General features: G+C 54.0%; 4 protein-coding genes across 10 annotated transcripts; 1 reads left to right on the forward strand and 3 right to left on the reverse strand.

The window, feature by feature from the left end:
• Positions 1–10,078: 10,078 nt before the first annotated feature.
• Positions 10,079–20,801, reverse strand: CD40 (CD40 molecule). The gene is made up of 9 exons (XM_002721199.6): positions 20,651–20,801; positions 17,610–17,688; positions 17,192–17,317; positions 16,514–16,660; positions 16,177–16,270; positions 13,386–13,447; positions 11,911–11,997; positions 11,779–11,807; positions 10,079–11,425 (listed from the first exon to the last, which is right to left on the reverse strand). Exons 1-9 carry the CDS (start codon positions 20,699–20,701, stop codon positions 11,267–11,269), a joined length of 834 nt encoding a protein of 277 aa, XP_002721245.1. The 5' UTR covers positions 20,702–20,801; the 3' UTR covers positions 10,079–11,266.
• Positions 20,802–47,165: 26,364 nt separating this feature from the next.
• NCOA5 (nuclear receptor coactivator 5) lies at positions 47,166–82,550 on the forward strand. Of its 4 annotated transcripts, none has more exons than XM_008274783.5 (9): positions 47,200–47,338; positions 60,333–60,423; positions 61,544–61,610; positions 71,107–71,433; positions 74,128–74,264; positions 76,257–76,383; positions 78,506–78,705; positions 79,961–80,281; positions 80,738–82,550. In XM_008274783.5, the coding sequence occupies exons 3-9, from the start codon at positions 61,573–61,575 to the stop codon at positions 81,325–81,327; spliced, it is 1,740 nt and encodes a 579-aa protein (XP_008273005.3). In that variant the 5' UTR covers positions 47,200–47,338; positions 60,333–60,423; positions 61,544–61,572; the 3' UTR covers positions 81,328–82,550. The 4 variants fall into 4 exon arrangements, with proteins under 4 accessions (XP_051700943.3, XP_002721244.3, XP_008273005.3 ...); XM_089307907.1 differs by lacking the exon at positions 47,200–47,338 and adding an exon at positions 56,351–57,121; XM_002721198.6 differs by lacking the exon at positions 60,333–60,423 and having other exon boundaries at positions 47,180–47,338.
• A 521-nt stretch (positions 82,551–83,071) lies between these two features.
• SLC12A5 (solute carrier family 12 member 5) lies at positions 83,072–119,467 on the reverse strand. 4 transcript variants are annotated; one of them, XM_051844978.3, is made up of 26 exons: positions 119,248–119,467; positions 106,075–106,169; positions 105,646–105,777; positions 105,227–105,373; positions 104,427–104,481; positions 103,836–103,966; positions 101,689–101,930; positions 100,336–100,547; positions 98,607–98,777; positions 98,218–98,316; positions 98,022–98,079; positions 95,734–95,908; positions 94,968–95,086; positions 94,565–94,663; positions 93,542–93,661; positions 93,054–93,158; positions 91,854–92,022; positions 89,610–89,805; positions 88,689–88,858; positions 88,160–88,291; positions 87,010–87,117; positions 86,654–86,776; positions 86,364–86,563; positions 86,046–86,060; positions 85,678–85,811; positions 83,072–85,513 (listed from the first exon to the last, which is right to left on the reverse strand). In XM_051844978.3, the coding sequence occupies exons 1-26, from the start codon at positions 119,366–119,368 to the stop codon at positions 85,422–85,424; spliced, it is 3,420 nt and encodes a 1,139-aa protein (XP_051700938.3). In that variant the 5' UTR covers positions 119,369–119,467; the 3' UTR covers positions 83,072–85,421. The 4 variants fall into 4 exon arrangements, with proteins under 4 accessions (XP_051700938.3, XP_051700941.3, XP_051700940.3 ...); XM_051844981.3 differs by lacking the exon at positions 119,248–119,467 and adding an exon at positions 111,806–111,956; XM_051844980.3 differs by lacking the exon at positions 119,248–119,467 and adding an exon at positions 111,542–111,791.
• A 5,950-nt stretch (positions 119,468–125,417) lies between these two features.
• MMP9 (matrix metallopeptidase 9) lies at positions 125,418–132,344 on the reverse strand. Its single transcript, NM_001082203.1, is given in 13 exon segments — positions 125,418–125,730; positions 127,363–127,466; positions 127,547–127,697; positions 127,857–127,996; positions 128,117–128,396; positions 129,344–129,499; positions 129,584–129,760; positions 130,071–130,244; positions 130,459–130,632; positions 130,723–130,851; positions 131,088–131,236; positions 131,503–131,735; positions 132,202–132,344. Coding segments are annotated over 13 exon segments (2,124 nt in total). The 5' UTR covers positions 132,340–132,344; the 3' UTR covers positions 125,418–125,611.
• Positions 132,345–137,688: the final 5,344 nt, after the last annotated feature.

Below are 137,688 nucleotides of genomic sequence, written 5' to 3' on the forward strand. Positions count from 1 at the left end.
GCCCCTTTGTCAGGGGCCTTGCCTTGCACACCTCCAGTGGTGGGCATCCCGCCACCTCCTGAGACAACCTGCTGGTGAGCCAGGTGGATCTGGGAAGTCCTCTTTTGCCGTGCCTGTGATCTTTCTTCCTGTGACTTCACCCCACTGGCCGAGGGGCCTGGGAGTGGCAGAGGCAGCATCAAGGGGCTGGCACTGCGGTGCCATGGGTGAAGCTGCCACCCTCAACGCCAGCATCCCATATTGGAGCAGAGGGTTGAGTCCCAGCTGCTCCACTTCCGATCCAGCTCCCTGCTGATGCGCCTGGGAAAGAAGCGGAAGATGACCCAAGTGCTCGGGCCGCTGCACCCACGTGGGAGACCCGGGTGAGTTTTGGGCTCCTGGTTTCAGTGGGTTGCACCATTTGGGGAATGAGCCTGTAGGTAGAAGATCTCTTTCTCTCTCTGTCTCTCCCTCTCCCTCTTTCTCTGTCACTTTGCCTTTCAAATAAATAAAAATAAATCTTTCTAAAAAATAAAATAAAATGATGGCTCTAAAATCAAGAAAGTGGAGCAGGGGTGGTGGCGCAGCTGGCAGAGCCACTGCCCAGGACCCCACATCTCATACCAGAACGCCTGCGGCATGTCTGTCCATCGCTTGCCGTCCAGCTCCCTGCTACTGCACCTGGGAGGCGGTGGGAGGAGACCCAAGTACTCAAGTCCTTGCCACCCATGTGGGAGACTGAAATGGAGTTCTGGCTTCTGGCTTTGACCTGGCCCAGCTCTGGCTGTTGCAGGCATTTGGGGAGTAAACCAGCAGATGGGAGCTCGCTCTCTCTCTCTCTCTCTTTCTCTCTGTGTGTGTGTGTGTGTGTGTGTGTGTGTGTGTGTGTGTGTCAGGGCCTGTCCCCTGATTCACCAGCCTAGAGCCAGACCACCACACAGGCTCTTTGGGGAGGGGGGGATCCAGCTCCTGCTGGGGCAAGGGGAGGGAGGAGGCCCCAGAGCTCTCAGGCTGGTGTTCGGCTGTCACTCTTGCTTTCTCTCTCTTTCTCTACCTAACAAATAAACAAAAATTTAGAAACCACCTAAGAGCAAGCAGATCTGAATGGGCAGCTGTGTGGTCGTCAGCGAGCTGCCTCACTTCTCTGGGTACCGCGGGCCCGTGGGTGAGCCTGGCTGATGGCAGAATTCACCGGTGCGTCTTGAGGATTAAACAGCAGGTGCACAGCCCATGGTCAGGCCCACAACGAGTTCTGGATAAGCTGGAGGTTGGGGATGATCTCCGTGCCCCCTGCCCAGGACCCCCTACCGTACTCCCTCAAGGTTGTCCATGGGGCCCTCAGCGCCAGGCCGGCTCCAGCTTGCCCCTGTCCTGCTCCTGGGCTTCCTCTCTGCACCCCCCAGCTCCCCAGCCGCCTGCCTTCCTGCGGCTCAGGTAAGCCCAGCTGCACCTGTTCCCCTTCCTAATCAGGATGCCAGGGCCCCCCACGGCCCACCGCCCCCTGCCAGGCCCCAGGAGGCTCCTCACTCATTCCTCTTCCTCAATCAGCCCCACTCTCCTGCTCTCACGGCCTCTCAGCTGATTGCCCTTCGCTCCCTGCCAGGCTGGTGCCTCTGGAAGATGCCCAGAATGCCCCTGGGTGCAGCCCAGCCTGCCCGCCCTGCCCACCTGGCCTGGCACTTGTGCCACGTCTGGCCCTGCAGGCTTCTGATGGCGTGGGGCATAAACAGGGCATGCACAAACAAAACTGGAAGGCATGCAGGGGCTGTCCATGCACACAAACACACACACACACACACAGAGCCAACAGACATGCGCATACTAATCCCAGCAACACACTTACATGCTACAGAGAAACAGCGACACACACGAGCGGGAAGCAAAGCCCTCACACAGACCTCCTTTTAAAGGACAGCCACACTGACCAGGAAAGCACAATGCTTTCGGAGACAGAAACCCACTCATGCACACCGCCCGTCAGGGACACGTGTCCCAGCAGGTGCTCTGTCCACCCCAGCTTGGGTTTCAGCTCCCAGCCTCCGCCTAGCACCCGCCTCTTCTTAACTCCTTGGCTGCGTTGGTTGATGCCCGAGGCCCAAGGCCTGAGCAAGCACCGATAACGAGGCAAATCTCATTTCCAGGGCAGTCTGCAGCCGGCTCCCACCCCCATCCCACCCAACAAGAGCCCCCGCGGCCGCTGCACTCAGACACTGGCCTCCAGCCACTGCGACATCAGTGGGTGCTGACGACGGCCCGTGTGGCCCTCCCCCTCCCCCAAAGCCACTGTGTCGCTTGCTGGGGAGAAGAAGGGGGGGTCCCGGGTGGGCTGGGGAGCCGCGGACCTGCCCAGTGGCCAGACACGCTCTTGACCTCTCCCGGGACCTGCCATTTCACTGTGGCTCAGGCCACACTCACTCGGGGGGCCGAATGTTCTCATCCCCGCTGGCTGGCTGCATCCGCTTCCATCACAGTGCTCGGGGTGCAGGGGGGTCCCCCAAGGGCTGGCTGGGAAAGCAGGGGGCACCACACTCCGGCTTGGTAAGTACACTGGGGACCCTACAGGCTCTTTGGAGAGGGGATCCAGCTACTGACGGGCCAAGGGGAGGGAGGAGGCCCTAGGGCTCTCGGGCTGGTGTTCAGCCAGAAGGCTCCAGCCCCACAGCAGAGGTTGGTCAAACACAGACCTGACCTGCTGACCAGCTGCCCTCAGGCTCTGTCTGCAGCCAGCACTAGTCTCTTCCCTGGCCCTCCGTGTAGCCCCAGAAATGAAACAGTTAACACTGGGCACAGCAGGGGGCCTGGCTCTGGGACTTACAGGTGGGTAATTAAGTATGCGCGCAAAGCATCTCCCCGACTTGATCCTGACTCCCAGTCTGGCCTCACCTCCACCTTCCCCTGTCTTTTCCCCACTTGCCCTGGTCCAGCGCTGCCCTGCTCTGGGACTGGCCCCCTGGATCCCGAAACCCCTGGGACTCAGCCCAGGCTGGAGGGCCCCTCCTGCAACTCTTTAGATAACAGTTTATGGAGGTCAGTGGGATCCCCTCTGGGTCTCAGCTAGGGAGGCGTGGCCAAGGCCCTCCCATCTGAGCCCCAGCCTCTCCGAATCAGCCCGCACCCCTGGCTGCCCCTCCCCCGCCAGGCCCTCCGTCATCTGTACAGATTTATTTCACGATAATTTCATTTCAACCCTGGCTCCAGAAAGATGGATCGGCTGCGAGGTGATTGGGGAATCAGTGTGGGGCTCATAAATTTCTGCCCCTCCAGGAGGTGCCCAAGAAGTCCCTTAAGCAGGAGGGGTAGGAGTGGAGAGGGGCAAGTGTGATGGGGGTGACCGTCCATCTGGCCTGGACAGCTGGTGGGAGGTGCAGTGGCGAGAGGGGAAGGAGCTCCCTGCCCTGGTAAGAGTGAGGGTCCTCTCTCCAGCTTTGTAACAAGCAAGCCCATTGTCCCTGGGCGGCCACGGTGACCTGCCTCCCCCCACCGCCCTCTGCAGCCCCCAGCCTCTGGGAGAGGCGGCCACCAGCGGAGCGGGCACCCGAGCTGGGCTGGGGCGGGCAGCAGAGGCGGGGCTCCTCCTCCCGCCTGCCTCTCGCTGGTCAGGAGTAGGAGGCTTGTCGACAGCCGGGAGAACACACACACACGCACACACACACAGGCACAGCTAACAAGCCTGCACACATGCAGAATAGTAGCACGCCCACACTAGCACCTGCCTGGAAAGAGATCACACACGCAGGCGTGGAATCAAAGCCGCATAGGAGAAGGGAGCATGGGATTTGGAGCTGGGGAGAAGCAGAAATTGGAAACTGGCTCTGCTGTGTGGCCTTGGGCCACTCACTCAATCTCTCTGAGCCGCGCCTCGCTCAGCTGCAAGGCTAACCACCCTTCCTCAGAGCGTGTTGCGGGCAGGTGTCTGGCCTGGTTTTGACCCTTGTGACTCATGTCAGAGCCTGAATGGGGGTCCTGGCGCTGCTCCCTCATCCAGCTTCCTGCGGCTGTGCGCTCTGGGAGGTGGCAGATAATGCCGGCCACCGAGATGGGGGATTTGGGCTGAGTTTCTAGCTCCTGGCTTTGCCCTGGTCCAGCCTGGCTGTTGCAGGCATTTGGGAAGTGAATCAACAGATAGAACCTTTCTCTCTCTGTCTCTCCCTCCCTCCCTCCCTCTCTCTCTCTCAAATAAATAAAATAAAAAGATTGTCAGGATCAAATGAGCTAATGTGAAAGAATGGTACATTAATGGCATCTGAATAATTGCTACACCTCTCCACACTTCCATTCCCCTGGCTACAGCGCCCACACACACACACACACACACACACAGAGTCTCTTCACTGCTCTCCATAGCCTGACTCCCCCCCTTGCCATGTCTGCACAGCCTCTAACTGACCTGTCACCTCTGACCCCCAGAATGTGCAGCTCAGGGCCCCCGGGGCCACACTCAGGTCCTCTCCCCTCCTCCCACCCCGGTGGCCTCCATCAGCCTGTCCCGCTTGTCCCACGCAGGCCGCGATCTTCGCCATCGGCAGTGGTAAGGCCAGAGCATGGAGGCGCGGGGCAGGGGCGTGGTTCTCGGCCTGGTGGAATTAAGTTCAGACCACAGTTGGCGAAGCTGGACTGCGGCCCTGACACCCACACCCTGAATTGTGCTCCGCTGGTCTGGGAGGCACCCTCGGTTATGCTGGGGTTCGGCGCTCTGGAACTGGCCAGAACTGACCACAGCTCTGCCCTGATTTGGCTGCATGCGTTCCCTCCCCCTCCCCAGCCTCAGCTTTCCCCATCTGAGACCACGAGGCTGCCAACCCACCGTGGACATCACGAGGGCGATGAGCGTGGGGCTTGGCACTCGGCGGCGCCTGGGGGCAGAGGGACTTCCTCCTAGGAGCCAGCAGGGGCCAAGCCCCTCTGCCAGCCAACCCCACCGCCTCCTCCCCTGCCCTGCTTGCCCCTCCTGCCTCTCCTCCACCTTCTGCAACCCCAGGCCCCCACCTCACCCGGACCCTTCCCAGGTGCCCTCCTCCAATTAGACTCTGCCAGGGTCCCTTTCTCCTCTGGACCCCAAATTCCTGGGGGAGCAGGGGCGGGGAGTGGCGTCCTGGCCTGCCTTTGTCCCGAGGCGCCTGCTCTAATCAGTATTCCAAGGGAGCAGCTCTATCGGCCCCAGGATTTGCTGGCTAGCTGGCCAGCTCCGTCTCCCCAGTTCCGAGTGAGTAATTCCGTCCCTCCCAGGCCCATTTAAGGGAGTGAATAATTAGCTACATTCAATTAGGCCTCTCGCTGCCACCGTGGCTCCTGCCTGCCTCACTTGGGGGGACAAGCACACTAATGAGCCGGCACGTGTCTGACGCAGGGGAGGGGTGTCACACTCCCCCGACCTCCGCAGGGGCCAGAGAGCTTGGAGGAGGCCACGGGTAGGGCTGGAGGTGTCCATCTGGGCAGCGGGCAGGTGAGAAAGAGCCAAACTGAGGCTGGAGACACTGGGGATGACAGCGAGAGAGGAAGGGAGGGAGGAAGCTGGAGAGAAACCAGAGATGGTAGGGAGGGGGCAGAGAGCATGGAGGAAGCCCCCGAGGGAGACCCGGGGACCCAAGAGAGAAGTTGCTAGAAGCCCACCAAGATGGAAGGCTCCCAGGAATCACAACACAGCTACACAATGGAATCCCACACAGCAATTAAAAACCACACTGCCGATCTATAGTTATTGGCACAAGGGGTGTTGGCCGCCAAGCAAAGGCCGTTGAGGACAAAACAGTGCACAGAGCGCACCCCCACCAGCTCCCTCCTCCAGCTGAACTCGGGCACAGCAGCCTAGCCTGGAGGGGCCCGCAGGGCAGGGGCAGAGGGGAGCTTACAGGTGGTCTCTGGACTGGTCCGTGTATTGCTTGGGAGGAGAGGTGTGACGCTACAGTCTGACTTTCATAATTAGCCGGCACAGCAGCGCTCCTTCCAAGGAGAACAGGGGTGAGGAGGAAGGAGCTGGGGCCAGGAAAGGAGGAGGTGAGGGAGGGAAGCAGGGAGCTGCCAGGGTGGGAGGGAGGAGGAGGCGGGAGGGAGCTGGGCCCCTGGGCCCCTGCGGGGTGTGCTGATCAGCCGGGAGAGAGGCAGAGGACTGGAAGCCTGGCCCCGGCCTTGGCTGCTCCCCCCCCCCCCCGACCTTGCTGCGCCCTGCCTGGAGCACCTGCTTCATGCTGCTCCTCCCAGGGAGCCCCCAAGGCTTCCCCTCCTCCAGACTCCAGGACCACCGCGCGGGGTGGGGGGGCCTTTTGCTCTCTCTCTTTTTTTTTTTTTTTTACAAATTGCAACCATATCTCCCCTCTCCTGCAGGCAGGTTTGCGATTTTCTGCACGCCAGTGTCACCCTGGGGGAGAAAAATCCTTGGGGCAGAGTCTGGACTAAGGGTACTGCCCGAGGAACCCACCGCAGGGCCCTGGGAAGGGGCCTGAGGAGGGGGCGTGGCCAGGAGGACAGGTGCCCCCAGCAGGCGGCCCCAGCCAGGCTCTCCTCTCTGTCCAGTCCTTCCAGCCTCCGCCTGAGCACAGAGGAAAGAGAATTTCTGCCTGACCTGACTCTGGGCTCCACCCCCTGGGCCTCAGTTTCCCCGTGAATCAATCAGACACCATTAACTCTCCAGGCTCTTCTGATCCCCAACCTCTAGAAACTGCTCTCTTGGGCTCTCACAGGGTTTTTGCATCGTGGGAATCGGTGGCATTTAAACATCAGATTTCACATAAAACTTTGGATGTGTGTATCTGTTAAATGTACACCCCTCATCCTTTCTGGGCAACCACTGGTGGGAGTCCCACCGTGGGGACTCTGCTGACCCCACCCACAGCCCTCCCCCCAGGGCAGTGGGTTCCAGCCCCTCCTCCCACACGCGCCTGGGTCCCCGCTGGTTCAGCGGGTAAACAACGCAGGCTTTGAGTCAAAAGTCCCAGCTCTGGCCCAGGGCAAGTCATCTAACTTGGGAGCCTCATCTGTGAAATGGGTATTTTTTTAAAGTGGTGTGTTTTCGTGGTTTTTTTTTTAAAGATTTATTTATTTATTTGAAAGTTAGAGTTATGCAGAAAGAGGAGAGGCAGAGAGAGAGAGAGAGAGAGAGAGAGAGGTCTTCCATCTGCTAGTTCACTCCCCAGTTGGCCGCAATGGCCAGAGCTACACCAATCCAAAGCCAGGAGCCAGGAGCTTCCTCCGGGTCTTCCACGTGGGCCCAGGGGCCCAAGGACTTGGGCCATCTTCCACTGCTTTCCCAGGCCATAGCGGAGAGCTGGATCGGAAGTAGAGCAGCCGGGACTTGAACCCATATGGGATGCCAGCACTGCAGGCGGAGGTTTTACCCGCTATGCCACAGCGCCGGCCCCTGAAATGGGTATTACGAGAGATCACGCCTTAGGAAAAGTGGTTGCTTGCACGGATGCAGACCACGCTTGGAAAGTCCGGCACTGTGCCTGGCACACAGGGAGCACTCAGCCCCTGAGCACTCTTGCTTGTATCACCTTTTACAAGCCTCGCTCGCAGGAGGTAACTGACAGAGAGGGAGACCTGGGGAGTGCAGGAAGCCCCATACAGGAGCTGCAGGGGTGAGGCGGGTCGATGGGGCAGAGGAGGGGGCTCATCTCCAACGTGCGGCCCGCGGCTGAGGCACAGTGGGTTAAGACGCCACCTGGGATGCCCGAATCCCACATCTGAGTGCAGGTTTGAGTCCCGGCTGCTCCACTTCTAATCCAGCTCCCTGCTAATGCACCTGGGAAAGCAGTGGAGGACGGCCAAGTACTGGGTCCCTGCACCCACGGGGGCAATTCAGATAGACCTCCTGGTTTCTGGCTTTGGCATGGCCCAGCCCTGGCTGTTGCAGCCATTTAGGGAGTGAACCAGTGGATGGAAGATTCTCTCTCTCTTCCTCTCTATCTCTGTGTTTCTTTCTCCCTGGGTCACACTTCCTTTCAAATAGACAAATCTTTTTAAAAACAAACAAACAGGCCGGCGCCGTGGCTCAATAGGCTAATCCTCCACCTAGTGGCGCCGGCACACCGGGTTCTAGTCCCGGTCGGGGCGCCGGATTCTTTCCCGGTTGTCCCTCTTCCAGGCCAGCTCTCTGCTGTGGCCCGGGAGTGCAGTGGAGGATGGCCCAAGTGCTTGGGCCCTGCACCCCATGGGAGACCAGGAGAAGCACCTGGCTCCTGCCTTCGGATCAGTGCGGTGCGCTGGCCGCAGCACGCCAGCCGCGGCAGCCATTGGAGGGTGAACCAACGGCAAAAGGAAGACCTTTCTCTCTGTCTCTCTCTCACTATCCACTCTGCCTGTCAACAAACAAACAAACAACATCTTCGAGGTATGTAGGACTCCAGCAAAGTCAACTTCATTCAAGGGTGTCCTATTGCCAGTCTTCAGACGTTACCTTGGCGCCACCTTCTGGCCAGTATGTGCATCACAGCCACCCCTTGCATCCCCTGACCAGGGCAGGCCCTATATGGTGAAGTTGGTCTTCTCTGTTAAACTCTAGAAACCCAGCCTTTCGTCGCCCACCCAGGGACAAAAGCCCAGAACCAGAGAGTAACTTCCATGAGGACACACAGAAAGCTCCTGGACAAGGTCCGTTTATAACCAGAACTTGCTAGGACTGCCAAGAAAAACCACCCTCAGGGTGGGCACTGCACAGTGAGTTAAGTCCTGGGTGCTCCACTTCCCCTCCAGCTTCCTGCTCATGCACCTAGGGAGACAGCAGGCGATGGCTCAAGTGCCTGGGCCCCTGCCACCCAGGGAGGAGACCAGGATGGGGTTCTGGGCTTCTGGCACTGGCCTGTCCCAGTTCCAGCCATTGCATACATTTGGGGAGTGAACGAGCTGGTGGGAAATCTGTGTGTGTGTGTGTGTGTGTGTGTGTTACTCTGCCTTTCAAGTAGATTAAACATAAAGAAACATTTACAAACCACTTTTTCTGTTGGCGAGGGATGCCAGGCTACACAAAACTGGCCTTGTGAGCGGCTGAGCTGCTTGTCCAGGGGACGTCTTGCAACCACCAAGAAGGGGAACGGATGTGGGCAGCGGGGTGGGGAGGCAAAGCAGCGCAAGGAAGAACCAACCTGAGTGCCCGCCGCGGGCTCCTCTAGGGACCAAGGGGCTGTGCAGGACGCACCAGGTGTCTGTCCCTCCCCAGGGCAAGGAAGCTGGGCTCTCCGCTCTGCAGCTTCCATCCTCTGTGGGCTAAGAGTCCTCAGGGCACGCAGCAGCTGTGGCTTCCGGGGCCTTCATCCGCACCAAGCATGGTTTCAAGGCCAGGGCAAGCCCTGGCACAGGCGATCCCAGACACGCTCCCAACAGGCAACGGGCGGCGCGGACAGAAACATGAATGCCAAGGGCAGTGGTTCTCAGAGCGTGATCCCAGCAGCACCTGGGAACCGCATTAGAAACACGAACTCTTGGTCTCCGTCCCAGACCTACTGAATGTGGAATGTGGGGGGTGGGGCCACCAATCTGTGGGTTCCCAGACCTCACAGGTGGTTGTGACACACGCTCAGGGCAGGGGCAGAGGGGAGCTCTGGCCTCTGACCCAGGAGAGAACGCAGTGGGCATCGACAGCACCTGCTCCGGGGACTGTCAGCCGTGGCCGGATAAGGGAACTCAGTGAAGGGAGGGGGGAGGAACTCGCCCAAGGTCAAGGGTAACAGGTGGCAGGTGTGGGGGCTTGTCTCTTTGCACTGTACCCCCCCACAGGACCAACTTGAGCCCTGGGGCTGCAGGTAGGGTGTCGGGGTGAGGTCCTTAAGTCCCCCCCACACATACCCCACCACTTTGCTCCGTTTTCTAAACCAAAGGCCTCCACCTGGTGCCTCCAAATGGCTCTCTTCTGGGAAGGCAGCCAAGCCAGGTGGCCCTCCTGGCTCCCAGCTGCCCTGACAGCCCGCAGCCAGCGGGGCGCGCCGGGGAAATCCAAGCAGCCCTGCCGGGAAAGGCCGAGTCCCGGGGTGAGACCGCCGCCCCAAATCTCCAAGCTGGGGCCCCTGCACGCCACGCGGCACTGCCCTGCCTCCCCCCCGCCCCTCCCCCTGCTCCCGTTCCATCTGCCGCCCCTCCTGGCTAGGCTCCCCTCAGTTGGCACAGCATGAAGAGGGAACAGGGCGGTTTATTTTTATCCTGAGCTGCTGGGGGAGAGGGGGAGACAGGGGCGCCGTCTGACAGAAGCAGCAGCTCCTGTGAGGTGGGAGGTCAGAAGGTGGGGGCTGGGGGGCCAGGGTCTCCTTGGAAGGGGCACAGAGCTAGGTTCAGAGAGCAGGCAGCACTGGGCCACGCCCTCCTGGGCGACCTTGGGCAAGTCCCCACCCCTCTCTGGACCCCTGTGAATGAGGGGACGGGTGGCGAGCCCTGTCTGCCCAGACGGCCGCTTCATGAACCTGAATCAAGGACAGAGCGTTGCACACCGGATCTGGAGTGTGAGCCCACGTGGGGGCTGGCCTGCAGGGACGCAGGCGGGTGGGACATTCCTATTTATCCTCAGAAAGTGTCCTAATTCCGGGAGCCTGACAGCAGTGTCACCCAGGATGTCCACCCCCGTGTTTCTTTTCCCAAGTTTGATGATTGTTTAATTACATAAGCATCAGAGGAATCCACTCTCCTTTTGGGGAAAAAACGAAGCATTATGGGAAAGCCAAGTTCCCTTTCACCAATCCTCCCCCACCCCGGATGTCACCAGGACGGGAACTGAGTCCTCCGTGGGTCCTTCCAGACCCCGCTGTCCCCTATGCACTCCTGTATCACGTGTGTAGCATTACTCATGGGTAGCGGGTCACTTTGTGGTTGTGTGCTCTTTTAACAATCGTTCCCACATCATCCTGCAAGCTGCCTGTTTGCCCACCCCACGGTGTTTCTGAGCCCGTGTTGTATAAATACGTTATAATTTTATGTCGCTGTCCCCAGCTCACGGACAGCTAAGTGACTTCCAGTTCTCAGGTACAGACAGCAGCACTGTCATGGACATTCGTGTGTGTGTGTGTGTCCCCCCCCCCCCCGCCCCGGACACGTGGAGACCACGGTCATCATAAGTCTCCGGGCACCAGAGTGCCGGGCCGGGGGCAGCTGGTGAATATTATTGTCCGTGCGCCCCCTCCCAGAGTTGTGCCTCGGTGCTGGGCTGAGCCGTTGTCCCGGGCGATGCGTTCCGGTCCGTCAGGGCAGAGGGGCCAGCCAGGGCCAGCCAGGGCCAGCCCCTGCGCGCCCCGCCGCCGCGGCCCCCGCCTGTCCCAGGCTGTCCGCCCGGCGTCCCGCGCGGGGCTGCCACGTCCCGGGGGGCGCAGCCTCACTGCCGCTCCTGCACGGCGATGCGGCTCTCCTTGCCGTCCTCCTGGGTGACCGGCTGGCACCCGTGCAAGGTCTCCTGGACCGGCGCACCCGTGTTATGGCCGGGGAAGTCCTCCATCTCCACGGGGTCCTGCCCCACCGTCCGGACGCGGTAGCCCTGCGGAGCCGGAGCCGAGGACCGCGGTCAGCCCCACAGCCGGGGGCCGCCACGCCCCTGCGCAGCCCCGCCCGGGCCTCGTCCCCTTCCCAGGCGGCGGCTCCGCGAGGATTCCTTGGGTGCCTCCTGCCCCCTGCTGGCCACACCGAGGGTGACAAGGAGCTCCCAGAGCCGGCCCCCACCCGTCTGACCCAGCCCGGAGGCCTGGATGCGGCCCCTGTTCGCGGTCGGCCGGGAAGGGACAGCCCGTGGTGGGCGCGAGGGCGGTGCCGGGGCTGCAGCAGGTGGACCTGGCAAAGCTTGAGCCGGGACGGCCGGGGAGCCAACCTGTCCGCGTCCCCACCATGACCTACCTTATCTATTGGCTTCTTGATCGCCTTGCCTAGAGGATGGGCGATGGGGGGACAGGCCGGATTAGGAACCAGGAGGCCAGCTCCGCTGCCCCTCCCTCCCATCTTCCCCTCTCCCTCCAGCTGGGGACTCACGGATATAAACGGACACCAAGAGGGCAGCGGACACGCCCCCCAGCACCATGGGAATCAACACCAGGGCTCTCTTCCGGTCCTGGGCACCTGGGGGAACGGAGACTTCGGCTTGCCCCGTCCCTCCCGGCCCCGCCCTGGCTCGCACCCCAGTGCTCCCGTGTCAGGGCTCAGCTCCATCAGGGTCTCAGACGCGCGGCCCCTGGGACACGTGACGGCAGCACATTTTCTTAAGGTTCTGAGATCTTGGCCCACGGATCAACATTGGGAGATTCCAAGTCGGGATATCTGGTTTTTTTAAACTCCCAGCTCCTGGCTTCGGATCGGCGCAGCTCCGGCCGTCGCGGCCATTTGGGGAGTGAACCAGAGGATGGAAGACCTCTCTCTGTCTCTCTCCCTCTCTCTGTGACTCTGCCTCTCAAATAAATAAATCTTTAAAAGGACAACCACGAGCTGGGACTCAGTCCGTGGCCACCTGCTCCCCTGTCATCCACAGCTGCACTGAGGCGTTTGCTACAGGACAGAAGGGAAAGCCAGATTCCTCTGCCCTAAGTCTCTCGGTGGGCAAATGACAGGAAGAGGCCAGGTGAGCGCCGGCAGGAGGCTAGGGATGCAGATAAAACCTACACCAAGGGCCCGCTAGAGAACTCAGTAACTGAGATCAGCGCCATTTCAATGCCGCATTTTGAACATCAGCAGGCAGACGCCAAGTCAGCACCCTATGGGCACGTGCTCACCTGTCTTTTAAATAAAGTTTTATTGGAACCATGATGGTGAAGTGAGCGAGGCAAGGCCATGCACAAATGCGTGGTCAGATCCTCTCTTCATTTAGAACTTGGCAATTTCGTTCATCATGGATATTTTTGCATTTATTTTTGTCTTTTAAAATAGCACACCACGATGCCACTAATCTGAATTACTGCATTTTGTGGCACTCCTTTAAGAGTTGTGCCCAAGGCCAAGTGCCCCTCACTCTGTTCTGGGGCCAGCTCTGCCAGGAGGAGAGTAAATTTTGAGAAAAAGCAAAGAGAATGTGTTTTTCTTACTCCCGGTCACTTGCCCTCATCAACATGACCTGCCTACTAACCCCTGTAGTTATCTGTGCTTGTGATCTGTGCTGTGGGCCAAGCTTCTCATTCTAAAACCAAAACTGGGATCATGAGGGGTCCAGGTCACCCAGGCCAGGCCTGCAGTGTCAGGTGGCAGAATAGCATTCACTGAGCATGCTTTCAAAGTGCAGGAACCCATGACAAGCACTTGGACCAAGCTTCTAAGAGAGACGCTATTGTCACCCCATTTTACAGATAATTAGACTGAGGCTCAGATAGGGGAAATAACCTGCCCAGGCTCCCAAGATAAGGGGCGGAGCCGGGATACCACACCCCTGAACTGCCCTCCCCTCCCTCTTGCCCCACCTGATGTCTCTGTGTGCCTCAGTCTCCCCCTCTACTTCCCAGGGCTCCTTCCCCAGAACTCACCACAGCGCACGTCTGTCTTGTTAGTTCCCGCCTGTAGCTCCACGAGGTTGTGGGTCGCACAGCTGTGCACAGACACATGTGTATCAGTACACACACTCACACACACACACACACGAGGATGTTTCCTTTCTCCAACCATAAGATTCCCAACCCCAGAGGGGAGGCAACAACTAGAAAACACAGGTTTGCTTGAGCACACACATGACATGGGACATTCTAGGCTGCCTGTCATGAAGACACTGTTCCACAGGACTCGTTACGTGCAGAGAAAAGATTACTGCATGTCTTGAAGAAACAGGGCAGCCTATAGTGAGTGCTAAGCTTCGGATCCAGGCTAACGTGAAGTGGGGACTGTCCCAAGGGGGTGGAACCCACCATGGCTGGAACGGAGACATGATGCGTTCGTTTGAAGACAATTTCTCAACCCCGGCACCGGGGTGCCTCTCAGATGCAGGGGCCGGCCCGTGCATTGTAAGATGTCTAGCAGCACCCTGGTTTCTACTCACCAGATGCCGGAGCATTCAGCTCCCCAGCTGTGACAACCACAATGTGTCTAGACACTGGGGCTGGCGTGCTGGTGCAGCCGTTTAAGCCCCTGCTTGCGATGCCATCACCCCATGCCAGAGTCCCCACTGCTCCACTTCCAATGCAGCTCCCTGCTAACGCGCCTGGGAAAGCAGCAGAGGATGGCTCAAGTGCTTAGGCCCCTGCCATCCACCTGGGAGACCCATCTGGAGTTCCTGGCTCCTGTCTTGGGCCTGGCTCAAACCTGGCTGTTGTAATTAATCATTTGAGCAGTGAACAAGCAGAAGGAAGACTCTCTCCCTCTCTCCCTCTCTCTGTCTCCCTTTCAAATAAATAAATAAATCCTTTCTCTTAAAAAAACAAAGAGTCCAGACATTGCCAAATGCCCCCGCAGGGAGCAACACTGCCCCGATTCAGAAGCTCTGACTTACAGGCCTTCTGGAAGGATTTCCCTGGGGAATTAAGGTCTGAGCAGAGCAGCGGAGCGGTGCTTGGGTGGGTGGCACACAGGGTGTGCTAGGGAAGATCGGGAAGTGGCCTTTACCCCCGGTCCCTGACAACCAGGCCCGCAGGCTTCTACTAGCCAGTGAGTCTCCCAGCAGCCAGCGAGAGGACGCCACTGGCCAGTAGGAGGCATGGCGGGAGCCTGGATCTGACCTGATGGGACCAGGCCCAGGCTGGACCCAGGAGGAGCAGGAGGGGTGGACAGAGGACAGTGCAAAGAAAGGACCCCTGAAGGCAAGAGAAAGAGAGAGAAGCTTCGCAGACGATGCATCCTGTAGCCTGCCACGAGCCCCGCATTCCAGAGTTCACCAGAGCTCTGTCCACTTTGTCTCAGACCTTTCAGGACGAAGGTCATCCCCACTTTGCAGATGAGAACACCAAGGTTTGGAGGGCCGGGGTCCACACACTTCCTGACCCGTGCGCAGGCTATAGGCCAGGACTCTGACTCAGCCCCAGCCCAGGTGCTCCAATTACAAGTCAGCTTTTGGTAAAGACTGGCCAAGCATCTGCCACGTGATAGGCACTTTTCTAGGTGCAGGGGAAGGGTCAGTGGCGTGAAAAAAAAAGTCAATTCTCTATGTCTAAGAAGTTTGCCATTTCCTGGGGAAAGGCAGGCTGAAAGCCAAGTGTGCATGGTATACTACTATTTGTGTGAGAGATCTGTGTGTGTGAGTGAGTGTGTGTGTGTGCACGCGTGCACAGAATTTCTGGAGGACACAAAAGGAACAGTGGCTGCCTCCTGGGAGAACTGGGACGCGGCGAGGCAGGACCGAGAGAGATCTATTACCCTGGGCCCTCCTGCACCTTCTGTCCCACATGCCCGTTCTACCATGTTACAAATGAATGTGCAAACTCGGCAGGGCGTGTGTGTCAGAGCATGCCAGGAGAGGAGCTGGGAAGTGAACAGGCACTGCAGTTGCGCGAAGCAGTCAGACGCAACGTGCCGCTGGAAGGCTGAGCGCCACGCAAAGGAGTCTGAGTTTTTGGCAGGAAGCAGAGGGCCACAGAACATTTCAAATATGGGAGTATCGTGACTCAAAAGGAAGTGTGGAGAGCCCCCATGGGTGAGAAGAGGGAGAACCAGATGAAAGGGAGCAGCTGGGGCAGGAGGAGGCAAAGGCATCCCCCAGACCACAGCGTTGCAGCCAGTCAAATGAAAAATGTGGAATCAGAGAGGAGATGGATTCCCAAAATACACCGTTGGGCGGGTAGACTGATTTGGAGCTGGAGCTAAGGGAGGGAGGTGCCAGGGTTGGGTACCCAGGTCCGTGGTGGCGCCTCTCACTGGGGTGAGGGGAGGAAGCAGGCGCACCCATCCTAGACACACAAAGCTGGGGGTGTCCGTGAGCCACCAGATGCAGACACACACCCAGCGGTTGCCTTTGCCAGGCTGGGCCCCAGGAGACAGATCTGAGCGGGCGACACTGACTGGGGGCCACACAAGGGAGACAGGAAGTGAAGCCATGGACGTAGTTGGGACGGCCTGGGGAAGGGGACAAAGCCCTGGGAAACGCAGTGAGGAGCAGGCAGGAGGGAAGCAGGGAGGGCGGAAGGGGGCCGAGGGTGTCAAGAGGGGAGAACTTCAAGAAGATGGAGAGACCAGCGGTGTGTTACCGCTCAGAACAGGCAAGAAAAAGGCCCACTTGCTTCAGCCACGAGACTGCTCCGGGGATGTCACACAAGCTCACCCGTGAGTGTGGCCAGGGGAACAGGGACTGGAGAGAATGGGGCCAGGCTCCTGCCACACTTGGGGTCCTTATACCTTGTCCATGGGTGACAGCTTTCAACAGCAGACGACACATTGGAGAAGAAGCCGTCCGGGCAGGGTTCACAGATGGTATCAGAAACCTCGGTGGCTGGGAGCAGATGGAGAGGGGACATTAACCCCCGGTGTGGGCCACGGTCCCGCTATCAGGAGAGCCAGGGGACAGGCAGGAAGGGCGCCTGTCTAGAGCACTCTTGTCCCCATGTAGGGCTTTCCCCGATGGCTGCAGCCCCCAGGAGGACTTCTCCCACTGCCCTTCCCAGGCCACTGGCCTCTGGGACTGAGAGCCTTTGGCCACCAGCTCCGCCCTTCCACCTGCAGATGGGCCACTTACCCTTCTGCCTGACCCCAAAGCCCACGGGGCAGGAGCTGTGTGGGGCACAGCTGTCGCAGGCATCGCTGATGCAGTGTTGACCTTCTTGACAGGTGCAGGTGGTATCTGTCTCCGAGGTGCCCTCCCTCTGGACCTGGAGCCCTAGGTCTGAGCAGAGACGGGCAGGGAGGACGGGAGCTCCTCGCTGAGCCATGCCCAGAGCCCTGCTCCTCACACGGCCTGCTCCTCTCCCTTAGACCCCCTTCCAAGGAGAGGTGACCATCAAGCTACTTAACAACCAGTACAACCTAGACTCCACCCAATCAGAACAGACCCTGGTTACACAAAGTCAAAATGATAGCATGGGAGCAAGTTAAGTCACCTCCTGGCACCCCCACATCACATACTGGAGTGCCTGGTTCCAGTCCTGGCCTCTCTGCTTCCAATCCAGCTATGCATCCCTGGAGAAAGCAGATAATGGCCCAAGCACCTGAGTCCCTGCCACCCGTGTGGGAAACTCAGAATGAGTTCCTAGCTCCTGGCTTTGGCCTGGCCCAGCACTGGTAACTGCAGGCATTTGGGAGGTAACCCAGCCGATGGAAGCTCGCTCTCTCTCTCTCTCTCTCTCTCTCTAAGAAGAGCTGCAGTGTCTGAAACATGAACCCAGTCCTCCAGTCCCCTCCCCAGCAGCCCACGCACTGGGGTCGCAGTACTTGTGCTGGTGGCAGCGCGTCTCTCTGTTCCAGGTGTCTAAGAATTCGCCATTAGAGCAAGGAAGGCATTTTGTGTTGGTGCCGTCTACGCATTCATTCTCCAGTCTCTCTCCTGGAAAACAGCAGGAAATGAGGTGGCTCTGTGAGTCAGACACTTATCACACAATCATCAGGCCAGGTTCGGGGAAGGGGTTGGGATTCTGAGGTGACTCAGGGGGTCTTAGTCTGCTGGGGAAGACAGAAGATGGGGACCCTGGCCCAGTGTAGGCAAAGGTTTGCCATGCAGAGAGGGAACCCAGACATTCTGACAGTGGGGCGGGGGTGGGAAGGGGTCGGTTCAGACTCCAGCCCATCCCAGCAACCGGGAGGGGTCCCCCCATGGGGCCGGAGGGCTGGCGTCTCACCTGGCGGGCACAAATTGCAGCACTGATTGTTCACTTGGTACTGATTTTCCCTGCAGGCAGTGGGCGGTTCTGGGAGGACCTGACAACAGAATTGTGCCATTTGAAGGGATCTTGACATCTCTGCTGTTGCCTCGTTGGCAAGAAGGTTGGAAGTCGGCCAGGACAGGGCCACAATCAAGGGGAAGTCCAAAGCAGACGACGAAGCCTGCCCCGCACTTGCTGTGTCTGTTAGTACGTTCCAAACTGCCCCCTGCTCTGATTCTCAGCACCCTGACCGAGCAGAGACCCCCGCCGGCTCTGGACAAAGCGACGCCCTGGAACCTCACACGCTCTGAACTGAACTGCTCTTCCTCGTGGCTTCACTCCTGAGTCTTTCTTCTTCCCCTAACCCCGGCAGGACGTGTGCGGACTCCAGCGCCTCCCCCTGGACTCCTGGGGCAGCCTGGCTCCCGCTGGCCCCAGACACGGACAAGGCTATTTTAACACTTGACCTCTTCCTCTCATTCTGTCTCTCTTCCTTCCCCTCTCCAAGCCCCATCAGGTTCTCCCCTCCGACTCCTCATTGGCCCTTCCCTGGTAAAACACTGGGGTCGGGAAGCCGGAGGGATCAAATTCAGTGCTTCCATTTCACAGAAGGGCAGCCTGAGCACCAGAGAGACCGGGCCCTTGCTCAGGGTCCCCCAGGGACAGAACCTGAATGAGAACTCGGGTCTCGATGCACCTGCCCCCCACGGCCTTGAGTTTCACGTGTGCCATTTTCATAACATACATGTCCGCCCATGCCATTCATTACTTTTGGTGATGTAAAAACCTTACATCATTTCCAAGAGAGAAGAACCAGTCTCACTTCCCATAAGTCAAAGAAACCCTAAAAATAAATTCACCAGAAACAAAACAATGGTAATAATCCCCGGCTGGTTGCTTTGCTTGCTGAGGGCCCTCGGCCCCAAGCCTGCTCTTGATTTTTGTTTAAAAGGAGGATTAGCAGAGAATCGTTGAGAGGCATTAACTATATACTCTAGCGCCAGAGACTTCCTCCTTGAAAAAAAAAATGAGGATCTTTTTTTAGAAGAACTATAAAGGGAGTCTGGGTTTAGTTCTATATGCAGACACTCCCTAAAATCACTCCACACTCGGGCACAGCCAGGGGAGAGCACACAGGTTGGAGAGTCACACAGCTTTAGGCTCCAGATTTGGGGACACTTACTAGTCATTTTGCTGCTCTTGGCCTCAGTTGTCTCATCTTTGAAATGGGAGAGACATTGAACCCGCCCTGCAGGTTGGGTTGTGCAGATGAGAAAGGGCATAAACGCATGGCCTGGCACGGGCTCTAGAACGTGGCAGGGGCTCATTACACGACCGCAGTGAGTATCCGCTTGGCTTTTCCGGACCCTGCCTAATCAGCGGCTCTCATTCCAACTGGCAATGAGAGCAAATTACGTAGAGAACTGTGGAAGGAGGTGGAAAAGGCAACGGCCCCCAGCAGGGCACCACCGGGCACCATTCTTGCCAAGGACTCAAAGATAAGGGCACTCCCAGAGCAGTAAGAGTCCTTGGTGCCATCTGAACCGCGTGAGAGCCACAGCTGCTCCTCCGACAGTTTGCCGATCCCCAGGGGCCACTCCCCCAAGCCCTGGTCCTTCTGCGCGGGTCTCAGGACCAGGGCTGGGAGACCCTCACCAGCCGGGAGGCAGGCTCAGCCATGAGGCGGATGCAGATTCAGGTTCGCTCCCACCACTACCTAGCTGTGAGAGCTTCGGCAAGACAATGCCCCTTTCTGAGCCTCAGTCTGCTTATCTGTGTAATGGGGGAGTTGGGAGCAATCAGAAAGAGGACAGAGCTGGTGCCTGCTCAGAGCCCGTCACCTGGGAAGCTTCAACAACAGCCCCTCCTACTGGCCCAGCCCAGCCTCTACCTGGAGCCAAAGCTGGGCGTTATGAGGGCAGACTGTGCTCTGGGAAGCCAGACAACCGCCCCCCATTTCCTGGCTCTCCCCCCGCTCTGTCCCCAAAAGGCTGTCTCCCGCCTCTCTCCGGCCCCCTTTCTCCTGGAGTCACTACTTAGAGTGAAAATGAAAGTTCAGGCCCAGAGCAGCTTCTCCACTGTGCCTCTGCCCTGCAGCCCACCTCCCCCCAACACCCATGGGTCACTCATGGCCAGACCTCGAGCCCCCTGAGAGTTGGGGGAGGCCCGAGGGGCTGGGGTGAGAGGGCCAGGTACGCGGGGGACTCCCGGCCTTCGGAATGAGGAACTACAAAATTACTTTTAAGCACAAAGTGAGTCAAGTGCAGGCTTCTGAAAACCCCGGAGATCTGCTTGGTTGAGTCCCGGCCCTTCTGGTGCCTGGAGAAACCCCTGCTGAAATCCCTAACCCTTTCCTGGGTCCCATGAACCCTTCCTCTCCCCCATGTTAAATTCGGGAGGCAGGGAGATAGCCTAGGCCATCCCTTCTAGGGTAATGCCCAGGATGACGGGGCAGGTGGCGGGAAGGAGAGGGGACATTGAAAGCAGCTCGTCTTCTGATAAAAAGTACCTGGGCCTCTGCACCCATCCCAGGCTCTCACCAGACACCCTGGGAGAAGGCAGCCCCCGCTGGTAAGGAGACGATAAGCACCAGGGGAAAGAGACAGGATGAGACGGGAAACGGCCAGACCCTCCCCTTCCCGCCCTCCGAAGCCCTCCCAGGCTCGGCGTGGCCAACTTCTGAGGCCCGCAGCCTTCCAACCAGGGAAAGGGTGACAGGTCCCCAAACCCCAGCCTCCTGGCAGGTGTGCGCCTGCAGCGCACCCCACCACCACCACCCCCAAGCGCCCTCGGTGGGCTCCCTGGGACCCCTAGCCGGGCTCAGAGAAGCACAGAGAAGCAGCCCGCCCCATCAGCCAGCACCCCCAGGCATTTGGCCCAGTGTCAAACCCCTCCCACACACACAACATCCCGCCAAAATCAGCAAGGAATGTCCTTTCCCGAAGTCCGGCTTCTCCTTCCTCCCCATTCCCGACTCTCAAATCCCAAAGCCTCGAACGGTCAGGGCAGAAACTCACGGCGGTCAGCAAGCAGCCCCAGAGGACACACCGCACAGGCAGCCGAAGCATGGCGGGCGAGACCCGGGCGGCGGCAGCCCTCGGCGCCCGGGCGGGGCCCCTAGTAACTCCCTGGCCCCTCGCCGCGGCCCCGCCCAGGAGAGGGGCGGAGCCTCGGAGGGCCAATAGCGGCCCGCCCGCGGAGGGGGCGGTGCCCCGGGCCTTTCGGGCCTCGGGCATTTCCCCAGGACATTCCCGGGAACCTCGTTCCCTCGGGAGTTTAGGGACCGGCTTAGCGGAGAGGGGAGGCGGTGTGGTCCCCGCGGGGGCCCGTCCGCCCGCCCTGGGACCCCCAAGCACCGAGTTAAGGGCGGGTTCAGAGCCAGCCTGCTCCCAGGGCCGCAGAGGCGGGAGAGGGGTCCTTTGCCTGCTGAGGGCCGCACAGGGGCCCCCATTGTCCTCCCCCAGCTGCCCCCGGGAATCCCGGCAGAACCGAAAGTGTCCCCACCGCGGACAGCGGGGCCCGAGGAAGTCCCCGTCACCGCGGCCACCCCAGAAAACGGGAAGGCAGCGTTGGAGCGCCGCGGGCCGTTTCAAGGAAAAGCTCCCGGCTCCGAGTTTCGCGCTGCCGCGAGGGAAATTCCCAAGCAGGCGTCGCCATTGGATTCTGTTTCGTTCCTCCCGGCTCCCGGAGACCGACGTCAATCCAGAGCAAGCCCTGCGGCAGCGCAGGTTCGAGTCCTGACTGCTACGCTTTGGTCCAGCTCCCCGCGAATGCGCCTGGGAGAGCAGCGGAGGATGGACTCTGCCGCCCACTCTGGGTGAAGCTCCAGGCTCCTGGCTTCGCCTGGCCCAGCCACGGCTGTTGCAGCCGTTTGGCGAATGAACCAGCAGATGGAAGCTCCCTCCTCCCTTCTCTCTCTACTGTCTGCCTCTCCTTCTCTCTGTCACTCCTTCAGAGGAATAACAAAACTAACGATTTTTAAAAGAGCAAACTATGGGGCCAGCATTGCGGCACAGTGGGTTAAAGCCCCCGCCTGCAGTGCCAGCATCCCATATGTGTGCCGGTTTGAGTCCCTACTGCTCCACTTCCGATCCAGCTCTCTGCTGTGGCCTGGGGAAGCAGTAGAGGATGGCCCAAGTCCTTGGACTCCTGCACCCACGTGGTAGACCCAGAGGAAGCTCCTCCTGGCTCCTGGCTTCGGATCAGCTGAGGTCTGGCTGTTGCAGTCATGTTGGGGAGTGAACCAGCAGATGGCAGACCTCTCTCTCTCTCTCTCTCTCTCTCTCTCTCTCTCCCTCTCTCCCTCTCTCCCTCTCTCTCCCTCTCTCTGCAATTCTTTGAAATAAATTAAATAAATCTTAAAAAAAAAAAGAGCGCACCAGCCTTTTGTGGAATCACAGACCCTCTGACGATGTTAGGGGACCAGCGTCCCTCCCACACCCCCTTGCACTTCTGTTCTCCCAGTCTCCTCCCTCAGGGCGCTCTGCACTGTGGAACACTTGGACTCTGATCCAAGCTCAATCTCTGATGACCTGTGTTGTCTTGTGCCTCAATGTCCCCCCACCCGCAAGGAAACCCGAAGAACTCAAACTAGATGGTGACTGGCGTGATGACCCCCTCCCCCCAGCCCTGAGTTTCTGGCAGGCTGAGAGGACAGGCTGCACGGCAGGGGACTGGCAGAGGAGGGTTCGTGCTGCCAAGGGCACTCTTGCCTGGGGGAGTCCATCCCCCTTTCCGGTCACCTCTGCCACTGGTGGGATTCAGAGGCTCATCTGGACTGTCCCATCAGCCTCACTCAGTAAGTACTGTTGAGCCCCTACCACCGGCCAGGCCACCCCCCACTCTCTCTCTTGGTGAACTCCTGATCTGATCTGACCAGGGCACTTTCTTGCTTAAACACCTCTTGGGGCACCCCTAGACACTCAGGATTGTCCAAACTCCATATCTTGGCAAAGCCAGCCAGCAAGCCTTCTCACTCCACACCGGCCTCTCTCACCATGCTTACTCCCGCCACGTCCTCCTAGGCCCACTGGCCTCGGCTGTGTCCACCTCCTCATCTCCCAAACACACCCTCTTTTTTCCCCTCCTGGTTTTCTCCCTGTGTCTTTCCGTTCCTTCCTTCCTTTCCCCCTCCTGGAACCATTTTAAATGTTGCCTCTCGTGAGCCTGCCCCAACCTGCTGTGACAGAGGTGGGTCCTCCCCCCACCTTGCCTCCTCCCCCTTGTTCCCAGGCGTCGACTCTATCTGCCTGCTCCCATGTGGCCGCGAGCTCCTGACGAGCAGGGCTGAATCTGTCCATCCTGGGTGCACAGTAGGCCACCGATGCACACTGGTTGGATCAATACATAAACGAGTGCTGTGGTTTGGATGTGGAGTGCCCTGAAGGTGATGTTATTAAAAGGTGGTGGAAGCTTTAGGTGAGCCCAGAGGGAAGGCCTGAGGTCACTGGGGCATGTCCTTGGAAGGTAGCTTTATTTATTTATGTGAGAGTCAGCGAAAGATCGATCTATCTGCTGGTTCACTCCCCAAATGACCACAACGGCCAGGGCTGATCCAGGCTGAAACCAGGAGCCAGGAACTCCATACAGGTCCCCCAGGTGGGTGGTAGGGGCTCAGACACGTGGGCCATCTTCCGCTGCTTTTCCCAGGCCATTAGCAGGGAGCTGGATCGGAAGTGGAGCAGCCAGGACGGGAGCCATCATTCCGATCTGGGATGCCACTATTGCGCGTTAGCTCACCGCACCACAGCACCAGCCCCGGGATTGACACTGTGAAAGCTGGAGTTGGGACTCAACGCTCTCTCTGCTTCCTGGCCACCATGTGATCCTGCTTCCACACACGCCCTGCCATTGCCATCTGCCACCCTCGCCAGAGAGCACCGAGGAGGCCTGATCTTGGACTTGAACTGCCCAAACTGAACTAAATAAGCCTTTTCTCCTTACGAAGCAAGCTGCCTCAGCTGTTTCCCTGTCATGGGGCCAGGCTGGCTAACGCAGTGAGTGAACAGGTTCCGCACTGTCTCATCCTGAGCGCAGCCTCTACTGTGAGAAGCAGCAGGGGATGGGGGTACCAGCTGTCGGCCTCAACACAGACCTCAAGCCCGGGCAGCCCCGTGGACCGAGGCCTGAAAGGCAGACTGCAAAAGACCAGCATCACACAAAACCGGGCCCCAGGGACTTCACTGAAACCACCCAAGCATGCCCAGGACGAAGAGAAGATGGAAACAGCTCTTCCTTTTTTAACACACTCCGAGAAAGCCAGCGGAGTCTTGATTCCTTTGGGCGGGAGGCGTTCCTATAATAACTTCAGCCATTACTTAGTCTTTATTTACTTGATTCCAAAATTGGGCCCTTCACAAACTGCCTGGAGAAGCAAGTACACAGAATTAAAACATTAATTATATTATATAAAACATATCATAGCAGCAATTACAGCAGCTTAAATTAATGTGTGAAAGAATAAATAGTAGCCTTCGGATTGGCCCGTGGGGTGAAGATCAGATAAGATAAAGGGAAGATATTTTAGTACCGCGTATCCTGAGGAGCCATGGGCTGGCAGGCACAGGCCCAGAGAAAGCACGGAATCTTTGTGCACTGAGCAGAGTGGGCCGGAGTGAGGGAGGAGAGGGGACTTGAGGGAGGAGAGCAATGTTCAGTCCCATCCAAGATGGAATCCATGTAGGGCTCAGCTTTGGGAGAAGGCAAACGTAGTCAGAGAGGGAGGACCCAGGATTTTCGGATCACAGTAGAAATGGCTTTAGTAGGGCAGTGGGGTCACTGTGCTGGTGAGAAGGACAGGAGCATGCCTGGGGGTCAAGGGTCCCCAGCGCTGCAGGCATCTGGGGACCAGAGTTCTATCTAAACCTGACTGTGGTGCTCCCTGGTTTGAGGCAGCTCCCCAAGGCCCTCCCTCCCTAAGCTCACAGGGACTCAAGGCCGCACGCCTCCTGGTCTTCCTCTCTCAACATCCTTCCAGCCCACTGCCCAGACCATCTGCGCTGTCTCCCCTGCCTGGGAAGCCCGTTCCCCACTTTCCTTTCATCTCCTCCTTCAAGGCTCAGCCTGGGTGCCCCTCCTCTGGGAAGCCCTCCGCGGCAGCCCGGCCTAGATGCACACACCTACAACCTTGGGCCCTCCGGGAGCCCTGGGCAGTGGCTGCTTCCCTAAGCAAGACTCCGGCCCCACCACACAGTTTTCCGAAATCCTGTTTATTTGTGGAACCGGTGTGTTGAGCTGACTCAACTCTGTGGGGTAAGATAATGCAGCTTTCCTCTCTGGTGCAGAATCGCTTTGCCTCATCACCTGATGGCAGCCTGGGCGGATTGCATCACTTTTGGACCCTTTCTGTTGTTAAACCTCCATCCATCCTTTAAAGCTTGATTCACAAACTCAATTCAAACCTCATTTTGTCTTCTCTCTTACTCAGCCAAGGGTGAACTCAAGCCAGGATCCTCCTGCTACAAGTAGAAGGGGAAAGGGAGGGGGAGGGCATATGGCCTGGCTGGGAGACACCCTAGCCTCAGGTCCAGCCCCAGGCAAGGGCCCCCTCTCTGCTGGCTGACTGCTTCCTTGGCTCCCCAGAGTGGCGAGTGTCTATATCTGGTTTCTCAGGGGACCCAGGAGTAGGTTTCTTTCTTTCTTTCTTTCTTTCTTTCTTTCTTTCTACCTACCTACCTACCTACCTACCTACCTACCTACCTACTTACATTTTAGGCTTTTATTTAGTAAGAATGATGCATAGGAGAGTGAGAGCTTTATCTAAGAGAGAGAGGTAAATCTGGGTTCATACCGAGCACCAGGAACCAGCCACGTGGAGGAGCATCTAGGCCAGGAAGTCTAGAGCAGGTGGCCCACAGACCACGCACCCTGGGGGCGCAGGGCTACAGCCAGCCCACTCCTGGCAAGAGGCCAGGAAACAGAAGAGAAGCCAAGCATAGGTTTCTTGGAGGCGTCTCCCCTGCACAGGCATCCTGTGTACACTTGACCTCTCCTACTTCACCCCACCACCCGAGTCCATCCCTTGGTGGGATCCTCCTGCCCGGCTTGCTTGGGTGCCGCAGCCTGGCTGACCATGGCAGTGTCCACCTGGTCAGCTGCTCCACGGGACCCACCCTTTCCGCTCCCATCAGTATGGTAGTGCCCACTGCCACGCAGATCCCCTGTCAGGAAGCAGCACCCCAGCAGCCCCTGTCAGCCTCCACTTGAGAGTCCTTTGGAATTCCCCTCGTGTTTGCTGGGAGAGAAGGGGATTACCCCCCACTGGACACGCTGCGAGCCTCAATGAGAGCAAGACCTCCCCTTGCTCAGATGGTTACACAGTCAAGGAAGAGAAAACCAGGGTCTCGGTGAGTGGGTTTGGGGCCAGCTCCACTTCCCTCAGTGAACTCTGGAGAGAGTTCCTGGTCCCCGAGAATGCAAGGGATGCTGGGCCTGGTTTGTTTGTTTTTTGGCTGTGGGTATTGCTGACTCCTAAGCAACAAGAAACTCCCACTCAGTAGCCTTCGCACTGGGCCACCCCTAGCTAGCCTGATTCCCGGAGAGGAGGAGCAGTGTCTGGGTCATCTGTGTGACCTGATGCTGACAAAGAGCTCAGGCACGTGCCGAATGCTAAACACGCGTTTGCTGTATAGATGTGGGACTGTGACGTCATTAGGCTGAAGGGATTGCTTCGGGTGCACCTGCTCAGCCCCACGCTAGCCTGGAAAACTGCCCATCTCCACCAGCTCCCTAGCTGGGATCCCCAGGCCTCACAGAAATCTTTCACTTTAGTTCTGCAGAGTTAGGCTGGAATTTATCAAAAAGAACTAAGGAACTCAAGAAAGAATCCAATAAAAATTGGGAAAACCCAAGAACCAGACAAACGGATGTGTGAGTGACAAACCGCAGTTTCTTTTTCACAATCTGGTTAAAGCTATGGACTGACCCGGCCGATTCTCATTTCCAGACAAGGAGGCTGTGGGTCTGGTCCTCAGGCTTTGCGGACTCTGGTGTCTGGGATAAGAGATGGCTTTGGTCACAGGCAAGGGATACAAATTCTCTGCCATTGCTTCTTCTGGCCTCCCCCTCCACTGCCCACTGGCTTGCTAACCCTCCGGCCGTCCAGCCATCTCGTCCCACCCCAGAGCCTCGTGTTGCTCCCTTGCCCCCTCTCCAGGCGTCGTCTGCTGAGTCTTCCTCACCATCCAGGCCTGGGGCAGGTGGCATCTCCTCAGAGAGGCCGCCCACGCCCACCTTCTCGAAAATGAGTTCCCTCCACTACCAAGCCACCTCCCCTGCCACTGTCCTCTCTCGTGACACCTGTCCTCGTCCAGATTGTCCTTGAGAACAACAGAAGACAGAGCTGATGGCCTTAAATTAGAGGATAATATTGGAAGCGTGTTGGGCAGCTCATGGAATTGACCAGAAGGCTGAAGAGTGAGACTCAGACACGAACACCGGGACACCGGATGTACATGACACCCTGCCACAGAAGAGTTCTCCCAAGCCATCCCTGAGTTGCTGACCTCCAAGATAATCCTTGTGTGTCCTCATAGAAGCCAACAAAGTGGAGACAGCTCTATCTGAGGTCAGCTCTATCTAATGTGCTTGCTCGGACTCCCTCTCTCTCTGTGTCTCTCTCCCTCTTTCTCTTTCTCTCTCAGGCTTATGGGCAACCCAACTGCCTACTATGTCGTGTCACTCTGCAGAGACACATGTGGCAAGGAACAAAAACTTCCAGGCATCAGCCACATAAGTAACCTTGGAAGTGGGTCCTCCAGCCCAAGTCAAGCCTCACATGACTTCCGCCCCACCTGAAAACTTGATTCCAGACTACCCAGAACTGCCCAGCTCGCTGCCCTGGAATCACACTCACAGACACTGTGAGATAATAGATGCTTGTTGTTTCAAACCACTACCTTGTAAGAGAACTTTAAAAAAAGATTTATGAACTTATTTTCTTGAAAGGTACAGAGAGAGAGAAAGAGAGAGAGTGGACAGTGAGAGAGAGAGACAGAGAGAAAGGTCTTCCCTTGCCGTTGGTTCACCCTCCAATGGCCGCCGCAGCCTGCGCGCTGCAGCCAGCGCACCACGCTGATCCGATGGCAGGAGCCAGGTGCTTCTCCTGGTCTCCCATGGGGTGCAGGGCCCAAGCACTTGGGCCATCCTCCACTGCACTCCCTGGCCACAGCAGAGTTCTGGCCTGGAAGAGGGGCAACCGGGACAGAATCCAGTGCCCCGACCGGGACTAGAACCCGGGGTGCCGGCGCTGCAAGGCGGAGGATTAGCCCAGTGAGCTGTGGCACCAGCCAAGAGAGAATCTTCCAATTGCTGGTTCACTCCACAGATGGTCAAAGCCAGGAGTCAGGAACTTCATCTGGGTTTTCTACAAGAGTGCAGGGGCCCAAGAACCTGGGCCATTTTCTGCTGCTTTTCCCAGACCATTAGCAGGGAGCTGGATCAGAAGTAGAGCAGCTGGGATTCCAACTGGCACCCGTATGGGATGCCTGCATTGCAGGCAACAGTTTTTACCCACTACACCACAACATTACTCCCCTTCCTTTTTTAAAGATCTATTTATTTATTTGAAAGTCAGAGTTACAGAGAGAGGGGAAGAGACCAAGAGGGGTAGGATAACTTCTTACCCAGTAGTAGATAACTACAATCTCTAACTGGCTCTGAACTTGAGCATCACTCCCTCAAGATTAAAAGTCCTGAGAAGGATCCAGCTCTCTGCTGTGGCCTGGGAAAGCAGTAGAAGATGGCCCAAGTCCTTGGACCCCTGCACCCACGTGGGAGACCCAGAAGAAGCTCCTGACTCCTGGCTTCGGATTGGCACAGCTTCTGCCATTGTGGCCAACTGGGAAATGAACCAGCAGATGGAAGACCTCTCTCTCTACCTTTCCTTCTCTCTGTGTGTAAGTCTTTCAAATAAAATAAATAAAACTTTTTTTTTTTTTTTTTGACAGGCAGAGTGGATAGAGAGAGAGACAGAGAGAAAGGTCTTCCTTTTGCCATTGGTTCACCCTCCACTGGCTGCTGCGGCCGGCGCGCTGCGGCAGGCACACCGCACTGATCTGATGGCAGGAGCCAGGTGCTTCTCCTGGTCTCCCATGGGGTGCAGGGCCCAAGGACCTGGGCCATCCTCCACTGCACTCCCTGGCCACAGCAGAGAGCTGGCCTGGAAGAGGGGCAACCGGGACAGAATCCAGCACCATGACCAGGACTAGAACCCGGTGTGCCGGCGCCGCAAGGCAGAGGATTAGCTAGTGAGCCGCGGCGCCAGCTTAATAGAACTTTTTTTTTTAAAAATAAAAGTCCTGGGAAGGGGAGCCAGCGCTGTGGCATAGCAGGTATAGCCTCTGTCTGCAGTACCAGCATTCCATATGGGTGCCAGTTCGAGGCCTGGCTGCTCCACTTCTGATCCAGCTCTCTGCTGTGGCCTGAGAAGGCAGTAGAAGAAGGCCTAAGGCTTGGACCCCTGCACCCACCTGGGAGACCTGGAAGAAGCTCCAGGCTCCTGGCTTCAGACTGTCCCATCTCCAGCCATTGCGTCCATTTGGGGAGTGAACCAGTGAATGGAAGACCTCTCTTTCTCTGCCTCTCCTCTCTTTAAAAAAAAAAAAAAAAAAAGGTCCTGGGAAGGAACTTCAGAGTGGCCACACTTGGCTTACATTCCACATTCTGGCTGCCTGATGGCCCTTTTCCTCCCAGGTAAGGAGGGCGTGCAGCTGCCGAGCAGCCAAAGCAGTCCATTGGCCCTGCGTGCGCCTCCGACCGTGCACCTGCTCCAGCTTGCCTTTGTCTCTGCAGGGTGGAATCTCCTCCTCTCACCTTCCTCCCACACACCAGGCCCTAAAACCCAAAGCAGGCAGATGCTTTCTTGGCCCGATCCTGTAGGGGAGCTAGGTTCAAAAGTCAAAAGGTGGGAAACTTCTTCTCAGTGAAAGAGTGAGAAAAAGAAAGGTGGGGAATCCAGATCAAGGATACAATTCTGCATCTTCTCATGTAGCCATAGTCCAGTGAATATCCAGCCATCTCCACTCATATATTTACATGAAATGGACACTTTATTACAGATCGGAAAATGACCCAGGGGTCCATCCCCAAATTAAATCAATGTTTACATGGATACATTTGTATGAGTCACTTTGTAACCTTTTTCCCTTTAGATTTCTTTTCCCCAAGGATATCATAGATGGAGCACCTATTTCTCATTTTCCTTTAACATCATAATATCTACATTATTTCAATTGTTATCAACAACTGTTTTTTTTTTCCATTTAGCTACTCATTACCCTGCCCCTAACAGCCTATTGTGTTTCCTACATGTTTAAGAAAATATTTCTTCATTTCACAAGAAAAGGAATAGCAACATTTTTATGCAGCCACTTTTCTACTTAACAATGTATCATGGAAATAAGTCTAAGCTAAACACAGATAGGACATATTCTTTTTAAAAATGTGTAATATTCCATGGTGTGGACTTGGCACAGTTGATTCTACCATCCAGTTTTTCACGCTGGGAAAGCATGCAAGAACACACAGCCGTGTGCACATATGCTTAGGCACTCGTCCTTGTATTTCTCTTGAATATATTTATAGAATGAATTTGTGGGTAAGTATATTGTAAACGCTAACAGAATTTTTCAAAATACTTTCCGAAAAACTTTGCAAATTCACACGTTTAGCTGACAACCTCCCATCCTATCCAGTGTAGGCAGATCTTTTGTGACCACAAGAGCATGTTTAGCCCTTGAGGGTGGCGGGGCCGAAGTGCCACAGTTAGTGCCCCTGGAATAGCCTCCTACCATGACAGGTGAGGAGTTGGTGGATAGATGCACCAACTTCCCCCTTCCATTATGTAGGACAACTGAGAGGCAGAAGTTCTATGTGGTCTCCAAGATGAAGCTGCCCACAGTGGAACCCGCTCCTGGCTCACCCGGTAAATTCTTCCTTCCCCTCTCTGTTTCACTTCCCCATGCCCTCACCCGTGCTTCCTGGGGTCACCTCCCAGATAAACTACCTGACTCAAATCCTCATTTCAGCTTCTTTTTCTGGGGGAATCCAGCTACGACTCCATGAGTTACAAATGAGGACTAAAGCAGGAGGCAGTGTGGCTAGGAGGATAGGACAGTGACTTCAGAAGTCAGAGACCTGGATACAAAATCCAGTTTTGCTACTGACTATGGGACTTTTATTTGGAAAAAAAAGGTACAGAGAGAGACAGAGACAGCACACTTCCATCCACTGGTTCACTCCTCAGATGGCTGCAATGGCCAGGGCTGGGCCAACCTGAAGCCAGGAGCCAGGAGCTCCATCCAGGTCTCCCACATAGTGACAGGGGCCCAGATACTTGGGCCATCATCTGCTGCCTTCCCAAACACAGTGGCAGGGAGCTGGATCAGAAGCAGAGCAGCCGGGACTCGAACCGGTGCTCTGATACGGGATGCCGGCATCGCAGGGGGCAGCTTAACCTGCTGCACTACAAAGCCAGCCCCACTGAGCAGGTTCTTAACCTCCACTTCCTCTCCTGTAAAGGGGCCCTAAGAACTCGCCTGTCATCTTAAGACTAAATTAATTATGTGACTATCTCTTTATAATGTCTGGTTAAAAATATTAATCAATAATATTAGGAAACCGAGTTCTGGAGAGTGCCAGTAGCTCATTGAGGGTCCCAACAGGACCTGGGACCCCTGCGCTATCTTAGAAGACTCCACTCTTCTGTCTTATCATGGACCCCTGTGCTGACTTTTGAATATTGCCCAGGGGAAATTTCTGTGATGGAAACGCACTATATCTGCAGTGCCCAGTGTGGTATCCACTAGCTACCTGTACCTGTTGAACACTTGGAGTGTACCTATTAGCTGAGGCAGTGAGCTTTCAACAATTAGATTTACTTTTTTTCCTTTTTTAAAAAAATGCATGACAAGAAGCCTCGACTAGTGGAATTTCTCTTTCTTTCATTTTTCCTTTCAAAGGCAGAGACACTGGCAGACAGGGAACTTCCATTTGCCATTTCGTTACTCAGATATCAACAAGAGCCAAGATTGGGCTGGCTGAAGCCAGAATCCAGGAGCCCGATTCAGGTCTGTCCTGTGGGGAGCAGGGACCCAACCACTTGAGCTATCACCTGCTGTCTCCCAGGGTGCACAATAGCAGGAAGCAGGAATCAGGAACAGAGCTGGACACAAACGTAGGCACTCCAATACCAAATGCAGGCTTCCCAAGCAGCATCTTAACCCCCAGGCCAAACACCTGCCCCTGTATTTAATTTTGGCAAATGTAAATAGCCACAGTCAGTGACGACTATGAGACAGCTCAGTTCTAGAGAAATGGGCTTGGGCGAGGTGGGAAGACCCTCTTTCGGTTCTTTTCTCTCCCAGGTTCTGTCTTGCTTGCTGTCTCCCCTCCCCTTGGAGCCAGAGCCAGAGCTATTCATCCCCCTTGTCGTCTTTCCCTCCTTTGTGCAGGGACTGTGCCAACCGCTGCATTTTCATACACCCAGCAAGGTGCAACAGGCGCCTTTGTGATCCCCACGTTGAAAGACAAGGCGAAGGCCTGCTATAAATACAGCTGAATAAAGATCCTTGTCTGGATGGCTTCCATTGTTCGCTCTTCCCGTGTAGTGCTCACGCTGAGATAATTTCCCGCGTCTCAGATCCGTCGGCATTATAAAACATGCCATTACCTCACTTTCATTTCATTAGATTTACAGGTCACAAGACTACTTTGATCCTTACCAAGTTCATCATTAATGGTTTCAAAATAATGGTTCTTTCTGTTTCAGCAGGAGCCCCCAACACAGAACTTCCCACTTGTGAATTCTTTTATCTCCGGCTTCCTCCTTTTGACTCTCTAGTCTAGACAATAGCAGCTAATGGAGTTTTCCAAATGCTAGTGTGTCTTTCACATCCACCAGGACGCTCCCCACACAGCTCTGTGGCCTCAGAGTGAACGCACTCAGAGTAGTAATTTCCTTCCAAACCATCTAATCCTGATGGAAGGCATGTAACGGTTTGCCTGAGTCATGTATCTGGCCAACCATCACCTCTCACAGGCTACACATGTAATTATCCCTGCAGGGTGCAGCAGAATGTGGGACCTTTGAAGTCACAGCCTGACCGTGTCACACAGCGCTGAGGAAAAGGGACTTTCCTTCCCAGACTCGGTTTCCTTGTCTGTAGAGTGAGAATGAGGTACTTATCTCAAGTGGCCAGGCTCAGAGGTTCTGTGTGGCAGGCACAGCTATCGGAGCATGGAATCCAGCACCAGTCACTGCTCCGGGACCATGAGCAATTCACGCACTCCTCTGAGCCTCAATATTTTCTTCTATAAAATGGGGACAATAATAAAAACCCACTTCTTGGGGCCGGTGCTGTGGCGTAGCAGGTAAAGCTGCCGCCTGCAGTGCCGGCATCCCACACAGGCGCCAGTTCATGTTTTGGCTGCTCCACTTCTGATCCTGCTCTCTGCTATGATCTGGGAAAGCAGTAGAAGATGGCACAAGTCCTTGGGGCCCTGCACCCACGTGGGAGACCTGGAAGAAGCTCCTGGCTCCTACCTTCGGATCAGGGTAGCTCTTGCCGTTGCAGCCAATTGGGGAGTGAATCAGCAGATGGAACACCTCTCTCTCTCTCTCTCTCTCTCTCTCTGCCTCTATTTCTCTCTGTGTGTAACACTGACTTCCAAATAAATAAATAGGCTGGCGCCACAGCTCACTAGGCTAATCCTCCACCTGCGGTGCCAGCACCCCGGGTTCTAGTCCCAGTCGGCGCGCCAGACTCTGTCCCGGTCATTCCTCTTCCAGTCCAGCTCTCTGCTGTGGCCCAGGAAGGCAGTGGAGGATGGCCCAAGTGCTTGGGCCCTGCACCCGCATGGGAGACCAGGAGGAAGCACCTGGCTCCTGGCTTTGGATCGGCGCAGCACGCCGGCCACAACACACCGGCCGTGGTGGCCACTTGGGGGATGAACCAACGGAAAAAGGAAGACCTTTCTCTCTGTCTGTCTCTCTCTCTCTCTCACTGTTTAACTCTGCCTGTCAAAATAAACAAATAAATAAATCTTAAAAAAAAAAAAAAAGCCTACGTCAAGGTGTTGGGAAGATTAAATAAAGATAAATACACAAAACCCTCAGCACAGTGCCTGACCCAGAAAAGTCCTCACCTCTTTGTGCTCCCCAGGGAGAGTGAGGAGGGCTTCTCACCTCAGAGATTCCTTACCTCCTTAAGAGCAGGAATCCTGTGTGTGTGTGTGTGTGTGTGTGTGTGTTTGTATGTATATGTGTGCATGAGTGTGTTGTGGATCCTCTAGCCATCTGGGGAATTCTTTTTTTTTTTAAGATTTATGGGGCCAGTGCTATGGTACAACAGGTTAAAGTCACAGACAGTGGCTTTAACCACTGTGCCACAATGCTGGCCCCCTCTCTGGGGAATTCTACGAGCATTCTCATAAGAAATCTGTAAATGTATAAAATAAAATAGAGTTACAAAGAAAACCAATTATATCAAAATACAGAAATCAAAATGTTAAGGCAAGTGTGACATAGCACTATACGTGCTTCTTTATTAATAGATTAAATACCAAGAGTGAGCAGCAATTCTAAAGCCTCCAAAATTTTAAGATTTATTTATTTGTTTATTTATTTTAAAGGCAGAGTAAGAGAGATAGAGATAGAGGTAGAGATAGAGGCAGAGGCAGAGATAGAGACAGAGACAGAGAGAGATAGAGATAGAGATGGAGAGAGAGGTAGAGATAGAGGTAGATGTAGAGAAACATAGAGGTAGAGATAGAGGTAGAGAGATAAAGATAGAGATAGAGATAGAGATAGAGATAGAGAGAGAGAGAGGGGTAGAGGTAGAGGTAGAGGAAGAGGTAGAGGTAGAGGTAGAGAGATCTTCCATCCACTTGTTCACTTCTCAGATGCCCACAACAGCCAGAGCTGGGCCAGGCTGAAGCCAGGAGTCAGGAATTCCAACCTGGTCTCACACGGATGCAGGGACCCAAGTTCTTGGCTGTCATCTGCTGCCTAGCCAGGCCCATTAGCAGAAAGCTGGACTGGAAGCCCAGTACCCAGGGTGTGAAGCCGTCCATGCCACTGTGGGATGCAGGTGTCCCACAGTGCCTGCCCCCAAAGCCTTCATAACTTTAAACTGATGGTGAATGCAAACAGTAATTCAAGACATCTGCAACAGCTGTAAAGTGATGAGGTTAGGGGGCTGGTGTTGTGCTGTAACATGTTAAGCCACCACCTGCAGTGCCGGCATCCCATATAGGTGCTGGTTCAAGTCCTGGCTACTCTACTTCTGATCTAGCTCTCTGCTATGACCTGGGAAAGCAGTAGAAGATGGCCCAAGTCCTTGGGCCCCTGTACCTACATGGGAGACCCAGAGAAGCTCCTGGTTCCTGGATTCAGCCTGGCCTATCCCTGGCCGATGTGGCCATCTGGGGAGTGAACCAGTGGCTCTCTATCTATCCCTCTTTCTGTGACTGCCTTTCAAATAAATCCTAAACAAACTCCAAAAATTATTAGAAATATCTGATTTCTATTGGAGACGATGTAGCAGACTATACTTGATGTGCAATATTAGCCTGCATTCATAAGAAAGAAATAATTTCAGTTAGAGATAAGTGAAAATGAGGAAGTGGGCTTTTTCCTATCAGGTTCATGAACCTCAGGCTAAGGGCCTTTGCATTACAATATATTGGGTAGCACCTTGTCCCAAATTGTGTGTCCAAAGTCACAGATTAGGAGGTAACAGGAAAAGTCTCCTCACATCCCATTATACAGCTTCTTAATGGATGTAATTCAAGAAGAGGCATACGCAGTCCTACGGGAGGGAGTACCATGCTAACACACCACGCCCAGCAAGCTCACCGAGCACTCTGTGGTGGCATAGTTCTAAGTGGTGTGCCTATGTCTATGCATGTGCATGCACACTGATCTTCTGCGGTGGGTACTGTTACCATTCCACTGCTACAAGGGAGCAGACCAAGGTGAGAGGAGGTTGATGGCATGTCCAAGGTCACCTGGTTAGTGGGCAGCCAGGATCTCAACCCAGGTTGTCCAAACCCACAGTCTGTGCTCCCAGCTCTACCATACCATGATCCAATGGCCTGGTCATCTGAGTAGTATAAACAAAATTCATTTACTTCACTGAAGAAAATCTCCTTTAAATAGTTTCAAGTGCATTTCACATGTTTCTGGCAACAGAATGGTGAAAAATCTTCCATTTGGATCAATAATCATTGAAACAACAGTGAATTGAGATATTGTAACCCCCCCTAGAAAAGAATGTCCTCTGATGGGGGCCAGCGCTGTGGCACAGTGGGTTAACGCCCTGGCCTGAAGAGCCAGCATCCCATATGGGTGCCGGTTTCAGACCCAGCTGCTCCACTTCTGATCCAGCTCTCTACTATGGTCTGGGAAAGCAGTAGAAATGGCCCAAGTCCTTGAGCCCTTGTACCCATGTGGGAGACCCAGAGGAAGTTCCCGGCTCTTGGTTTCGGATTGGCACAGCTCCAGCCATTGCTGCCAATTGGGGATCGAACCAGCGGATGGAAGACCTCTCTCTCTCTCTCTCTCTCTCTCTCTCTGCCTCTGCTCTCTCTATGTAACTCTGACTTCCAAATAAATAAATAAATATTTTTTTTAAAAAAAAGAATGTCATATGATACACAAGAGACACAAAAAATGGTCTTGGGGAGCTATTCTGTGTTGGGATAGCTCGGGGAGAGAAGGAATCTAATTAATCTAATATCACCAAAGATGAGACCTCAGCCATCGAAATCATTTTTAATTGGATTAAAGATCTAATTATTAAAAAGGAAAAAAGTAAGCCATGGTAAAATTGGAAAAGGAAACAACTATTCTTATTAGGCTTTCTGGGAAGAAGAAAGTTTAAAGTCAAAAATGGATCAGAGGGGGCTAACCGTCAGTGCTGGCATCCCACATGGAGGCCAGTTCAAGTCCCAGCTGCTCCATTTCCCATCCAGCTCTCTGCTATGGTCTGGGAAAGCAGTGGAAGACGGCCCAGGTCCTTGGGCCTCTGTACCTGCTTGGGAGACCTGGAAGAAGCTCCTGGCTCCTGGCTTCAAATCAGCCCAGCTCCAGCCATTGTGGCCATCTAGGGAGTGAACCAGTGGATGGAAGACCTCTCTCTCTCTCTCTCTCTCTCTCTCTCTCTGCTTCTCTGTAGCTCTGCCTTTCAAATAAATAAATAAATAAATGTTTTTTTAAAAATGGATCTGAATGGCATTATTCTTTCTGAGGGCTCTTGGGGACAATCGGGTTTCTTGCCTTTTCCAGTTCCAGGAGGCTGCCTGCCTTCCTTGCCTTATGGACGTCTCCAAACTAGCAGTGTAGCATCTTCCATCCTTCCAATCATCACATCTCCTTTTCTCTCAGCCTCCTACCTCTCCCTTATAAGGATGCCTGTGACCACAATGGGGCCACCTGCCATCTCCTCATCTCAGGATCATGTTCTTGTTGCCGTGGGAAGGTGGCCAGGTCGCAGCCTCCAGGGATTAGGACACAGACATTTTGGAGGGGTCATTATGCTGACGATCACAGCTGTACAAAGTTATACTGAAACAGGTGTGTGTTACATTGGCCAGGCTCCAAACCAGGTGACCCCGCCAGAGAGCTCTCTGATGGCTGGGAAGGACTTCGTGGTGGACACTCCGGAGTTCCCCGAGCCACCTCTTTCACTGTACAACAGCAGCAGCACTCCCATTCAGATCCATTTTGTTTAAGGAACATTTCCTTGAGATTTCAGCTCTGTTGGCAATTACTAGGAACTCAATACCATCACCAAAAAAGTGCCTTTCACTCCCCCCCATTCCAATGTCCTGGGGCCCCAGGACTTAGTGATCAGCTTCCAGTGACATTTGTTCCACCTGTGAACAGCGCAGTCCATGAGAACATAAGAGCCTCTGCTTTCTAGGAAGAGTCTAGGAAACAGTGAACGAAAATCTGTAAAAGACACAAACCATGATGTCAATACATGCCCTGGAGAAGATGAGCTCTACGAGCTTATGAGCCCACGCACTGAGCCAGCTGTGATTCCAGGGGCTTTACGCGTGACCCCCGCTATCTCGTCTCAACTACCTTACTTCACACTTGTCACAGGTGCAGGGATGCGAAAGAACAAACCCGAGTTTGCCCAGCTGGGAAGCGGCGGAGCAGAGACATGAACATAGACCCTGCTAATTCCAACTTGTGCTCTGATCCACCAAGACTTCAAGCGGCAAGTTCCCCCCAGTAAACTGAAACCTGTAGTTTTGCAAGACAAACCAGGGAAGTCCAGGCAGGGCAGCACAGGCGGGCCCTGGTGGGTTGTGAAGCTTGCTAAGTGGAGCTGCAGTGCCTCCGGCCTGGCTCTCCACGCCACTGTCCTCTCCTCTCAGACATCACTGCTGGCTAAGACTCCCATGCAGAGCAGCAAGGAAGAATGTGAAATGTCTTGGCTTTATTTTGCTCGTGTAACCTCTTTGAGAATTGAATATGAGAGATTAATTCCCCCACCTGGAAAAATGCAGGTATGCACATGAAGTTGCAGGGGATCCAGTTCAAAAGGATTTTCAGAAAAAACTACTACCTGGGAAGGACACAACATAACTTCTGCATATTCCAACCAAAAATGCGTAACCCGAATCTAACAATGAATAAACCTCGGATGAGCCCCAAATGCTGGTGCTCTTCAAAAATGTTAGGGTCAGCAAAGGGGAAGGCTGAAGAACTGATGTGATTCAGGGAGACTCACAAGATGTGAAAACTGACGGCAGCGTGCAACCCCAGACTGGATTCTGGGGAAGAAGGAGAAGGGGGGAGGGGGAAAAGGAGAGGGAGGGAGAGGAAGAGGAGAAGAAAGGAAGAGGGAGAGGAAGAGGAGGAGGAGGAGGAGGAGGAAGGAGCTGCATTCAGGATTCCTGTGTACTGTTTTTGCAACTCTGCTGTAAGTCTGAAATTACTTGAAAAATCATTTTTTAAAAAAAAAAAATCTGAAGTATAGAGCCAAGTGTTCCATTGTGTAGTACATGAGGACTGCACTTAACCTGTGTTCTGTCCAAGCACTGAGCGCCTCTCCACCTACAGAGAGGCGCTGAGAGATCTTAGGAGGTAATCAGCGGAGCAGAACGGCAAGATGTTCCTAAACTGTGAGTGCAGAACAACCCGGCGCCAAGAGCCCAAGTCACTCATCTCCAGGGTTCTGTGGCCTGGAGCACGTTATGTAAGCTCTCTCTGCTTCAACTGACTCATTATTAAGTGGACATCATCACAGTATTTACCAGGGAGACTGTCTATAGGACACTGGGAAAGGAACTCCTAAGTAAGACACAGTGTGCCATAAACCATAATGACTACATTAAAATGTAAAACTTTTAAATGAGGAGGTGCCATTAACAAAGTGAAGAAACAAACTACAGAGAGAGAGAGAGAGGAAAGAAACAACAACCTACCCTCAGCGTGAAATCAGTCTCCAAAGTATGCAAAGAATTGCTCGGGATTAATAAAAGCATACAGAAACCCAGCAGAAAAATGAGCCAGAAACATCAACAGTCATTCCCAAAGGAAGAAACCGGAGCAGCCTGCAAGATAAGATGCTCAATATCACTATTTTGAGGGAAATTACAGTTAAAACAAGAAAGGTATCATCTTTTAAAATTTATTTATTTATTTGAAAGTGAGAGCTACACAGAGAAAGCAGGAGAGGCAGAGAGAGAGAGAGAGAGAGAGAGAGAGAGAGAGAGAGAGAGAGAAAGGTCTTCCATCCTATGGTTCACTCCCCAATTGGCCACAACAGCCAGAGCTAAGTCGATCTGAAGCCAGTAACTAGGAGTTTTCTCTGGGTGTTTCCACGCAGGTGCAGGGGACCAAGCCATCTTCTAATGCTTTCCCAGGCCATAGCAGACAGCTGGATCAGAAGTGGAGCAGCCGCGTAATGAACCGGCGCCCATATGGGATGCTGGCACTGCAGGCGGCGGCTATACCTGCTATGCCACAGCGATGGTCCCCACAGATATCATTTTTACCAGCATGAGGCTAAAATAAACAAATGAACAAAGTCTGAAGATGTCAAAAGTTGGATCAGATATTTAGAAATGGTACTTCTTAAAAAACAAACAAAAAAAAAGATGTTTTGGGGCTGGTGCTGTGGTGCAGCGGCTTACCGCCCTGGCCTGAAGCACTGGCATCCCATATGGGTGCCAGTTTGAGACCCAGCTGCTCCATTTCCTATCCAGCTCTCTGCTATGCAAGTTCTTGGGCCCCTGCACCCATGTGGGAGCCCTGGAAGAAGCTCCTGGCTCCTGGCTTTGGATTGGCGCAGCTCTGGCCATTGCGGCCAACTGGGGAGTGAACCAAAGGATGGAAAAACTCTCTCTCTCTACCTCTCCTCTCTCTCTGTGTAACTCTGACTTTCAAATAAATAAATAAATGTTTAAAAATGTTTTATTTATTTGAAAGGCGGAGTAAAAGAGAGAGGCAGAGATACACAGAGAGGGAGAAAGAAATCTTTCATCCACTGGTTCACTCCCCACATGGCCCCAACAAAGCCAGGAGCCTGGAACTCCATCCTAGTCTCCCATGTGGGTGGTAGGTGGGCCATCTCCTGCTGTTTTCCCAAGTGCATTAGCAGGGAGTGGATTGGAAGTGGAGCAGCCGAGACTCAAATTGGAGCTCAGATGTGCAATGCTTGTATTGCAGCCTGCAGCTTAACCCGCTGTGCCACAACACAGGTACCAGAAACAGTACTTCTTATAACTGCCTGAAGTTGCATGCCTCTTTAATACTTCTTTGGAGACTAATCTTTGCTAAACCTTGTGAAGTTCAAGATATGAACTAATACGAAGTCAGCAGTCCCACTCCTAAGCGTGCACCCTGGAAAGTGCTGGCATTTCTACCCAAGGAGGGAAGTACAAGCATGTTCAATGCAGCGTTATCTGTAAGCAAACGAAAAACAGCTAACTGTGGCTGGCTCACACTGTCCAACGCCAGACAGCAAGCAAAACAAATAAATTAGAGCAGTGGTTCTCAAAGATTAAGGTGTATCAGGATCACCAGGAGAGCTGGGGAAAGGACAGTTGGTGGCTGGATCTATACGGACACTTTCTGATTTAAACGGATCTTCACTGGGGCACCAGAAATGGCGGGCCCCTGCACTCACGTAGGAGACGTGGATGAAGCTACTGGCTCCTGACTTCGGCCTGGCCCAGACCTGGTGATTAGTTGCAGCCATTTGAGGAGGAGTGAACCAACAGATGGAAGATCTTTCTCTTCTCTCTCTGTCTCTCCCTCTTTCACTGTAACTCTTTCAAATAAATAAATAAATCTTTTAAAAAATTAAAAATAATCAAATTTTGAAAGATATACAAAACATAGTGAAACATAGGAAACAAGGCTATACAGTTTATGGAAGCATATATTTATGATAAAAGTACAAATATAGGGGTCAGTGTTGTGGCACCCTGGGTTAAGCCCCCACCTGCCATGCCAGCATCCCATATGAGTGCCAGTTTGAGTCTCAGCTGCTTCACTTCCAATCCAGCTCCCTGCTGATGCACCTGGAAAAGCAGCGGAAGATGGCCCAGGTAATTGATCACCTGCCACCCACATGGGAGACCCAGATGGAGTTCCTGGTTCCTGAGCCTGGCTCAACCCTAGCCATTGTGGCCAGTTGAGGGCTGAATCAGTGGGTGGAAAATCTCTCTCTCTAACTGTGCCTTTCAAATAAATAAATATTTTAAAAAGTAAAAATAAGAAAATACAAATATAATATACATGGGGATGTATTTCAGGACTGTGATCACCTCTGGTGGTGGGGGACAGGAAGAAGAGGGGGGTCCCGTTCTTGGCTGATTCTCTAATCCTTTCATTTCCGAACAAATTGGCTAAAGCATTTACACTTATCTAATCACAGTGGTGAGTGGAAAGGTATGCATTATATCATTTTATGCACTTTAATGCAAGATTCAAATGTTAAAGATTTTTTTTAAGATTTGTTTGAAAGTCAGAGTTACACAGAAAGAGGAGAGGCAGAGAGAGAGGTCTTCCATCCAATGGTTCACTCCCCAACTGGCTGCAACAGCTGGAGCTGCGCCGATCCAAAGCCAGAAGCTTCTTCCGGGTCTCCCATGCGGGTGCAGGGGCCTAAGGACTTGGGCCATTTCTACTGCTTTCCCAGGCTGTAGCAGAGAGCTGGATCAGAAGTGGAGCAGCCAGGTCTTGAACCGGTGCCCATATGGGATGCTGGCACCACAGGCCAGGGTGTTAACCCTCTGTGCCACCGTGCCGGCCCCCTGTTAAAGATTTTTAAAAAGAGAAAAGGGGCAGGCATTCAGCCTAACAGTTAGGACCCTTGTTAAGACACCCGCCTCCCACATCAGCGTCCTGGGTTTGATACCAGATTCCAGCTCCTGATTCCAGTTTCCTGCTAATGTGCACCTGGGAGGCAGCAGTGAAGGCTAAAGTAATTGGGTTCCTGTTACCCACACAGGAGACCGGGATTGCATTCCTGTCTCCTAACCTTGGCTCCAGCCCAGCACTGGCTGTTGTTGGCCTTTGGGGAGTGAACTAGCAGATGGGAGCTCTCTCTTTCTATTTCTCCGCCTCCCCAATAAAGGAAATTAATCAAATAATAATAATAATAAACAAATTAAAAGGTATTCAAAAAAGTAAGAGAATTAATTCAACAAATAACCGAAAGGGTACAGCTTTGTGGAATGAACATCAAAGAGGGGAACCAAGTGTCTTGGGCAGCTTGGGCAGCTCTAACAGAACACCGTAAACCAGGTGGCTTAAAGAACATTTATTTGTCACAACTCTAAAGGCTGGGAAGTTGGGGATCAACGTGTGAGCAGATTCGGTGCCTGGTGAGGACCCTCCTCCTAGCCTGTAGGTGAAGGGGGGAGGGGAAGAGAGGAGAGAGGAGGGGAGGAAAGGAGAGGGGAAGGCAGGGGAGAGTTGTGATTGCTGCTTCCTGTTATAGGGACTCTACCTTCGCACGTCATCCAAACCTAATTACTTCCCAAAGGCCTTCCTTCTAAATAGCATCTCCCTGGGGATTAAGGCTCAACATGTGAACTGGGGGTGAGGAGAAATACATATTCACCAAGGAAAGAGACAGAGGATTCCGGACTGAATCAAGTGTGGTTCTTACCTTACCAAACAAAAGAATATCAGGAAGGCAGATGAACCCACAAAACCCTGAGATGTCTCACCGATCCCCTAGAGTAAGTGACTATCCTGGGAAAAAGTAAAGAAGAACAGCTGGGATCAGACACGCCTACTGCCTCCAGGGGCTCTCAGCAGAGGGTGGAAAACCACCCAGCTCCCATTTTCCTGGGCCCATGATGCATTGCTGCAGCACTCTGAATGCCACCGCATCTGCTCAAAGGCTCCAGACACCCCTGTTTTGGTGGAGTGCATCTGGGAACGCCATTCCTCCGAGTCTCTGAAGCAAGCGCTGAGCCCAGGTCTGTACCAAAGGTTGCACACAGCCCCAGCACAGCTCTTCCCTTCCACCTCGAAATATCTAACAGTGCGCAAAACAATGAAGACGCGCCCAAAGGTTCTGAAAGAAAGTGCACTCCAAAAGTTTACAAAGTCAGGTCACCATTCAATTATAAATACAGCAGGCAGACATTAGCACGCACTACAGAACCCATGGAACATAACTCGCATGGGCCTTCCTTGAGCAGAGCAATGAACATCAGACAATAAGCTAAATAAGCGCTCCAGCTCTGACTTCTCAGTAAACCCATTGGCTGTGAACAACCTAAGCATCAGGGTCCCCTGGTCCACAAACAGTTGGTCAGGCTGTTTATTTCTGAGCATCAATTGCTTCCCAGATACTCTACCTGCGTGTTCTCTTTAATTCTTTTTTTAAATTTTTTTTATTTATTTGAAAGTCAGAGTTACACAGAGAGAAAAGGAGATGCAGAGAGAGAAAGAGGTCTTCCATCCTCTGGTTCACTCCCCAATTGGCTGCAATGGCTGGAGCTGCACCGATTTGAATCCAGGAGCCAGGCGCTTCCTCCGGGTGTTCCCATGTGGGTGCAGGGGCCCAAGGACTTGGGCCATCTTCTACTGCTTTCTCAGGCCATAGCAGAGAGCTGGATTGGAAGTGGAGCAACCAGGCCTTGAACCGGCGCCCATAAGGGATGCTGGCACCGCAGGTGGCAGCTTTACCCGCTATGTTACAGCATTGGTCCCCTTTTTAGTTCTTACAATGACCTGTGATTAAAATGTTATCATCCCTGTTCCCAAGATAGATACCTGTGGCTTGGCTGAAATTCTATGAAAGCATGAATCACCTATTTCTTGTTTATCATATGTCCCTTGAACCTTGACCAGTAAACTGAGTCGGTACTCAATAAATACTGAATGTAGGAAAGAAGATGGGGTGGGGCAGGCATCTGGGCACAGCAGGTGAAACCATTGCCTGTGATACCAGCATCCCATACGAGTGCAGGTTCAAGTCCAGGCTGCTCCACTCCAGCTCCCTGCTAATGCACTTGGGCAAGCAGCAGCAGATGGCCTAAGTACTTCAGTCCTTGCCATCCATTTGGAAGACCTGGATGGAGTTCCAGGCTTCTGGCTTCAGCCTGGCTCAGCCATTGGGAGTGAACCATCACATGAAAGCTATCTCCCCACCCCTCCACTCCCATTAACTCTGCCTTCAAATAAATAAAATGAATCTTTAAAAAAAGACAGAAACTCACATAGCTATTAAAGAACAGAGCCAAGATCTGAATCAAAATCATTTGACCCCCCCCAAAGCTTTAATTCACTGCTTCTGTAAAAATTTTCATCAAGGTATACTTTACATACAGTAAAACACCCAGTCTTAAACACACAGCTCTTTGCATGTTTCTGTATATGTTCCATGTAACCATTATGGGATCAAAATAAAGAACACTTTTGTCCCCCTAGAAAGTTCCGTCCAGCTTCTTTCCAGTTTATATATCATCCTATCAGTGCACCACTGCTCTGACTTCTATCACCACCGCTTTGATTTGACCAAAGCGCTCTTAAATACCTCTCCTGATATATACAAAGTGTTCGTGAGAGTACCAGGGTCCTTTACAAAGTTCGTGGGAAAATAAAATTAAAAGGTAAGTTTAGGTGTGGGTGTTGTGGGCTTAGGAGGTCTGCAATCCCATAGCAGAGTGCCAGGCCCAGCCACTCCGCCTTTGGTCCAGCTCCCTGCTAATGAGCCTGGGAAGCAGCAGATGATGGCTCAAGTACTTGAGTTCCTGCCACTCACATGGGAGACCTGGCTGGAGTTCCTGGGTCTTAGCTTCAGGATGGCCCAGCCCTGGCTGTTGTAGGCACTTGGGGAGTGAACCAGTAGATGGAAGGTGTCTGTGTGTGTGTGTGTGTGTACGCGTGCACGTGCGCACATGTCTCCCTCACACTGTCACACTGTGTTTCAAATAAATAAATAAAACTTTAGAAAGAAGTTTATTTTGGTGCAAAATATTTGAAATGCATGCATACAAGAAGTCTTCAATATATTCACAGAAAATGCAAATTAAGAAAAAAATAAACTTATCTTTCTCTACCTCCCAACATGTGCCTTAGCAGGCACCTGGAGTGAAAGGTGAAGCAAGACTCAATCCCAGGCACTGATACGGGATATGGAGTGAACAAATACCAGCTTGTATCTCTGTCTCTCTCTAAGATTTAGTTCATTTATTTGAAAGGCATAATGACAGAGAGAGAGAGAGAGAGAGAGAGAGAGAGAGAGAGAGAGAGTTTCCTGTCTGCTGGTTCACTCTCCAAATGACTGCTATGGCTGATCCAAAGCCAGGAGCTTCCTCCTGGTCTCCCATGCAGGTGCAGGGGCCCAAGCACCCAGGCCATCTCCTACTGCCTTCCCAGGCCATCAGCAGGGAGCTGGGATTTGAACCAGTGCCCATATGGGATGCTGGCACCGCGGGCAGATGCTTAACCTACTACGGCGGCCCCAGTGTTCCCCATTTTGTAACGCAAACATATAAATGGAAAGGCACCAAGTTCTGAGCACTTGCCTGTGTACATGACTCTCTCCTTACAGAATTCACTTGCTCTTCTGTCACAAAACACTCGTCGCACATTATATTACAATTTGCTCGTTGCTTGCAATTCTGATAGGTTGTAAGCTCTCTGGTGACGAGGGCCTTGTCTGTCTTATGCTCCACCACCTACAAACCCTGCACATAGCAAGCACTCCTTCGATGCTTCCTAAAGAGTCAGTGAATACAGCCTTTGGCTTATGTCCACTGCCCAACTCAAGCGCAGGATTAAGGAGCTGCCATAAACCCCTAAAACCAACAGTGTTTTGCCTTTAGTGCCATGATCTTAACGATCTAATTTGCATGATTCTTCACAGAGTTTCCTAGTCTTATACCTGTCTCATTCCAGAAGGAATGAGAGTAAGGAATGAGATGCAGACTTCGTGTCTGCGTCTCTAACAGTCTCGTGAAGTAGGAATTGTGGTAACCACTGTGCCTGTGAGTAAACCGGGTTCCAGAGACAGCTCTGAGAAGTCCCGTTTCTTCCCATCACAGCATTCTCAGTGTGCGTCGACGGACTCAAATGTGGTTACACGCCTAACCCTATCTTTCCGACAGACCGCAGTCTCCAAGACAGCCGAGCGGTGGGTGTGCATTTGCTCAGAACAGCGCCCAGCGAGCAGGTGCACGACCGCAAACCTTAGGGCGCGGTAACAAGCAGGTAGCGAACAGTCAGTGGGCAAATGAGGGTGGGAAGGCAGGTGTCGAAGACACCTAGCGCTTATATTCTGCGGCCACCATTTCTACCCAGCTCGCACCATTCACAAGGAAAAAAGCTAGGACCCCATGGCGCCCGACGGGTTTCCCAGCTAAAGAAAAGCACCTCTCGACCCCGTAGCTCTGGCTGTGATGAATAGGGTGCGAGCAAATCCCATTCCCTGTGACAAATGCATTCTGTAGATTAAACGAACAACACAGCATTTCACGTGCTTCGCGGTCCGCAGTTACAGTCCAGGAAATTTGTTTTTGACGTTGAGTGAAGATTCCGGGAAGAAATAAATGACTCAAGGAGAACCTGTGGCTCTATCTCCCGAAGCCTTTTGCTTCCTGTCAGCGAAACGAATAGGGTACACGGCCTACTGAAATGTAGATTTAAGTGAAGCCCCTCCGCCGCCCCGCCGTTCTTTGTTCGGGGATCGGGATGTTGCGGGAGTCCAGCGCACACATCCGCAGACGTCTGGGGGACCGCGGTTTCGCGTTCGTTTTATGCAAGACTAAATCAGAGTATTGGGGGGGGGGGGTTGAAACGTGCTTTCTCCAGCGAGGCAGGAGCAAACGCACCCCGAACGCAGCAGCCTCGGCGGAAGTCCTCCGCCGCGGGGCTGGGGGCGGGGGGCACCAGGCGCGGGCCTATCTGCAGCTGAGGACGCCGTTGCTAGGCAACCCAACCGCCGCCAGAGAGCCGCTCCCCCGCCCTCATCGCCAAGGAGATCGACGCCCCAACTCAGCCCTGCCGTAAACCCTCGCGCTCGCGCGACACCGCCGCGCCTGCCGCTGCGTGCGCGCCCTCTGCCCCCATCTCCACTCTCCGCCCCGGCCGCCATTGCCTCGTGCCCGCGCCGGTCGGTTGGTGGCGCCTTTGTCCTACGGCGGGCAGGTGGGCTGAGGCGGAGGCAGCAGCGGCGGGCCTGAGGCGAAGGAGCGGCCGGGAGCCCGCCGCGCTGGTAGCGGTGAGTGCCGGGAAGCGGTGGCTGTCCGCCAAGGCTCGGGGCTGATGGGCAGGCGGTTTGTCGGGGGCCCGGGCCGGACGCGGACGCGGAGGCTGAGGCGGGAGGCCCGCTTGACGCGCGGCCGCGGCTGCTCCCCGGGTGCGCGCGGGGCTGCGCATGCCCGGTGCGGGGCGCGGCCGCTCTTGGCTTCCGTCAGGCCGAGGCCCTGCAGTCCCGGGGCGGGCTGAGGTGCACGGCCGCGGGGGCTGTGCGTGAGCCATCGGTCAGGAGCCTGCGAGGCTGCTCTGTAGGGTAGGACCGCACACCCCGCACCCGTTGTCCACACGGTCAGTCGTTCGCCTGCGGGGCCTCAGCGAGTCGGTGGCGCGGTGGGGATTCGAACCGGGCTCAGGCGGTCGGTCTCCCCGGCGCTGTCCGGGACGCGCAGCGCCGCGCGGCGTCCCCCCGGCCGCATCCTCGCGGAGTCTCCTTGTCGTGTGACACCCCCTCGTTTTATAGACGCGGACCCCGAGCCCGGAGACCGGGAGGAAACCGTGGCCGAGGCCACCGCGGAGCGAGCGACCGAGCCGGCGTCGGAACCTGCTGGCCCGGGGCTGGCCCGCCCCCCAGTCCCTCGCGTTGCCCCTTCGCTCCGCGTACCCCCTGTATGGCCACGGGCTTACCGAATGTTGAGTTTTACTCTTGAAACGGACTCTCTCTCTCTCTTTCTCCTGCTTAAATATGTTTAAGGCGGAAGCCGCGATCGCAAGCCATATAATGGAAGCCACTTCGTTTTCGAATGCATGAGAAATAAATAAATACCTGTCTATTCAAATCAACAGTGCGTCCTTGTTCCTCCTGGAGTTATTCTGCGTTCCACGCTGTGGGAGACGCTGCCCCAGGCGTGCGGGTTGATGGTCGTCCTGCTGGCTTGGGACCCTGCGGGAGGAGACTTGGTCTCGTAAGCGTCCTCGTTGTAAACTGGCCTCGGGATTGGCCGAGCAGTGCCCTGGCGCGCCGCCTCCGTGTTCTCCCAGCGCTGTGATGTGGCTGCCACCTGCGAGTGGGTTCCAGACAAGACGGCTCTGGAGACCTCCAGATGTACCCGCGGGTTCTGTACGAGCCAGGCGCGAGTGTGGACACTGAGCTGGGCTCGGCCTGTTGGAAGCCGTAGAGCGTGGTGGGCGTGGGGCATCTCTCGGCTGCTTCGCGTCCGTTTCCTCCATCGCGGTTCCCTTGCCGTCCCCTTAGCGCATCTGTCAGCTTCCACGCGTTCCCCGACGGTCTCTTGGCCTGAGACATCGGGACACTGGTTGTCCTTGGCGGATGTGCTGGGAGGAACCGTATCGCAAGGCTCTGTGGAAGGGGTTCTTCCAGGTGTAGGCTGCCGAGTGTTGATGCCTGTAAGCGCCGCGTCGGCGGGGTGTGGACGGGTTATAAGTTGATGGTCTGCTCATATACTTTACTTTTGTGAGTGTGAGAGCAAATGGACTTTAATCCACTCAAAGTCAGCTGATGTCATTCAAGTCTGCTCACTCCCCTAAACACACGCGCGTGCACACACACACACACACACACACGGTTAAAAAAATCCATATTCCTTTGGGATTGCTTTGGTGTGATCACAAGGTAGAATTTACAGAAGGCTAAGGTGGGTTTCTTCACATTTCTAAGTAGCAGTGAGTCAGAGAAGTGAGAATTTGGTTTTAATCAGGAGTCAGTGTCAGAACTCCAGCAAATGGGGCCTCTGCTACTAGCGCTGAAAACCCGAGAATACACGTCTTTTGGAAAGGCTTTTGAATTGGGGTGAGAAAAGGCTGCAGGGTTTGCAACTCAGTGGAATACCCGTTGCAGGCGCGCTCTGTCTGCGGCCTGCAGGTGGCGGTGCCTTTGCAGGCTCTCTACTGCTGTGAAGATTGTTGGAATTGAGCGGAAACACCTTGAAAACGAGAGACAGGATAAGAACCTTTTGGAGGATGTGTATTTACTTTTGTCCCCTTCAGCGTACTTTGTTCTCTTGTTTTTGACTCCCCACGTGAAGAATGAAGCTTCTCTTCCTAAACTCATTATTGGCAGTGGTAATAACAGCTAGCAGTGCGTGTGCTAAATTCCAGCTCATTTGCTCCTGCCAATCATGTTGTCAACTGGCATTGTTACATCTCTTCTGCAAATGAAATAATGGCTCACAGAGACTCGCTTTCTTGCCCAATTCATGTATTTTCTGGTAGAACACGTTCAGGATATTGGTGGAGAGGAAGGACAGGATATTGGTGGAGAGGAAGAAGCAGAACCGGACAGTGCTGAGGTGTGGTGGCGAGGGTCTGAAGGCGTCCGTGTGCTAACCTCGTCAGTGTAGATCCCCGTAAAGGGAAGGCCGGGTGCCTTTCCGCCGGTCTTGCTGTGGACATTTTGAGGCGACAGTGTTCCCCCAGATGCACTATTCTTGGACCATACTCTTTGCTCCGAGTACCCTGTGATGTATTGATGATTTCTGTGTGTCTCTGAAACACGTGCCTCTGAAGCTCAATGCCAGCTTTCTAGTGCCAAAAGAATGGTTCTGTGAACAGCATACACGTTCCTCTGGACTATTCTGCATAAGCAGAGTTGAAGTAACCTGTCAACGAGTTAAGGGGCAGTGCCCAGTAGAAGTCACCCTCTGTGTACTGTCATTAGTGAGAGACATTAATGAAGGGACCAGGGTAAGGCCACTGGCTAAAGCCTCAGCACATTAGGGAAATATGAAGTATACTGACAGCTAAATATTTAATACCAGCAGGCCTGCTGCTTCTTAAATGGTGGTTTTATTAGTACCAGATATGAATATTTATAGGGCTGGTCATTTTCGTTCTTTATCTTATCACCAAAAAAATAAGAGCTGTTAGGTCAGCTAGGCCAGTTACTTTTATGTTAAGAAAGTAATAACTCTCTTAACAGTTGAAACTGTTCCAGATCATAGGACTCTTCCTTGTATCCCTTTATTTTATGTTTAAAGCATTGTTGACTTTTTAAAAGATTTATTTATTCTATTTATTTGAAAGGCAGAGAGAGAAAGAGGTCTTAATTCCACTGGTTCACTCCCCAAATGGCCACAACAGCTAGAGCTGAGCTGGTATGGAGCTAGGAGCCAGGAGCTTCTTCCAGGTCTCCTCTGCGGGTGCAGGGACCCAAGGACCTGGACCATCTTATATTGCTTTCCCAGGCCATAGCAGAGATTTGGATCGGAAGTGGAGCACCTGGGACTTGAACTGGAGCCCATATGGTATGCTGGCACTGCAGGCAGCAGCTTTACCACTTTACCCAGTACGCCATAGTGCAGGCCCTGCATTGTTGACTTATAAAAAGACAGGACACCTTTAGGCAAGAATCCAGACAGCTTAAGTTGCAGTGGAAAATGGAGGTCATGTGTCTTTAGTTTTAGTGGTCCCTGGCTTGGGTCTAGAATGATTGAATTACTAAAGATTAGACTGATCCTGCAGCAAATGGGTGAGATTTTGAGAATTCTGGATTACAAATAATTTGGCTTTAAGTGAGTATACTTAACATTCATTGCAGTTAGAGATTGAAATGGCAATGACCTGTATTTAGGGTCAGAGAAAACACAAGGGATTTATTTTTAATCTTTTAAAATTATTATTGATATCCAAAAGACAAAAATTAGAGAAACATAATTTTCATAAAATGTTTAAACTTATAACTACTAATGTGTAACTGAACCTTTTGTAGCCTTTGGGAAACTTACCTTAGGACAGCATTTATTTAAGTCCGATACCCAAAAGCATCAATCACCAGAACAACTTGTTGGAAACACAGATTCTTAGAGTTCCCGGTCCCCCTCCCAATTTACTGGACTGTAGAAGTGGAACACTGGCAATCTGCCTTTTAAAAGCCACTCTGGTGGGTTATATGTATATTGGAAGTTTGAAAGCCCCTTACTCTGTCCATTTTAATGAGTTTTCATGGGAAATAAAATAATCTCATCACCACAGATTGCTGATGCAAATTAACAGTTCTGATTTATGGTTGCAATACATTAGTGGGTTTAAGTAAGACTTTATAAAATATTTTTGGTTTCATAGTTTGAACTAGTAGTAAAAGGAATAATTGGAACATCTGTGTGGCTTTTAGTATTTTATTGCCTTCCAGGGTGCTTTTACCTTCTTAAGAACAAGGACTTCATGGTCTGCATATTAATTTCAGAATTGCTCCACTTTGCTTTTAGTTGTGTGGATAGGAAATCCTATGTGTGACTGTTCTCCTTTGCCAAGAGTTGTGTTTAATTATGCCCCCATCAGCAAGACAGTACTGACAGCTCGGGTTTGCGGAATTGAGAGAGAACTTCACTCGGCAGTTTGCTGTCCCTAACCAGAGAAGAGGGTAACATGCTATCATTTTTCCTGCCTTTTTATAACTAGGTAGTTGGAAGAAGCTTAACTTCTCAGGATACTTCTAAATGTTCAATGAAACAAAAGAGTTGATGGAAGCACTGATAGGTCGAACGAACACTCCTGTAGTGAAGGGGGTCAGTGACCTCAGAATTGTCACAATTATCGTTGACTTTAGCACTCTAAAAACAGCAAAAAGAAATTTTAGAAAGCTTTAGCACTCTAGAAACTTGACTGATGGCTCCATTTTCTCTGGAAATAGCAGTGTGCTTATACTTTTTTACTATTAATATTTTTGTTGACTTTAGTCATTGCCATGATACTTTCTTTGTAACAGATTATGAGTTATTTCCCCATGAACACAGGGGTTTAGAGAGCTTTCAAAATGGGACATTTGTGTGTTTGTTATTATATAGAAGCAGGAATACATAGCAATAAATAGATAATAGAGCCCTAAATATGTGCCAAGAATTACCTGAGAAATTTGCTAAAATACAGACTCCTAAGTTCAGTCCACAGATTCTGAAAGTTTGAGGCAGCACCTGGGACTCTGATTTTCAGCTCCCTTTCCAGGTGGTACTGAGGTGTCTTTATTAAGGAAATGTGATATAAGGAATGAAAGTTTTATTCTTTACATCCGTAAAGAGAAATAGGAAGTGTTCTCTAATGGACCTAGAGTTTTGGTTTTGCAAGATAAAAAAGTTGTGGAGATCCCTTGCACAATGGGATATTGAATTGTACCTGTAAAAATGAGCAAGGCATTGAATTTTATGTTATGGTTTTAACTATAGGGTTTTTATTTTTAATGTTGAAAAGTGAGGAAGGGTGGTTTGTAGTCTGTTTTCTGGAACAATGAATTGAAGTAATTGTTGGCTATTAATTACCAACTCCTCTAGCCATCAGTCCATTTTGTTAGGGTAAAATGATGACTGGATAAATGTTTTCTCCCACTTGTTCCCTTCAGTATCAAATCAGTGGTCCCTGAAGAAAATTTCTATAATGGGCAGTATCAGTGCTTTGATTGTCTTAAGTGTAAATACTCCCCTCCCCCTGTGGAGATAATATCCATACAGTAAAGCTTCATTAATTTGACTTCATTGAGACTGTTTCTGACAGTTTAGTTCATAGCCTCCTAACAGACCCTGTTGCCACCTGTTTCTTCATTTTTCACAGAAATTTCAGTCAGGTCCAACTCTGGCTTCATCTTTCATTCTTCTCTTTCTTCCTCTTGCCTCCTTGTTCCCAGCACTAAAACTTCCTGTAGTTTTCCTAACTTACTATGTCCTTCAAAGCATTCCTTTACTTTGCATGAGTTAGGATGACCTTTTTCTTTTTCTTTAAATTTATTTATTTATTTGAAAGGTAGAGTGATGGAGAGAGGGCAAGACAGAGACAGAGATCTTCCATTTGCTGGTTCACTCCCCAAATAGCTGTAACAACTGGAACTGGGGTCAGCCCATCCTGGTCTCCCACGTGGGTAGCAAGGACCCAAATTCTTGGGCCATTTTCTGCTTTCCCAGGTGCATTAGCAGTGAGCTAGTTTGGAAGTGGAGCAGCCATTGCTACCAGCAAACCTCCTGGTACCCATATGGACATCAGCGTTGCCAGCAACAGCTTTACCCTCTGCGCCCCAACACCAGCCCCCTCCAACCTCTTTTTGATAACAGCTCCTCCTTATGCCTCAAGAGCCAGTGTAGATGTTACCATTAGGCTTTCCTTCCCCCTCTCCCCTTCCCCCTCCTCTCCCCTCCCCTCCCCCTCAGGCACACGGGTACCTTCTTGCCAGTTTGCTGTGTTCCCTGCTCCTCTCCCCTTCTACACACGTACACAGGCCTCCGTTCTTCAGAGATGATAATGTCACCCACTTCAGATTATACTGTAACTACCTGAGAACTGTCCCTCTCTTTTATTTTTTTTTTATTTATTTTTTTTTTTTTTGACAGGCAGAGTGGACAGTGAGAGAGAGAGACGGAGAGAAAGGTCTTCCTTTGCTGTTGGTTCACCCTCCAATGGCCGCCGCGGCTGGCGCGCTGCGGCCGGCGCACTGCGCTGATCCGATGGCAGGAGCCAGGTGCTTCTCCTGGTCTCCCATGGGGTGCAGGGCCCAAGCACCTGGGCCATCCTCCACTGCACTCCCGGGCCACAACAGAGAGCTGGCCTGGAAGAGGGGCAACCGGGACAGAATCCAGCGCCCCGACCGGGACTAGAACCCGGTGTGCCGGCGCCGCAAGGCGGAGGATTAGCCTAGTGAGCCGTGGCGCCGGCCTGTCCCTCTCTTTTATTAAATAGTGATCTCCTTTAAGTCAAGGACTTCAGCTGTATCGTTTCCACGTTATTAAAGGCCTAGTACTGTGTATGACACATAGGAGGCATTGGCAAATACTTGAATGGTGCATATGATGTACCGATTATAAGCTATCCTTTTCAAGATCATCATAGTTCTCCACTTGTACAGTTTAGTTAAACTTTCACCTGTTTTAAACAAACCCATATTTTGATATTTTTGTAGTTCAGATGTTTTTACTAGTTTATATTATCTTGACCTTTGGGAATCACAATTAGTGAGTTTTTTTCTCTTGGCTGATTTTCTCCTTGAATCAGCCTCAACATAGCTAACACAGGTAAAGTATCAATTTTTAAAAAAGATTTATTTGAAAGTGAGAGTTACACAAAGAGAGGAGAGGCGGAGAAAGGGAAAGGTCTTCCATCCGCTGGTTCACTCCCCAGTGGGCCACAACGGCAGGAGCTGGGCTGATCCGAAGCCAGGAGCTTCCTCCAGGTCTCCCATGTGGGTGCAGGGGCCCAAGGATTTGGGCCATCCTCTACTGCTTTCCCAGGCCATGACAGAGAGTTGGATCGGAAGTGGAGCAGCTGGAACTAGAACCAGTGCCCGTATGGGATGCCGGCACTGCAGGTGGTGGCCTTACCCGCCACACCACAGCGCCAGCCCCGTAAAGTATCAGTTTTATCGAGAAGGAAATACAGGTTCAAAGGAATCTGTGTTGACTAAATTCCCCAGAGTGGGACTACAGTTCAGATTTGTTGATCCCCAGCTAAGTGCTCTTTTCGTTTAAAAGAACATTATATTGGGGGCCATGTTGTGGCATAGCAGGTAAAGCCACTGCCTGCAGTGCTGGCATTCCATATGGATGCCACTTCGAGTCACAGCTGCTCCACTTCCGATCCAACTCTCTACTATGCCCTGGGAAAGCAGTGGAAGATGACCCAAGTCCTTGGGCCCCTGCACCCATGTGGAGGACCGGAAGAATCTCCTGGCTTTGGATCAGTGCAGCTCCAGCTGTTGCAGCCAATTGGGGAGTGAAGCAGCGGATGGGAAGACCTCTCTCTGCCTTTCCTCTCTCTGTGTAACTCTGACTTTCAAATAAAAATAAATAAATCTTTAAAAGAACGTTATACTGGCCGGCGCCATGGCTCACTAGGCTAATCCTCCGCCTGTGGCGCCGGCACTCCAGGTTCTAGTCCCGGTTAGGGCACTGGTTCTGTCCCGGTTGCTCCTCTTCCAGTCCAGCTCTCTACTGTGGCCCAGGAAGACAGTGGAGGATGGCCCAAGTGCTTGGGCCCTGCACCCGCATGGGAGACCAGGAAGAAGCACCTGGCCCCTGGCTTTGGATCGGTGCAGTGCGCTAGCCATAGCAGCCATTTAGGGGGTGAACCAACGGAAAAAGAAGACCTTTCTCTCTGTTCTCTCTCTCTTTACTAACTCTGCCTGTCAAAAAAAAAAAAAAAAAAAAAAAAAAAAACCTTTATATTAAGTGAAATAAGCCAGGCACAGAAAGACAAAAGGCATTTTCTCACTTTTATGTGAAATCTGAAACAACTGGACTCACAGAAACAGAAATTAAACAGGCTAGGGAGAAGAGATGGAGAAATGGTGGTCAAAGGGAAAACCATTGCAGTTAGGGACAGATGATAAGTGTGATGGATGTCCTAACTTAATTTAGTTATTCTGTATTCTATGTATACATTATTATACCCACATAATTTTATATAATTTGTCAAAATTATAATTAATTATAATATAAAATTATAATTTGTCAAAAGTAAATTTAAAAATTGAACTTTAAAAAAAATTTTTTTTTATTTGACAGGTAGAGTTATAGACAGTGAGAGAGACAGAGAGAAAGGTCTTCCTCCGTTGGTTGGTTCACTCCCCAAATGGCTGCTACAGCCGACACTGCACTGATCCGAAGCCAGGAACCAGGTGCTTCTTCCTGGCCTCCCATGCGGGTGGAGGGGCCCAAGCAGCTGGGCCATCCTCCACTGCACTCCTGGGCCACAATAGAGAGCTGGACTGGAAGAGGAGCAACCAGGACTAGAACCTGGTGCCCATATGGGATGCCGGCGCCGCAGGCTGAGGATTAACCAAGTGAGCCATGGCGCCGGCCCCAAAAGTTGAACTTTTAAAGACAAGTAAAGGAGGCAGAAAATTAAATGTTGATAGAGAATTTTTTTTCTAACGTAAGATGGGGAAGTTGATGGGAGTAAGGTATCAGTAGCAAAACCCGGAAACATTGTAGTTTGAAGTGATAAAAATTGGAGCAGTAAATAATTCAATATTCCACCCTATTAGGTATTTGTGGGGCATTTAAACATTGGAGTGTCTGATATAAACTGGTCTGTTTCAGGTTCCATCAGCATTTCATCTGGGAGTCCTCGGAGGATGTTCTTGAAGGGAAACCATATCTGTCCATTCCCTGTTGGAGGCAGCGTAGCATAATGTTTATGGACTTGAGTCTGACTCCCAGCTCTGCCCCCTGCTAATCATGTGTCTTCAGATAAGTCAGTTCCCCTAAACCTCAAATGTCCTCCTTTGCAAAAATGTTAATCGTGATAGTATGTCACTCTGAGTGTTGTAAAAGGATTGAATGAAATAGTGTGTATAATATTCTCAGTACAGGCCTGGATTTATTTATCTACTTAAAACATAAGTAACAGAGAGAGGGAGAGAGAAAAGTCTTCGGTCTGCTGGTTCACTCCCCAGATGGCTAAAACAGCCAGGGCCGTGCTAGGCTGAAGCTGGAAACCAGGAGCCTCATCTGGGTCTCCCATGTGGGTGGCAGAGGTCCAAGCACTTGGGCCATATTCCACTGCCTTTCCCAGGCCATTAGGAGGGAGTTGGATCAGAAGTGAAGCAGTGGGGACTTGAACTGGTGCCCATATGGAATGCCAGCGTCACAGGCGGCAGCTTTACCAACTACACCACAGCGCCGGCCCTGGGAGTGTTATTCTAATGGAGTTTAAAGATATAATACATTCAGTTAGAGAATGAAGGAAACAATCAAATATGAGGGAATATGTAGTAAGTTTAAAGGGTTGATTTAGAAGCACAGCAAGCTCTCTCCTTCAGTACAATATCTCTGATGTTACAAAGTATCATCAAAATCATCTTCATAAATACAGTGTAAGTAAGAAGTCTTGTCATTTCCTTCCTGATTTGGGATTTGATATATGTCACCTGCTGTCTTATCAGTAGAGTTTTCCAGGTGGCATCTTTGTTGTCATGTAATTCCAAATTAATAATCATTGATTGTTAGTTGATTTTCAGCTAAGCCTTATTGGGGAGTTTTATTACATTTGTAGTCCTTTATTAAAATTGTATAGGCTTCTGGTTTCTTTTAACAGGCAGTAGTAGTACTGTCCCATTAAACAGTGTGGTTTTTACTGTCCCTTGTTGTTTTTAGTCTTTATTGTTTTCTGTTGTTGTAATAAAAATGGGCTTTAATATAAAAAGTGTTTTTTATGATGCTACAATTAAAAATAGGTAGAACAGAACAGTTCTTCATACTGTGAATGAAGCATGCATTTTTATCTGTAACATTACCCCAGGACCATTGTGTGAATCCTGTCTGGCATATTAGTCTAAAATAAATTTGTAGATTAGATATTGTGTCTTTGGAAGCTCTTCACTCTGTTCCCCTATGGTTTAAAATGGCTCTGCCACTATCTGTATTGCCTCGTGTTTTCTAGATTATTCTCCCTTTTTTCTTATATAAATCCTTTTTTTTAATATTTATTTATTTGAAAGAGTTACACATATGGAATGCTGGCCCTGCAAGCGGTGGCTTTACCTGCCACGCCACAATGCCAGCCCCTATGTAAATCCTTCGAGTTGGTGCTATTTCTCTTGTGTACAGATTCTTTTTTTTTTTTTTTTAAGGTTTATTTATTTGAAAGGCAGAGTTAGGGAGAGAGAGAGGAGAGCTAGAGAGAATCCTCCACCCGCTGATTCACTCTCCAAATGGCCACAATGGCCAGGGTAATGCCAGGAGCCAGGAGCGTCTTCTGGTTCTCCCATGTCAGGGGCCCAGGGACTTGAGCCATCCCCCGCTGCTTTCCCAGGTACATTAGCAGAGGGCTGGATTGGAAGTAGGGCCACTGGGACTTGAACCGGTACCCATATGGGATGCCAGCTCTGCAGGCCATGGCTTAACCCTCTGCGCCACAGCAGCCCCCATGTGTACAAATTCTTAGCTAAAAGTGCTTTTAACTATTTCCAGAAGACTACTTGGAACTTACCAAAATGGGTAAGACACTGAGAGTGTGACTTTTGGTCTTAGGGTCAGTTGGCCAGGATAAAATGGAAAGAAGCACCAAATTTTCTTCCCTTTTCTTTATAGAGGAATCAGTCCACCTCTGCTTGGAAAGACTCCCAGATTGCTATGGTTCTCTTGTTGATTGACTTCTCACCAGTTGAAGCCCCCCCTATCTAATATCTGGAAAAACCTCTGAATTGTCTTCTCTAATTGTGTTTCCCCTTCTCCTTTACATTAGCATCCTATTTTCTTGGTGTTGATTTTATATCTGTAAGGATTTAGGAAGAAAATCTGATTAAACTAATTTATACAAAAGCCTTTAGTCCCAGTATTTGCATTTTCAAAGAAAAACGTGTCCAAAGAACCTCCAAGTTGACAGATTTTCAAATTCTGTGACAAAAATTGGGATGGAGCAAGTTCTTCTTGACTCTGTACATCTTCACTCTCTTGAGATCAGCTGCCCAAAATTCTTTGTGTTTTTGTTACCTTCTCTTCCTCCTATAATTTCCAAAGTTCTATGTGCACATGTATTAGGGTTTTTTGTTGTTGTTGGGAGGAGGGGGATTGGTGGTAATGTATATGATTATGTTTTCACAATTCTCACTGAAAACTCTGAACCCTATTCTAACCTGGACAGTCTTCTGGGATAGAAATGAGACTCAGAACTTTCAGGTCTCATTTTCTTCATATCTCAGCCAAGTTGAAAGTTTAAGGAACTCTTAAATAGGGGTAAATAAACAAAATTGACATACCAGATTAAGCATGCCAACTCATAAAATTAAGGAAATGGTCTAAAAGTACTTTTCTGCAAAAGAGACATAAGCCACACCATCCACATATAATTGCTTTGCACTACTCAGTGAAAATAGATACTGGGAGGCAAATCACAATATTTAAAAATATATTTATGGATGTACTTTAGTTTTCCAAGTAATGGCAGAATAATGTCACCAACTTCAAAGTAAAATATTTACCTTCTTCATTCTATCTGGAACTAGTTTTGTCCCAAAGGTATATAATATATGATCACTTTGGTCTTCCCATTCTATAGTCACTGAAGTAGATTAATTAATACAGTATGACAGCCCCCCCTTTTTTTTCCCATATGTGTGGGGGGCGTATTATAGCATTAATAGAAATTTATCAAGTGAAGTAGCACCATATGTTCTGTACTCTTAACCTAAATGCTTGCAAGGTCTAGTCTTTTCAGATGAGTTTTTTGTTTGTTTGTTTTTAAGATTTATTTGTTTATTTGAAAGGCAGAGTTAGAGGCAGAGGCAGAGGCAGAAAGAGAGAGAAGTCTTTCATCCGCTGGTTCACTCCCCAAATGGCTGCCTCCGCCAGAGCTGAGCCAGTCCGGAGCCAGGAGCCTCCTCTGGGTCCCCCATGGTCCCAACGGCTTGGGCCATCTTTTACTGCTTTCCCAGGCAGTGGAGCAGCTGGGACTTAAACTGGTGCCTGTATGGGATGCCAGCACTGCAGGCAGGGGCTTTTACCTGCTGCAGCACAGCATCGGCCCCTCAGATGAGTTTGTTTTTTTTTTTTTTTAAGCCATAAAACCATTTAATAAAATGCAGAGTCCTGTTGAAGATGTGGTACTTATTTAAAAATAAGTCCCAATACATACATCTAGGGTATTCCAGAAATGCTGCATAAACTGTTTAAATAATCAGAGTCATTCGTTTCTCTCTGACTCATAGCCATTCTGTATTAGAAAGCGGTATAAAACAAGTGAGCAGACCAGGTCAATAAGCCCTTCTAGCCCTGAACTGGTATTCTTCACATTTCCACGTAAAAGGAATAGATACTCCTCACAAGGCCTGCCATTATATAATTCAGATATTTGTGAACTTTAAGAGTTGTTAACTGTCATAGTACCAAAGCTGTGGTCCAAGAATACTGGCCAGGTCTTACATAGAAAATATTTCCTCTGTGTGTGTGTGTGTGTGTGTGTGCAATAGAGGAATTTTATCCTGTGTCATCTTAATTGAAAAGGTAAGAAGCAATTTAAGTAGAATGTGCTTCTCTGTTTAGGTTTTGTGTTCTCTTCAGTTTTGTCAAAAGCCATTCTTCTTCTAGGCATAATAGAAATTTCCGGTTTAAAATGGAATTGAAGATCATTCTCACTTGAACAGGAACTCAGAAACTCAAAAGTTGGCAACATAGCAGGGTAAAGTTTATACCAGACCCTTCAGTTTCTTCTTATTGCTGTTGTCTCACATGGTAGGAATCTGGTTGGGATTTTTAAAATATATAATTGCTATTTTAAAGCACTCTAATTATGTGAGTGCTTACTATCATTTATGTCATTAGGTGTGCTATAAATTGCTTAATATGAAACAAGGAGAATAAAGGCACCCTGCAGCAGGGAGCATTTTACATCTCCATTCATCTGAAGTATGAAATTTTTAATGCACTTATTTATCCTTAAGTCATAATAATTGTCAGGCTCGAGAGGGCATATATTGGTATATTTCTTTAAAGACCTCATCAGTTCTTTCTTAATATGTTTTTTTTTAGCACAATAGGATTTACATAAATTAGCTTTTCTATAAGCTTATTCCACTGTTTTCTCCTATCTAATAGTATACACCAACCTTTTCTAATGAAAACTTAGATAAATTGTGTTTTATTACCTAATCCTACTATGCCAAATACCAGCTCTTATTCTTAGATACTTACCTATGAAGAGTATAGATGTTAACAGTTATATCTTTGGTTTATTTAAAAAAAGATAATTTTCTTTCCTGCGTATTACTCATTCTGGAAGAGTCTATCCAGTGGAATACAACACAAGACACACTAAAAGGGAGCCCTGCTTCGTGGAGTATTGGAAGTTTTAAGACACTGGGTTCCAGCAATCACTTTCTTGTAACCTAAAATAGAATTTTTTAAAACTCTCCTTATCTTTTCCCTACTTTTTTCTCTCCACAAAAAGAATTTTACAGCTAGCTCTCCAAGAGTATAGAAAACAACCTTTTCCTCCCTTTAGGCAGGGAGTGTTAGGTTTAGGTTTTGTCAGGGTGGTGAATCATTAATGTAACCAATTTTATACAAATTATATTTTAGCGGGAAAACTAAGGGACCTTCCTTACAAAGCCAAGACAATGTACTACCTTGACTTCATAAAAAAAAACTGACCAAGTGACAGTGTGTCGCTGCTGAATGGATTTTTCTTATACCATCTGGTTGCCATTATAATTTTTTTGTTGTTGCTTTCATTTGAAATGTGCTGATGATCTTGTTTTTATTCCATAGCATTGAACAGATGGGTTGATTATTCTTTTCAGATATTAATAAGGCAGCGGAAAGAAGAAATATGAATACGGCTCCATCAAGACCCAGCCCCACACGAAGGTAAAGTACCCTGAAGCAGTGAGTTACCTTGGGAGAGTTGGGCTCTGGGGAGTTAAGCCCAACTTCACACATCAAGGGTCTTTTCTTCCCCCCAACAAATCAGAAACGCTCAAGCAAACCTTAAGAACGTGAACCCTGTGAGAAGGGCCTTGCTGCTTTTTAAAGCATACAACAGGAGATGCAGAGGAAGCTTTGTGTTTTCGGTGGCAAACCCAGCGAGTTCAGCTTGCAACCTGTGTTGCAGGCGGTTGAAGAGGATAAACCTCTGTCTGTCCCCGGCTGTCGTGTCAGTGGGAGCCTCCAGAACAGGAGGAGTGCCCCGGGGTCGTTGGTGTGCACCACACTGCACTGCAGCAGGCGGCAGAGTCGACTCTTCATTCCACATGGCTGCCGGTCCAGATGGTGACCCAGGTTTACGGAGAGTGCTGCTTGAGAGATTGCTGCGGTGCCGTGCGCCAGACCCTGTGTTGGCTCGCTTGCTTGGGGTTACCTGTTTGAGGGGTAATAAAAAGGGCAAAACACTGCATTTCTCAAAGTCTCCCTTTTTCTTACCTTCTCTGGAAATAGAGGGCATTTCCCCAAAATACTCTTCCTTCAGTGTGTACCAAAGAAGCAATCCTGACACATACCCTCAAGATGTACATTAAATTGGTTTCTTCTCTCAAAGAAGCATGTTTATTAAAAAATGTTTTCATTTCCACCAGATATGAGGAAACATATCCAGACTTTGTGGTCCCATAGCAGCACATACGAGGATGCAGTGCGTGCAGTTCTGTGTGTAATGCAGACCGACACGATGTGTTTCGTATCTTCAGGGCCCACGTGGAAGCTCAGTGTGGATTTTTGTCCTTGCCCTGGAGTGGAAATGTCAGTTTTCCACAAAAACTACATATCACAGTAAACTACATTTCCTGCAGTGAATTGAACATTGCTGAACACAATGAATCCTAGTCTATAATGGTAGCTCCAGAGTCACGTGGGGATATACCTACTGAATGAGCATTTGCATGTAACACATAGTTGTCCTGCTTTTGAACAAAAATTCATGTTTTGTGACTTAGAGGATAGAACAGCTTCTGTATGTTTTGTGTAATTCTCTTGTTTGGATGTGATCTAGCTCCCAGGCATAGATTATGCATGTCTGTTCTACATGTCCAAGCAGATGCTAGGGACCAGGTAATGCTGCTGGTTTTGTTGGGTTTTTTTTTTTTGCCCATTCTTCCTGTGCCAAAGAAGTTGTATCCACCACTGCAACTATGGCTACACCACAGTTGTTAGGTAGATGCCCTGGCCATCCAGTAATTTCACTACAGAGGTGGGCATATACATTGGTAGTCTGTCTGCTCTCTTAATACCCAAAAAAAAAAAAAAATGCCTGCAACTTATGGATCAATAGTGTGTAGGTTGAGGTTGATTTGTTTGAATTTGTATCTTCAAGAACATAAATGCATCCTGAAGAACTTCAACAGTTCCATATAATATGTTTCTCCATTAGGCTACATCTAACCATGTTGTAGATGTTGGGTAGCCCCACCTATATTGTTTCTTACAGCCCCAATAAATATGGAATACACATGGCTAAGAGTTTGCATCTGATGGTCAGAATTATGGGGCTGCTGTTGGAAATTGTAGTTGCCAAATGAGTTAAATGGAGATAAGATGTGGATGTGTGTGTGTTTTAAAAGATTTATTAATTTATTTGAAAGGCAGATTTACAGAGCAAAAGACATATATATCTGTCCACTGATTCACTCCCCAGATGGTTAGGGCTGGACCAGGCCAAGGCCAAGAGCAAACAGCTTCATCCAGGTCTCCCACCTGGGTACAAGGGCCCAAGGACTTGGGCCGTCTTTCACTGCTTTTGCAGGCCGTTAGCAAGGAGCTGGGTCTGCAGGAGAGCCCCTGAGACAGGAACTGGAGCCCAAATGGGATGCCAGTGTCGCAGGTGGCAGCTTAAACTGCTACACCACAACACTGTGCCCTAATGTGTGTTTCTGTGTGTGTTTCTGAACTGGGTGTTTTACTAGAAGGAGTGTGGAACTTGAAAGACACAGACTCCAGTAGAAAACTCCCTCTACTTGTTCTCATGGTGCTTGTGATTCCTGAGTAATGTCTGTGTATTTCTTCAGGAGAAAAAGAAATGGCACACTGCAGGCTAGAGTAGTTGCTGTTACTGTTACGGATTGAGGAGGGTAATTTCTATCATCCTGTTAATGATACTTGACCAATCGCTTTTTAACTGCTCTGGTTAATTGTAAGTAACAAGGAAACAACTAACTACCCTAGTTGGAGTCCCATTTAGTTGTTGAAAGGGCAATAAATGAAAAGATTAACTGCGTTCCAACCTAAAATGTAGCTCCATAATTTCAAATATAATGAAAGAGCTTTATGCTTTTTTCCTTGTGTTTTTAATACTCCTTCCTCTACTCCCCTCCCTCCCAACAAACTAACACACAAACAGCATTGGAAAATACCTTTGAAAATGAGCTCCAGTGACGGAGGTTGTGGCAGAGCTGGTTAAGCTGCTGCTTGGCACACCCACCTGCACATCGGAGTGCCATTGTCAATCCTGGCTGCTCTGCTTCTGATCCAGCTTCCTGCTAATGCATCCTGGGAGGCAGAATGTGATGGCTCAAGCGCTTGTGCCCCTGCCACTGACGTAGGAGATCTTAATGGGCGCCTGACTTTGGCCTGGCCCAGCCTTGGCTGTTTCAAGTATTTGGGGAGTGAACCAACAGATAGAAGTTCAATCTCTCTCACTGTTTCTGTTGCTGTGCCTTTCAAGTAAATGAAAAATATTTTTTCAGTGAGCTCCTTAGTAGATACATACATATCAATGTCTCCTTTATATATCTTTTAAAATCCCACTTTCCTCAGAAATGAATTCTAAAATGTGATTATTTGGAATGTGGATAGAGCAGTGTCTTCCTGCTTTATCAGCAGGAGGAATAGCCAAGCTAATTCAGAGTCCATTAACAATCTCCCCCTTGGATTATATGTCCCTAACATGTTGTTTACCATGGTGAAGCTCCATACAGTCAGTGTGTATTTACTTCAGGGAAAAATGTGGTCACATTTAGTAGAATCTGTTCTGAGCCCCATCTAAGAGTCTCCATTTTTTCTCTTAAAGAAAAAAAAATCAAAGCTGGATAAATTGAATTTTATATTCAAAGTAGAGTACTAACATTTTGATTATTACCCTCATCATGCATTATCTCTTCAGATACACTGATAGGGTAGAAGTAAAATACAAAAGAGTTCACAAGATAAGTGAGTGAGTGGCCTGGGAAGAGCTAACCATTTCTCAGGTGTACACTAGGATCACTGTTTTTGGGTGCATGCTTCCAGTCAAAGCCTTGAGATAATTCCAAATGTACTGGCCTGTTGATAATAACCAAACTGCCTTCCGGCAGCCCTAATACTTCTGTGTGTCACCACCATAGGGAATGTATCATTCACAGCAGAAAGAAAAACAAAACAAAAAAACCCACTATTCATGATTTCCTTATTTCCTTAAGTTACACCCCTACATCTCCAGTGCTGTCTGCTTTTAATAAGAACATTATTCTTTATGTTGCCAAAATCTTTGTAACACCTTTTGCTGAACATTAACCTTGAGTGTCAACATACCTGGGTATGTTGGGCGTTTTCACAGGATTGTCAGCCCTTCAAGCAACAGTTCTGTGGCTCTGTTTCTGTCCAGTGATGACTCAGCTGCCAGTGTATAATTCTAACAGTACTGGTCCAGCCACGCACCAATCTCTGCACGAGAATCCCTGCTCTGGATTACATTTCAGCTTGAATTCCTATCATTGAACCCTTGGACCACTCCACTGGATTCCTTTTGAGTATACTGCACAGTTGTCTGGTATGGCCTTAGGCCCTGGTCTTCCTTCACAGACTGGATCATGGTTCTGGCTGGGGCTGGATGCCCTTGGCTCCGTCAGCAGTGCGGCAGTCCAGGTCTCAGAGCATATGCCAACTTGACTTGCTGAAGTCAGACGGGGTCTCCCAAACCTTCCCAAACAGAACTAGCTTGTCTACATCAAAGCTCTGCAGAGGATCCCCCGTGTATTTGTGAAAGAAGTTAAGCCCGATACCTCCATGGTGGAGCTCACTGGGGACTGATTCATCAGAAGTCACTTGGCTGCAGGCAGATTTCCTTTGTGACCCGAAGTGTTTTCTACTTATCCAAAGAGGATTCATTTCGTGGATAACTGTTTGCTCCTTGAGTGTGAAACAGCCCTAGGTCTGGCTGGACCTGCATTGAAAGATTGCGGGCCGTGGCTCCCTTTGCGCTAACACGTGAAGAAAAGCCGGCAGCGAGTGCCACCTCTGCCAGCGGAAAACTCACTTGTGCTGGAGAAGATCATCGCTGCTTCCCAGGGGAGGCGTGGCCACTTACAAAGTTTGGATCTGAGATGTGGTCTCTCCTTCCTCCCATATCCTGCCTACACCTGATGGTGAAATCTCTTATCTCTGCATTTCTAATAGTAGCATGGAGCCACTGTGGCGGGGGACCAGCGTCACACAGCAGCCATCTTATTTAGATATTTGTGGACAGTATCTGTGACAATAAACGTTTAAAAAGCTGGTGGAGGGTTTTTCTCAGGGTCAGAAAAAAGACTGGCCCTCCCAAGGAAAGTATTCCAGGGAACAGAAAGGCTGGCCTCTGCAGAACAGAAAGACGAAGACGGGCCTTTCTCCCTGACCTGCACGGCCAAGGCCAAAGAGCACCATCCTGAACCTGAGGTTCCATCTCCTGATGAAAAGAAGCTCAAAGTCTTTCAAGATCTGTAAAATCTCAAATACCAGGCGCTGTCCACACCACTTAAGTCCTCAGGAGGAGAAGCAGTTCTGCCAGCAGCATACCACTTCCCATCTGAGCCGTGGTTTCTCCCTTCACCCACCCCTCCTTTACCCGTAAATGCTGCCCAATGATGCAAGCATTTGCCTTTCTTCTCCCCTCCTGAGTAGATAAGGGATTACAGCAGAATTTTAGTTGTGTTTGCCACCTGCTTCAGTTTGTGGGCTCCAGTACTGAAGTTTAACTGCTATCCGGTTTCATTTTACCCTCTTACAATGTGGTACCTGAGAGTATGCGTTTGGCTTCCTTTAGTAAAATAGCTCTGGTGCCTTGGGATGATACTGTGAATTTCACTATTTGCTCCGGGAACCTGCTTCTACTCACTTATCATCTGAGGTCAAGCTTCTCATGCAGGAGGCTTTGTCCTCTCCTCGCTCTGAGTCCAGACACTGTACAACTCTTGTTAGCTGTGTTCTTGGTTTGAGGAAGATGTTGGGACCAGCAGCAGGCGCCCTTTTGTTCTGAGGAGTTCTTTGGGTCCTGAAGTGACCCTAAAGGGTTGTTTGTTTTGTTTTTGTCTCCAGAGGAACATGTGCCAGTGTTCATCTTTTGGAGCAAGGAAAACGTTTGCCTTTTCGTTGTGGAGAATTATCTTCTATCTCTACTTCCATCAGTGCTTAGATTCTTCTCTCTCCTGACTCACCTCTTCTGCCTTTTTGCCCAGAAGGCAGTGGAGAGGGAATTAGTAATTTTGTTGCCTACAAACTTTAGATTCTTTGAGAGGAAAAGGGAAGGGCTTGTTGTCGCAGGCTGGAAGCATGAACATAGACTTTGTGGGTTTAGGGTTATGGTCGTCCTGCAGGGGTGGATTCAGACAGGTAAGTAAGGTTCTCCAATAGATCAAAAAGAATTAGAGCCCAATATGGTATCTGATTGTCCTAAGACTGTAAATAATGTGCTGTGACATGGTGTTCATGACTGCATTCCCAGCCCTACTTCACCAGACCAAAACTTTATGTGGTCTGTGGTCTGTCAGGTTCATGATATTTCAGCTCTGATTGCCAAGAACACTTGAAATCTGATTCTGCCTCTAATGACGACTTCTAACTGCTCCCCAAGGCCAGTTTATCCACCGATCATTAATGATCCAGAAATGCTTTGCAGTGTCCTTCCCATTGGACCCTTGGTGTTTGCCCACATTATGCACTACGTCAGATGTTACAGTGTTAGGAGGATTTTTTGACATAATAGGGAAAATTGAAATCATCTTGATTAGTCGGCACGTTATTCTAGTGTGGAAACTAATGTTTAGCTATCCTTATTTAAGTTCTCTAGTTTGCTGTGTGGTTGCTACCACAACCAGGAGTAATAATAAATCTTAAAATATATGACAGGGACTTTTGTAAAAAGAAGACTTGGCATTTAACTTGTTTCTTCTGTGCCCATGTAAATGAAGTGAAATTGAAGCATTCTGGGGCTGATAGCATCATGGTGGATGCCTACTGTGGTGTAATCACAGTAGATGATAAAAACAAAGCTTGGTGCCTGCTCTTGAGGCTGACAGTTTTAAGTAGAAAAATTCAATTCATTAAACTGCTGAACTCAGCGCTGTGTCGTGGGGACCCAAAGCCTTCAGGAGACTTACCGTTTTCTAGGGAAGCCATGTGAACAAATACAGTCATATATCGCTTAACATCAAGATAATTTCTGAAAAATGGGTCATTAGGTGATTTCGTTGCATGACTATCACAGAGTATACTTACACAACCTAAGCTACAACATCAGAAGTTGATATAATCTTATCATTAGGCAGCACATAATTGTAGTTACAGAACAGTGTGGGAAGTTCAGTAATAAAAGTATGTACAGGAGCAAGATTCTTTCCACATGTTTACAGAGCTTCAGCTGTGTGCCAGATGTTCTAGTGGATTTACAGTGCAGAGTCAAGCTGACACAGGCCTTGTCCTCAGGAAGCTTGTGATCTGCCTAGGCAGATGGGTGTTAAATAGGTAAACTTAGCAAATCAAATGAGATAAGTAAAAAAAAAAAAAAAAAAAAAAGGTGTTGTGCGAATTTAAGAGCAGAAGGTAGACTTGTACATTGACATGCTGAGACCTGGAGAGTGAGCGCAGGTCTCAAGGGATCAGGAGAGGCTTTGGCTCGCTGTGGCTGAAAGGCTAGTGTGGCTGCAGAGTGGTGACCTGAGGCAAAGATAGGCAAGACAGGAGCCCAAGGCATAAAGGACTTTCCTAACCTTGGCTGAGATTTTGAAATGAATCCTAAATAAATACTGTGGGAAACCAATGAAGGGTTTTACATACTTAAAAGCTCACTCTAGAGCATTCTTTGTGAGGAAAGATTAGAGAAGAGCTAAGAACAGAAGTTGGGGGGCTGCTTCAGCTCCCGCTTGCTTTGGCTTTAGAGTGTGTGGTTACGGTTGGCCTTCAGTGGTGCCCATGTAGATACAGAGAAGTGAACAGAATGGGTAGCAGTTTTCAGAGAGAATGGGCAGACTTCAGACGTACGGTTGAAAGGAGTAGGTAAATCTTGAAGGGTGACGTCCAATTTCCTGGCTTGAGCAAATGAGTAACTGGATGTGCCGTCTACTCAGATGGGAAGGACTGGAGGAGCAGCATATTGTGGAGAAGTTAAAAGCATTCAGGATGGATCTCAGAGTGGATCAGACATGAGACATGGTTGTGAAAATGTAAATACCAGGTCAGGATGAGTAACAGAAATAGTGCTCTGAGAGTAGGAGGGGAGATCAGCAGTTACTGGGAAAGCGAGGGAAGGATTGTGGGAGACGTGGGACATGATCTTCCTTTTGTGGATCAGGTGGTCCTTGAGTTAGTCCTGGAAAACTATTCCAGATAGAGAAGCCATATGAACAGAAACACTGAGAGACATGTGAGTAAAGTGAGAAGAACAGCTTAGGTCGAACTAAGGAAACAATCGGGAAATGAGGAGGTGATAGTTAGAAGAGGGTATTGTCAGGCGAGGGTTCCCAGAGGCACAGGGGGCAAGCTGAGATTAGCCACCGATGGAAATTGGCGTATTTGGATGGGTAGTACAATATTTGTGTGTCAAATGACTTGAAATCCAAAATATTTGTTTTTGTTTTTTGGAAATTTTTATTGGTGCTGGCATATAAATATAAATAAGCTTTTGAATTGGACCTATAAATCTAGAGGAATAGAAAGGTAAAAAGGACTCTACTGACTTAAAGGGGACGGAGAGGAAGAATCAAAGTTAACTTTCAAGAACAAACCTAGGTAGCTAGAAAGTGGATTATTGGCAGAAGTGAGAAAGTCAGGAATGGGACTGCTTGTGGGTTGGAATAGGAAGTTTCTAATTTTAGATATGTTGGGGATGAGTTTCCGGTGGGATGAATGTCTCATGACAAACATTGAGTCAGCAGGCCAAGCATGTCTGTGGCTTCAGTTTTTAAAAGACCTTAGACAAAAGGGAACCAAATTTGATTGGTTTTGATCCTTAACTGCATGTATCATACTGTGCTTCCCCCTCTTAATTTGATGATTCTGTTAGATAACTTTTCGTGAAATTTTCTGTGCTTTAAGGGCAACTCTTTTGATCACTTTGTGTGAGATTATGCCATTTTCTCTGTTTTTTCTTCATGACTCTTAACCCTCGCTATGTCCCCCCAAATTTCTTGTCCCCCCTTTAACAAAAAAAAAAAAAAAGATGTATTTATTTGAAAGGCAGAGTTACAGAGAGGCGGGGGGGGGGGGTCTTCCATCTGCTGTTTCACTTCCCAGATGGCCGCAACGGCCAGAGCTGTGCCGATCCGAAGCCAGGAGCCAGGAGCTTCTTCCAGGTCTCCCACATGGGTGCAGGAGCCCAAGGACCTGGGCCATCTTCTGCTTTCCTAGGCCACAGTGGAGAGCTGGATTGGAAGAAGAGCAACTGAGACTCGAACCGCTGTCCATGTGGGCTGCCGGCCCTGCAGGCTTTACCTGCTATGCCACAGCACCTGCCGCTCTTGCTCTTATGTCTTTTTAAGACAAGTCTGATGGGGAAATACTTTTTTTTTTTTTTTTTTTTTTGACAGGTAGAGTTCTAGACAGAGAGAAAGGTCTTCCTTCTGTTGGTTCACTCCCCAAATGGCCACCATGGCCAGTGCTGGGCCGATCTGGAGCCAGGTGCTTCCTCCTGGTCTCCCATGCAGGTGCAGGAGCCCAAGCACTTGGGCCATCCTCTGCTGCCCTCCCAGGCCACAGCAGAGAGCTGGCCTGGAAGAAGAACAGTCAGGACTAGAACCTGGCGCCCATATGGGATGCCGGCGCCGCAGGCGGAGGATTAACCAAGTGAGCCACGGCGCCAGCCCCCAATACTTTTACTTTGAAAACCTGTTGAAATTGAGATGATTTGGCATGTGTGAGAAATACCGAATTACTCTCTGAAGCTTGATAAACACCATTACCCCAGCCCAAACCTCTTTCAGCTGCACATTCTTCCTTTGCAATTCCAGTCTTTTGAGATTCTGGAAGCTACTAGGTTTTATTTACTGGCCAGATGGGTAGCTGTCCTTAAGTTTTAATTGTGCTCTTGGTTTGACTGCCATGTTGTAGAGAAAAATATTTGGAAGATTTGGGCTTTCTCCCATAAGGAGCTGTGGGATTGGCTCCCTTTGATTTCTTTGTCTTAGCATATTCTTGCTGTCTTCCACAGGGATCCATATGGTTTTGGAGACAGTCGAGATACAAGGCGTGACCGATCTCCCATTCGGGGAAGTCCAAGAAGAGAGCCGAGGGATGGCAGAAATGGCCGAGATGCCCGGGACAGCAGAGACATCCGAGACCCCCGAGACCTGCGGGACCACAGAGACAGCAGAGACCTGCGGGATCACAGAGACAGCAGGAGTATGCGTGACGCTCGGGACATGAGGGAGCTCAGAGACTTTCGGGATTTAAGAGACTCGAGGGATTTTCGAGATCACCGGGACCCCATGTATGACAGATACAGAGACCTGAGAGACTCGCGAGAGCCTATGTACAGGTATATTCGCAGCCATTCCGCTTGCTTTTTTGTAACAGCGTGTTCTACTTAACTCATTGAAAACTCTGTAAGGACGGTGACTTTGTCAGCCTTGTATTTTCAGTGTCTTATCAAGGGGAGATGTGCCACTCAATGAATTTTGCTGAATGTGTGAGTGATTGATGAATTATGCTTAGTGAATGCATGTGGGCCTCTTCCTGTGACCTGTGAGAGACACCATTATGTGAAGAGACCGAGTAAACTTAGAGTGGCAGTGTGAAAGCACAGGGAGATACACAGCCAATCAGTAAATGTATGAAAAGGTGCTCAGCATCATCAGTCATCAAGAAAATGGAAATGAAAGCCACAGTGAGTTACCACTTCACACGCACTAGGGTGGCCGTAGTAGTTTTCTTAAAAATACAGAGAAGGGGCAGACAATTGGCACAGCGGTTTAGCAGCCACTTTGGAGACCTACATCTCCTATTGGAACGTTTGTTTTGCATCTTGGCTCTGATTCTGATTCCAGATTCTTGCTAATGTGTACCCTGGGAGGCATCACATAATAGCCCAAGCAGTTGGGTACCTGCCACCCATTTGGGAGATCCAAATTACATATCTCTATCCTGCCTTCAGCCTGGCCAAGCCCTGGCTGTTGCAGGTATTCAAGGAGTGAAATAACAAATGGGAAATCAATCAATCAATCAATATCTCTCTCTCTCTCTCCCACCCTTCCTCCCTACCTCCCTTCCTCCTTCTCTCCCCCCACCTATCCACCTATCAAATTAAAATTAAAACATACACACACAGAGAAAATAAATAGTGTTGGCAAGGCATGGGGAAATTGGAACCCTCTGCTGGTGGGCATATAAAATTATACAGGCACTGTGTAAACAGTTTGGCAGTCTTCAGATGTTGAGTATAGAATTACTGCACAGTCCTGTCATGTCTACTACTGAGAGTGTATCCAAGAGAATTGTGCATGAATGTACATGAATGTGCCTACCAACACTGTTCATAATAGCGGAAAGGTAGAGGCAATCCCAGTGTCCATCAGCAAGTGAATGAATATAAGAAAGGTGATAGATCCATACAGTGGAATATTATTCGGCTATAAAACAGAAGGAAGTTCTGATATATGTTAAAACATGGATGGGCCTTGAAAACCTGCTGAGTGAAATAAGCCAGATAACAAAAGGTGTTGTGATTCCACTTGCATGAAATATCTAGGTCAAGCAAATTCATAAACACAGAAAATAGATTAGAGGTTACCAGGGACTAGGGAGAGGGGGAATGGAGAGTTGCTTTGTGAATAGAATTTCTTTTTGATATTGGAAGTAGATAATGGTGCTGATGACACAACACTGTGACTAGAGTACCACTGAGTTACACACTTGGAAGTGGCTAAGATGGTATTTAGCCTAGTGGTTAAGACATCTGCTTCCCACATCAGAGCACTGGCTCCCGCTCCTGACTCCAGCCACATACCGATGCAGAGCCCTGGAGGTAGTGGTGATGGCTCAAGTAATTGGGTTCCTGCCAGATAAGCGGGAGACCCGGAATTGGCCTGGTCCAGCCTCAGCCATTGCAGCCATCTGGGAGATGAACCAGTGAGTGGGAGCTGTCTCTTTGTCTCTAGCTCTCTCTCAAAAAAATAAAAAAGAAAAAAATTGGGTGTGGGGCCAGCACTGTGGTGTAGTGGGTTAAGCCACCGCCTGCCATGCCAACATCCCATATAAGCACCAGTTGGAATCCTGCCTGCTCCACTTCTGATCCAGGTTTCTGCTGGGGAAGCAGTGGAGGATGGCCAAAGTGCTTGGGCCTCTGCACCCACATGGTAGTCCCATATGAAGCTCCTGACTCCTGGCTTCTATCTGGCCCAGCCCTGGAGCCCTGGCTGTTGGTGGCTGTTTGGGGAGTGAACCAATGGATGGAAGATCTCTCGCTCTCTCTGCCTCTGCCTCTCTCTCTCTCTGTAACTCTGCCTTTTGAGTAAAGAAATAAATTTTTAAAATAAATTTTAAAATAAATAAAAAATAGTAATAAGAAATGGGTGTTGCAGCAGATGTTTGGCCTAGCATTTAAGGCGCTGGTTAAGCTACCTACATCCCATATCAGAATGCCTGGGTTCAGTACCCTGTTCTCCCAATTCTAGCTTCCTGCCAATAATGCACACCTTAAAAGGCAGGAGGGGGTGGCCCCATGGAAGACCTGGATTGAGTCCCCTGCTCTGGATTCAGTCTGGCCCAGCTCATCACTGTGGTCATTTGCATAGTGATCCAGTGGATGGGCGCTGTCTACTTCTGTCTCTGTCTCTCTGTCTCTCAAATAAATAAAATACTTTCCAAGAGGGTAATAGGGCAAATTATTATATACAAAGTATTTTTTAAAAGTTCATAGAAAAAAATGTTTTATGGAAGAAATTGCGAGTTACTTGTATTTAGTATATGCCAGAGATTATACTAAATGTTTTCTGTATATCACTTGTGTTCTTCTTCCACCCTAACCCCGCCCTACCCTACCCTACCCACACTTCAGACAGGTCAACTCAGCCACAGAGCTAAGAAGCAGTGAGTCTTAGATAGAAATTCATTTGACAAACCCTAAATTCATATGCCTAACTCTGAGGGGATTGGGTATTGAAGATTCTCTGTAGCTGACTTTTGCAGGCTGGGAAGAATTTTTAACTTTGTAAAAATTTCCTTAACCTTTCAGGAGAGAAGGCTCTTACGACAGATACCTGCGAATGGATGACTATTGCAGGAGAAAAGAGGACTCTTACTTTGACCGTTACAGAGACAGCTTTGATGGGCGAGGTCCCCCGGGTCCAGAAAGTCAGTCTCGTGCGAAAGGTAAAGTAGCAGCAGCAGAGGGTCCCGTTCCTGGCAGAATGCTCTGCGGAAGTCAGAGATGAGCCAGGAGTCCGGCGAGTCACAGGGTGCTCGTGACTCGGCCAGGCACTTCACAAGAAGTACAAGCTTGAAAATGATTTTTAAGTGCAGATTAGTGCACTGGTGTAGCCATCCAACAAGAAATAAGGAATTGCAGTCATAAGAAATAACAGAAGTTTGAAGCTGTGCCTTCTGCCCCTTAACCAGATAACTGTAACTGCAGTGTGTGTATGTGTGTGTGTTGGAGGGGGCATTGGTTGTTTATAATTTTTATCTCTTCAGTAAAGACAAGCGTGTTTATACACACACATATTTTCATTTATCTGAAAGGCAGAGTTACAGAGACAGGGCTAGAGAGATAGATCTTCCTTCTGCTGGTTCACTCCCCAAATGGCCACAGTGGCCAGGCCAGAGCCAGGAGCTTCATCCAGCTTTCCCATGTGGGTGCAGGGGCCCGAGGACCTGAGCCATCTTCTGCATCTTTCCCAGATGCATCAGCAGGGAGCTGGATCAGAAGCAGAGCAGCCGGGACTCAAAGCTGCGCCTATATGGGATGCCAGTATTGCAGTCGGCAGCCACCCATTATGCCATGATGCTGGGCCCAAGCATGTTTCTTCAAAGCCTACGTTTTTTCTCAGGCTGTCTTTAATTTTCAAATTGTTTTGTACCTGGCCAAGTTTGTGCTGTATGACTTTATGTGTTTATTTGAGGAGCAGAGACCAACAGCTTCTGTTTGATGATTGACTCCCTGAAGTGCCTGCAGCAGCCAGGGTGCAAAGTCAGGAGCGGGGATCACACAGGTCTCCACGGGGGAAGCAGCAGTTCCGCTTCTCGAGCCTTCGCTGCTGCTTTCCCCGATCTGCATGAGCAGAAACCCGGGACCAGGACGTGGACCCTAGGTCAGCCCCAGACTCTGGTGTGGCGCCTGGGCATTCTAATGGGTTCTGACCCCTACGTGGAGCACCCATCACAAACAGCACTTTTAATTTGTTGTGAAACTTAGCTATATGGGTGTTTTTTTTTTCCAAAAAACATCAACAAAAATGTAGACTAGAACAATGGAATATTATTTTTTCTCTTTTCAAGTTATCAAAAATAAAAATATCAATACCCAGTGTTGACAAAGGTATGGAGACTTAGGCACTACGAGGGGTGGGAAACTTTTTTCTGCCAAGAGCCATTTGGATATTTATAACATCATTTGTGGGCCATACAGAATTACTAATTTAAAAATGAGCCTGCAGTAGATTCACTGGATTTCAAGTCTTGCCTGCGGTTGCTTGGCAAGCCATGACCACAGGAGTGTGCAGGCCTTCCCCGGGCCAGACCATCTCCACACTGCACCAGGTGGTCCATGACTGTGGTAATATAAGTTAGTAGCAGTCTCTCTGAGGGCACTTTGCCAGTATGCTATAAGAAGCGTTGAGGGGCTGGCTCTGTGGTGCAGCAGGTTAAAGCCCTGGCCTGAAGCGCCGGCATCCCATATGGGTGCCAGTTCGAGTCCCAGCTGCTCCTCTTCCAATCCAGCTCTCTGCTTTGGCCTGGGATAGCAGTGGAAGATGACCCAAGTCCTTGGGCCCCTGCACCCACGTGGGAAACCCAAAAGAAGCTCCTGGCTCCTGGCTTCGGATCATGCAGCTCCGGCCATTGCGGCCCTCTGGGGAGTGAACCAGCAGATGGAAGACCTCTCTCTCTGTCTCTACCTCTCTCTGTAATCTCTCTTTCAAATAATTAAAATAAATCTTTAAAAAAAAAAAAAGGCATTGAAACAGCCATGCCCTTCAGTCTACCCGTTCCATTGTGATGAATTTGTAGTTGTAAAAGGCAATAATCATAGTTATTTTTAGGAGGTAGGTTTGAGAAGTTCAGAGTGTGTGTATGTCTCGACCTCTGTGTTTAAGCAGCTTGCCGTTCCCAGTGCTGATTTCAGCTTTCCCTGGTGGTATCTTACAGAGCGTCTGAAACGTGAGGAACGGCGGAGAGAGGAGCTCTATCGTCAGTATTTTGAGGAAATCCAGAGACGCTTTGATGCCGAGAGGCCTGTGGATTGCTCTGTGATTGTGGTCAACAAGCAGACTAAGTAAGGACCCTTTAGCTACTTCTCCCAAGTAAGGAAAAGGGTCACGAAAGAAATGCAGGCTTCTCTGGGCAGCGCTACCTGCTGACGCTGGGCTGTGTAATCTGGCCTTCCTAGGCTTTGTTAGCTGGGGAGTTCTCAGTTGTAGGTGGCAGAAAACCCAGTTCAAACTGACGTAAGCCCAAAAGGGACATTTGTAGTTTATTTAACTGGAGGGAGGATAGGAAGCTCAGGTGTGGCCACAGCCTCTTGTTATCAAGAGGTGGTCTCTAAGCACTGATGTCTTCAGTGTTGCCTTCATTCTCAGGCAGGTTTTCTGCTTGGAAAGGCAGATGGCACTGATACCAGACAGTCCTAGCTTAGCAAAAATCGTGGGAAGAGAGCTTCTCTCCCCGTCCTTCCACCTGAAGTCCTGGAGTTCCTTCTCATTGGACTAATCTGGCTTATTTTCCTACACCTGAACCTGTCACTTTGGCCAGGTAGTCCAGAATGCTCTTAACTAGCCGGAGCTGTCACATGCCTACCCCTGGAGTTAGAAGTGGGAGTAGCCCTGTAGACCATAGGGAGAGGGAGTAGATGCTGGTCCAGTGAAGCCGTGGATAACCTGTTTCCTGGGACAACCCTGAACTGAGCTCTTTGGGAGGCACGCTTTTCTGTGTGTGTCAGTCAAGAACGAAGCCTTCTTTGTAAAGTGCACTGGCTTCGCAGAACTGTTAGATGCCCACGTTAGCCAAGCCAGAGTTCACAGTGCTGCCTCCTCCGTTCTGTGTGCACTCGGTCTGTGAAGAGGCAGAGCAGAGGAGCAAAAGCCAGGACAGCGGCCTGCAGGCTTAGTGCAGCCGTGTTTCTTTCCCAGGAGGTTGTCAGTGACTTATGTAGTTTCTAGCAGTTTGGGGTTAAAGAGCTAATTTCAAGAGAGTGACTAGGAAAATGGGTGTCGGGACAGCAGCAGGCAGAGTTCACAGGTTCGGGTCTGCCTTGTTTGTAGACAGACACTGCTTTAGCTGTAAGCAGCTTTTTGGGGTACATAATGATAGCAGTCATTTTCTGAGCACCTACTTTGCACCTGCCCCATGGCAAGCACATCACATTGACTATTTTTAATCCTCCAGGAATCAGAATCACATTACACGGTTTTTTTATGCATGGTAGATGCTAGGTACTAGGGCTATAATGATAACAACCAAAGCACGCTCCACCCCTTCTGTTGGTGGAGTTTACAGCCTACTCGAGCAGATGACAACAATAAATATATAGGTTATGAGTCCTATGAAAAGAGAATGTCAGTAGTTAGAAGGAAGTTCATGGAAACACAGTGGACTGAGTCGTCGTATTCCTGTCTTACTAGTTAAGAAAATGAAGTTTCTAAGAGTTAAAAGGACTTGCTTAAAGTTCCATAACTTTGCCAGCAAATGTTTGGGCTGAGAATAAAATTCGTGTTTCCAGTATTTTTTAAAAAGATTTTTATTTATTTATTTGACAGGTAGAGTTACGGACAGTGAAAGAGAGACAGAGAGAATGGTCTTCCTTCCATTGGTTCACTCCCCAAATGGCCTCAACGGCCAGCACTACACAGATCCGAAGCCAGGAGCCAGGTGCTTCCTCCTGGTCTCCCATGCGGGTGCAGGGCCCAAGCACTTGGGCCATCCTCCACTGCCTTCCCCGGGCCACAGCAGAGAGCTGGCCTGGAAGAGGAGCAACTGGGACTAGAACCAGCGCCCATATGGGATGCCGATGCTTCAGGCAGAGGATTAACCTAATGCGCTATGGCGCCAGCCCCTGCGTTTCCAGTATTACAGTCCATGTCTTTTCCACTGCTTTGCCGTCTCCCCGAGGACAGATAAGTTCCGCAGGTCTCAGGCAGCAGGATGATGTTAAGGAAGCGCTGGCAGACTAGAGAAGGGGACAGAAAACTTGGCAGCTGTCAACTCCATGTCACCCTAGCAAGTCAGAGCCGTTCTGGGCCCGCGTAAAGAGAGAATTGGTCCAGATCCTCATAGCCTGAGGGAAGCGCTGGGTGGACTCGGGTTTGAGTCCTCTGTGGGAGCAGTACAGCCAGCTGCAGTACAGTGTTCAGGACTGAGGTTGGTCAGGGTGCTAACCTGAATTCTGTTTGCTCGTACAGAGACTATGCTGAATCTGTGGGGCGGAAGGTCCGAGACCTGGGCATGGTGGTGGACTTGATCTTCCTCAACACTGAAGTGTCGCTGTCACAAGCCCTGGAGGATGTTAGCAGAGGAGGCTCTCCTTTTGCTATCGTCATTACCCAGCAGCACCAGATTCACCGTTCTTGTACAGTCAATATCATGTTTGGAACTCCACAAGGTACGAGGGCTCAAGTGGGTCGTGTTCCCAGAGGTCGTCCCTGGTGAGTAATTCTGTGATGCTCTGCTCGGAAGGAGGAGGTCTGGGGCAAGAAATTCGAGTGTCAGCCCAGGTGAGGTAGGCTGCTGCTCTGCGTGCGTGGAGGAGACGGGTGCTCTGGGTACAGTTCTGGGCCTGCTCCAGTTGGCCTTTAGATACATGCTACAGTGCTGTGCTAGGTAGTTTTTGACAACTAATTCTAGGGCAGTGGGGACTGGTTTGTCGGATTTACTGATTTCTGTGTCCCATTTCAAGTCCTCAGCATGAAGTTCTTAAAGAGAGTCGGAAAGAAATGCACGTGTTTGGCACTGGCCAGTGAGCTCTGGCTCCAGGGCACGTCTGGCACACACGACCCAGACGAGACTGAATCCTCTCTTCTCCCAGCTTTCAACTGGGGGACATGGAAAGTCGCAGGCTTAGAGGATACTATTTATAAGTGTGCCAGGGAAGTGAGTAGGGGGCTGTGGGGACAGGGAGGAGGGCCTGACCCCCACAGGGCCCACAGTGGGTTTCCTGAAGTCCTTCTCGGGGGTCACTCGTGGTACATGAAGCCTATGGTGTTGCAGCTGTGCCACCTGATGCCCTGCCCAGCGCTCCCACAGCCAGGCTTGCTGTGTGCCTGACGGTGCGTCTGCGGCCATAGAGCTCAGAAGGAGTTCCAGCGAGGCCATTGTCTCAGGACTAGTCCTCGAGATGTGTGAAGACCTTTTAGAAAGCCCTGAGGCTGCTCAGCCTCCTATAAACCACGTTGCCTCCTGGGGGAGGGGGAGGAGGTGATTTTGGGTCACAGTTTGGGCTTAATCCGGATCCTTTGAGCGGGTGGATTCAAAACCAGTAGGCCAGCTCTGTCCTGAGGAGCGAAGTGGAGAGCCAGCTCTGCAGAGGGGCTCTGGCCGCCTGCTGCTGGCCTCGAGGCCACGGGCCTGCCCCCACGGCTGCTCCCCACGTGGTCTGTGTGACTCTGAGGGAGGCTGCCGTGTGTGTGTGGTTTTTACTACAAGTCTGTGATCTAGGAATTTCCCCAGAGAACCAGCGCTATCCACAGGTTTGTGTTCCCCGTTCACCTGTCTTCCCGCCTCCCCACTGCACTCCCAACCTCAAGGCTTCTGTCGTGGAATGGTTTTCTTGCTGGTTTGAGGTGAGGAGAGGCTTGGCAGAGTGCAGCAGGTGGGCGCTCTGCGCCGGGAGCAATCACTGCTGTCGTTCCCTCCCATAGAGCATCGCAACATGCCGCAGGCTGACGCCATGGTGCTGGTGGCCAGGAACTACGAGCGCTACAAGAATGAGTGCCGGGAGAAGGAGCGTGAGGAGATTGCCAGGCAGGCAGCCAAGATGGCCGATGACGCCATCCTGCAGGAGAGAGAGCGAGGAGGCCCGGAAGAGGGCGTGCGCGGGGGGCACCCCCCGGCCATCCAGAGCCTCATCAACCTGCTGGCGGACAACAGGTACCTCACGGCCGAGGAGACGGACAAGATCATCAACTACCTGCGGGAGCGCAAGGAGAGACTGCTGAGGAGCAGCGCCGACGCTCTGCCCGGTGAGCTGCGTGGCAGGGCCGAGGTCAAGTTCCCACTCTGCATGTCTCCGGTCCGCAGGCCCTGTGGGGAGGGGCAAGTCCTGGGCTCCTTGGGGTGGGGAAGGGAAATGAGCCTGGCCCTCGGGCTCCCCCGCACGCTGTCTGTGCGGCCGCGGTAACGGGACACACGGAATCTGATGCAGCACTTACTGTGGGTGGACGGCCCACGGCTGGTGCTGGCGCCCTGGGAGCCAAGATGGATGCTCTTTGTCTTCATTCGGTTTTGAAGCCGTTCTCTGGGAGAACGAGGCTGTGTGCTGTGAGCGGTGCCCACCCTGGCGTGGCCCCTTGGGAAACGATGCTGCCTTCTGTGTCCTGTGTGACCGCTGTGACTTCACTGCTTGTTCCTCCCTTGGCTGCGAGGCCTCCTGCCCCTGAGGTGCTTGCAGCCACGTGCCTCCCTCTTCTGTCTTCCAGGCCCGATTTCCCGCCAGCCACTTGGGGCGACCTCGGGTGCCTCGCTGAAGACACAGCCAAGCTCCCAGCCGCTCCAGGGCGGCCAAGTGCTGCCCTCTGCTACGCCTGCTCCAGCTGCACCCTCCACCTCCCAGCAAGAGCTTCAGGCCAAGATCCTCAGCCTCTTCAACAGCGGCACAGTTGCGGCCAACAGCAGCTCTGCTTCCCCCTCGGTTGCTGCAGGAAGCGCCCAGAACCAGAGTTTTCCCACAGCAGCGAACAGCCAGCCTCCACAGAGACCACAGGCCTCTGGCAGTCAGCCCCCAAACATGTTGGGACAGGCAGGATCTGCTCGGAACATGGGCCCCAGGCCTGGGGCTCCCTCCCAAGGGCTCTTTGGTCAGCCTTCCAGTCGCCTGGCACCTACTAGCAACATGGCTAGCCAGAGGCCTGTGTCTTCCACAGGTATCAACTTTGACAATCCAAGTGTACAGAAGGCTCTGGACACCCTGATCCAGAGTGGCCCTGCTCTCTCCCACCTGGTTAGCCAGACCACGGCACAGGTGGGACGGCCCCAGGCCCCCATGGGCTCTTACCAGAGGCATTACTGACGTCCCAGGGGCCCCTGGCCTCCTCCCAGCTACTGCGTTCTAAATAGAGCTGCTTGGAGGACGTCCTTCACATTCTCCAGGTCTCCATCCACTGTCATGAGTTTCTGCCACCTGCTCTCTTCTGCCCAAAGCTGTATTACTTATTCCCTACAGAGTCGAAGTTTGTACTACACCTGGGGGTGTATCTTCCCTGTTCTGTTTTTGTTTTTATATAGAAGATAACTATCTCTGGGGTTACGGGGCAGTACAGGCGTCTGGGCTCCGCGTATACTTGAGGGAGCGTCTCTGGCCCTCTCTGCTGGATTTGGGGGTGGAAAGGCAGGAGGAGCAGCCCCAGCCAGCAGCGTTGGGGACGGCATTGGCCATGGTGGTGGCCGCCACCGTTGTTCATTTTGAACTCACCAAGGCTTTCCACGCACCTCAGGAGCTCGAGCTCCCCTGGGGTTGCAGAGAAGCACTGCACGTGGAGGCTCCGTGTCCTCGTGCCCTCCCCCCACGTGGGGTCTGCCTTGGGATTCCGGAGTCAGCCGCTCTGCGGTGCGGGATCCTGGCCGAGGCAGCTACAAAGGAAGAAAGTTCCTGCCCTAGGCAGGGTGGTGGTTTTTGGTTTTTGGCTTTTTCCCCCATTTTGCGGGAGGATCTCCAGTGGACTGAACAGCTCCAGTCACCAGCAGTTTGACGCAGACTGTGACTCTGGGCGCCCGTGCTTCCCTCACAGTCTGCCTGCGCCCTCTGAGGGGCAGCTCTCGGCCCTGGCCGTGGACTCCCCACCTCTCGCTGATGGGTGTGAGCGTTGGACTCCAAGACCCGGGCTCTCTCTCCAGACTCGGGTTCTGGTTTCTGAGCAGCGGGAGGTGGGAGCATTGTGTGCACACGTGCTGCATAGGTGCCGTGCCTCGCTGTGGCGTGGGGCAAAACTGCAGGGAGGGCTTCTGGCGCTGCCCTGAGTGAGCCAGAGGGGAGCTGCCCTCTCCCTAGGGACTGTGGGCAGTGGCGCCCTGTGGGGCAGCCTCAGGGGCCCTGGCAGGGGTGAGGGAGCCGCTGTAGCTTTGGCGGAGCTCCTGCCAGTGACCAAGAAATGGTTTCAAAACTCAAGGTCCCCCAGATGGCAGCATTTCATGTTCTGACCTGTTTATGTTACATAGTGAATTTTTTTTCCTCTTTAAAACCCTTGTGTTAATAAGATGAAATGATTACTTTTTAATTAAAATGAAAAAGTCAAAGCTGTGCTCCTCTTTGTTTCCCAAGATCCCAGGGGAGGGCCCTGCCCTCAGAGCTCTGGTGTGTCCCTTGTCCTCAGCCTCAGGCAGCCCAGCGCGGCTCACCTAGGTAGAAGCCTGCTGGCTCCTGACAGCGCCGTGTTCAGGTCTGCCCCAGGCGACACTCGGGGTGGCAGCAGGCGCAGCCTCTTAGCACTGGGCAGCAGGCGGGAGCGTGGCGAGGCAGCCCTCTCCTGTCCTGGTTTCTCTTTTGCCACAGCTGTGTCACCCATTGTGCCAGGGACCCGCAGTCACAGACTGAAGGAGCGTTCGTGAACTTGGGGTAAGTGTGGTGAAGGGGGCGGCACAGGCCTCCCGTGGATTAGGGACCCGAGTGCCGGCAGCACTGAGCCTGACCCCCTGTGCAGCCCAGGATGGACCGGAGCTGGGCCACAGCCACCCCTTCCATCAGGGACCCGTGGCGCTGCTGAGTATGCCTTTGGGTCCTGGAGGGGCCCCCTGGAGTGTCAGCACACCTCAGGCTGTGAAGGGTATAATAAAATTATTTTTATTGCATTTTGTGCAGACAGGAATCTAAAAAATACAGTAAAAGCCATAAAGCATTAAATGGGAGCATTCAACACTGAAGGAAAGAACCAACCCTCTCCTTTTCGTATTGGCACAAAGAACACAAGAGCAGTACTGAGGCAGGATGCGGAATACCAGAACACAAAGTGAAAGGCAGGCCTAGTAATAATAGTGATAATAGTAATAAATACTCTGATTTGGTCTGCAACCTCTCCTATTTACAAGGGCTCTGCACACGGATTGGCTAAAACGGAAGCAACACTAGTCACCACTACAAGGCTATTGAAATATTGCACTCAGAATAAAAGTCACTTGGATGGACATGAAACACCTAGCTACAGTGGTTTTTATAAAGATAATCTGATGGATGACTGGGATAACATTCATAACAAATATTGCACGTGTAGCACAGAGAACTTGGGTTTTTGTTGTGGGATTTGTTTTTTTCATCAACGGAAACTTAGCTCTTGCCAACCAGACAGTCTGGGCCCAGAGTGCAACTTTCTTTCCCTACGTGGTGGTATCGCAGCCCCTGCCCACTTCCATCCAGCCCACTGCAGCCGCCCAGGCGCTCAGGGACCCAGCTGTGTTCTCAGAGGGAGGTCGTTGGAAGGATGCAGGGGGCTGGTGTCTAAAGCCTCCAACTTCCTGATTGGTGCTGGGAGAATCTGTGCAGCCCCCTGATTGTTGGAAATACCAGAGGCCTTGACCTAACCAGCAGCCCTCCAGACCTCCCCTCTGCACACGCACACACGCACACATGCACACGCACGCACGCACCCCTGTCTAGATGGCACCAGCTGCAGCTCTGCCTCAGGCTCAAAGGACAGGAGGTGGTGAGGTCAGGAGTGCCCGGGGTCCCCAGCTCTGGGGCGGGGGCAGGATGTCCTAACTAGGTGTGCAGGTCAGGGCTCTGGGGCTGGAGGTACTGTACCCAGTCCCAGAGGGTGCTGGAACGAGCATGCAGTGCCTGTCCCCCTGCGAAACGTGCCCTGGGGGAAGGGAACCCAGCCAACGCCTCTCTGACCGGGCTGTGGAGCGGAAGCGCCCGGGACTGGAGGTGGGAAAGCCGAGGGCCTCGGGTCCCGGGTAGAGGAGGGCAGAGAGGCGCTCAGAGCAAGGCGCCTTGGCGACTCCAGCCCGCCTCCAGGCTCAGGAGCCTAGGAGACAGCTGGCGGCCGCCGCTGGGCAGCGGGCTCGGGCCCCAGAACCCAGAAGGTGGCTGGGTCCCCGAGGCGGGAGCTGGGGACAGGGGAGGGAACATCACGGGTGGTGCTGGGGCCTCCCTAAACCAGAGTCACCCCCCGCCGCCTCACCTGTCCCAGGGAGGAGACTGGGAAGGAGGCGCCCTCCAGCTCCACGATTTCAGTCTTTGGCGAGGAGCCGTGGAATAGGGGGAGCAGGCGACAAGCCGACTGGGGAGAGACGCCTGCTCCCCGGCGAAGGCACCGGGGCGGGGCTTCCTCGGTGGGGCGCGGGCCTGTCTCGCCCGCTCCTCCTGGACGAGCGCCCCTCCCCTATCCTGGCCCCAACTTGCATAAGAGCCGAGGGGAGAGAGGGTGAATCCAGAAGTCGGACGCTGGTCTGTCTCAGTCTCCGGAAAGAACAGGAGGGACGAGGGGAAGCCGAGGGCACGCGCAAGAGGCGAGGAGGCGAGAGCAGGGCGGGGGTGTCGAGGGGCCAGGACCACGACCCCCGCCTGGGCCTAAAGCACTTGGGCTCTCAGAATCCCGCAGACGGCCAGGGAAACCCCGCCGCCCGGGGCTCCACCTCCCCCGGGCGCCCCCGGCGGGAGAGCTCGACAGCGGCGCGAAGAGAAGTCCGTTGCGCTTCTCGTCATGTAAATATGGGGACGTTAAAAATACACGCTATGTCTCCTGTACACTATGTATAGGCTCAGCCGGCGCGGCCCCCGCGGCGCGGCGAGAAGGGCGCCTCGGACCGCCCGGAGCGCACGAGCGCAGCGCGAGGACCGCGGCGCGGCGGGGAAGGGGCAGGGGCCGCACCGACTGCTGGGGTCCTCGGGCCCCAGCTCCTCCGCTCCCCGCGCCTCCTCCCGACCTTTATTGCAGCGTCTCCTCCAGCGGGGCGAGGCCGGGCTCAGCATCGGGGCAGCGCAGCCGGGGCCCACAGACCCCCGGGCCAACGCGGCGTGCCCTCTCCGAGTCAGCCGCGGCGGGCGTGGCCTCGGGCTTCAGGCAGCGGGAAAAGGGGCCGGGGCACGGGCACGGGGTCTGTATGTAAACGGTGACAGCGGCGGGGAGCGCGGGCCGGGCGCGCCCGGGCCCGGGCGGCAGGTCCCGGCTCTCAGGAGTAGATGGTGATGACCTCGCGGCCGCCGCCGCGGACCAGCATCACGCGGTCCAGGTGCTCCGTGAGGACCTCGAGGAACTCCATGTCTGCGAGGCAGTCAAGGAGAAAGCCCCGGGGCCCTTCCCACCGCGGCCCTGGCCGGGGTGCTGACCTGGAGGCAGGCGCGGCTCGGCTGGCCGGCGTACCCCCCACCCCACCCCCGCCCCGGCCTCCCGCCTCCCGCCCCGCCCCCGCGCAGAGCCCAGGATACAGTTCTCATCGCCGTTGCGGTTGCGAGGAGGCCCGGGCATGTTGAGCAACACCAGCTTGGCATCCCGGGACTTCTTCACGATCACCTCGTTCAGCCGCACGGCCGTGTGCATGCGCCGCACGTTGGACTGGTTCCTGCGGGAGCACGCAGGCGGCCAGCGCGTGAGCCCCGGGGAGGAGGCGCTGGAGCCAGCTGCCCTCCCAGGCCGCCCTGGGCTGCTGGGGCTCCGGCCCCGGCGGCAAGGCCAGGACCACCAACCCCAGACAGCTCCCAGCTGGGCTATTCAGAGACTCCAGGGGTTCCTGATGGAATAGCAGAGCAGGGACCCTGGCCAACCACAGAGAATGAAAAAAGGCAGACGCACTTACAAGTTCTCCCACTCCCTTCAGGTAACAGGAGAGAAGCAAAGAGAGAGAAAGAGAGGGGTCAGAAAAAGAGGAAGAGGCAGGGGCCTGAGACACTCATCTGCACCTGCTCCCCCAGCCTCCACATCCGCCACCTCCCCTGCCTGCACCTGCCACAAGTTCTGACCCTGGCTCCCAAGTCCTCCAATGGGGAGAGCAAGGCGGTGCCGGGGCTGGGCCTCCAGGCTGCCAGCCAGGACCCCTTGTGCCCATTTGCTCTGCCGTGGGGAGCAAGACCCATTGGGTCCTCCCCAGCCCCAGCCTTCAGCCCAGTGCTCGTACGGTTTCATGCTGAAGAAGTCCTTGATGCCCTCGGGGGAGACAGGACTGGGGCCCTTGTTCTTCTCTGCCACAGACTTGTCCTTGGTCCAGGTGAGATGCACCTTCTCGGGATCCACCTCGCCCCCCCCTTCAGGCTCCTCCCCTGGGGACGGCGAGCTGCTGGGGCAGCTGGGAGCACTCTGGTCATGGATCAGCTGCACCTGCAGAATGAATGAGGGGACAGCGGGTGACTCCTGGGAGGCCAAAGGCTGTGCTCCCGCTAGCTGGGGCCACGCCACCCAGGGCCACACCTCCTCCTCTGGCTTCTCCTCGCTGTCGCCAGCTGTCTCCTCTGGGACGTTGAGGCGGAGCCGAGTGTTGGCTGGATTCTTTCTCCGGATTGAGCCTCGAGACTCATCGGTGATGCTCTGGATCTGGGGGGTGACACAGGTTGACAGCTCTGCTGGAGGTCACCGGCCACCTCCTGCCAAGACCTCCCCGCCCCTCCCCCACAGCTGTTGGTCAGCCCGGATGCGCGCTTCCCAGAACTACCACAGTGCAGTGCTGCTGCCCCACGACCTGGCTCCCCCACCTCCTCACCATCCAGTAACGAAAGGGTTCCTGGCAGCAGCTTGAGGCTCTGAGAGCCCAGCCGAGGTAACCTCACCTCCCGCTCCCGCTCGTTCTTGGTCAAGTGCATCTGTTTGAGGATCTGGGAGCGTTGCTCCATCACCAGCGTCTTCTCATAGGTGTAAGCCGAGATGTCGCTCTCGTGCTGTGGGCGGCCAGGGGTGGGGGTGGGAGGTGAGAGCGGCAGGGGAGCAGAGCACGAGATCTGTGCCCGGGTGAAAGGTCAAGGGACAGGGAGGCCCCTTCCTGCTGCCAGACTCAGGCTTCCCAGCACCTAAGCCGGCCAGTACCTAACCCAGCTGGTATCTAACCCCGTCTGTACCTAACCCAGCCGGTACCTAAGCCAGCCGGTGTCTAACCCAGCTGGTATCTAAGCCAGCTGGTATCTAAGCCAGCCGGTATCTAAGCCAGCTGGTGTCTAACCCAGCCGGTATCTAAACCAGCCGGTATCTAAGCCAGCCGGTATCTAACGCCGTCTGTACCTAACCCAGCCGGTACCTAAGCCAGCCGGTATCTAAGCCAGCCGGTGTCTAACCTCATCAAGGGCTGTGGAGGCAAGGACTGAGCAGACAGGGCAACATTCCTGGAAGGCAGGCAGCCTGCTCCCTCCTCAGCCCAGTGCGGGACCAGGCAGGTGAACAGAGGAACTACTGAATGAGTGGACTAATTAATCACCTGAGTGAATGGAGAAGGGAGGAAGTAAGGAAAGGAACAAAAGGATGAATGAGTATATCCACGGGTGAATGGAGGGCTGAGTGAGTGGAAATATCAATGGGTACAGAAGCAGAGGAATGAACGCGGAGAGGTGGGTGGATGGATACACACATGAGAGGCTGTGGTGTCGTCACCCGGAACACAGACTAGAGTCAGCCTGCCCAGGTTCGAATCCTGACTGCCCCTCCCCGCGTAGTGCTGGGCCAATTACTTAGACCTGCTGGTGCCTCCACTTCCTAATCTATAAAAGGGACTTGCTGATAAGCTATCCACCTCACTGGCTGCTGTGTGGACAATCCGTGCCTGACCTGGAATGAGCCCTATTGGACGCAACTGAGGGAGGGAGGGACTTCGATCAGCAGGAAGAGATCTGGCATCAGGAGCCGAATGGCACGGCACAGGGTTGCCCTATGAGGTGCTGGGGCAAAGAGGAAAGAGACCCGAGGAGGGGCCCCCGCGGCGCCGGGACTCACCATCTCCACCACCTCCACCTCTGCAGTGATGCGCAGGTGGTAGAGGAAGGTGGTCAGGTCCTTCTTCATCTGAATGCTGTTGTCGTCCATCTGGGCCACAGTGAAGATGCGCATCTTGCACTTCCGCCACACCTGCGGGGTGGGGGGCGGGGGTGGTGGTCCAGGAAGACGCCTGGAGGACAGCCAGCGCCGGAGGGGCACCCACCCTCCCCACACGCTCAGCGCACACGAGCGGGCCTGAGCTCCTGTATCCCGGGACCACTCCCTGCAAAGAAGCCCCCGCGTAGGTCTGGGGTCCCCTGTTAAAGTCTCACTCGTTTGTGGCGGGGTGGGGGGGGCATCCCTCACCCTTGCAGCCAAGCACTCCTCCCCAGGACACCCAGTCACGCCCACCGTCCCCGAGTGGAGGCAGTGCGGCGGCATCCGCTCCCCTCCCCAGGAGCTCACAGGGCCGGAGGCGGTGCGGGCCGCTGAGCCCGGCCAGGCCCCTGAGCCCCGCCCGCAGCGGGCGCGCGTGCTGGGCGCTCACCTTGTGGTGCCGCAGCAGGAAGGGCAGCAGCATCAGCATGCCGCCGTCGTGCACGATCCACCAGACGTCGATGCTGCCCTCCGAGAAGCGCTCGGGGTTCCCGGGAAACATGGCCACGTTCTTGGTGACCAGCAGGGCCAGGTGGCCAGCTGTGGTTTCCCGCACCAGCTCTGGGGTGGGGGTGGGGCAGAGAGAGGGTCAGAGGGGGCCCTCTCGGCGCCCCACCCTGCCTGGCTTCAGCCTTTGCGCATCACGTGGTTGTCGCCAGCATCGCTCTCTCTGGAGCTGCATTTCTGCCTCCGTCCAGCGGCAACGTCACCAGCCCCGTCTGCGGCACGGCCTCACGGAATCCTCCCGACCCCTCCTCCTAACCGCGGTCCCCCCACGCTTGGAGGGGCTGCTTCAACCCTGACATCCCAGCTGCGTGACCTGGAGAACACTCCAGACTCCCTCTGTGCCTCAGTTTCACACCAACAGCGCAGAACTAACAAGGCCTCGCCCTCCCGAGACGGACGAGAGACTCAGCTGGCTTCGCTGTCCGGGCGCACAGAACGCACGCTACGATGGGAGGGAGTTCACTGCTCCTGCCCACCGGCACTGCCGAGGGGTCGGCCGCTCAGAGAGGGTGAGTCACGTGTGCGCCGTCACACAGCTAGGGAGCACCAGAGCCGACGCAGCCCCCTGGCCACTGGAACTCCAAAGCTGACGCTCTCCGCACTGCCCTTCACACCCCTCCTCCCAGGGCCTGTGAGCCCGCAGAAGCCAAGACCATCGTCTCATTCACAGCCGAGTCCCCAGCGGCCAGCAAAGTGGCTGGCACAGGCCCAGCTCGTCGCCGGCACGGGCCAAGTGCACAGCGGTCAGGCTGTGTTTGGGAAACCCCTCGGACTCAAGAGAAGCCCCCTGCTCGCCCCGCATTACCGATGAAATTCCTCCAGGTCTGGTGGTCCTCCTTCTGCCGCCAGTTGCGGGGCCAGCCCACGAGCACCGTGTTGTGCTGCAGGCCCCCGAGGCCCCCGGACTGAATGAGGTGGGACACGCCGTCACGCAGGTTCGAGGAGATCACCACCTGGCAGAACCCTTTCACCTTCTCCGCCTCCATCAGGCGCCGGATGGACTGCGGGTGGGGGCACGGGTTCAGGCACGGACTCGCTCCGGGCCCCTCCCCCCCCCCCCGGGCTCTGGCTGGGCCCCTGCAGCCTCCCTGCCTCCCCCTCGCTCCTCCCTCCGCCCCCATCTTCCCAAAGCTCAGCTCTGATCATGTCAGCCTGGGGCGCCAGCATCCCGCTGGCTCCCTGCTGTTTAGGATCCGTGCTCCTTTGATCAATCGAGGCTCTCGTCACCCTCCCCTCCCACTTGTCACACAGTCCCCCACCCCCACCCCACAGCACGCTCCACCCCCACTGGCCCAGCCTCCTCAGATACCACCCCCACCCAGACCAGAATTAAACTGGGTTTCTTTGCATGACCAAGCAGCTTGTTTTAACAGTTTTTCAAGTAGCACAATAGTAAGTATTTTATGGACCTGCACTACGAAAGGAGTGTTATTGTGCCCATTTTATCAGTCAGGAAACTGAGACTCAGAGAAATTAAGACTCGCCCAGGGGCCAGCGCTGTGGCGAAGGTTAATCCTCCGCCTGTGGCGCCAGCATCCCATATGGGTGCCAGTTCCTGTCCCAGCTGCTCCTCTTCTGATCCAGCTCTCTGCTATGGCCTGGGAAAGCGATGGAAGACGGCCCAAGTGCTTGGGCCCCTGCACCCACGTGGGAGACCCGGAAGAAGCTCCTGACTCCGGATTGGCCCAGCTCAGGCTGTTGTGGCCATTTGGGGAGTGGACCACACTCTACCTCTCTGTAACTCTGCTTCTCAAGTAAATAAATAAAATATTTAAAAACAAACAGGGGTCACCTAAGAACACACAGCTAATGAGGGGATTTTGAGTCCAGGTTCGGGACTCCAGCCCCACCCTCTTAATCACCACCCTGACTTCAGAGGTCCAAGCCCTGTCCCCACCTCCTGGCGGAGTGACCCTGGGTAGGTTACCTGGACTCCAGGAGTCTCAGCTTTCCTGTCTGTCAAATGGGGTCATAACAGCGACCCCACTTAGGAACAGGGAGAAGGGCACGGCGTGGTGTATGCAGGGGCTCCCAGTCCCACCTGGTACCGGCTCTAACGCAGCACTGCTCAGCATCAGCGGGTTTGAGGGCTGCTGGGTTTGCCCTGTGTTCCCTACCAGCCCTCAATCTCGGGGCCGCCACCTGGTCTTAAACACGTCCCTCGCCCACTGCTCAGCCCAGTGCCTGGCACAGGGCCACCCTTGGCCACAGCACTGAATCGCACTGACCAGTGGAGGCCCCCAGCTGCAGGCCCTGACAGATCTGCGTGAGCGGGCCAGTGAGGCAGAAACAGCAACTGTCACAAGCCATTAGGGGCGCCCTCCCCCACCCCGCCTCGCCTCCCCCAGGCTCCCTTTTCTCTCTCCCATCCCAGCCACAGCCCCGAGGGGGCAGAAGGGCCTGAGCAGCAGCCAGAACTCACTTCCTCGGCTGCCCACTGGCTTCCAAACACCTCCAAGTGTGCTCAGTGCAGACTCTGGCCACCCCAGGCCCCGCCGACTGCGCACGCGGCTCTGTGCACATGGGCCAGAGGCTGCAGCCCTGAGCAGGTGACGTGGAACCAGGGATCCAGCTACAAACCCTGCCTGTGCTTCCAGCCACTCTGTGGGCTTCAGCAAACTGCTTTCCCCCACTGGGCCTCAGCTGCTCCCTGTGCCAAACATGGATACTCCCCCTGCCGACTCCCGACAAGGTAGGGATCAGTGGGGTCTGGATGCAAAAACACAGAAAGATTTAACCTTGGGCAGGAAGAAGTCTGAGTAGGAGCCCAGCAGTCCTAACGTGAGCCTGGGTGCTCTGTCCCTAGACAAGCCACCTGCCTTCTCTCAGCCTCAGTTTCCCTATCCATAAGATGGGCCATCCTGACTCCCGAAGGGCTTTGGTTCTGTGAGCTGAATTCTAAGGAGCTCTAAGCCCTTGGCTTCTCTTCTAAAGAAAAGGACAAAAAAGCCTGAGCCCCCTTCGGCCCCCAGGTGCCCACGGCAAGAGGAGTTCAAAGGACACCTCCTGTGCCCTGGCCTCCCCTCACCCTCCCAGGGCCTCCACTCACTTCCTCCGCCCGCTGGGCCTGGGGATGGTTGTCCAGAAAGGTGCCCTCCAGGACGGAGCCCACAATGGTCAGGCCCTTCCCGGCCTTGAGCTGGGAGGTCAAGGAGAGCAGCTGGGGGTGCACCACATTCTGGTCTTGGTCCACGCGCACCAGCACCAGCAACTGAGGCCTGAGAGAGAGCAGAGCCACATCCCAGTCTCCGTCACCCTCCACTCCCATCTCCAGTCCACCGACTGCCACCCTACACCCCCACCCACCGACAGCCCCAGCACCCAGCCAGCCATCTGAACATCCCCCGTCTCCCCACGCGCCCACCCGTCCTTCTCTCCACCCACCTCGCCTATCCAGCCATCTTACCCCCCATGTATTCTGCTCTCCACTCGCCCCCTCATAGCCACATTAATTTACCCACGCATGCATTATTCGCTCATTTACCCACCCAGCCACCCCCACTCTCCATTCACACACATCCATCTCCTCACCCAGCTGCCCTCCCATACAGATCCCACCCATCCACCCTTCCATGCATCCACTCATGTCTTTACTCCTTAGTCCCTCCCTCCCGTTCGTCTGACCACCACCAAGCTAACTGCCCTAAGCACCTACTCCGGCTACCACCCATGCCAAGTGGCTGAGAATTCACAGACAAGTCATGCACAGCCCTGGTCTGGGAGACGCAGTCTAGCTGGCAGCAGCGAGGATGAGCCAACAGTGTCCCCAGCACGTGGTACAGGACTTGGAGAGATGAGGGAGGCTCTGGGCCTGCAGAGCACTTGGTGAGAAAGCGAGCCAGGCTCGGGGCGGGGGGCAAAGACTCCGGTCCCGACCCTGCCTTCTGTGACCCCTGAGACCCTCTCTGGCCCCTGACATGCTGACTTGGAATGGAATGGACGAGTCCGTCGCTGCTCTTGAGATCCTGAGAGCCCGTCACGCTGAGTGTGAGCGAGTCCACTCCCCCAGAGCCAACGGCACCTGGGAGGGTGTTCGTGTGGCTCTGCGTGGCCCTGTGCCACCTGTAGCAGCTCTGAACAGTGAGTGAACAGAGAACGAGCAGGCTGGCCTGGCGGGTGGGGAGTGGGTGAGCAAACGTCTGGGATTCAGCTCAGCCTTGCTATGGGAGGGGGCAAGGGGTCAGACAAGGCTGGACCCACGGGGCCACGCAGCAGAACAGCCCCTCACACACACACCCTCCCCACTCACCTCCAGTTCTTGGTGTGCGGGGGCCCCTCCTCCAGGCGCAAGAGGGCATAGCGGGCAGCGCTGAGAGACAGGCCTCGGATCCCATCACCCCACTCCTTCTCCGCCCTGGGGGCCGAGAAGGGGACCACGTGAGGGCAGGGAACCAGCGGGTCGCAGGGAGAACCAACTACCTGAAGTGGCTGCCCCTGGGCTGTGCCACCCATCTTGGGCTCTGAAAGGACGTGCAGGCCACTGCAGCCACCAGGCTGGGTCAAAGTCAAAGCCTTGGCTAGATGGCTCCTAAACCACTTCTGTCCATTTCACAAAGCTCCTGGCCCTGTCCCCCAAGTCCCAACCCCACCCTTATCACCCAGCTCCTGCCAGTCCAGCCTCACCGGCTCCCACTCCCTGCCTTGTCCCCACACCCAGCACCCCAGGCACCCACTGCCCCACCCCCTCCCTCCAGTCCCACCCCTCACCCTATCCCAGCCCGCCTGGCATTCACTCACCCGCGGTACTCGATGTACTTGTAGATGAGCCCGGCAATGAGCATGGCCACCAGCGCGTAATACCAGGAGCAGATGAACATGAGGGCAAGGCAGAGACTCATGCCCAGGAAGGAGAGGGTCCTGGACAACGAGGAGACCCAGCCTCTGAACCCTGACAGAGCTGTCGCTGGAGCCAGGGCTCGGGCGGCAAGTCAGAGCACAGGGCTGGGGGAGCTCCCACCAGCACATCCAGGAGGGCCGCGGGGCAGCCATGACGGGCACCACCCCAGCCTGGCTCACTCCTGAGTCACCGTGCTTCCAGGCCCTGTGCCTCTGTCCCTGCCAGACAGCCTTGGCCAGCTCGGTTCTGAGACAGGGCCTCCTGGAGGGAGACCACCGGCAAGCCAGGAGCACCCAGATGAGAGTCTGGCAGCCCCAGCTCTAGTCCCATTACGCCCGCATCTTTCCGGGCTCCCTTGGGCCAGTCCCTGCCCCCTGGCCATCTGCCCCTGCAGTCCTTGAGGGCAAGGATAGCCATGCAGTAAAACAAGAAGCACCACAGCCACTGTGTGATGAGCACTTTCTGTAACGCTCACGAGAATCCCATGAGGGTGGTGGGCGGCTGTCATGCCCATTCCACAGGTGGGAAAACAGGTTCAGAGAAGCCCTAGCATCAACCCAGGATCTCACAGCTAGGAAGTGCAGAGTCAGGATTCGAACTCAGGGCCAGGCTGGGTCCCAACCTCCACACTCTACTGAAACATGGAGCATTGTAGACAGCAGGGGAGTGAGAGTTGAGACCGCTCATGACTGTACATTATTATCTAGGATTACAAGGAGAACCTGGAGCTAGCTAGCTGGACTACCAAGTCTGGAGAAAATGGGATGCTCTATTCAGGTGTGGGATCAGGTGTGGAAGGAGGGGGTGGGGCAGTGGGTGCCTGGGGTGCTGGGTGTGGGGCCAGAAGATGGGCCAGGGTAAGGTGGGCACTGGGGCAGAGGTGAGTGAACGGTTCAGCAGTGGGGGGAGGGACAGGCACCCACCAGTGGTAATATCGAAAGCGTGGCCTCCAGTTGGGTGTCCTCAGCAGGGTCTGCACTGCACAGGCCAGGTTCACAAACATGTAGCACATCAGGAAGAACCTAGGACACAGAAAAGCCCCCCAGAGAGACCGAGATGCAAAAGGAAAGCAAAAACAGAAACAGAGACACCGGGAGAGAAAGGGGAAAGACCAGGGAGATGGAAGAATCAGCCTCTGGTGATTAGGAAAGAGTTTAAAGGCCAAACCCCCTTACAACACACCCTGATATGAGTAGGGGTGAATCTCTATATAACAAAGGAGAGGCTTCTGGGAACGGCGGGGAACTTCCTGGGGTAATTAGCATTGGGTGTGTGGTCAAGGGTCACAGCAGAGGTGATGGGGAGTGCATGAGGCCAGACACGCACATAGAGAGGATGGGGGCGACCTCGTCGAGGGAGGCGATGAGAATGCCAATCTCACAGATGCAGGCCGTCAGCAGCAGTGCCCAGGTTGGTTCTCCGTTGGCTTTGCCGTGGCCAAAGACCTGGGGACAGAGCAACCATCATGGGGACTGGGACCTTAAGGACTTCTCACTCTCCCCACCAGTCCTGGGGACCCCTGGAGCAGAGGCAGGATGCCATAACATATGGTATGGGGTGGGAGGAGGCAGAGGATGCTCCATTTCTCACCCTCTGGGGAACTCAAGGGAGTGGCAGGCTCCTGCTGTGTCCTTTCCACCCTGACATTGGTGGCCCCGTGAGCTCAAGTTCAAATGACCCCTGAAGGGGAAAAGAAGCTCCAGTGGGACGGGTGGGAGAGGAGCCAGCAGGTCGGCCAGCAATGGCTGTGACTGAGGTTCACACAGCTGTGCTTTCAGAACCATGGACAGTACTCCCTCTTCTTGCCCTTTGGCTACCTCTCTGAGTCCCGGGCCAACCACTCAGCCTAAGAAGGGCCATTTAATTTTTCCCTAAGACCAGATAGTACTCAAAGTGCTCGGATAGTGCTCATGGCACCAACCATGGGCCAAATCTCAAATAATGGCCACCCACTTCCTCAATGTAGAGCAGATGTGTCCAGGAGGCAATTCAAGGCTGGTGGCGGCCCTGTGAGGTTCACTGTGAGGCCTCTCTGGACAGAAGTCTGGCTGGTTGGTCCACTGGAGTGGGCAGTTCACCTTCCAAAACTGACCTGAAGGAAGGGCACTATGCCATCCCGAGAGATGGCCTGCAGCAGGCGAGGGGCCCCCGTGAGGCTCTGCAGCCCTGCCCCACAGGTGGAGAAGAAAGATCCGATGACAATGACCCAGGGAGATGGCCAGGCCAGTGTTCCCACCACTAAGTTGCCATTCACAGCTTCGCCAAACCTGGAATGAAGCAGAAGGGGACAGGAGATATCAGGTGAGCAATGCCACCTGATTTCCAGGGCAGGTTCCCCACACCAACTGCAGGGTCAACTGCATGCCTACCACAGGCTGCGGCTCTGGACAGGCGAGAGGAGTCACAAATCCCTAAAAGTCCTGGGCACTTCCTGTCTGTCACACAGACAGGAAAACCATTTGGCTACTCTGGGCCTCAGCTTCCTCAGCTGTAAAACGAGAGTCATTACACACCCACCTCATTACCATGATGAGAGGATCAAAGGTGCTAACGCGATCGATCCTAGCAAATGGTCAAATGTTAATATTACGCTATCCTGGGACAATCTCAGCCCATTAGAACCTCAGTGTCTCCATCTGAAAGATGGGAGTTCTGGGGGTGAGGCAGGTAGTCAACAGAGTGGTGAAGTGGGTAGATCGCCATTTGGGACGGGATGACCGCATCCTGTACCCGAGTGCCTGATTCGAGTCCCAGCTCCTCTGCTTCCAATCCAGCTTCTTGCTAATTCTCATCCTCAGAGCTAGCAGATAGTTGGGTCCATGCTACCCACATGGGAGACCCAGATGGAGTTCTGGGATCCTGGTTTTTTTCTTCGGCTTGGCCCAGCCCTGGCTTTTGCAGGAATTTGGGGAGTGAACCAGTGGATGGACACACACACATACACACTCTCTCTCTCTCTCTCTCATAAAATGAAAATAAATAAATAAAAATGTAAAACATTAAGAAAAGATGGGAGTTTTGGGCTCATCATGGGGTCAGGGTGTGAGAAAGAAAAGAATTTTCTAACCATGACAGTGTCCTAAAATGGGAGCTGCTGCCTCAGCAGAACAGTGCGCTCAAACGGCCCACTGCTGTAGTGTCCCAGGAACCAGATGCAGGGCTGTGCTGAAGGACCTGCTATGAGGACTATGATTAAATGAGATTACCAGGTTGAAGTGCCCCAAACTAACAAACGCAAGGTGTGCAAATTGTCCATTTGGCCAGGTCACTTCCATGTTTAAATCTCTTTGGTTTCCTCTGTCTTCATGTATATACTAAATTTCCAGTCTCCTGCAGCTGAAAATCGCATCTCTAGACCTGGCTCCAGTCTAGGGCGACAGAATTATGTCCCCATGACATCACTTTACAGAATCCCAGGTGGTGCCCATGGAAGGTGATTCTGTGATAAGACCTTCCCTTCACTCTGCTGGGCGTATGTGCACAAGGCTTGGAACCACGTGCATACACCCTCGCATGCACATGAGCACAGCCCTTCCTCCCCCAGCCCTTGTCCACTTTTCCCCTGAGGTTCCCTCTACCCTCTTCATCAACTGATCTCTGCTCAGCATGGACCGTGGGATGGCCATTCCTCAGTGTCACTAGCCCCCCTGTGGATACCAAATCCATGGATGCTCCAGCTCCTTATATACATGGAGTAGAGTTTTCACAGAACCTATGTACATCCTCCTCTATCCTTTACCATCTTAGATGACTTATAATACCTAATGCAACACAAACGCTATATAAGTCACTGCTGTGCTGTATTGTTTGGGGAATAGTTTCACAAGAAAAAAGTCTGTGCACGTTCAGTACAGATACCATTTTTTTTCAAATATTTTCAATCCATGGTTATCTGAATCCCAGATGCAGAATCCACAGTGATGTGCCTGAGACACCTGTATCCTCCCTTCCTCTGGGAAGGCTTCTCCAACCTGAGGACAGCCCCCTGTGTGTTCCCAGAGCCCTGACTTCCTTCATGGCCACCCTATCACTTCACTTGCAAGTGGGGTCAACACCCACAAAGAGCTCCTTCAGGACAAAAACCAGGTGTTACTTATTTCACCACACAACCCGAACCTCGGACAGCGGCCCACGTAGACATACGATAAATGCTAGATGAATTAGTGAATCACTAGATTTTTAAAGAAAAAGAAAGTATCATTATCCTAGAGGAAATGAGGCTGCTTTCAAGCTTCCAGACGCGGAGTGTCACGAGAAAGACGAAATGCAGTGTAAGGAGGTGACAGTGTAAGCAACCCCCGTGGCCCGTCTCCCACAGGCTGCTTGCGTGGGTCCCAACACCTTCCTCTTCCCTTCCTCAACCCTAATTCTCTTACTTACTTGTCCCGCAGGACGACCCCCTCAATGCAGGCCCCAAACAGGACAACAGAGCTGATATCTGTAGAATAGAATGAAGGAAAAATCCCCGAAGTGAAGTGCCCCCTCCTCCCTGCCCCCCTGCACTGGCCAGGTTAGGCTGCCCCCCCCCTCCAGCACTCCCCACCCAGGATGGCCCCAGTGCCACAGCACAGGATACAGACAGCAGAGGTGGTGGCGATGGCCAGGATGGTGCCGGTAGGGATGGACTTCTGGGCATCCCGCAGGTCCCCAGAGCGATTAGAACCAGCCATGATCCCTGTGAACAGACGAGCAGTTAGCATAGGGGCCAGGGCCACAGGTCCCAAGACAGACAGAAGAAACACACAGGCTCAGAGATAGGAGCCTGGGGTCTAGTCCCAGCACACTGACTGTGTAAGGCCTTGGGCATGTTCCTCGCCACCTTCTGCCCTTAATTCCCTCATCCATCCAATGGAAACAGAATCAGCAGCTCCTGCTTATGTGATGGGGCTGTTGCGAATTCCAACATCATCCTACCCTGCCGGTCCCCAGCTGGGTCCCTCCCACTCACCCCGAGCCCTGCTTCACCTGTCACTGAGGGGAAGTAGATGCCAACCAGCAGGGTGAAGTAGGAGGTCATATCACTGAAGACGTAGGGGTGGTCCATGTCGACAGGGGTGCCATCTGCCAGGCCCACCGAGGGCATCCCACGCCTCTCCACAATCACCCCCTTGGTCAGGTAAGAGCTCCAGAGGTTCTCTGTGGAGAGATGGGAGGCTCAGGAGGAAGTCAAGAGGCTGGGGACCAGCAGTCTGGGAGCAGGAGGTAGAGTGGGCAGGAAGTAAGAGTCAAGGTCAACCACATCCTGCTTTCCCCCGTCAGCTGTGGCTCTGTGTTACATTCCCGAAGGGACTGCTCTGAGCCAGGCCCCATGCAGTGGTTACACAACTGAATCAGACTCAGACCCTGCCCTCAACTAGTCCAACCTACTGAAGTAAATAGACACATAAAGACCTACTCAGACTGACTCAGTGTGTCCAAGTTGATCTGCCCACGCATCCACCCAACTCCAGTTCCTTTCCCAGATCCCTTGTCTCAACAAAGGGCATAAGCACCTGTTCTGATCTTGGCATTGCCTTCGATGGCCCTCTCCCCTCCCTGCTTCAAAGCCATCCCCAACTTCTGTCCACTTACCCTTTCTTAGCATTTCTCAATATGCCCCTTCCCTCCATTCCAGTGTTCCTGCACCTTGGCACTAGCAACACTTAGAGCTGGATCGTTCTTTGTTGTGGAGGAGTTACCCCATGCCCTGCAGAATGATTAGCAACACCCTGGCCCCTGTGTATACCCCTTCACTTCTGCCAACCAAAGCTGTCTGCAGATATGCAAGGCCAAGTGCCTCCTGGGTGGTGAAACAGCCCAGGTTGAGAACCATGGCCCCACCCCCACTGACATTGTCCCATCACCCTACTTCATTAAATCATCTCCCCCAGACCACCAGCCTCAGCCTCCACCTATTTTCTCTCCTGCTTCTTAACCCTTTTCATAGCACAAGCCAAAGCAAACTTTCAGGAATGAAGGTCCGACCACATGCCCTCCGTACTCAAAACCCTTGGGTGCCTTTGGCGTACGGGCCGAACTCTTCAGCATGACTTCCGGGGCCTGGCATCCTCCCCAGCACCACTCTTTGCTCCTCCTGCCTTTGCACTTAGACCCCAGTCATCCTGAATTACTTGTGGTTGGAAGGACACAATATGCTCTTCCGCATCTGCATGCTTTTAGGCAAGCTGTTCTTCGTCTGTAATTCCCTTATTCCCTAGCATAACCGAAAATCTCTTTTTTGTCCTTCAAAGCCCTCTTCGGGCGAGTCCAGGAAGTCTGTTTTTGCCATCTTCTGCACAGAAAGCTCCCTCCCCTGGGAGGTCTCTGAGGATACATCTCTATTCCATGAATGCACGTCTAGGCACGTCATAATTTATTTGCTAATACATCTGTCTCTGCCATTAGACCCCTGGAGGCCAAGGACTGTGACTTATTTGTCTTGTATTCCTAGTGTTTAGCACAGGGCTAGACACTTAGGAGGTACTTAGTGAACACTTGTCAAACTGATGACTTTTCTGCCGTGAGTGGTGAGATACTTTTCTCTCTTTCATCTCTACCCCTCCATGATACCAAGGATAAAACATAGCCCAGACTAGATGCTCAACTAAAACTGATTGAATTTAACTGGATCCCAGGACAACCCCTTAATCCTGACCATTTGACCTACGATCCCTGCAGCACTCCCTGGGTATCAGCCCTCTTCCCATCCCCAGACCTTTGATGAGGCCACTGGCAGCACCAGGAATGCCCTGGATCTCTGTGACATTGTTTCGGGTGAAGTACTCATCACAGGTGGCGTTGAGGAAGCGGGAGGAGCAGAAAAGGCCCCAGAGCCGTGTGGTCACTGTCTCATTTCCTTCCCAAGCCAGCTTGGCACAGACATCAAAGCCATGGCGAGACAGTGTGCGATTCCCCAGGAGACAGATCCTAGGGAGAGAAACAAGGGAGGAAGATGGGGAGGCACACTCCCTTGCCCTTGGCTCCACAACAGAACCACCAGGGGAGCTGTGAAAAACATGGATGCTGGGGCCCCATTTCCAGAGATTCTGATTTAATTTGGATGGAATGTGGCCATTGGCTTTTCCTCTTTCTCTCTTTCTCTCTCTTTCTTTCTTTCTTTCTTTCTTTCTTTCTTTCTTTTTTTCTTTCTTTTTTCTTTTTTCGTCTCCCCCAAGCAATTCTAACATGCTGTCAAAGCAAAACCACAGCAGGGGCCGTGCCATGGCTCAATAGGCTAATCCTCCACCTTGTGGCGCCGGCACACCAGGTTCTAGTCCCGGTTGGGGTGCTGGATTCTGTCCCGGTTGCTCCTCTTCCAGGCCAGCTCTCTGCTGCGGCCCAGGAGTGCAGTGGAGGATGGCCCAAGTGCTTGGGTCCTGCACTCCATGGGAGACCAGGAGAAGCACCTGGCTCCTGCCATTGGATCAGCGCGGTGCGCCAGCCGCAGCGCGCTGGCCGCGGCGGTCATTGGAGGGTGAACCAACGGCAAGGGAAGACCTTTCTCTCTGTCTCTCTCTCTCACTGTCCACTCTGCCTGTCAAAACACACACACACACACACACACACAGCAGGGCAATCCTGTGTTTCAGCACCATGGACAGCAGTCTCTGGGTGCTGTCCTCTGGCCAATGGGATGCGGGAGACTCTCCTAGACAGTAGCAGAACCAACAGAGATCTGAGTCCCTGGGTCCTCTTTTCTGTGTCCTTTCCCACTACAGAGAAACTGTCTAATACTAGGAGGTTGAGCCATTCCAGGAGGTGTCCCACCCAGGAGAGGTCTCCCTGCCACTTGAATGCTCACTCTAGAAGCCATTCCCACTTTGTTCTTCCCAAGCCCATCCCACCATCAAGCAGTTGACCCTCCCACCTCCAGAAGGGTTAGCTCATTTGAAAAGACTGCCCCCAAACCAAGAGGGATTCTTCCCTCCCAAGGGAGCTGCTGCCAACCCACACCACTCAGATTCTAAGAGGTAGGGAGAGAAGGTTTGGCAGAGATTGATGTATAGACCCTGAAAGGGGCCAGGGAAAGAGGAGGGCAAAGCTTCAGGCCAAGAGGGGCAGCACTCACGGGAAATTTGGTGGGTCGAAGGCAGACTTGATGACCCCAGCATAGATGGCCAGGATGGAGAGGATGACACAACCCAGGAAAACCAGGGCAAACTTGTTGACATACTTGACACCCACAAAGACCACAGTGGCCATGCAGGTGAGCACACAGGTGCCATACACACGCATATTGTTCAACATGGCGGCTGCCTCCCCACTGGCATCTTCTGCCTTGAAGATGGCCATAGCTGGGAAGAGGTAAGCCTGTAGGAAAGGGGAAAAGAGATCAGGAGAGTACATAGTAAAGAGCAGCTGAGAATCACCCCCAGGGAATTAACCTGTGTGTGAGGGCTTTGGGGGCAACTGATGCTCATCATGGCAGTGACAGCCAGCACTGGGGGGGGGGGGGTGGCCAAGGAAGCCAGTACCTGTCCTGCAACAGCTATGATGCAGTCATTAAAAATTGACACTCAAAGATAAGATACTGGGAGCAATTTTTTATTCCAATTCATTTGGTTGTTAATTATAAATCTTAAAAAGCATGTATTGCTTTTATTATTTCTAATAGAAATGTGGAAATAAATTAGATGTTCATCACTAGAGGCTGGGTGAAGAAATCATAATATTCCCACATAGACCATGCAGCTATTAAACAGGATGACATAGATTTCTATGGACCCATCAGAAAATGATCCATGTTATACTAGGTGAATACAGACAAGTTTAAAAAGCAATGTGTCTTATGATCTCATAATTGTAAATTTATGTGTGAAGACACACCCATACACACATGTATCTGTGTGTGTGTGTAAGTTTATCAAAGTGTTATCAGGAGTTTCCATGAATCTTGAAAATGTGCATAATCTTTATTCATTTTATACCTATGTATTTTTTTAAATTTCTACAGCAAATAGCAAGATGTTCACATTCTTACAAGTCATCCTCAGTTCACTTGCAAATTGTATTTACAAACAGAGTTTTGAGTTACGTAGGGGAATGGCCGCGGTCTAGGGTTATATTTGACAAAGGCAGAATACAACGTCACATAGAAAAACAAAAACTAGAAGGAAATACACCAAAAAGTCAATGGTAATTCTCTCTGGGTATTGTTATTTCCTTCTTCACATTCTGTCTTTATGTTGAAATGTTTCTAATTTCATGTGATGGGCAAAATATTTAATTTTTAACGAAGCGATTGGGGTCCATCGTTCTCTCACTGCCTCCTCAGGCCTTTTACTCCCCATCCATCCTCCCTGTGCCTGCACTCTTCCAGCCTGGCCCCAAGCCAGGAGCTGTGCACCTGTTAGTTCCAGTTCTCTACAGCTATACCAAACAGGGGACAACTCCAGACTTCAGAAGTCAGAAAGACACAGGTTCATATCCCTGCCACACATCCTCTACACTCTCTGAGCTTGCTTTCCTCATCTGTGAAATGGCCACCTTCTAACTTATGAGAGGTGGTGGGGATGAAATAAAATGATAAACTGCAAGCCTTGGAGCTCACATAGAGCAGGGGCTTGGCAAGTGTCCGCTCTGGTACCCTCACCTGCACTGCCTCACCTGCACTGGAAGGGCAGGAAGAACAGAGACCGAAGTCAGCAGCCCTGTCCTTCAAACAGTGCCCAGCAACCTGCTCCCGCCCCCGAGTCACTAGTGGGAACGGATGGCTCTTCTCCCAACAGCCTTCTACAATTATCACTCACAGAGGACTTGGCACAGTCCCTGGCACGCGGTAGGCAACACGAAATAGTAGCTATCAGGTGGCATTACTATTATTATTCTACCATTACTTGAACTCTTAACCCACCTCTGCCAACCACCTACCTGCTAGCTGAGTGGCCTTGAGCAAGTTATCCCACTTCTCTGAGCTTCTCACTTGTAAAATGGTCATCATGATACTTAAACCTTGTAAGCATTCAAGAGAATGACTATAAAGCACTTGGAACGATGCTGAGAGCTCAGTGGGAGCCTGATACGCGACAGCTGTTTGTGTTACATAATTGTCGTATCTCGTCTCACCCACTAGACTGGGAACCCTGTCAAGACACAACCCCATCTGATTTCTCTGTGGCTTTACTGAATGGCCTGGCCTACAGGAGGTGTCCAGGGAGCTTTGGTTAACTGGCTGACAACCTGGGACCCCCACACCTCCTCCTCAGCCCCTCTCACCAGCAGGATTTCGATGGTGCCCAGGATGTACATGGCCCCAGCAAAGGTAGTGCCCAAGTAGAAGCAGAGGCCCACGGCGCCCCCAAATTCTGGGCCCAGAGACCTGGAAATCATGTAGTAGGAGCCACCAGCTGCAGAGAGAACCTAGTATCAGCATGAGGGGGGAGGGGCTGCTGTGGGGGGTGAGGGGACAGTGACAGAGGCAGAAGGAAGCTGCTCTGGGTCTCACAGGCCCCACAGGCTGCAGCCCCAGAAAGGGGCCTGGTGGGAGACCCCGTGTGGATTTTGCCGCACTAATTACCATATTGCTAATTGCTCTGTAAGGAGGTCATGCTCAGAAAACAGGACAGGAGAAAAGGGGGTCTCAGGCTGAGGGGCAGGGCTGCCATTGCCCCCCACTCAACACCAGCTGCCTCTTCCCCCTCCCCAACAGGGCTGGCCCAAACTAAGCCATCAGGGGTCGCAGCCCAGGCCCCTGGTCTGCAGTAGCCTCTCCTGGGTCCTGATGGCCCCCAAAGCCCTGGGCCCTGTCTCGCCACCTGACCAGCGCCGCCCCCATTCCCCTCCCTCCAGGGAGCCCCGGTCACGTACCAGGCACAACACCATTGGTGGCGATCGCACTCATGGAGATGGCTGTGAGCATCGTCTGTGGGGGGAGAGATCATGAGAGCGGTGGCTGGGCGAGGGCCAGGCCTCAGACCCCGTAAACACCAGCCAGACCCACACGTCCTCTTCGGCTGAGCCTCTCCCTGGGCCCGATCCAACATCTACTCCTGCCAAGTCCTTCTCAAGAAAACCCCTGATTCACCACGCAAACAGCAGGAGCAGAGCCTGGGGCGTCAGAGTGCTCCGGAGACCTCAGGGCGACCTCCGAGCAGCTCTAGGACCCGAGACTACTCATGTCACTTCTCTGGCCTTGGTTTATCCATCGGTAAAACACGCACACCCCTTGGCCCTGGCTACGTCATATGCAGAGGCATCTCAGGGTCACGTCCAAGAACATACAAATGTGCCCAGAAGTGCACAGTGTCGGGGGAGCTTTTGAGTCTTCAGAGAGGAGGGGAGGAATCCATCCTGTTGTGACACTCATCACTTTGTGAGGTCAGAACCCACGAAAATGTCACCAATTAAGGGATTACCGGTGACTTTGACTTTTTTCCCTACACTTCCCAGTTTCATCAATGAACCTGTACTCCTTGTGTAATTACACACACATCCAGACCCAGGCGAGACCTGGCCAGCAGCCTTCAGGGACGAGAGAGGCAGGAGGGGCCAGGTAGATCTGACTGACTCTCAAAGACCAGAATCAGGGGTTCCTATAAAAGCTCAGGGCTCCCACGTCCAGCCCCCAGCCCCGGCAGTCAGGGGGTCGCAGGGGAGGGGTCACTCACACAGGAGCAGCAGATGAAGACCATGCAGAAGGCCTCCATGATGCCTGCAATGCCCACCACCCAGGTGAGCCGCAGGAAGAGGATGACGCCGAAGATGTTCTGCAGGCACGGCAGGTAGACGCCCATGAAGGTGCCCATGCGTGGGGCCTGCCAGGGGGGCCAGAGTCATCGCTGCAGCCCTGAGGCACCACCAGCGCCCCAGGCCTACTCCTCCCCCACGTCTCCCACCCCCATCTCCTCTTCTCTCCACACCCACCCCCTCCCCACCGGAGCTGCCCCTGCCTGCCCTCAGCCCCCTTCCCTCCTCTCCTCCAGCCTCCAGCCTCCCACCCTCCGCCTCCAGCATCCGTGGTTCCATCCAAGTCCACTTTTCCTCCTTCCTCCACCCTCCCCCACCGCTTCTTCCCCAGGGCCCCCACCTGAACTGGCTTCTTTTTTCCACCCTCATTGTTCTCGGCTTCTTCATGCTCCCTACTTCCCTGGGGCAGGTTGGTGTAGTTGGCCAGGCCACTGAGTAGGGAGGAGACCATGGGGCTGGTGTCCATCTCCTCCTACAGAGAGGGAAGGTAGTAATATTAGGCTGGGTGGGCCAAATGGTGGGGACGGAGGGACAGATGGGACCAAGGAGGTTGGAATGAGAAGGAAAAGGAGGAGGCAAGGAGGGCAGGGCGAGGCGAATGGAGGAGGGAAGAGGGGAGCAGGGTGTAGCAGGACTCAAGCCAGAGAGGGAGAGGAGTGGTGGGGAGGTTCAAGGAAGAAGGTGGCCTGGAGGCACGGGTGGAGAGAGGGTGCTGTTCCCTAGGGGATGATGCATTGTGGGTGAGGGCACCGCACCCCCAGCAGCCCACCTCGAACAGGGCCATGTTCTTGCCATCGTATTCTTTTCCCTTCTCCGTGTCGGTGCTGTTGATGAAGGGACTGCTCTCCTTGGGGTTGCCATCACCTGAGAAGGCAGAGGAGTCAGGGGCCTGGCTGTGTGGCCATGTCAGCCCTCCAGACCTTGGCTTTCACCGTGGGAAAGTGGAGCTGACTCTCCCTGCCCTGCAGGAGCTTAGCTGACAGCATGTAGGAAGAGCCCCACGTGCGAGTGCTGCCCCGCTTCGCTCCCCAGGGTGCCCCGCCCCTCTCCAGAGCTCCCTTCTGGACCGAAACTGGGCCCAGCCCAGTGTGTTGGGATGGAAGCATGCTCTCTCCCACGGGAGGGGAGCAGAGAGCAGCCTGACGCCCTGAGGACGCCCCCCACTCCATTCTTGGAGGAGTGACCCCCCCCCTTGGCACCTCCTATGCCATTCATTCACCTTCAGTCAACACACACGTACTATGCGTCTACCAGGTACCACCACAAGGAGCAGCACCCAGAGCAAGCCACCGTCCCTGCCTCAGGGGCAGGGGAGATGAGGCAGCAGCCAAGCACTGCCGATCCAGGGAGGCAACTTCCATGGGAAAAGCCGCATGGGAACACGCGGCTATGGGAACACCTCGGCCCAACCTGGGAGATCACAGAGGGCTTCCCAGAGGAAGTGTTGGCTGAGAACTGAAGGATGAGTAAGAACACGACTGGGAGGGAGGCGGGGCGGGGTGGGGGGTGTCGCAGGCAGACAGAACAGCAGAACAGCCTGTTCAATGGCCCAGAGGTGACAGTGAACAGAGCGGGTTAGAGGAGCCACATGAAGTATCATCTGGCGGGAGGCGGGCACATCCAGGGCTGAAGTTCAAGCGGTGGCTGTGGGAGGTATGGGCTGGGTCCTATTCAAGGCTTTGGACCTCATCCAAAGGACAATGGGCAGCCATTGAAGACTTCCAGGCAGAGGAGCGCCATGAACAGACTCAATTTTAGAGCCATCACTCTGACCCTTAGCAACTAGAGATGCTTGGTAATCTGAGAAATGGCTGGTTTCTACTGAGGTCACAGAAACGTGGGGCAAGAATTATTGGTACAGGGTCAGCGCTGCGGCTCACTAGGCTAATCCTCTGCCTGTGGTGCCAGCACCCTGGGTTCTAGTCCCGGTTGGGGCGCCGGATTCTGTCCCGGTTGCTCCTCTTCCAGGCCAGCTCTCTGCTGTGGCCCGGGAAGGCAGTGGAGGATGGCCCAAGTCCTTGGGCCCTGCACCCACATGGGAGACCAGGAGGAAGCACCTGGCTCCTGCCTTCAGATCGGCTGCACCGGCCGTAGCGGCCATTTCGGGGGTGAACCAACGGAAGGAAGACCTTTCTCTCTGTCTCTCTCTCTCACTGTCTAACTCTGCCTGTCAAAAAAAAAATAATAATTATTGGTACAGTCCTAGGCCAGATGTTTGGGGAGGGCAGAGACAGATCTTGGATAGTGCCTGGGGTTTCTAGCATAGGCAAATGAGTGGGTAATGGGGTGCTATTTAGCAAGTGGGAAGAAAGGGAGGAGTATGGGATGGCGAAAACGTGAAATTTAGTTAAGGCTAAGGCATTCGAGCAAATACATCCAGCCTGGGTGCACGGGTCAGGATGCACCCAGGAAAGAGGCAGGAGAAGGAGATGGAGACATCCATGTAAACGCGTGCAAACCCAGGCACTGGCTGAAATCACTCAGGATGAAAGTCTTCAGGCCATCAGGGGACGGGACTTTCCGAAAGCTACAGGCAGCCCCCATAGGCTCTTTCCGCTGCCCCGGTCCCAGGGCTGAACCCCAGTGGCAGACATTTCTCTGGATCCTGAGAAACTTCTCAGGAACCAAGCCCCAAGAGCAGCTCAGGCCCGGTAGATGCTGGCTCTTCTGTGCCCTCATCTCCAGCACCTCTCCTTCCCTGTCCCCATCTGCTTGGCCAGGCTACACCTCTGGAGCACGCCCTGTCCCTGTTATAAACCAAGCCCATCCTAACACGGGAGAGGAGGCAAAGAAGCATGCCTCACCTGCTCCAGGAAATCCAGTGCCCAGCCTCCCACCATCGCCTCCACCTCAGCTACCCAGGCTGAGGCTCCTGGTTGCCAAATAGGACCTGCCCTGCGTCAGTGCCTCTCACAAGCATGTGTGAGTTCCTGGGCATAACAGACTCACCCTCCCCCTGGGAGCCCGGCACACAATAGGTGCTCATAAAAAAAAAATCTTTGGAGTAACTTCTCCAGGCACCCTTCCTGAGCAGGGACCAGAAAGAAGAGTGAGGTGGGTCCCCTCTGCTGGCAGAGGCCGCCCGCGTCCCCACACCAGGACGCAGACTGCAGAGGCTGACGGGGCAGGAGATGCCAGGAAATTTCCTAATGGAAAGACAGAGCGGAAGTCACGCGGATCCAGGTGCATCCTCACATGGGGCAACTCACTTAAACTCCCTAAGCCTCAGTCTCCACCTCTGTAAAGGGACATGGGTGCGCTGAGCTCAAAGGGTTGCAGGGATACCAGGAAAGGCTGCCCACTGGGTGTGCCCAGCACACTGGCCAAGCCCCCGCAGCCACTACTACGGTTATGATTATTAACAGCGTTATGTGTTGCTGACCCAGCCCCAGCTCCCCAGCCCAGGGGCTCTGCTTTCTGTAGGGTCCTCTCCCCCACGATGTCCCCTCAGGACCAGAACAGACAGGCGAGTCCCTCCCCTCCGCCTTTCACACTGGCTCCCAAGCTCTGTTGCCTTCGCGGGGGCAGAAGGCGCGTAGGGGGCAGGAAGGTGGGCGTCCGGGCCGGAGACCCCGCAACTTGGCGGCCCTGCACCAGTCTCCATGGCGACCGCGCGGGCCAGAGAGCGCAGCTCCGAGCCGGCCACGCGCCCGCAGCCGCTTATGTAACGCGGCGCGCAGCGCGGAGCTAGACTCCCGGCCGGATCCGGGCCAGGAGAGGAGGGCAGGGGAGGGGGCCGCACGGTAGGCTCGTTCTGGGTCTCGCCTTTGCACTCGCCGCTCCGGCGGGACGCCAGGCTCGGACCGTGTCTGCCAGAGCCGATTGCATCCCCTTCCGGGAATGCCGGCCTCACTGGTTGAGGGGGTTGGGGGCTGAGCTTCTTTCTGGGTCCTCAAAGGAATAGGACAGCTAAGGGGAATTTCGCCCTGATTCCCCAGAGCCAGGAGCTAGGGTGATGCGGGAGCGGCGAGCTGTGCGGCGCAAGAGGCAGGGCCAGACTGAAGCTGAGCCCTCCCCACCCCCGCCCCCTGGGAACTCTCAACCCGAATCGGCTTTCAATTAAGCTGCGGCGGCCAGAGCTCCCAGGGAGGAAACAGGCGAAACGGCGCGGGCTAGGGAGCCTCCCCCGGGGCCTAGGGATGGGCCCGAGGGAATCCCCAGGCCACCTTGGGTAGGGAGAGGGGGCATCAGACCCCAAGGAAAACAGGGCCTGGGGGGCAGCGTCTATATCCTTGAGTTCCACTGTAGTCCAGAGGAGCCCTCTCACTGGGGCCGTTCCCATCTCCCCGCGGTCAACAGTCCAAGAACCTGGAATCAGACACCAGGGGCTCTTGATCTGACTCTCCCTCTTCCTTCAGGTCCAGAAGACCCAGAACACTTCCTGCCACCATCTCTGAGCGTTGCTGGGAAGTCCTCTCTCTATGGGACCCAGAACGCCTGACCCAGGCTCTAGCCCTCCAGTTCCAGGTCCTAGGCCCTATATATAGAAAGACAGTCTCCAGATAGGCCCACTACACTCAGCTCTGAAATGAACAGGGAGGGGACAGACCAGAAGAGTTCCTAGCCCCTCTTCGGCTTTAACACATAGATAGCTCTTGTCTGGGCCTCCTGAGACCCCAGGGAACCCCGGAGCCCCCATGAGGCCTTGGTAGAGGAAGCAGGTGCCTGGGGCTGGACCAAACCTTGTGTCTGGGGGAGCAGAGAGATCACCTCACAGGCTGAGCACTTGTTTGGAGGGGATCCTAGGTGGAAATTCCCACCCCCCCCACCCCCACCTCAGTGCTGCTGCAGCAGACTGGACTTTGCCAAACTCCCTCCCCCTACGGTCAAAGCCCGCGGGGAGGAGGTGACCCCGGGGTCACTGGGGAGATGGATGAGTTGGCCAGCTGGTAGCTCTGGCCCGGCTCAGCCCCAGGGAACTGGGATGGAGAGAGGGGTGTCTCAGACCAAGGATCAGGGACCCTCGTGTCCCAAGCCTTCCCAAGGGGCCTGATGACCCTGCCTGAGATGCAGGGTCCCCAGGGTCTCAATGAAAGCTGCCAGTCCCTCGAAGACCTTGCTCCCTTAGCCCTCAGGGGCCCTCCAGCTGTCGCCCAGACAGGGCTGCGGGAGTCTCGGCCCAGAGGGTCAAGCAATGCCCAGGGGAGCGTTTGAAGGTGCTGAGCGCAGACAGCAGGCGCGGGAGGCACGCTAGTGCGCAGGGGACGCAGCGCCGCCGGAGGGTGGGGGGTGGGGGCGGCTGACAGCCGTGATGGATGGCTGAGGCCGCTGGGGGGCGGCTGGGGGCCTGGGAGCCCGAGGGGGTGGCTGGCCCCAAGACCTCAGAGCAGGGAAATAGCGGAGGAGGGCGGCAGGAGCGCGAGCGGCCAAAGGACTAGCTCCTAGCCCCCCGGCTCCTGACAAGTCTCCGCACCCACCGCAGCGCGTCCGCAGTGTCCGCGCCGCGGCGCTGGCGATTCGGCCGCTGGGACCCCATTTCCGAGGCCTCACTGGGAATCCAAGCTGAGCTAACTAGAAAGACTCCCCCCTGCCCCGCCCTGGAAAGCTCACTGCCGCCCCAGGGACCCCGAGGAGGGGGAAAGGAGAAGGGAGGGTGAGCCTGCTTCCCGTCCTGAATAGGAACCCACGGGGAAGCGAGAGGGAGATTCCGCTAAGTAGTGCTGAAAAATCTACCGGGAAGGCACGTTTCACAGTGAGGTCGGACCCCGGAAAGCCTTGGGGGAGGGGGCCCCGATTGCACCAAGTGTCCCCTAAGAAGCCGCTGCAGCCCAGACGGGGGCAGTCATATGGCCCCAGCCCCCCACAGACACCTTTCCCCCAGCCTTCCAGCTGGAAGTCTCAGAGCCAGGGACTGCAGTACACTGCGCCCCCCGGCGCCACCGGTCCCGGCTCTGCGCCAGGACTCCTGGGTCCCCTCTCAGGAAAAGGAGCTCTCCTCCCGCCCGTCGAGCTCCACGTCAGCCCACTGTAGCCCTTCCATCCCCTTTCCCAACGCTTCCTCGGCTTGACTAACACAGGTCCGCCCCCAGGCCGTGGGCAAAAACCATCCCGGGGCCCCGGGCTGTGCCCCAGAGCGCGGCGCATTCCAGCACCTCGGACAGCGCCTAGCGCATTCCAATGGAGCCAGGCTCCAGGCCGCCGCGGGCGCCCACCGCCGGTTCGGTGGCAGCTTTTTCGGCTCTACCCCCAGAGCCGCCTGTGCCTGCTCTGCTCGCCGCCCCCAGACCACTGCTTACCCGGGTTGGCACCCCCATCGCCGTCCTCGCAGTCCGTCAGGTTGTTCAGCATGGTGGCGGCGCGGCGCCGGGCCGGGGATGGCTGCGCCGCCTCGCCCGCGCCCCTCTGCCCGCCTTCGCCGCTCGCCCGCTCGCTCTAGCTCTGTCGCTCTCCGCTCCACGGAGGAAGAAGCTGCAGTGCCCGCCCGCCCGGCGCACACACACTCGCACACGGACACACGCTCACACCCGCGCGCGCCCCCTCGCAGCGGCGGCGCTGCTCACCTCATCCCGTATGCAGGAGGCGTGAGCCACTGGCGGGGCTTTAGGGTGGGGAGGAGAACGGGAGGGAGGGGGAAAGGGGACGAGGGGTGGGCAGAGCGCGCCTGGCGGCCCCCTCGCAGAAAAACCAGGGGCTCGCGCGGGTGGGATGGCGGGGGTGCTGCGGGGGACGGGGACCTCGCCTTCCTTGAGCAGACGCAGCTAGCCGCCCCCCCACTCTCCGGCGCAGGCGGGGCCCGGCACGTGGGCAGGTGCCATCCCGCGCCCTAAAAATAACGGCAGGGAACTAGGTCGCGGCCATGGGGAGGCGGCCCCGCAGCGGCTGCCTGACTGGGGGTCTGGAGTGACCCCCAGGGAGAAGAAGGGGACTGAGGCGGCGGGGGGTGCTTTGGAAGTGGAGCCCTGGGCAGCCTGCTGCAAAGCTGAGAGGCCAGCCCCTAAGGGAGTGGAGAACCAGACCCCCTCCCCTTTGGCTGTTTAAGAGGTGGGTGCTGGAGACATGCAGACCCCGGAGACCGGAAGCGAGTGTGTTGCCCGCAGCGGGGGTCAGGTCCCTGGGATAGCTGGTCTATGGATCTTTAACTGGGTGGGATGGAAGCTGAGGAGTTCCAGTGAACTCTCACCTGCTGAGGACAGCAGTGCCAGCATCCCACCCCGAGACCAAGACCTTCTGCCGGCGGAATGCCCAGGGCTTGCAGAGGAAGAGGCAGCAGCAAGGTTCTGGGGAGCCCTCTCTCCACCAGGGATGGCGCAGCCTGCAGGGAGGGCAGGCTGGTCTGAGGCTGGCCAGGGGCAGAGTGGGGGAGGGTGGAATGAGGCCGCCTGCCGGTGTGGGACCAGATTTTCTCCTGGGGCAGGAGTGTCTAATCCCCTAATCCAGGATTGCTCTCTGAGGCCTCCAGAGCTGACGTGCTCTCTGCATTCCTCCCCCTCCTGAGTCCAGATCTACAAAGCTTGATCGTCCTGGGACTCCACAGCACCCCTAGATCAGGGCTGGGGCCAGTGGCAGAGACATCCCAGGAGGCGACATTGGAGCCTTTGAGTAGCTGGGGAATCTAAATATCCGAGGGTAGGAGTAGAAATGATCTTCAGACTCGCCCTAGGTCATAATGCTGGTCCTTACATTCCAGGAGAGGGGCGGGCATTTGGTACAGGGGTTAAGACACTCCTATCCCATATCAGAGCACCTGGGATCAAATCCTAGCTCAGCTTCCTGCTGATGCACCCTGAGACACAGCAGAGGATGGCTCAAGTCCTTGGGTCCCTGCTCCCAACATGGAAGACCCGGATTGAGAGCTCTGGGCTCCTGGCTTTAGGCTGGCCCAGCTCTGGCAGTTGTGGGCATTTGGGCAGTGAGCCAGCAGACAGAAGTTCTCTTTCACTATCTCTCTCTCTCTCTCTCTCTCTCTCAAGTAAATTTAAAAAAAAAATTAACAAATAGGGACAGGTATTTGGCATAGAAGCTTAAGTCAAATTTTAAATACCCACATGCCATATCAGAGTGCCTGGTTCAGATCCCGGCTACTCTACTTCCCATCCAGGGTCCAGTTAATGTGCATCCTGACAGCAGGTGGAGGGTCAAGTACTTAGGTGCCTGCCACCCATGTGGGAGACCCAGATTGAGTTCCTGGCTCTTGGCTTCAGCCTGGCCCAATCCTAGCTGTTGCAGGCATTTGGGAGGTCAACTGAGTGGAATTAGAGATAAGATCCCCCTCCCTCTCTCTTCTTGCTCCTTCCTTCTGCCTTTTAAGTACAATGAAAAGGAATAAATTCCAGAAGTCATCTTAGATTGGGTAACGCACAGCTTTCATTTTACAGTTGAAAAAATTGAGGCCCAAAGAGGTGAGATGATTGTGGACACAATGGCAGTCAGTCAGAGGCAGAACTCGATCTAGAAGCCAGTTTACTCTAATTTAGGACTCTCCTCCCCAACAGAACTTCTTTCGGAACCGGCCTTATCTCTAGTAGAAGGGACGAGGGCATAGTCATATGGAAGTGGCTCTGTGGCCCCTGATTTTTGGCTCCAAAAAAAGAACAGGAATTGGGTCTGAGATGAGATTTCTCCCTCTTCTTGTTTCCGGGCTTCAAAGCTGTAGGGTCGGAGTGGCCTCTTGGCTTGCATTTGGGCCTGTAAGGGCCCTAATGAGCCGTCCATAGCCACAGAGACTCTGTTACAGGACTTTTTTTTTTTTAGAACCAGGGACAGGATCCCTGCTCAAACTCCCTTACACAAATTTGTCAATGGTCTCAGGTTGGGGTCAACAAGTTGTCTTCAGCAGATGAGTCCAAGGTGCTTCTGATGGATCTACCAATCAGGTGTCACCGCCACTTTGTTTTGTGGACGCCTAATGTGCCCTCTTGGGTGGAGAGTTAGCTATGCAGACAAGGAGTGAGCCCCGGTGTTCTTGGCTGTCCCGATAAAACTACAAAATAGGTGAGGCGAGTTTTGGTCGGTGATAGGGGTTAAAAGGACAGCAGGAAGGAAAGCCACTGTTTCAGAATTTCTGGGCATTCCACGACACGCACACTGGCGGCAGCGGTGGCAGCACTACAGCTAGCAGAGATGGGTAACAGTGGAACACGAAGATGCTTGTATGAGGAGCGCAGAGGAATAAAGTAGAGGCAGAAGGTTTGCAGCAGCCCCCAGTCTGACGTCCCCCTGGGCGTATTCCCCTTTGCGTGTGGTCCAGAGCTCGTTAAAGTACTGACCACTCGGGGATTGAGCCCACCTACAGGTGGAAAATCTAGCTCCCTAGACGAAGGCAGGAGTGATACCACTTCCCCTGGGTGTCCCCTCTGTCTACCCTTGCTAGAATTGTTTCAGGAGACCTCTGGGATATGGGAGACTGGTTCCATCCTAGCCCCTGCCCCCAAATTCTGGGGAAAACTGGCTTCCTCTCTCTGGGCCTGTGTCCCTGACTATAAAAGGAGAGGGTGAGGATGCACAATCCTACTTCTTCCTGCTCTGAAAACTCAGTGTGCCCTGCTAGTCCCAGAGCCTGGCCGCAGACCCTCCCTGAAGGCCCCAGGCCACGTGAGCAGACGCCAGGCCCACAGTGGACACCGGTGCCTCTCAAGGAGTCTGGGCCCCATCCTGCCTTCCAGCCAGTCCTCCGGGGGAAGCTTTAAGAAGCACACTGCAAGCGCCTCCTGCAATGCCAACTTGCCATTGGCCAGCAAGAGGTGACCCCAGCTTGGAGCCCCAGGAACCCAGCTGCCAGCCCAGAGCCCTTGGGAGATATCAGGCCAGGGGAGCCTTCTCGTTAAAGCAACGCAAGATGCAGAGCTGGCCGGGGCCTGTGGTTGAATTGGAGTCTCTAAAACTCATGGTCCCCTCCTTCCTTGTGTTTCTCAGAGAGAAAAAAGCACAGAGAAGCTGCCTCCTGGGTATCAGAATTTAGAAACTGGAAGAGACTTTACATGTTTCCCACTTACAGTGAAATCAGAAGCTAGAGTGGAAAGGGACACATTTTTTCTTGATGGGGTGACCTTGGGAGCACGTGGGGACTAGACTCCCACTCTCTGACCTCCAGGGCTCCACCCACTGAGCCGGGAGGAGGGGTTGTCTGGAGGAAGTTGGACCACACGACTGGATCCTCTTTCCACTAGAGGCAGGCCCAGAGTTCCCCCTTAGGGTTCTATCCACCCTTATCGCCACAGCATTCCCTCAGGACCTAGCCACCCACTCCCAGCCTTGGCCTCAGGGAGCCAAGGCCCTGACCCCCTCTTTCACTCTCCTTCTCCCCCATCTGCATGCCCCAAGCCCCTAGCAGTGAATTGATGAGTCCAGCACACAGCACACTCCCCGCACACAGGGCTCACCGCAGAGCACGGCAACCACCACTGTCTCCGTGGCAACCGGGGGCTTAATTAACAGGCTGCAGCCCCGTCACCATGGCAATGGCACCCCAACAGCCCCCCATTCCCCTGCAGACTCAGCCCATCTTTCCCCTTTCCCAATCCGGACCCCCTTCTCATGCACCCACCCCCACCCCCACCCCACCTGGAGAGCTGAGGCCTGCGGATCGCTCTGGTTCATTGAGAAGAGAGAAGGGGAACAGAGAGGGAAGAGAAAAAGAGAGAGACCTGTCACCATAGCAACTGCAGCCCTGTTCATAACCAGTTTGTTGCCATGGAGATTCCTAGGGCTCACCTTGGGCTGAGGTACTGGGCTGTGAGGTTCTGAGTCCTGGCTTGAGGATGGAGCGAGTGGAGAACTCGTGGGACGGAGTGGAAATCTCTACACTGAGTGCATGTACCCACAGCAGCAGCTCTCTTCCCAGTTCTCAGATGGAGAGACTGAAGCACGAGGGGCGGGTCTGGGGGGGAGCGGGGGGCGAGAGCTTTGGCCTCTAGATCATCAAAAACACTTGGCATTCCTATGGCTAGAAGGACCCTCGGACAGCTGCCTGTTCAACTCATCTATATACTGCAAGGGCCCAGGGGAGGGAAACGGTGTGCCAAGGCCATGCCACAGAGCCGCACCAGAGTATGGGCTACCTTGTGGTCTCCTCCCATCTCCCAGGCATAAGTTAGCTCCCTCTCCCTCCATGGGAACCCATCCCAACCCCTGTTTAACTTACCAGGCCTGGAGCCAGCTCTCCTCTCTGAGAAACTGAGGCACAGTGAGGGTGGGGCACATAAAGGGATGGGGGAGTTGCTTGGGTTGTATCAGTTGCTCCCAGCTTCACTTCCACCTGGCTTCCCAGGGTACAGCCCAGGGGCAATGGTGGGTTCCAGACCCGTCTCTGACTTTCTCTCACCCTCTTTAACTCGTGCTCACCCTGGGGGCAGGAAGCACCTCACCACTTGGGCCCAGAGCAAAAGACCATGACAGCACACACATGTGACCTGCACACCCCCCTCCCCACCTTTCCCAATCGGACAGGTGCTGCCCTCCCTCCCTTTGGGCCTGGGTGACAACGAGAGGTGGTAAGAGCAGCTCTCTGGGGCCAGGAGGCTGTAGCAGGGCAAACGTGTGGCTCAGTGGCTAAGATGCCAGTTAAGGCGCCGGGGCCACATCAGAGTGCCTGGGTTCAAGTCCCAGCTCTGGCTCCTGACTCTAGCTCCTTGCTAATGCAGACCCTTTGAGGGTAATGGCTCCAGTGACTGTGCTCCTGCCACCCGCATGGATGACATGGAGTGAGCTCCCAGCTCCCTGCTAGAACCCTAGCCCAGTCCCAGCTGTTGCAGGCATTGGGGAAGTGAACGAGCAGATGGAAGCCCTCGCTCTCTCCCTCTTCCTCTCTCTGTCTGCCTCTCGAATAAATTAACTATTTGGAAAAAACAGTGGTGGAAAAGCTGCCACAAGACACTAGGTTTCCCCAGGGAGCCCTCGTCTACTTTCCCATGCAGTGACCTAACACAGAGAGGGTGGGTGCAGCTGTCCCATGCATGGCTTAAGAGGCTACAGGTCACTCAAATCATCCTCAGGATGGAACTTGCAATGTATTCAGGCACACTGGTGTCCACCTCACGGCCAGACACAAAAATATACACATCAACATGCCCATCAACACACTGGCAGCACAGTGACACACACAGGCACTGACTCACCGAGCACCCCACAGGTCAGCAGAGGTGGTGTGGGATGCTCCTCCCTCAAGACTCACACACACAGCCTCTGCCACAAGCACCCAGCATCCCAGACCCGCATCCACTTTGCACACCTCTCCTACACTCCTCTGCACACCCCAAGCCTGCAGGCTGGATTTATTTCAGCTGCACAGGAGTTTGAGTGGGAAGGCTGAGCAATCACCTGGGGACAGGAAAGAAGGCCATCTCACTCCCCAGGCAGGGGACAGAGCGTGGGAGGAGAGGAAGCCGTGGCGTGGGAAGCAGGGGCCCACACACAGCTCCTAAGTACCAGGCTCCAGGTTTGGAACTCAGAACACAGAGATGCAAGGATGCACTCCCTGTCCGAGAGAGCTTCCCTCGCAGGAGACACACAGGCATTGCTAGGACTTGTGCTGTATGCTACAGTGGGCTGGGAGCAAGGGAAAGTGATGAATAGGGGCTTCCCTGGCTGCAGGAAGCGGGTGATGGACAGATACAGGAACAGCAGGGCAGAGACGAGGGGCACTGAGGGGCAGCTGGAGGGTGTGGCCTTTATCCTAGGAGGGCTGCGAAGCTTCTGTGAAAGATGATTAGGGCAGCATGAAGGCAGGGCGACCAGTGAGGAGCCTGGGACCATGGCCGGGTGAGAGACACTGGAGACAGAGCCTGGGAGATGTGGCCAGATTTCGGGTAAGTTTTAAAGCACCAGATGGATTTGATGGGGGTAGAAAAGAAGGCTCCCGTGTGTCAGACTTTGGAACCTGGAAGGCTGCTACGGCCATTCCCAGAGACGTGATGGGAAACACCCAGCGTGGAAGCAGCTCAAGGAATTCGGGCGGCCAGGTCCAGCAGGAGGTCGACCACAGGGCCGGAGACCTGCCGGAGTCTCAGCCTCGATGTGGTCACCGATGCGAGGAGGCAGGTGGCCGAAATCCCGCTCCAAGCCCCGCCGGGAGTTTCGGAGCTGGGGTAGGCTTCGGTCGGAGCGAGTTCACCTGCGGCTCAGCAGCGACCCCTGGCGGCTTGGGCCGCTGCAAGCCGACTCGCTTCGTTCCTTCCAGCCCGGAGGGGCGCAGAGCCGGGGGAGGCCCCTGGTGAGCGCCCTCTGCCGGGGAGACTCGCGGGCAGCGGGATGCTACTTCTTCACTGAGGGCCCCCCTGTCCCGTGTCTGCACCCGGCGGGGAACTTCCGTTACCAGACCATGCCCTGGGCCCGAGAGAAAGGCGCCCCCGGCCCGCCTGAGCTGCCCCTGCCGACCCTCCCGGAGCTGCAGGCCTCGTGGGGTCCCCAGGGGTCCTGAAGTCCCCACGGGGTCGTCCCTGGACCCAGCTGCCCAAGATCCAAACTAACTTCCCCGTCTCCTCCCAGGGTCCCAGGCGTCCGCGCCGCCTCCATAGGGACACAGGACTGAGCACCCGATAGGCACCGATGGCCCGCTGACCGGCACCTGCCTCTTCGACCCTGACTCATGGTTCCTCCCGCCCTCGAGCCCAACCCCTACCCCGGCCCACCCCCATCCTGCTGGACCCACCCCTGAACCACAAATCCGCCCCTTCCCGGCCCTCGCCCCCATCCCTTGTCCCCGTCGCTTCCGTGCCCAGTTCGGCCCTAGCCGCTCCATCACAAGGTCCGCCCCTCGCCGGTGGCCCCAACTCTCTCCCTGGCCACACCCCCTTTGCCGGTGGCCCCGCCCCCGGGACTGGCCCCTCCCCCTTCACACTTTCAGTTCCGACGTCCGCAGTCCCCGAGTCCCCGCTGCCCTCCCCTCTCCGGCCCTCTCTGAGGACCCCCGGGTCCCAGCCGCAGCCCCGCCCCCTCCCCGAAAGCCCGCCCCGGCCCCACCTTAGCCCCGCCCACTCCGACAGGCCCCGCCCCCTGCGGCCTCTACCTTTGGCGTCTTCCCCCGGGAGGCGGCGGGGGTCGGCGACCGAATGCCGGCGGGACTCCGGGTCGGGAGTCCGGGCTGGCCCCGCGGGGGGCAGGGAGGTGACGGTGAACCTGCGGCTCATGGCGCGGAGAGGGGCGCGGCGGCCGCGGTGCAAGCCCGGATCGCACAAGTGGCCGCAGCGGCTCCGGGAGGGAGCGAGCGCGGATCCCCCCACCGCGCCCGCCGCCCCCCGCCCCCCGCCGTCCGCGGCGCCGCGCAGGGTCCTAGTGCCCGCTGAGCTGCGCTGCCCCGAACGCGGTGGCCGCTGGCGCAGGCCCTGGGCTCTCCATCCCGCCGCAAGCGCGGAAGAAGCCCTCCCGCAGCTGAGAGCGGGGGACCCCGTGTGGCTCCTGGGAGCCGGGGGCGTCCCCGTTCAGTCATTCAGCACACGTTGACGGCTCCTGGTGGCGCGAGACTAGGCACGGAGGACGCAACAGAGAACACCGACCTACGAGGAAAGGGGGAGAGAGATCCTAAGTGGGCAAGCACAAAGAAAAGACCACGTGACTGAGTGTGTGCTGTGAAGAAAGATAGAGCCGTGGGTAACGAGGCAGGCAGAGGACCCCTCTAAGGGGTGAGCTCGGCAGGCCTCCGGGAGGGGGTGGAGGCGGAGCTGAGAAGAGCCGGCTGCGCCAAGATCTGGGGGAGCCCCTCTCCAAAGGCCCTGGGGCGAGAGCGAACCTGGACTTTCTGAGAAGCGGTGAGAAGCCTCCCGTGTGCGGCAGAGAGCGGCCAGAAGAGAGGGGCGGGAGATGCAGTCGAGAAGCACACCTCAGGTGGTCTCGGGGGCTTTGAGGCTTTGCCGAGGGGCGATTCTTTCCCTGCCTTCCAGGGGAGCCATGGGACCCTTGACAGGAGAGGGCTGGGACTGGTTTGTATTCCAATACGGTCACTCTGGCTGCTGGACGAGGCCTGGCTGGAGGAGGCCAGGACTGTGATGGCATCCAGACACGATGGCCGGTGTCCCATGGCAGGTAAGCCTTCCTGATGGCTTGCACGGGGTATGGGACAGCAAGAGTGGAGTCCAGACCACATCGGACAACTGGCCACAGCTGCCAAAACTGAACGGACACATGGCCTTTGACCCGGCAGCTATACACTGAGGGACATACCTTATCAGAAGACATGGCTGCCCATGTGTGCCAAGGACATGAACTGGAAACCACTCAGATGTCCATCAACAGCAAAATGGATACATCATGGACCATTCACACCTTGGAATACTACACAGTGCTAAGAAGACTCGATCTGGGGCTGGTGTTGTGGCGTAGTGGGTAAAGCCACCACCTGCTGCACTGGGTCAAGTCCCGCCTGCTCCACTTCCAAGGTCCAGTTCCCTGTTCGTGGCCTGAGAAGAACAGCTGAGGATGATCCAAGTGCCTGGGCCCCTGCTACCCACATGGGAGACCTGGATGGAGCTCCTGGCTCCTGGCTCCAGCCTGGCTCAGCCATGGCCATTGTAACCATCCAGGGAGTAAACCAGCAAATGGAAGATTCTCTCTCTCTCTCTCTCTCTCTCTCTCTCCCTCTCTATAACTCTGACTTTCAAATAAATCTTTTTTAAAAAAAATCTACAACAGAACACAGAACACTAAGGGTGAATTTCACAAACCCAACATTTAGCAAGAGAACCCATATACAAAAGGCTGCCTGCATATCTTCTTTGAAAGAAGGAAGGAAGGGGGAAGAGAGAGAAAGGGAGGGAGAGAGAGGAAAAGAGAGAGGGAGGGAGGGAGAGAGGGAGAGAAAGAGAGAGGGAGGGAGAGAGAGATAGGTGGGGGGAGAGGGACAGAGAGATAGAGAGAGGGAGGGGGGAAGAGGGAGGGAGGGAGAGAGGGGAGAGGGAGAGAGAGATAGAGGGGGGAGGGAGAGAGGGGGGAGAGGGAGGGAAAGATAGAGGGGAGAGGGAGAGAGAGAGGGAGGGGGAGAGGGAGGGGGTGAGGGGGGGAGAGGAGAGAGGAGGAGGGAGAGAGGGGGAGGGGGGAGAGGGAGGGAGGGAGGCAAAGTCCAGGCTGTTGGACGTGATGACAGTGGCAATGCTTGCAAGCAGCAGCAGTGAGTACAGCGAGGACGAGGGGCTCCTAGGTGCTGAGGGTGTTTTGTTCCCTGATCCCTGAACTGGGTGCTGGCTACACAGTTGTGCTTGGCCGTGACCATTTAATGACATACGTGTTATATTGGAGCAGTGGTTCTCAGTGGGGCAGTGTGGTCCACTAGGGACACTTGGCAATGATCAGAGGCATTTTGGGGTTGTCACAACTGGAGGGGTAACTCAAGGCCACTGTGGCCAGCTGGGTTTGCAAGCAGGTTAACTGGCCCTGAGTCCCGGCTTTGCCTCACTACGCCCTGCCCCCACATCAGGCAGGGGGAGGACTGGTCTTGAATGAGCCTGGCGGCTGGCCCACTACCTCCTAGAGGAAGACGCCAGCGTTAGGACAGCCCCCACTGCAAAGAATGATCTGCCCCGAATGGGATCATGCTGAGGCTGAGAAACCCTGTACAATAACCAGGAGTTTGAGGAACTGCTTCCTAGATTGTAGGATGGAGCCGTGGTGGTTTCTTTCTCTGTTAGAGAAAGGTGTTTCTTTCTCTGTTAGAGAGAGAGAGAGAGAGAGAGGAGACTCCCATCTGCTGCTTCACTCCCAAATGCCCACAACAGCTTGCCAGACCAAAGCCAGGAGCTGGGAATTCAGTCTGGTCTCCCATGTGGGTGGCAGGCACCCAAGTACTTGAGCCATCACCAGCTGTATTCGTTAGCAGGAAGTCGAATCTGGAACAGAGCTGGGACGCAAGCCCAGGCACTCCTGCATGGATGCTTGTGTCCCAGCCGCTCTGCCGCGGTCGCTCGGCGGTAGATGGTGTTGTCTCACATTCAGGCAGTGATGACAGAGAGGAGCAGGTTTAGGCTGAGCGTGGAGTCGGCAGTTGAACGTGTGTGTGTGGAGCTCAGCACAGAGGTTAAGGCCGGGGATATAAATTCCAGAGTCTGTTAGCAGAAAGCTACTATTTAAAGCTGTAGGGCTAGACTAGATCACAGGGAAGGCGTGCACACAGAGAAGGAGTCTGGAGGTTGAGCCCAAGGGCACTCTCTCGGTTAGAGGTTAGCAGCAGGAGGGCTCAGCAGGCGGGGGCGGGGGCTGAGGGAGCAGTGTCCCCAGACCTAGGGGAGAAAGGCTTGTGGGCAAACAGCGTGCCCCACCCTGTCACACGGCGGAGGGGGGGGTGCAGGCAGGTCCTAGGTGCCCTGCCAGAGGGGGTGACTGCGGGGCGGAGGGGGCTGGGAGCCGAGCTGGAAGTGGCTGAGCACGAATGGGAACTGAGGAAGTCCCGACAGCAGAGGCCACACTGGGGAAGTCTTCCTGGGAATGGGAATGGGGGTGGGGGTGGAGTAATGGATTCGCACCTTAACAGAGGGGTCCACAGGGGTTTTAAACAAGCAGCAGTGACGTCTGGGGGTGGGTGTTTAGCTGGGCAATGGAGCTACCCATGTCCCATGTCAGAGTGCCCGGGTTCAACTCCCAGCTCCAGCTCCTGGCTCCAGCTTCCTGCTAATGTGCACCCTGGGAGCAAGGGTGATGGCTCAAGTACTTGGTCCTGGCCACCCATCCGGGAGACCTGGATTGAGTTCCTGGCTTCTGGCTTGGCCTGACCCAGCCCACAGATGCTGCTGCGAGCATTCGGGGAGTGAGCCAGCAGATGGACGTGCTCACTCGCTCGCTCTGTCGTTAGCACTTTTTTATTTATTTATTTTTATTTTTATTTATGTATTTTTTGACAGGCAGAGTGGACAGTGAGAGAGAGAGACAGAGAGAAAGGTCTTCCTTTTCCATTGGTTCACCCTCCAATGGCCGCTGTGGCTGGCGTGCTGTGGCTGGCGCACCGCGCTGATCCGATGGCAGGAGCCAGGAGCCAGGTGCTTTTCCTGGTCTCCCATGGGGTGCAGGGCCCAAGGACCTGGGCCATCCTCCACTGCACTCCCTGGCCACAGCAGAGAGCTGGCCTGGAAGAGGGGCAACCGGGACAGAATCCGGCGCCCCGACCGGGACTAGAATCCGGTGTGCCGGCGCCACAAGTTGGAGGATTAGCCTAGTGAGCCGCGGTGCTGGCCACATTAGCACTTTTTTAAAAAAGATTTATGTATTTATTTGAAAGTCAGAGTTACACAAAGAGGACAGAGAGGAGAGGCAGAGCGAGAACAAGAGAGAGAGGTGTCTTCCATCCGCTGGTGCCCTTCCCAGTTGGCTACAAGGGCCAGAGCTGTGCAAATCAGAAACCAGCAGCCAGGAGATTCTTCTGGGTTTCCCACGTGGGTGTCAGGGGCCTAAGCACTTGGGCCATCTTCCACTGCTTTCCCAGGCCACAGCAGAGAGCTGGATCTGAAGTGGAGAAGCCAGGACTTGAACCGGCATCCATATGGGATGCCAGCACTGCAGGTGTCAGCTTTACCCGATACACCACAGCGCTGGCCCTGTCATTAATATTTTTTAAGAGAATGTTTGTATGCCAGTGGGAAGAAGTCACTCCTGAGCCAGAAACTGATGAGTCAGGAGAGGCTCCCCGGAGGAGGCTTGGGGGTTCTCGGAACTCTTCCTTACGTTCCCGCCAAGCTCTGGGGCCACAGGACCCTCAGACCTGACCAAGCCCTCCCCTGCCGCCCCAACTCTCTGTTGAGGGCCCCTGCCGTCCTGGGAAGTCAAGTCCATCCTCATTTAGCTTTGCACTCAGATGCTGTCATCTAGCCCGGACCATCACCTCTCCCTCAACTGGTCCAGAACCACTCTGCTCCCCTGCAATCCACCTGCTACCACCATGAAACAGAATTGTGAGCCATTAGCAGCTCCCCGGACACTACACCAAGAATCCACATGGCTCATTTGGTTAATCCTCCACCTGCGGCGCCAGCATCCCATATGGGCACCAGGTTCTAGTCCTGGCTACTCCTCTTCCAGTCCAGCTCTCTGCTGTGGCCTGGGAGGGCAGTGGAGGATGGCCCAAGTGCTTGAGCCCCTGCACCCGTGTGGGAGACCAGGAGGAAGCACCTGGCTCCTGGCTTCAGATCAGGATAGCTCTGGCCATAGTGGCCATTTGAGGGGTGAACCAACAGAAGGAAGACCTTTCTGTCTTTCTCTCACTGTCTAACTCTATCTGTCAAAAAAAAAAAAAAATTGTCGCCACTGTCCTGCCCCGGGACTGGGGGTGAACTATGTAATGCTCTGTGCCTTAGTTTTTCAACTGCAAAACAGGGAGGTTGGTGATGACAACCCAACCGGCTATACAGTAATAATAGTACCAAAAGATAATCATAGTGTCTGTCTCATAGGGCTGTTTCAACACACCCAGAGCACAGGAAACAGTGGGGGGGGAGTGATCCGTCTTTTTCTTATCCTCTGCCTTGCTCCTGGCACCTGGGTTCTTCTCAGTTTCTCACTGTACAATAATGCTGCAGTCAACACCATTCTACATGCTGTTTTGTGCACATGTGTGAGTATTAGAGAGCACCCGATTGTTGGGTTTAAGGGTTTTTAATAAGCAACCTTCTAAGAAGACGGAGCCACTCATACAAGAAGGAACACTCGCTCCTCTTCCCCAATTCAGTTCCGGTTCCAGTTCTGAGGTCATCACGACTGAGAAATGTTCCCTGACCCCAACCACAACACAGACATACACACACACACACACACACGCACACACATACCTTATTCTAGTATGAAACATCGCACTCTGGGTACCCTCCTAGTATGACCCCCACCACCACCACCCTCTCGGATCATCCTGTCACTGAGTGGGACTCTCCGGGGATGGAGTCTGGAGCCCAGGCTTGAAGCAAGCTACTCGGTCACCCTTCTGTGCTCTAACGTGTGAGTCACTGAGCCATTCCCTGAGAGCAGGAACAAAGTCCAGCTCATTGCTTCACCCCCAGTGCCCAGCTCCGCCGCGGAGCTCAGTAACCATCTACTAATGAATGAACAAACAGGGTGGCCATGTCCCGGGCTGTAACACAGAAACAGTCATATCCAACCCTGCCAACGGGAAGGAACAGATATGCTGTTACTCTGGGGTGCTTGGAACACAGTCGGTAAAAGCCACCGTACATATAGAGGTGCACACAAGCCTAAGCAAACTCTGCTCCAAAACGTTAAAGAATCAACTTTATTTAGAAACATTCCAACAGGAAAGAAAGGCGAGGAGAGAGGGCCCAGCCCACCTCCGCGCCTCCCTCTCACCCAGAACAAACGCCCAGTTTGTATCCGGCAAACTGGTCCCTTCCCCGTCACGGCGGCCCCCGAGGGGACTTGCTCGGCACAGCTGAGGCAGGAAGGACGCCCTAGTCCTCAGGGCAGTGCAGGATGTCAAAGCTCACGTAGCCCACCTGGTCCACTAGGTTCACCTCGTTCCGGGTACTCACACGCCAGAAGAAGCGGTCCTGGCAGAAGTAGGCTTTCTCTGCAGGGGGCAGGGACAAGAGGGGTGATTCCAGCCCTCCCACACTCAGACACAGCAGGAGCAAAACCTACAGTCAACCCTCCCGCCCGTTCTAGACCTTTCTTTTTTTCTTTTGTTTTCTTTAAAAGGCAAAGTGTCAGAGAGAGAGCAGTCTTCCATCCACTGGTTCACTTCCATCCACTGTTCCCCAAATGGCCACAACAGCCATAGCTGGATCAGGCTGAAGCCGGGAGCCAGGAACTCCATCCTGGTCCCCCACGTGGCTGCAGGGGCCCACACACCTGGGCCATCCTCTGTGGCCTCCCCAGGCACATTAGCAGGAAGCCAGGACTCCAATGCTGCGGCTTAACCCTTTGCACCACGACAGTGGCCCCTTCCCAAGGTTTTCGTGTAACACCTCCATCTCCCCTCTGCCAGTGAGACTCCGGAGCACACAGACCTCAATGCGCAAAGCACCAAAGAGAGCCCGGTACACAGCAGGTGCTCCATACATGTTTTGTGAAGGAACTAATGAATGGATGGATCGACAACCATCGTAATGTTCAGAACAATTCATCAACATTCGTTCATTGAATGCACCATGTATCCCTTCAACAGATCTTCACCGAGCACCTGCTATGTTCCAAGTACTATCTGGGGCTCTAGGGATTCGGCAAAGGAAAAGCAGGCCTGATCTCACTATTTTGGTGCTTACATTTGGGGTGGGGGTAAAACAGATGATTAGCAGGTAAACAGGAAAATACATGAGACTGCATTTGTCATTGTAGACAGCATGGAAAAAATAAAAACAAATAAGTGAAGAGCTAAGGAGGCCGGAGAAGGCCTCTCTTAAACAGTGATCGTGGTGCAGAGACCTGAAGGGCAGACAGCAGCAGCCCAGTGACAGTCCAGGGGACAGCCTTTGCTCTCGCTAGGAATGACCTTGATCTGTTCTAAGAACAGCCGGTGAGGGTGGAGCCCGGTGAGTGACAGGAGTACTGAGGAGATGAGAGCAGACACTGCCGGGGGCGGGGGGAGGTCAGATCGCAGGAGTTCCTGTGACCTTGAAATGGGTCTGGGGTCACCCCCAGTACTCCTGCCCTCCTCTCCTAACCCTGCCTGCTCCCGGGCAACCATCACCACTGAGACTCAGGTGTTCACAAAGTGTGGTGAAAAACCACAGATTCAAAACTGATTTTCACTTTGTCAAAGGATCCCACGTCAACAGTGAGAAAGAGAAAGCAAGCATGACTCCAGTTATCATACCGGCCTGACAGATTGGGAAACTGAGGGCCCAGCAGTGGCCGTGATTGGCCCAAAGACACACAGCCGTGAGCCGTCTTCCCTCCCACTGCATCCCAGAGGCAGCACAGTGCTTGGCACACCATAGGCGCCTGGTAGCTTCTTGCAAACCACCTATCGTGTAGCGGAGAGCAAGAGCCAGGAGGCAGGAAACCTGAGTCCTGGTCCTGGCTGTGCCCCTCTCCCGCTGCGGGCCCTGGGACAGCTCTGCCTCTGTAGAGCTCTTCTCTGCGATAGGGCAGAGGCCCCGACGTTCGAGAGCATTTTTCTTCTTCCCAGCTCAGAACTGAGAGTGGCAGGTGTCCTGGGAAGGGACCACCTCCCCGCCCCGGCCCGGTCCGCAGCCCTCACCTCGGTACTGGAAGACGTCGTGTGTGTTCAAAGGCACCCCGGGGAACATCTGATCCACCGGAGCGCCGCTCCGGGAATCCACCGTCTGCGTCTTCACGTCGAACCTGCAGGAAGACAGGTGCTGAGGCTGCGGGCGGCCGCAGGTGCGCGCGGGCTCCCCCTGCCGGCGCCGCCGGGCCCTCACCTCCAGAAGCGCTGCGCGCCGAACAGCAGCACCTTGCCCCCGGCGCGCGGGAGGGCTCCGGTGACGTGCGGCACCTCGGGACCCAGGCCCAGCTTGTCCAGACGCCTCGGGCCCAGCACCGACGCGCCTGTGTACACCCACACTTGGCGCCCTGCGGGGGGAGAAGGGTCACGGGACGGTCCGGAGGGCGAGCCCAGCGTGGCCCCGTCCGGCCACGCTGCACGCCTGCTGGGCTCTCTCGGCCGCCCCTCCATCCACGGCTGACTGGGGAGGCTGCTTCTGTGGCGGGAGGAAGGGCTAGGGAGCTAACCCGAGAAGAAGAACAGCTTCTTGGTGAGCGGCTCCTCAAAGGCGGAGTCCAGCTTGGCCGGCAGCGCGGGCCAGGTGTCGGCGATGAGGAAGGGGCCCTGCGGCCGGCGCCCACTGCCCTCGGAGAACCGCCAGTACCTCCTACGTGAAGGGGAAGGGGCGGCGTTGGATCTGACCCGAGGGCCCGTGGCGCGGGGTGGGGGAGGGGCAAGCAGGTGCCTCCTCCGAGCCCCTCCGAGCCCACACATCCCCGGCCCTCACCCATCCTTGAAGACATGCAGCTTGTTCCCTATCTCGGCGATGGCGTCGAAGACATTCACGTTGCAGACGTCTTCAGCTGGGTCCAAGGACGCAGTGGGGGCCGCAGAGGGGCTGGCCGTGGGGGGACCGGTAGGGCCAGCTGAGGGGGCGCCGGTAGGGCTGGTAGTGGGGTGCTCGGAGGGGCGCACAGTGGCCGGCCAGGTGGGGCAGGCCGTCGGGGGAGCCGTGGGCTGCGGCTCAGGTGTGGTGGTGGCTGGAGGCTGGGGGTTGGGGTTAGGACCTGGAACAGAGGCCAGAGGAAACGCTCAGGGGTCACACACACCCTCCGCCCCCTAAGAGCCTCGCAGTGCGCCCCCTCTGGCACACACTGGCCTGGCACCCGCCTGCCTTTCACGGGCATCTATGCAATCCACGGGTTGTGTCAGACCCTAGGGTGGGCACAGGACAGGCAGGCAGCCCCTGCTGGCCCCTCCAGGCCACATGGCGGGCTTACACAGCGCTATGAACTCACGTTGTTAGCTCACGGACTCCTCAAAGGAACACTGTGAAGAAGTTCTTTAGCATCCTCGTTTTCACACGTGTTTAGTTAAGAGAGTTCCCATCTGCTGGTTCAACTCCCCTGAAAAGCCCTCTGCAGCCCCAAGCTGGGAGCTGGGACCTCAATCCAGGTCCCCCACAAGCAGACCCACTTTGGGGGTGCCATGGCGACTGCTATCCAGGAAGGAGGTATCCAATCCAGGCTCTTGGAGCTGAGATGCAGGCATTAACCGCTGGGTCAAACACCTGTCGCCTCAGCATTTTGAAATGAGGAACTGACACTAACAATAGTAAATGACAGTAACGATAGGAACATGGCACTCACTGAATGCCAGCCAGCATTCTAACACGTCGAAACCTCCCAACAGCCAGGTGAGGCAGGTGCTCTGATCACCCCTCTTTACAGACGTGGAAATTGAGGGCTGGGTCACCTAGCTATGCAGTGGCAGGACTGGCTTTGGAATACCTCTCTCTCCCTCCCTCCCCTCCTTCCCACCATCTAATTTCCTTATCACTATCTCCAAGCACTGGCGGGCCAGAGATGGGCCTGGGTCTCTATTCAGACAGAAGCATCAGGCCCAGCTCCTGGCACCCTCCCAACTTCCAGGCTGCCTGATCCTCTCTCCAAGCCCACGGCCGGGCCACACCGTCCCCTCGCTCCTTCCATCCCACTCCCACAGTCTGCCTCACCATATAGATGCTGGATGCCCCTGACGTCGTCCTCGTGCAGGGGGGACCCCTCTAGGTAGCGGTACATGGGGTACATGAGGGCCTCCGGCACAGAGGAGTGATCCAAGCCCAGTGCATGGCCGAACTCGTGGGCTGCCACGAGGAACAGGCTGTATCCTGGAGGGAGGTGAGGGTCCGTGGCGTGAGCACCACCCTGCCGGGGTGCGACCCCCAGCCCCGCAGCCCCGGGACCCCGCGTACCTTTATCAGGGCAGAAGCCCCACTTCTTGTCGCTGTCAAAGTTGGAAGTGGTGGCACACCAGAGGCGCCCATCCCTGCGACCCTCGCTGGTACAGGACGAGTACTCTTTGCCCAGGAAGACGAAGGGGAAGACACACAGCTCTCCCGCCGAGTTGCCCCCGACCACCGTGGAGTCAGCTGCAGAGACCCGGGGCCTTAGGTGAGCAGGGTGGAAGGAGACCAATAACAAGCCCTCGGCGGGACCAACGAGCCACTGAGAGCGCCTTGGTGGCCTGTCTTTAAGGCCTAGGGGGCGCTGTGGAGCGTGGACAGCCCGGTGGCCGAGGGGCCGGGAGGCGGGGGCGATTGAAAGTCAGGATGAGAGGGTGGGCGGAGCCACGACCATTTTGAAGACCAATAAGAAGTGCAGAGACAAACTACGCGTCAAAATTCCGGGTTTCGGGAACACGGGAGGGCGAGGCTGAGCCTAGGGGTGGGGCTGGGCTACCTCGGGTCGGGCAGAAGCCGTAGAGCTTGTCCTTGTCGTAGCTGGCGGTGGTGGCGCACCAGCGGTGGCCGTCGGAGCGGCCGTCCGTGGTGCAGGCGGAGTAGGTACGGCCCTGGAAGATGAACGGAAACTCGCAGGGCTTGCCGTCTGCGTTGCCGTCCTGGGTGTAGAGTCCTGGCGAGGAGCCCTGTGATTACCCCCAGGTGCGACCACCTGCCATCCATCCCTCCCCCCACCCCGTCTCACAGGGGAGTAACCTGGACCCACAGAGCAGGAGACTGACTCAGAGGCCACACAGCATTAGGAGCAAAACTGAGGTCCGAACCCAGGCTTCCGGGCCCTCTAGGGTGCTGGGCGACCCTGCCGCTCGCCCTGACCCCCAACTCACTTTCGCTGGGGCAGAAGCCAAACCGACGGTCGGTGTCATAGTCGGCCGTGGTGCTGCACCAGGCCATGCCGTCAGAGCGGCCGTCCGTGGTGCAGGCGGTGTAGGAGCGGCCCTCGAAGGTGAAGGGGAAGTGGCAGGGGGCGCCGTCGGCGTTTCCAAAGTACGTGGGAACCACTGCGGGAAGATGGGGCTTGGGGTCAGGGCGGTCGGTGATGGTGAGAGGGACGTGGGAGAGCTGGGAACAGGGAAGGGGCTGGGTCTCACCGACGCCCTTGCCCAGGGACCACAGCTCTTCGTCGTCGAAGTGGGCATCTCCCTGAATGCCGGGGCCAGGAGGGAAGGCGTGCGCCAGGAGCCCGTCCTTGCCGTCGAAAGGATACCCGTCTCCGTGCTCTGAATTGGGAAGGAGGCGAGTCAGCCGCGCCGTCCAAGGGCAGAGGCGGAGCCTCAGTCCCCCCTGCGCCCAGCCGCCCAAGCCCAAGCCCAAGCCTCGCGCCCGGGCGCGGTGCCCCGTAGGGCAGAGGGGGGCGCCAGGCAGGCGAGGGAAAGCCAGGTCCCCCCCCCCCCGTCCCCTCTGCACTCTCCGTGGCCCTCACTCCCCCGCTCCGGGTCCGGGACCCCGATCTCACCCGCGACCCCAAACTGGATGACAATGTCTGCGTCCCGGCTGTACACGCGGGTGAAGGTGAGTGGCGTCACCGCGCTCCACAGCGCAAAGGCGCGGGCGAAGGCGTCGTCGATGACGTCGCGCGGCAGGTCTTCGGAGTAGTTTTGGATCCTGCAGGGGAAACGCAGGAGGCAAAGGGTGGGAAGTGAGCCGCCTGAGCGAGGCAGTAGCAGGACCTCGCGAACACAGCGCTCCCTGCGGTCGGCGCGCTCAGGTTGGGCCCTGCAACGGATCTGGTAAGAGGGCTTGGCTTTGGAGGCCCATGTGCCCAATGGAGAAATAGAGTCACTGGCTCCAGCCTGCAAAAACCCAGGGCCCGTCTAAGACAGGGCGTGTTCACCACTGGCAGCGCAGGACCGGCCAGCCCAATCGCTCACCAGTACGTGATGTTGTGGTGGTGCCACTTGAGGTCACCCTCGAAGGTCTGGAATTTGCCCACGTCCGGGACGCCGCAGCGCGGGGCCCGCATGGCCTCCAGGGTGGCATTATCCAGCTCCCCCGTCTCCGGCAGGGACAGATGCTTCTGCAGAAGTAGCAGCGGCAGCCGCAGGGACTGGCTGTCTCCGTGCATGCTGGCTACGCGGGTGTAACCATAGCGGAACAGGTACTCCTGGCATGGAGAGACAGAGGCATGCCAGAGCCCGTTCTCACCCCTCCTGCACCAAGACTCCAGCTACCTCTGCAGGTGCTCAGGGACTGGCAAACAGGCATCAAGCCCAGGATGCCAGTGCTTTCCGCCCACCCAGGAGTCTCTCCCCGGTGGATGGCCTCAGTTCCTTCCCACTCCTGGTCACCTCCAGCCATGCCTGCCCCAGACTCCCTAGGGTTTATCTCTGTTCACCCAGAACCCTCCATACCCCCTACCCTGCACCAGTGCCCACTAGGAAACCCCTTCTGCCCATTCCTGACCATCACTGCCAGTGCTCCCCAGACCCCCCCGGCCTATGCCTGGACATCTCTGTCGGCCCAGCATGCCCCAAGCCATCTCCTCGGGCCCCGTGCTCTCTCTGGGACATCAACACCTCCCTCGCCAGCCGGCCAGCCTTCTCTGACTCCAAGCCAGGATGTTCGCCTACCTCTGCCAGCTGCCTGTCGGTGAGCCTGGTTCTCAGCTCTCCTGGGAAGACCACCAAGGTGGGCTGGCGGCGGCGAGGGGCGGCTGAGCAACAGCCCAGCACGAGGAGCGCCAGGACCAGGGGCTGTCTGGGGCTCATGGTGAGGGGAGCAGCGTCTGGCGCAGCCACGGCAGCGGGGGCTTTAAAGAGGCACTCCTGAGTCGTGACCCCGCCCCTCTCCTGCAGGCAAGTGCTGACTCAGGGCCGGTGAGGGGGGAAGGGGGCAGCCCCAGCATGAGAAGGCAAAGAACAGATTTTCACCACCTCCTCTCCCCCCGCCTCTCCCCCCACCCGCCTGCAGTCCCCGCTGCCGAGTCAGGCAGGACCCCAGACCCACAGGAAACCACAGGCCCTCAGGGGAGCGGTTGGGTTTTGCAAACTGCAGCGTTTGTGGGAACAGGAGGGAGAGGGACGGGGCAGGAGGTCCCAAGTGGTCAGCTCAGCGAAAGGATGTTGGACGCCCTGGGACCCCCTTCCTGAGTGCCACCCCAGGCCCACCCTTGACTCTGTGACACCCCCTCCTGAGGCTCTCCCCGCAGGCTACGTCCTCCCTCCTGGAAAGCCCTCCTCTGACTCAGCTTCCTCCTCCCGGCTCCAGCTGGGCGGAAGGAGTGGGCTCTCTGAGGCAGGATTTGGGGAATTCCACCGGGGTAACCCCCTGTCTCCGACAGGCTGAATCTTCAGGGCAGTGATGGGGAGAGCTCAGCAGACAGCCTCACGGTGCTCCCTGAGGGCCTCGGGCACACGGCCTCACCACTGGGGACTTCTTTGCTCGGCTGTCAAAAAATAGCACCCCCCCCCCCCGGCAGGTGTTGGATGCTGTGACTAAAACACTGCTTAGGATGCTTGCATCCTGCACTGGAGGACCTGGGTTCCAGCCCCAGCTCTGCTTCTCACCCAGCTTCCTGCTGGTGTCACCCTGGGAGGCAGCAGGTGACGGCTCAAGTACTTGAGTCCCTGCCACCTGCGTGGGAGACGCAGATGGAATTATAAGCTCTTGGCCCGGCACCTGGCTGTTGCAAGTATTTGCAGAGTGAACTACTAGGTAGAAGGTAGCTGGCATTCTCTCCCCCTCTCCGCCCCCTGGTTTTGAATAAATAGATTTTTTTAAATCATCCCTTTGTCCCTAAATTGATATGAAAATAAACATACAGAATGCTTAGCATGGTGGGTGCTGTTGTTAAAACGTCAGTGACTGCTTTTCACTGTCAAGGCCAAGATCATGAATCCAACCTAAAACCAGGAGGCGGAAGGCTTGGGCTCTGAGCTGCTGTGTGACTGGAGTCCACGCCTTCCCCTTCCTGGGTCCTGGATTCCTCAGCTGGCCTCCCCGTTCCCCAGCCCTGCTCACAAAAGCTTCCGCCCCAGTTCCGCCCCAGTCCTCACCGCTTCTCCCAACAACCAGCAGCTTCCTTTCCCCCTGCCTCCCGGGCAGCCAGCGTAGGACAGGCTCACAGCCGGCTGCCTTGCCTGGAAAGAACACACGCTATGTTTAAAGAGCCTACTATGTGCCGGGCACCAGCTGCGCTTTTCTGATAAATGACTCCATGGCGATGGAGACAGCTGACGTCCTGGATAGGAAAGCGGAAGCTCTAAGCTCCACTAATTAGTGAGCACCTGCTCTGGGGTCACACAGTCCTGGATCTCCGTCCCAGCTCTGCCAGTTCCAGCTCTGTAACCTTGGGCAAAGTCACTCCCCTCTGAGCCATCAGAAGGCAGTGTTTTGAGACTTACTGTATGGTCCAACACTGTGATAAGCTCTCCGTGAGCCTCTCGTCTCATCCTTACTGTCTATGAGGTTGGTTTCTCAGAGGAAGAACAGGCTCAGCGCAGCTAAGGAACTTGCCAGAGGTCACACAGCAGGTTGGCACACAGAACTCGGGCTGCTTGGTTCTGAAGCCTTGGATTTGTATTACTGTTTACAGGGAACTGAGAGGACCAGGTGTAGGCGAATGGGTTGGAGGGGTTTAATACCTGGACCCTTCTCTGTGTCCCAGTGACCCAGAGAAGAGAAGAGAGGAGGCTCAGGCCTTTGGGGACTCAGAGGCTAGCACAGGCACCCAGAGGAACTCTACTCCAGACGGGGGGTGCAGGTCATTAGCAATAAAGAGACAAAGAGACGGACCCAAAGTGAGAGATCCTCCAGTCCAGGGGGTCTTTTTTTTTTTTTTTTTGACATTTGACAGGCAGAGTGGACAGTGAGAGAGAGAGAGAGAGAGAGAGAGAGAAAGGTCTTCCTTTGCTGTTGGTTCACCCTCCAATGGCCGCTGTGGCCAGCACGCTGCGGCTGGCACACCGCGCTGATCCAAAGGCATGAGCCTGGTGCTTCTCCTGGTCTCCCATGGGGTGCAGGGCCCAAGCACTTGGGCCATCCTCCACTGCACTCCCTGGCCACAGCAGAGAGCTGGCCTGGAAGAGGGGCAACCAGGACAGAATCATGTGCCCCGACCGGGACTAGAACCCGGTATGCTGGCGCCGCAGGTGGAGGATTAGCCTAGTGAGCCGCGGCGCCAGCCCCAGGGGGTCTTCATCGGGCGGCAGAATCCATGAGCCACATGCATGTCACATGCACATTTCACACATGGTGCTGTTGACATTGGGGCTGTCCTGTGCATCCTAGGATTGTAGTAGCATTGCAGCCACTCTACCAGGAGACGCCAGTAGCTCCTCCTCTGTGCACTGTGACAACAGGAATGCCACACATTGCCAGTCGTCCCCTGGGGAGGGGGTGGACGTGCAGGATCACCCCAGCTGAAAATGCAATGCCAGGCGCATTCTTGTAAAGGGTCCGAATCCAATCGTTCATCATAGACTCAGAGCGTGGATGACGGCGCTCAGACCTTCCAAGACCGTTTACTCGACAGACACTTGTGGGCACTCCTGGGCATTGCTGGGATTCTGGGATTGTGCCGAGAACTGGGAATATGGTAGAGACCGAGACAAGCCTTTGGGCCCTTGCCCTTGCTCATGGAGCTGAGTCCAGTAGGGGAGGAACTGAATGAGAATCACTTACCCAGGAGCACCACGGAAAGGAGATTCGCCTGTCCACTCCCGTTACCCCCCACTGCACCAATGAGGAAGCCGAGGCCTGGAGTGGCCACAGAGCAAGCCAGGGGTGGAGGCGAGGGGAGGCGATGAGTGAGCTGTGGCCAGGCTACCTGCGTGCAAATCTCAAGTGTGCCACACTGATCCGCTGTGTGATCTGAGCAATCGACAGAACCTGTCAGTGCCACAGTCTCCCCACCCGAAAAATGGGCTGCTAGCGGGGTTTCCCTCTTGGGCCTGCAGCAAAGGCTAAGGAAGCTCACAGAGTCCCGGTGCCTGGCGCCGGGGGTCATACTTGCTGCTGGCCGCTCCTAACCCACTGTCAGCAGGGAAGAGAGCACGGGGCCGTGAACCTCGGAGCTCGGTTCCTGGAGTCAATCCAAGCAAGCACCCCTTCCCTCCTCCCTCTACCCCCACAGCTTCCTCCTTTCCAGCCCCCATCAAGAGGAACTTAGGAGGAACATGGCTTTCAACACAGCCATGGCAGGAAGCCGTCCTGGTTACCACATCCTCCTCCCCACTTCCGCCAGCCCCGCCTTCCAGTACCACAACAGAGACAGCCAGGGAGCTTCAAACTTCCCCGGAGGCCCCCCTGCAGCCCCGACCCCTTACCGGAGTCCTTCCTATCTGGGACTCTAAGCCCCCTCACTCAGTAGAGGCCCCATCCGGGTAAGGAGGGGGCTGACCTGGAGCCCTGAGTCACCAGTGGAGTGACACAGCCCTGCTGGCCGCTATTAATATCTCCAGGCCCCCAGACCAGGGTCAGCCTCACGAGATGCGGTCTCTCCCCCTCTCCAGGCTGGGGAACTCCCAGGCTGTGTCTTCCAAACTTGGCAGAGAAGGGAGGGGCGGCTGGGCTGAGAGGCCTGGCAGGATGTAGGGAAGACATGCCCCCGTCTCTGTCTAGGATGAAGCACCAAGGTGTGTGTCCTGCAAGGCATGCCTGGGGACGGTGTCACTCCAGGGCTGTCCCCACCCACTGATACAGCTACCATCCCTAGCCCCAGGGCGGCCGCCATTCCCGGGCTGCCCTTAGGGCCCCTGGCTACACCAAGTCCTGCCTCCCACTTACCAGACTTGGAACCCGCCCTTTTGGGTTCGAATCTCAGCTGTGTGACCTTAGACCAGTCACTTTGCTTCTCTGGGCCTCCATTTGTTCCCCCTGTAAAACGGGGAAAAGAACGGTGCTCACCTCAAAAGACTGCAGTAGGGATTAAACAAGGTTATGCAGAGTGAAAGAATCCTTCTGTTTTCATTTTACCTGAATGGCAGAGACAGAGAGAGAGCAACTGGAAGCTGCTGTTTACTCGCCAAATGCCCACTATAGCTGGCACTGGGCCAAACCGAAGCCAGGAGCCCGGAACTCAGTTTGGGTCTCCCATAACGGTGGCAGGGACCCAAGTACTTGGGCCATCACCAGCTGCCTCCGTGCGCATGAGCAGGGAGCCGAAGGTGAGACCTGAACCCAGGCACGCTGGCGTGAGACGCAGGCTAGGTACACTGAGCAGGAAAAGAAACTCCTGTGACTCCTGAAGGCTCTCACTTCCACTAGGAAGGAAGCAGTGAGGCTCAGGGCTTGGTCAAGGCCAGAGCCCCAGTGAGAGACGGACCGGGACTCGGCCCGGACCCCACATCGTGTGTCCCCGCCCTCTCCGTCTAATCGACACAAGTGGGGTCATCCAGCAGGGCCGGGCATCGCACCCCAGCTGATCCCCTCCGCTTCCTGCCTTGGCCTCAGCTTTCAGGACCCTGGGCAGGGCGAGCCTTTGGCCTGACAGTTAGGATGCCCGCATCCCACATCATCGATGCCAGCTCCCAGCGGCTGCAGATCCTGCAAGGCGGCCATGGTGGCCCACCTGATGGGGTTCCAGCCACTCCTATGGGAGACGCAGATCAGGTTTCCTGGACCTGGTTTCACCCCTGCTGGCGACTGCATTTGGGGAGTGAAGCAGCTGATGGGAGATGTCTCTCTCTCTCTCTCTCTCTCTCTCTCTCTCTCTCTCTCAGATTAATAAAGAAGGAAGGAAGCTCTTGGCATTCATGGAAGCCAGGGACTGTGAACCGCTTTCAAGGTGACAGACCCGAGGCCCAGAGAAGTGCACTGGTTTTCTCTCTGCCACATAGCTGGTGAGTGGCAGAACTCCGGGGTAGGCGTTCTGACTCCAAGTCTCGTGCTATGACCAGGTCACTGTCTCTGGCCAAAAGGAAGTCAGTAGGGGAAGCAGTCAGGGCGGTGTGGGGGGGGCCCACAAGCGAGGCTGGAAGGGAGTGTCTTATGTCTCATGGGTTCAAAGTGCCCTGAAAAACAGGGATCGCAAAGGGGAGCCAATATGGAGGTCTTGGCTGGGCTCTGCAGAATAAATGGGGGGGGGGTTGCATAAAATTTGAAAAGGAAATGACAGA

This window comes from Oryctolagus cuniculus, chromosome 11, assembly GCF_051225735.1.
Source record: "Oryctolagus cuniculus isolate XC-2025 breed Fujian yellow rabbit chromosome 11, ASM5122573v1, whole genome shotgun sequence".
Classification (NCBI taxonomy): Eukaryota; Metazoa; Chordata; class Mammalia; order Lagomorpha; family Leporidae; genus Oryctolagus; species Oryctolagus cuniculus.

Excerpts from the sequence above, each read along its gene's own strand:
- CD40 (XM_002721199.6), bottom strand. The coding sequence starts at position 20,701 with ATGCTTCGGCTGCCTGTGCGGTGTGTCCTCTGGGGCTGCTTGCTGACC. Across the intron at positions 16,661-17,191 it reads GCACAAGTACTGCGACCCCA|ACCTAGGGCTCCAGGTCCAG; the intron begins GTGCGTGGGCTG and ends GTCTCTGCTCAG. Across the intron at positions 11,426-11,778 it reads TCAAGAAGCCAATAGATAAG|GGCTACCGCGTCCGGACGGT; the intron begins GTAGGTCATGGT and ends CCGGCTCCGCAG.
- NCOA5 (XM_002721198.6), top strand. The coding sequence starts at position 61,573 with ATGAATACGGCTCCATCAAGACCCAGCCCCACACGAAG. Across the intron at positions 74,265-76,256 it reads AAGTCAGTCTCGTGCGAAAG|AGCGTCTGAAACGTGAGGAA; the intron begins GTAAAGTAGCAG and ends GGTATCTTACAG. Across the intron at positions 78,706-79,960 it reads CATGTTTGGAACTCCACAAG|AGCATCGCAACATGCCGCAG; the intron begins GTACGAGGGCTC and ends TCCCTCCCATAG.
- SLC12A5 (XM_051844978.3), bottom strand. The coding sequence starts at position 119,368 with ATGAGCCGCAGGTTCACCGTCACCTCCCTGCCCCCCGCGGGGCCAGCC. Across the intron at positions 100,548-101,688 it reads TTCGACCCACCAAATTTCCC|GATCTGTCTCCTGGGGAATC; the intron begins GTGAGTGCTGCC and ends TTCTCTCCCTAG. Across the intron at positions 93,159-93,541 it reads AAGTACATCGAGTACCGCGG|GGCGGAGAAGGAGTGGGGTG; the intron begins GTGAGTGAATGC and ends CTCGGCCCCCAG.